At 45.8% G+C, this 113,346-nt stretch overlaps 2 protein-coding genes, 1 long non-coding RNA gene, 1 other non-coding gene and 2 pseudogenes across 7 annotated transcripts; 3 read left to right on the top strand and 3 right to left on the bottom strand.

The window, feature by feature from the left end:
• Nucleotides 1-23,564: 23,564 nt before the first annotated feature.
• Nucleotides 23,565-23,690, bottom strand: LOC119048136 (U6atac minor spliceosomal RNA). The gene has a single exon (XR_005082270.2). It is a non-coding gene; the product is annotated as a U6atac minor spliceosomal RNA (small nuclear RNA).
• A 7,600-nt stretch (nucleotides 23,691-31,290) lies between these two features.
• On the bottom strand, nucleotides 31,291-32,834 carry LOC119048101 (60S ribosomal protein L31-like; annotated as a pseudogene).
• A 1,875-nt stretch (nucleotides 32,835-34,709) lies between these two features.
• LOC119048129 (40S ribosomal protein S29-like) lies at nucleotides 34,710-34,880 on the top strand (annotated as a pseudogene).
• Nucleotides 34,881-35,029: 149 nt separating this feature from the next.
• LOC128628242 (uncharacterized) lies at nucleotides 35,030-45,294 on the bottom strand. The gene is made up of 3 exons (XR_008392566.1): nucleotides 45,145-45,294; nucleotides 38,506-38,551; nucleotides 35,030-36,801 (listed from the first exon to the last, which is right to left on the bottom strand). It is a non-coding gene; the product is annotated as an uncharacterized LOC128628242 (long non-coding RNA).
• Nucleotides 45,295-45,515: 221 nt separating this feature from the next.
• Nucleotides 45,516-67,707, top strand: CGN (cingulin). The gene is made up of 21 exons (XM_037143661.2): nucleotides 45,516-45,615; nucleotides 50,686-51,566; nucleotides 52,238-52,338; nucleotides 52,457-52,526; nucleotides 52,627-52,722; nucleotides 54,166-54,293; nucleotides 54,935-55,067; nucleotides 55,375-55,587; nucleotides 55,997-56,145; nucleotides 56,404-56,536; nucleotides 58,926-59,126; nucleotides 59,470-59,676; nucleotides 60,038-60,295; nucleotides 61,198-61,368; nucleotides 61,847-62,008; nucleotides 63,214-63,303; nucleotides 63,782-63,865; nucleotides 63,978-64,096; nucleotides 64,403-64,511; nucleotides 64,891-65,054; nucleotides 65,981-67,707. Exons 2-21 carry the CDS (start codon nucleotides 50,700-50,702, stop codon nucleotides 66,120-66,122), a joined length of 3,597 nt encoding a protein of 1,198 aa, XP_036999556.2. The 5' UTR covers nucleotides 45,516-45,615; nucleotides 50,686-50,699; the 3' UTR covers nucleotides 66,123-67,707.
• A 1,243-nt stretch (nucleotides 67,708-68,950) lies between these two features.
• TUFT1 (tuftelin 1) lies at nucleotides 68,951-103,968 on the top strand. 4 transcript variants are annotated; one of them, XM_037143662.2, is made up of 12 exons: nucleotides 68,951-69,099; nucleotides 86,450-86,548; nucleotides 89,476-89,562; nucleotides 90,090-90,179; nucleotides 91,640-91,705; nucleotides 93,958-94,071; nucleotides 97,388-97,516; nucleotides 98,082-98,176; nucleotides 100,049-100,154; nucleotides 100,833-100,916; nucleotides 101,804-101,904; nucleotides 102,485-103,968. In XM_037143662.2, the coding sequence occupies exons 1-12, from the start codon at nucleotides 69,040-69,042 to the stop codon at nucleotides 102,546-102,548; spliced, it is 1,095 nt and encodes a 364-aa protein (XP_036999557.2). In that variant the 5' UTR covers nucleotides 68,951-69,039; the 3' UTR covers nucleotides 102,549-103,968. The 4 variants fall into 4 exon arrangements, with proteins under 4 accessions (XP_036999557.2, XP_036999559.2, XP_036999558.2 ...); XM_037143664.2 differs by lacking the exon at nucleotides 90,090-90,179; XM_037143663.2 differs by lacking the exon at nucleotides 91,640-91,705.
• Nucleotides 103,969-113,346: the final 9,378 nt, after the last annotated feature.

The following is a 113,346-nucleotide window of genomic DNA, read 5'->3' as shown; positions in this document are numbered from 1 at the left end:
TTTTGAGGGGACCCTCTGGCTGCCTGAAGAGAATAACTGGTAGGGGAAAGGATAGATGCAGCCAGAGGAGTTGGGAGTCTATTGCAGAGATGATGGTGAGAGACGATGGTGGCCTGGACTGGGGCGGGAGCTGGGAAGCTGCTACTTCAGTTAAATGAGTTCTTTCTGCCATGTGTTGTTTACTTCCCTGTGACCTATTTTTCTGTAATTTCGTTTGTGCCCTGGGAAACAGTTTTCACCCACAATGGCTAGCAAAATGTGTGTGAGTAATGATGTTATGCTTACTGCCAAAGAAATAAAGGAAGAATATCAGGCTAGATGTTAAAATGGGAGTTTTGTGGGTACTGGAGGCGCCTTAGAAGAAAGTTCAGGAAACAGCAGCAGGGATGAACAATCAGAATGGAGTAAGCTCTTTGACATTATGAAAGGTGTCCTATCTATGCCACAGTATGGGAAAATTGATCAACAGTTGAATGACTGGTAACTGGAAGAAATTAGGGGTAGAGAGATTCTATAACTCAGAGGATTTGAAGAAAACTCTACCACCTTGCAAAACTGGAACAGCACCTCATAAAGGACAATACAGTTAAGGTTACCCATTTCAGAAATGTACCCCCCATGCTACCAAGGGAATGTCCATACTAATTTGGATATAATGTTGGAACATTGTTCTGTCTTTGTCTAACACAAGTTTCTAGATTGCAGTTACAGAACTCATAGCTGTGATCTCTCTTCTATTTGAGCCATCTTGATAATGATGGGGAACCAAAGCAGCAGAATAAATAACCTGGATGGAACCCTCAGAAATCAATTCACATGTGCCTTTATAACATAGTGGAGGGGTCTGAAAGCCAATCCAGTCTGGTACATGCAAGAAATTGGATCCCATACTGTTGCTAAAAAATCTACCCACCTTCAGCAGCCAACTTAGAAAAAATTGAATCCTCTCCTTATGGGTTTCTTAGAAAGAAGGTCAAAAGTTAATGGAAGTACCGAGTTGGGCATTTCACAGTTAGATAGCAGGAGAGTGTTTCTTTTCTACATTTCATGGAAACACTTATTTGCTTCCTTGGCTTATGGTTTCTACCACGAATTGAAAATTGGAACCACCTGTAGCTTGGAGCGTGTCAAGGCAGAAGGACAAATGATTTCAACATGTCTTCAAAGGCAGTGAGCCACGAGGGCCCCCTGCTGTCCTTTAGCTAATATACGAACCCAGTCAATCACTAACTACTCGGGTTCAGTGTGAGGCCCACAGGTAGGTGTTGGGGTGGAGACCCAGGCAGAGGTCAGCGCAGGCAGAAGGCAGCTTTGTGAGAGAAAATGCCAGGTTTCCTTCAAAACCAGCATCCTGCTCCCTACAACGCACACTCTGGGTGGTCAAAACCAGGAGCTCAAAGGGAGCTACTCATTTGGGAAAATTTAAGTGCTGGAAAAACAGTGGAGAAATCTTCACCATCTGAGCACCTCCCAGCTCAGGATTGAAAGCAGATTGCCCTGGGCCTGGAAGTCAGTAGCAGTCAACATGCGTGAGTGGAAAAGAGGTCACTGAAATGCCTCACTTGGCAGGGGAAGCCTCGTGAAATAAAGGGCGAGTGAACATCTCTGTTTGACCAATGTCAAATAAAATATGAGGGACTTGGTTCGAAAGAATATTTGCACCCCTGCGTTCACTGCAGCTTTCTTTCCAGTGGCCAAAATCTGGAAACAGCCCAAGTGCCCATCAGTAGATGAGTGGATTAAAAAGCTGTGGTACTTTTACACAGTGGAATACTACTCGGCTTTAAAACAAAAAGGAGGTAATTTGACCTTTTGTGACAGTGTGGACAGACCTGGAGATTATTATGCTAAGTGAAGTAAACCGGTCAGAACAAGACAAAAACCATGCAATCTCACCTATTTGTGGAATCTAATGAACAAAATAAACTGATGAACCAAATAGAAAGAGGCATGGGACTGACTGCTGTCAGAAAAGAGGGCCCTGGGGGCTGGATGAAAAAAGGTGAAGGGATTAAGCAACAACAACAACAACAACTATATATATACACACATATATATCACAAAAACATTATATACATAAAACATGTAACACAGAAATATTATTAACACAGACACACATTTTATGTGTGTGTGTATATAAAACCCAGAGACAGTGTGATGACAGAGGGAAGGGAGGTGGGGACAGGTGGAGGTGGGCAAAGGGGGGCTAGATAGGGACAGAAAAAGACTTCGTTTTGGGTGATGGGCGCACGATGCAGGGTGCAGATGATGCTTTGTCGAGTTGTACACTTGAAACCTGTATGGTTTTATGACCCAATGATGACCCAATGTCTTCAGCTTAAAAAAATGGAGAACTCTGGGAGCTGCTGCTTAGATTTTAAGAATATTATTTGTTTCCATCTTATGTTGAGAGAAGCTGAGGACTTTTCTAGGGGCTCAGAAAATTCTCAAGAGGTAAGAGATATCTAGAGGAAGTTTCAGACTGGTATCTGAAAGGGTTTCTCATTAGCTTTTAGTAAGAAGCAGTTGAAAGTCTCTATCTTTCAAATATATTTTGCAAGAAATGCAAGAGCAACAACATCAATCATCAAGACTTCTCTGTAAGTTGCTGTGTGATTTCATGGAAGATAATAATTTAGTTAAACTTTGGGTTTTTTTAAAAGATTTTATTTATTTATTTTAGAGAGGAAGAGAAGGAGAGGATAGAAACATCAATGTGTGGTTGCCTCTTGTGAGTCCCCTGCTGGGAACTGGCCTGCAACCCAGGCATGTGGCGTGACTGGGAATCGAACTGCGATCGTGTGGTTCACAGGCCCGCGCTCAATCCACTGAGCTACACCAGCCAGGGCTAATTTAGTTAAACTTTGAATTAAATTAATGTTATTTAAGAAGCACCATTAGCAAAGCTATACTTGTCTCATCTATGTTGTTGCTACAGAGTTGAGCAGGTATAATTATAAAGTAATTGAATTGATTCCATGGAAATGGATTTCATTGTAATCCTTGGATTCCAAGCTTCATGGAAAAATGAATTGGATTACTTTATAGACACACTTGTTATGTGGCTTGTTCATTATAATAGATTTCAAAGTAAAATTTGATTAAAACTTTCTTTTTTCTCTCTCTAGGATGCATTCTTTTCTAATTTAGCAGCGTCTGCACTTTAATATAGTCCTGGATAGTCTCCAGAACACAACTGTGGACATTAAGTTACTGATTCACTCTTTTGGAGGACATGAGAATTAATATCATTATTTGACAATGAGGAGACTGAAGTATTCTCCAGAATAAAGGTTTAAAGGTTTCTGGTGTAGGTAAATGGTAAGATCCCTTGGGGTCTCTTCTTATTGTTACAACAGGAGTGAGAAGTATCAAGGAGACCATCTCCTATGACAATCGGATTCATTTTTAATGCCTTTACTGTTGCCTGAAACATAAAGGTAATAAAATCCGAAAATATGAAAGGTGCCCAGGCTCACCAAGGAAAATGATTTAATCTTCATTCATCCAGGCGATAATCTGCACTTCTAGGTCTGCCCTAAGCCCGTTGGTGTGGGAGCGCCGGGAGTGTGGGGAAACTGGGTCTCCCCTTCCCGAGTTCCCTGCTTCCTGGCGGCCTCTGAGCTCTGCTTCTCTATTCGTAGATCTTCGTCATCCTAGAAAAGTAAATGTTAAACCTTTCTGCCATGTGAACCCCTTGAAAATCTCTATGAAAACCAGGGATTATCTCCCCTAGAAGAGTGAATATTTGTACACATGTACTAAATTTGCCCGCACATTCAGGCTTGAAGCCCATTCGAGTGCCTCAGGACCCCGGGCTCCGTGGACGGCGTGCTGTGCTCTCTGTCTTCCCGGAGAAATGATACAGCTCACAGTAATCATATAAACATGTGTTTTAAAAACCTTAGAGATTCCTCTCAATTTAACAAGTTACTTATTATCATCATCATCATTATTAAAGTAGTAATTGTTATTGCTATTATGTATTATTATCATTATTATTGCTAAAGTACCAATTGTTATTACTATTCTTGGTGTTTTTTTTTAGTTTTTTTTAACATTTCTATTTATTTATTTTTAGAGAAGGCAGAATTGAGGGAGAAAGTGAGAGAGAGAAACATCAATGTGTGGTTGCCTCTCATGCACCCCCAATAGAGGGCCTGGCCCACACCCCAGGCACGTGCCCTGACTGGGAATCAAACCAGTGGCCCTCTGGTCTTCAGGCCAGTGCTCAATCCACTGAGCCACACCAGCCAGGGCTACTATTATTATTTTACATCTTTGTCTTTGCCTAGGATGTTCTTCAACATCTAGGAAAGTCCAGGAACCTCTAAGACCAGAAAGACAATCAGATGGCCTGGCTAACTCAGCTAGTTGAATTGATAGCATTGAAATTAAGATTATCTCTGATTCAAGTCCTGAAAATATAGAGACCCTTCTGGAGTTCCTGGTCCTCTTTCACCTGGTATCATTGGTTGTGGCTTACTGAATATTTATGGCCCTACACTTGCTAGCCTTCCCTGCAGCTGTGTTAGGTAGGGCCTCCAGATTGAGTCCTAGACAATGGAAACACAAGTGGCAACAGTGGGTTACTTCCTGTCCCGCACTTCCCCTTTAGGAAGATGGCAGAACCACAAGATGGGAACAGCATAGATGGCAGAATCACCCTAGGGAAGAGAGCTGAACTAGTTAGTCAGCTGCCCGCTATACAATGGACTTTACCAGGACAACAAGAGCAAATCTTTATTATGCTAAGCCACTGAAATTCCGGAATTAATTTGTTAATTTAGCACAGCCTAACTATGCTAATACATTGGCATAAAGATTGGATTAAAAAAAGAAATTACCATAGAATACTTGTATGGCTAAGAATGGGAGTCAGTACAGTTAACTGGGTAAAGCTCCACAGTGCCTCCACTGCAGGGTTATCGTATCAGAGATAAAATACATCAAGTGCCTATAATGGTACCTTGCTTATATTAATTACTCCATAAATGGTGGGTTATATTATTAGTTCTTAAGATATCCTATGCCATAATGTAGTATTTTATGGGACATGGCAACATTTGACTATAGTCACGGACGACAGGCTCCCCCTTCTGATTCTTTCCCAGATACCTCACCTTAGCATAGCTCCTCTAAATGGTGTGGGTCTGGGGTTCAAGCATCTTTTACAAAATTGCTGGAAGTAATAACTTCCCAGAAATAAGTAAATTATTGCCCTAAATTGGACAAATATTTCATAAAAGCGTGTTATTTCTTCTACACATTGATTAACAAAATAAAAGATAACATAATATTGCCTGGTGCTAATTAAAGCGGTCTAGACAATTAAAGAATATGACATATAAAACAATGCCAACTGTGTGAGACAGACAGTACATTCTGGGAAGAGAAAGGAAAGTTCTCTGTAGGCGCAAGTCTTCAGTGAAAACTTCCTGAAAGGAGTACGGCTCAGATCTCGTCTTGAAGGACGGGGATAAACGAGGGAGAGGAAGGGAGGCACTCTGAGTGGGCAACAGAATGACCCAGGTACTGGTCAAAATGAAATATTAGGTTCAATCATATAAAATTGCTGGGCAGGGATTGTAGGTAAAAAAATTCTAATATTGGCAATTTCACATTGTTCAACCTCGTGAAAGTGGCATTCGTGGATTGATACCCTGGAAGTTTCAACTGTGTTGGTATGGTTTTACTTTTTACACTAAGTGGTAGGTATATAGGTTCCTTATATTGCTTCTTATTTCTGTGGATCTTAAATATTTCATAATCATTTAAAAATAATTTAAAGAAAAGCGAAAAGAAAAAGTTAAGTCTCATCAAGAATTTAAATAATCCCTACCCTGGCTGGTGTGGCTCAGTGGCTTGAGTGCTGGTCTGTGAACTGAAAGGTTGACAGTTTGATTCCCAGTCAGGGCACATGCCTTGTGGGCTAGGTCTCTGGTTAGGGATGTGTGAGAGGCAACTGATGTTTCTCTTTCACATCTATGTTTCTCTCCCTCTCTTTCTCCCTCCCCTCCCCTCTCTATAAAAATAAATTTAAAAATCTTTTTAAGAAATAAATGATCCCTTCAAGTAACACTAATTCTTTTTAGGAAAGTAATGCTCAGCTTTCTCAGCATTCTTAGACTTTCACCCTTTCTCACGGCTTTTCTCCAAGTATATCAGGAGACAAGTATGGCTCATGCAAACATATGATGAGGGAGAGAGTTCAGAGCCCTCCAAGTGCAGGGTTCTTTGATTCCTCTAGCCTTTGGGGAAATGTACTTTTCCACCTTACCTGGTCATAGCTTGCCCTGCTGGTATTTGCAGCTGAAGTTTGTGGTTCAAGGACTTGTAGGTGTAACTTATGTGCTGGCCTCCCTTAGGTTGCTCAGGCCTCATAGCTCTCCTTCAAACTCCCCTCAGCTCTCTAGCTCTACAGGTCCCATTACGGTTTGTCTATGAGGCCTATTTGACCTTGACCCTGGGAAGGTGGTGGGCATGGTTCACTCTGCAGTTCTCACTACTGTGACCCCTCGCCCCACTGAGGTCACCCCTCCAGCAAGCTCCTCAGCCAGACATTCAGGCACTGTAGCCCTCTCTGACAGCACCCCAAGAAAGTCGGATGTCAGAGACCCCTGCCTAATTAGAGTTTGCTCGTGCTTGTACCCGGTGTGCTCCTCCAAAGGTGGATACGAAGCACCTTGTGCCTCCTTACAGGGCCCTAACAGGGGTAGGTCCTGATATTCCCTCCATTTATCCAATGCCACTTGTCATCTCTAGACAGAAGCCTGGAAAGGAGAAATAAGGACACACATCTGTCTGTCCTCCCTATCCCCCTTATTCTCTTCCCCTTCTTCTTTCCATTACCTCCAGGACCAAAAAAACACAGGCTTCCCCACCTTCCTCTACTCCATGTCCTTCTCCCATGTGGTAGCCGGCTTGGAAGCCTGGCAGTCTTATCAAATAAGAACTCCCTAAGTTAAGTCCTCCAAGCTGGACTCTTGAGGGAGTTACAGAATTTTTGTAAAATCTGAAAAGGAATTTAAGAAATCTTCTTTCAAGCCACTAACCTGGCTTAGAAAGTTCTCGTTTTGCTGTAAAATCCGATTATGAATGGCAGAAACTAAATATCTCAGTACTCACATCCCCCAACACCGCCACCATCCTTCTGTAACAAATCCTCATCTCCCTCAGGCAGGTGGAAGCCAAAGGCCAACAAAGGTTAAAGTCAGAAAGGAAAAAAAGAAAGCATGCCATTTTTCAAAATATAACTTTTCTGGTTTGCAGGCTGGCACTCAGTACACTGAGCCACACCAGCCAGGGCAAAAATATTACTTTTCTAATTGCATTAAAATTCTCCCCATCCCCTGTTCCTCTCCTTCATAGATCTCCAACAACTGCCCATGACCCCCATAGGTCAAACTCCAAGATTTATTGCCAGGTTGATATTCAATATGTGGAACAACTAGTTGAATAGCAGCCCTGACCCATGATGAATATGCCAAGGAAATAAAACCAGTTAAGTAAGTTTTCAGTGTTTGCTTTTGCTCTCTCCCAGGGTAGGTGTGTGTACAGCTTTTGTGAACATTTTGCCTTCCTCAGTCCACATTTGCAATGACCCCTTCTGCCTGGTAGGGAGATCTGTAGAGTGTGCCTGGTGCACCGCAGGTGCTAGTTAATAAGGCATGACTTCAAGCAACATAAAATATCTCATTGATATCACAACTGCCATTTAGGCAGAAGGTCTTTGGAGGGAAATGCTCAGGCCCAATATTCAGGAAGTGAGTGAAAAAAAGTGAAGGACAGCCTGGCAGCTGATGGAGTCCTGCCGAGCAGTCACTGGCACCTTACTGAACCTTGTCTAAGTGCAGTTTCTTCAATTTTGAGATGGAGTTATTAGACTTCACTGACCTGATGTCTAGCACAAAAAAAGTATTGAGTAAATGTTATCTACATCTACTATGTGAATAATAATACTTATGTTATTGCTGTTGGGTCTGTGGCCCACTATTGACAATGAAGAATATTTCCTTCACTATCAGCATCCTCACAGACACATACACTTGGGCCTTCTGATGTGGATGTTGAACTAATGAAAATCACAGGAGTGAAGTGAGCGTAGGCAATGGGGATATGGTAGGAATAAAAAGAGAAGATTCAGTCACAGACTGCAGCCCTGGTTAGCATGAAAGAGAATTTCCCTGTCTGAGAAGCAATGTAGTCAAATTCAAGCATTTCAGGCTTTCATATTACCTGTTGAGAAAGATAAAAAATTTTTAATGAGCAATAAAGAAAAAGAGAAAAATTTTACAGATTTTACAGTTGACTCTTTTAAAAAAATATTTTATTTATTTATTTTTGGAGAAAGGAGAAGAAAGGGGGAAAAAAGAAAAACATCAATGTGTGGTTGCCACTGGTGTACCCCCAACTGGGGACCTGGCCCACACCCAGGCATGTGCCCCTGATTGGGAATCAAACCAGCAACCCCTTGGTTTGCAGATCAGCACTCAGCCCACTGAGCCACACCAGCCAGGGTCATAGTAGACTCTTGAACACCATGAGTTAGAATTGTGCAGGTCTACTTTTGAGTAGATTTTTTTTTCCAGAAAATGTACAGTTGGTCCTCAGTATTTGAGGGTGTCTCCATCCGTGGATCCAACTGACTGTGGATCTAAAACAGCATTTTCGTACTTGAGAATCTGACTGTATGCATTCGTTTATGCCATTTTATAAAAGGGACTTGAGATCTGCAGATTTTGGTATCCACAGAGGTCCTGGAACCAATCCCTCAGGATACTGAAAGACAACTGGAAAGTCAAAAAATATTTATGACTTTTCCACTGCATGGGGTTGGTGCTCCTCACCTATAGTTGGCATTTAGGGTCAACTATAATAAATATAAATAAAATAGATGCACAGGAATATTTGATTACGTATTTCAGCAACCTAGGCTTCCTGCGAAAGCACTGGAGATGGCTCTTTTGGACGCATTAGGAATATGTCCGTGGCTCTAGGGACAAAGGGTAAAAGAGGAGCCATTGAAAAAAGGGGAGTTTGGCAGATTTGCCTTCATACTTTGTTATAGTTTTCTTTATGGAAATAACAGCTTTAAAGAGATAAATTATTCATAAATCATTATTTGGTAATGTTGAGATGGGAAGATGATAAGCAAGAAAGATAATTAAAGTCTACACTATTCTTCAAGTGAAATACTAAGTATGGAGGAACTTTCAAACCTTTCCAATCAAGCATCCTAAAATAAGTCCACTGTCTAGTGCAGTGGTTTTTAAACGTTTTTTACAGCAACCTACAGTAAGAAATACACATCTCAACTCGGTATTTGCAAAGACACATGTTATTCTCTCGTGACACAGAGAGAATATTCATGAAGGAATATGTTTTTCTATGTAATATTTTTCTAGCCTTTTATTCCGACTCCCTTTCCTTCGTCCCTCCCTCCGTCCCTCCCTCCGTCCCTCCCTAGTATGCCTTGTCAAACTGATTTTTTTCCAGTTACAAATTGAAAAATACAGGTCTACTGGGTCTTCCTACTTATTAAATATTTCTGCGGGCTAGTTTACCTATTCTGCCCTAAAAGGTGGTTTCTCTGTTGGACTTTTGTCTCCAGGATTTAAGAAGTCATTCCCAGGGGTCCTTGTTCTCCGATAGCTGAGACAGGATTGGGGAGCTCGAGGAGGAAGGGTCAGATAACGCGAGAATCGATAGAACGAATCATTTCTGAACACAAGGACCATTTGTCTAGTGGAATCTCTTCTATATTAATTTTTTTAAATGCTCATCTTAAATATTTAGCATCACCATGAACCTTTTACAATTACCCCAACAACAAAAGCTCTTGTTTGAGGGTCGGTGGGAGCCCAATTACTCGTTTTCATGGTAGAAACACATCTTTTAAAAAGCCAGGCTCCCCCGGGTTCCTCCAGAGCCCGGCCCTCCTCCAGCCTCGGGTAACTTTTCCCTCCAGTTTGGTGGAAGGTTACATTAGAAGAAAATAGTCCCTACCGTCTAGAAACTTTTCAGGGGAAAAGAGAGCGTTTCACGTATGGGTGGGTGGGCAGTCCTGGCAAGGACTGTGGTAACCACAGTAGCCCTGGGCGGGACAGCGCGTGGGTGCAGAGGAGCGGGGGCGACGGGGGCGGGACGGGGCGGGCGGGGCGCGGAGTGGATCTCAGAAAGCACCGAAGTCCTGGGAGGGCAGAGTCGGCTAGAGCTCCTTTGTGATGCGCCCGCCACCCGGGAGGGGGCGCTGGTGGCCGGGGAGTGTAGGATGGGGCCGAGGTCTCGTGAACCCTGGAGTGGGCTTGGGTGGTCTTTTCTGATTGATACCTTCTTTCTGTCATCATGATCTCTTGGGCTCAGGCTGCTAAGGGAGCCATGTTAAGAGTGCAGAAAATGAGGTGGCCTGGAGAAAAAAATTAAAATGCGATTTGAAAAAATACAATTTTACCTACTTTTTTTCTCTGAAATTAATTTAGATGTAAATTACGTCTTGAGAGGCCCGAAGAGCAAGCTCCAAGGCTCTGTGTTCTGCCCTCACCAGGCATGTAGAATAAGATTTTTGTGTGATGGTAATTTGGCCAAGTGGAAGTCGACTCCCCAAAACATCACCCTGGTAAGTAATGAACATTTTTCACGGTGATGTCTTTGACTTATTGTGTCACTTCATTCTAATACATGTTTCTACTTTTCTTTTTTTAAGATTTTTTCATTTATTTTAGAAGGGAAGGGTGGGAGAAAGAGGAAGAGAAACATCAAGGTGTGGGTTGCCTACTGGGGACCCAACTTGGCTTGCAAGCCAGCCCTCCATCCACTGAGCCACATCAGCCAGGGCCACTTTACTTAGAGTGGGCAAAACTCTATGAACCAAACTCAGTCTAGGTTTAATTCAGATTATGTTTTTAAATCTCAAAGGTAAGTAATTTACCTAGTTTATCCCTATTCGGATTTAGGGATTTTTGCTCTATTGCTACATGCATGGTAAGTATCTTTTGCCATCTTGTTCTTAGTGTGGAGAGAAGGCAGACTATTTCTCTCTCTCCTGGTTGGCACCTTCAACAAACATTTGGGAAAAGCTTAGTTCAGGATCCCATTAGGTACTACAGGTTAAACAATCTGCCCTGGCTGGTGTAGTTCAGTGGATTGAGCATAGGCCTGTGAACCAAAGGATTGTGGTTCGATACCCAGTCAGGGCACATGCCTGAGTTGCAGGCCAGTTCCCAGCAGGGGATGCATGGGAGGCAACCACACATTGATGTTTCTCTCCCTCTCTCCTTCCTTCCCCTCTAAAGATAAATAAATAAAATCCTTTTATAAATAAATAAATAAACAAGCAAACAATCTGATATACCTGTTGATTTCACTAGAAACAGCATTTAGGCCTTGGCCTGTTAGTTCAGTTGGTAAGAGTGTTGTCCTGATATACCAAAGTTGCATGTTTGAGCCCCGGTCAGGGCACATACAAGAATCAACCGGTGAATGCATAAACAAGTGGAACCACAAATAGGTGCTTCTCTCCATCTCTGTCTCTCTCTCTCTAAAACAATCAATAAATTTTTAAAAGGAAATAGCATTTAGGATTTCATATATATGCATTCTATACCATGCTATATGCCAGAAATCTGTGAAATGTAAACACCTATAGGGGCCTGTTTTACTCTTCAGTGAAACAGAGTTAATTTCCTTGCAGTGTTGTGCATTTTAAAGGCTCTAGAATATAACAGGGACTCATTAAATGATAACTATTAGTATCATTTATCTTGATATCCTACAAAGTGCTTTCCATATGGCAAACACTCAATAAATATTGGCTGAACGAATGAACATGCCATATCTCATATTATAGACAGGGAAAATACCAGGATGGGGATACGGTGGCACAGTGACTTCATGTCATCAATAAAGCTTGATGTGGAGGTGTCTATCCTACAGCCCTCGTACCAGAGTCAGGCTCTCTTGACCTTGGAATGTGGACACTTTCACATTCAAGTTTCAGGGGAAAAAGAAGTGTGCTCAATTTAACTGGTAAGGCCTAACCTCTTGTCAGTATAGAACTTGAAAGGTTTGTTTAAATATGAAAAAGCTAAGCTCTCTTGACACTGATCAGGGGAAAAAACGTTTCTACACATTATTGAAGTTATTCATGTCCGAAGCGATTAGTGAGCCCAGCTCCCATTACATCATTCATTAGGAGAGTGTGGGCAGGGAGCTCTAAGTCATGTGATTTGATGGAAGAATTAAGGCTGAATCTTCTTTGTGTTTCTGCCCTTAGCCATATTTGCTTTTTAGTATGTACGGAAGAAACTAAAGCAGAACATGAAGATCTAGTTTATTCTATTACTGTGAGTCTGCGGAATGGTGGAAACTCATTGAAGAGATTTACCGAACTGTTTCCTTAGATTAAAGACTGAAGTGAATTAATTAAAAGGGTTCTTAGATACAACACGCCAGACCCCTACTGGCTCATAAAATTGTTCTTTCTGATTGATGCGATGTGACAGCTGAGCACAGTGCATGTAAGGCTGCGGGGGAATAAAATGAGCAATGCTGATGTGTTCAAAGACATGCAAGTGTTCCACTGGAACTGGTGGTGACAAAAGTCGAACTTCCTTTTCCTCAAGCACCTGAGTTCAGTAGAAGCACAGACATTGGCAAGGTGCTGAACTGTTTGGTTAAAACTAAGTCACAACTTTAAAAGAGGTTCACAGATTTTGATGTGTGGGTGTTCTGTTTCATGTTTTCATTGTTGCTAAGAGCTCACACCTTTAGATGGTTTTCCATTACAGAGCCATATCTGTGTCACTCAGTTTCTAGAGCAGCTGACTGAGCTGAAAGTGAATTACGTCCATAACATAACACATGTCCATATTACATATCCCTGGGAATTTTGAGACAAGTAATGAATTGCAGAAGTATTCTAAAAATTTTGGCCAAATTCTGGGCAGTGTTTGGGTCTAGATGTTTTAGAAAGTACAACTTTTTCCAGCCAGCGGTGATGTCAGCATTGTCAACACTGTCAGACAATGTTAAAGCTAAAAACTATCATTGGTGATACACACCTGTACTTAGAGATTGAATGTGCCCAGCTGAGTATAATTGAGTTATTCATTCAATGCATGTGTATTAAGTGCCAGGCCTTGGAAATAGTCTATCGTAGTGCTATTCAATAGGAATATAATTTGATTGACGTGTAATTTTGAATTTTCTTTTTTTAATATATTTTATTAATTATGCCATTACAGTTGTTCTATTTTCCCCCTTCATTCCTCTCCACCCTGCACACCCCCTCCTCCACCATTCTCTCCCCTTTAGTTTATGATCACATGTCTCAAGTTCTTTAGATTCTATATCTCCCCTACTATTCTTGCCCTCCCCCCTGTCTATTTTCTACCTACTGTCTATGCTACTTATTTTCTGTACCTTCTCCCCCCTTCTCCTTCTCCCACTCCCCTGTTGCTAACCCTCCATGTGATCTTCATTTCTATGGTTCTGCTCCTGATCTAGCCGTCTGCTTAGTTTGCTTTTGTTTTAGGTGCGGTTCTTAATAACTGTGAGTTTGCTGTCCTTTCACTGTTCATCTTTTTTATCTTCTTTTTCATAGGTAAGTCCCTTTAACATTTCATATAATAAGGGCTTGGTGATGATGAACTCCTTGAATTTGGTCTTATCTGAGAAGCACTTTATCTGCCCTTCCATTCTAAATAAAAGCTTTGCTGGATAGATCAATCTTGGATGTAGGTCTTTGGATTTCATCACTTGGAATACTTCTTTCCAGCCCCTTCTTGCCTGTAAGTTCTCTTTGGAGAAATCTGCTGACAGTCTGATGGGAACTCCTTTGTAGGTGCTGTCCACTTCTGTCTTGCTGCTTCTAGGATTCTCTCCTTCATTTTAATCTTGGCTAATGTAATGATGATGTGCCTTGGTGTGTTCCTTCTTGGGTCCAACTTCTTTGGGACTCTCTGAGCTTCTTGGATTTCCTGGAAGTCTATTTCCTTTGCCAGATTGGGGAAGTTCTCCTTTATTATTTGTTCAAATAAGTTTTCCACTCATGGCTGTTCCTCTTCCCCTTCTGGTACCCCTATAATTTGGATGTTAGAGCGTTTAAAGATGTCCTGGAGGTTCCTAAGCTGTCCTCATTTTTTTAAATTCTTGTTTCTTCATCCTTTTTCGTTTGGTCATTTTTTTCCTCCTTCTGGTCCACTCAATGGATTTGAGTCCCAGTTTCCTTCCCATCACTACTGGTTCCCTGTGCATTTTGCTTCATTTCAATTAGTTTAGCCTTCATATGTTCCTCTAATTTGTGACTAAAATCAACCAGTTCTGTGAGGATCCTGATCACCAGTGTTTTGAACTGTGCATCTGAAAGTTTGGCTATTTCTTCATCGCTTAGATTTATCAGCTCTGGGGCTCTGAGTTGTTCTTGAGCCATGTTTTTATCTGTCTGTGCCTGTTAGGTATGAGGAGTGGAGCCTTAGTTGTTCACCAGGGTGGGGCCACCCAGGTCGCTGATTTGTGATGCTTTGGGGGGGGCGGGGTCAGAGAGGGACAATGGCGGTTCCCTCTGCTGCTTCCTGCTGCTGGGGCCTTCATGGTCCATCTCACCACTGCTAGCTCCTTCATCGGTTTATCTGCGTGCGAATGTGTGACCTCAATCAGCCCTCAGTGGGTCCGCCTGCTACTCCACACCTGGGATTCGCCCACGGCTGCTGGCGCACCTGGGTTGCAAGCCTGGATTGGTCTGGTGGATCTTTCCTGCCCGACCCTGCTCTGCTGCTGGTTCTGCCCCTCTTACCAGTTTGGCTGAAGGCTTCGTTGTTGTCAGACTTTAGTGTAGTTCAATTTTCTGTGGTTTGACTGCATTTTTGTTGCTAAAACTTTGTTGTTTTTAAACTTAGTTGTGTGAGAAGGCGCAGTGCTTCCACCTAAGCCTCCATCTTGGTGGAAGTCCAGTAATTTTGAATTTTCTAGTAGATACATTAAGACACTTAAAAGAAACCAAGAAAATTAGTTTTAGTAATTTTTTCAGCACATATATCTAAAATAGTCATTTAATATGTAATCGATATAAATTATGAATAAAATACATTCTTTGTTTTGAGTTAAGTTTTTCTAATATGGTGTGTATTTTACACTTAGAGCACATCTCACAACACACTGGCCATGTTTCAGGAACTCAAAGCCACATGTGGCTGGTGGTTACCGTACTGGGCAGCCCTGGTCTAGAAGAAAATGCAGACCAGTAAACAGGCAATTTCAATAAAATGTGATAAAGCTATGATGAGAGAAGTATAAAGTACGGTGCAAACATATTAAAAGAGCTTAGTTCCTGCAGTTTTTCCTCCTAAAAAAAAATTCCATTACTGTTTTTCTTCCCTGCATGTCTGCCACCATTCTAATCCAAGCCAGCATCATTTTCCCAGACTTCCACAACAGCCTCTGAAATTGTCTACCCACGTTTAGAGTTATCTTTTACTTTATTTTTTGTAGATTTTATTTATTTTTAGCAAGAATGAAGGGAGGGAGAAAGAGAAGAAGAGAAACATCCATGTGTAAGAGAGACATTGACCAGTTGCCCCTTGCAAGTCTTCTGACTGGGGACCTGGCCCACACCCCAGGCATGGGCCCTTCCTGGGAATCAAACCAGCAACCTTTTGGTTCACAGGCTGACAATCCACAGAGCCACACCAGCCAGGGCTAGAGTGATCTTTTAAAGGTGCACATCAATCATGTCACTCCCCTACTTGAAACTTTATATGATGGATATGCATTGAGTAAATGTGCAGTGATGGACGTAAAGCACCCGGCACAGAGCTCTTCTCACAAAGTTCGATTCGTCCCATTTCTCTCTGTCACTCTCTTGTTTCTGCCTCTGTGCCTCTCACCATCTCCTTCCTCTTGTCATCTATCAGTGTCTTATCATCTGAATTCTTCTTATGACTTCCGCTTTCTTTCCATTTTCTTCTCTTCTTTTTTTACTTTCTCTCCTTCCTGCTCTACTTTATTATAATAGAGTTTAAATAGGTGTAAACTTTTGGGCTATAGTTATTTACTTCAGTGGTTCAAGTTCTTCACTTAAAAATCGGAAGAACTTGACCTTGTATCAGGATTAAATTAAGGTGCTTTTTGTTTCAGAATGGTCTTCAGTTAACTTTTCTTGTAGATTAGAGAGCTTCTATAGAAAAATTATATGCTATCTTTTCCTTCTGGGAGGCAAATAATCCTCTTCCACATTTTGAACAGCAGAAAATGGTGCAGTTACTTACTCAGAATTATCTAGCGATTTGAAACAAGTTGGAAGAACCCAGGTGTCTACCCACAACCTGTCTCTTGGGTAGAATGCTGCTGCCTCCTCATAGTAGGGCAGTGAAGCAAATTAATTATTAAATGTCTGTGCAGTTCAATAGGTGAATAAAATTCCTAATGAAATAAACCTTAGGGGTGCTGAGAGCTGGCAGTTTCTTTAACTTTGCACACTTTCTTTGGGAGATCCATTATCTTGCTTGAAGAAACAGCCAACCTAGGCATATGGGCTGTTCTCTTTTACTTTTGAGAAAGTCAGTTATGACTGTCTGTGTACTGTACTGATCTCTTTGTCTGGCCAACACTCTTTCTCCATCCCTGTGAGCAAGGAGAGACCCCGAAACTACAGAAGGGAGAAAGAAAGTTATAATTCAAGAAGGATAATTCCTGCCATCAAGGCAGAGTAGACACCAACACAAAACAGGTGAGAGAGAGTCTCATCCTAGAAAAATCATTTTTTTGTAGAAAATCTTGGGCATTGAAATTACAAACTGGCAGTAGATGCTCCATCCAAGGCAGCTTTATAGACCTCTTTCTACTAAACCATTTTCATATTTAAGCCTAAGGAAAAACTTTGATTTTTTTCCCAAGTGGAATTTTATCCTAAAATGTAATCCTGCAGAGTAAGACCAACTACAGAAATACTTTAAAGTACCTGCACAACCTGAAACATATTTCCTCCCGTTGACCGTTGCTCCACAAACATCCAGAAGCGTGGGTCACATTCCATCCTAACACTTGTTCTTAACCTCTCACTACCAACATTTACTGAGCATTCTTTCTGAACAGAATTACTCTTGTGAAAGAAATAGTAGAAGCATGTCGTATTCGTTAGGACAGACTAATGGCTCTAGTAAATTTAAAAAATGGCTCAACTACAATGGAAGCTTATTTCTTGTTCCTTGGATGGCAGGATGGCTTCCATGCAGCCATCAGGAACCAGGTTAATGAAGGCCTGCCTGCAGACAAGTACGGAGGAGCTCACACGGGGAGGCGGCGCAGGGGCCCAGAAGCAGGCGCCTCCCCCAGAGGGGCTGCACAGGCTGTTGTCAGTGTGCAAACAATTCATTAATGGTACATGGCATGATAAGTACAGAAATGGAAAGTAAGCTTTTAGAAAGTCTTATAGCAATTTAAAAAATATTTTATTTATTTCTCTTTAGAGAGAAGGGAAGGGAGGAGGATGGAGAGGGAGAGAAACATCAGTTTCTCTCACACATCCCCAACTGGGAACCTGGCCCACAACCCAGCCATGTGCCTGACTGGGAATTGAACCAGCAACATTTGGGTTTGCAAGCTGACACTCAGTCCACTGAGTCGCATCAGCCAGGCCAGTCTCACAGCAATTGTGAAAGAGTAATTTTACTTGTCTCCTGAATTCAATAAAAAATTGGGACTTAAGTTATGTCTTTTTCAATTTAATTCTCTAGTAACTAATTTGTACTGTACTTTATGAAAGTTTTGGTCTACAGTGGATTAGAAAGGAAAAAAACTTGTCTTTTTGCCATGTATAGTTTGAGAAGCACTGGAATACATTACTTCCCTTCATATTCCTTTGGTTATAACTTTGTCTCATGGTCAAGTCTAACCATAGTGGAGGCTGGAGGTGTGGTCTGGCTGTATGCAAAGGGAAAACGGGGAGAATGTGGATATTGGTGAGCACTAGAAGCCTCTGGCACCCTTAGCTCACACACCCAGAAACACAGCCTAAAGTTTGAAATGGAAGAGAAAGGACTAAGTCCCCAGGGTGAGGTTGAGCTATGGGCTGTATATCCTTCCTACTCTCATCCGTTCTGGAGACCATTGCCAGCCACTGGCATTAGTTATAACCAGAAGGTTTTGGCTGCTCAGGTGAGAAGAAATGTTGTCTTTATTTACTGTGCTCATTTCTCTCACTCTCTAACTTTTCTTTCCATTCTGCCCACCAGGCCCTAATTTATCATTTCTTAAACTATCAAAATAGCCTCCTACGAGAGGTCCCTACTTCTAATCTCATACTCCTCCACCCCCACCTAACATGTGAATCTCACTAGGTTACTCTTCAATAGTTCCCCATCACTTACAGGCTTGAGTTAAACATTTGTGATAAAAATTCTACAAGGTCTCACCTTCCATCCTTTCCTACCTCTCCAGCCTCATCCCCTGCGGCTGAGCACTGGGCACTCTCTTACACTGTGCTCCAGCCTTACAAACCTCTATGCCATTCCTGGGGCACTGCATGGACTGTCCTGCCGCCTTCCCTTGGACGTGTGTGTCCGCACTGGGCCTCCTCCCGCGTCTCTTCAGCTTGGTGAAGCAACCTTCTTCCATGAGAATCATAACCGTTAAGGAACAGTTATCTCTCTAAAAAAAACCATATTTTCCTCCTTTAACTATAAGCTAAATGAGGCCTCTGAACATTTTTTAAAATTTATGTATCTCAAGAGCCTTGTGTGATTTCTGGCCAATAATTGGTATTTGGTGAATATCTGTCAAGTGAATGGTTTTCAATGTTTGAACCATCCGGAGGATGAAGACTCTGCTTCTTGTCTGTCCCCTGTATGAGAATAAAGGGTTTTAGCCCTGGCTGGGGTAGCTCAGTGAATTGAGCGCAGGCTGTGAACCCAAAGGTCACCAGTTGGATTCCCAGTCAGTGTACATGCCCGCATTTCAGGCCAGGTCCCCAGTGGGGCCACGTGAGAGGCTGCCACACATTGATGTTTCTCTCTCTTTCTCCCTCACTTCCCCTCTCTCTAAAAATAGATAAGTAAAAACTTTAATTAAAAAAGAAGAATAAAAGGTTTGAGCAAAAACAGGACAAGAAGCTGAGGCAACAAAAGAAGAAATTACAGTTAGACTTCAGAAAGACTGTCAAATGAGAAGACACTGAAAGGTAGGCATCTAGGATTGGAGGTGCCATCTCCAGGCCTAGGGAGGGATACTTCAGCTGCCTATTCGGTATTCGAAACTTTGTGCTTCCTTGCTAACAGAGCCCCTTACATTTTTGGTAGTAGTGATGTGCTCCCTCAGATAGGAGAAGCAGTGAGCTGTGGGTGGGGACATTCAGATAGGACTTCTTGGAAAGCTCTTTAAAAGGAGCTCACTTAGCTGAGAGGTGTCACCTTTTACCTTTGCCTCATTCTTTTCCTGCTGCCTAGAATATGGGTGTGGTATTTGCAGCTACAAATCCTTTTACCAGGAGGCAAGCTTGAGGATGGCAGCAGGCGCAAAGGACAGCAAAGAAGAGCTGTGGAAGGAGCCTGAGTCCCTCATGGGATGGACAGCAAAACAAAACCAGTCCTGTCTTGCCTATTTTGCACTTCTTCCATATAAAAGAGAAATAAATAAATCTTAATTTCTTTAAGTCACTCTTATGTAGATTTTCTGTTTTATGTAGCCTTCATATGTCAGCTATTTTATATGTATTACCTTTTTTTAAAAAAAATCTTCATGACAGTGCTCTAAAGGTTGCCATATTGCCCCTTGCTAGCTATGTGTCATTGGGAAAGTAACTTCCCCTCTGTGTGCCTGAGTTCCCTCCTCTGTAAAATAAAGACAGTAGCCTCGGCCAGGGTATCTCAGTTGGTTGGTCATTGTCCCAAAAACCAAAAGGTACTGGGGTTTGATTCCCAGTCAGAGCACATGCCTGGGTTGAGGGTTCAGTCCCTGCATGTACGAGTGGCAGCCAGTCAATGTTTCTCTCTCACATTGATGTTTCTTTCTCTCCCTCTGTTTCTCCCTCTCTTTCCCTCTCACTGGAAAAAAACCCAAATAAATATTTAAAAAAAATAAAATGAAGACAATCATAGTGTATCCTCCTAGAGTTTAATAATTGGACAAGTTCATATATGTAAAGTACTTAGGACTGTGCTTGGTATATAGCAGGTGCTCAGCCAGTCGTTAAGGTGTTAGCAACAGCATAATTAAATTCAGAGGCCTGCCTGCCGCTCAGAAAGCAGGTCAACAGTAAGTGGTCAAGCCAAGACTCAGACCCAGCCTCACATGGATCCTAAGACAGTGACTTTCCCCCTGCACCCTGGAAGGACCCAATGTGGGTAGACTACAGGGTAGGCCAGAAGCTGGCTGGATGAGGAAAATCACACCCTTAGCTCTCCAGTGGCTCAGTGAATCTTCCCATTGGAGTTGACATCCATGTCACCCTCTTTTTTTAAAAATAAATTTATTTCAACACCACTAAGTGGTTTTTTTTTAGATTTTATTTTTTTAATTTATATTTAGAGAGAGAGGAAGGGAAGAAGAGAAACATCAATGTGTGGTTGCCTCTTGTGTGCCCCCAGGTGGAGACTTGGCCCTGCAACCCAGGCATGTGCCCTGACTGGGAATCAAGCCAGCAGCACTTTGGTTTGCAGCCCGAGCTCGATCCACTGAGCTACTGAGCTACGCCAGCCAGGGCTCCCTCTTTTTTAAATATTTATTTTTTTCAATTACAGTTTATATTCAATATTGTTTTGTATTAGTTTTAGGTGTATGGCATAGTGGTTAGACAGTCATACCATCTGGCCCCCTTGTGGCCACAGGACTGACTCACTGAGCTCTTGGCGAGGAGAAGGAGGAGGAGGAAGCCAGAAGCAGGGCTAAGGATCTTTCTTGCCCATCTATGGGAGAAAGATGGGGTATTCAAGGAGGCATGAGGCAGCTCACAAGTTCAAGAGAACCACGCTTAGGTTAATGCCTACTTTCCCAGTCTCAAGTCCATTCCAGGGCTAGGAGTATCAATCTCGCATAAAAATGAGGCCCAGGAAAGCAGGTGATAAGACTTTAAGTATGATATGGGGTTCTCAACACGAGAAATGAGAGATATAGTCCCCTCTCTCAAGAAACTTGTCATATAATTCATTCATCTGCACAATCAGCTGGCAGAATTTATATAGTTAAGAGCCTGACTGTAGTGTCAGACTGTCTGGGCGTGCGCTCCAGCTCTGCCAAGTGACCTTGGGCAACTTATTAATTTTGTCTGTGCTTCAGTTTCCACACTTAAAATAGGACTAGTAATACTAGCTACCTCATAAGGCCACCATGAAAATTAAATGAGGTAATATTTGTAAAGTAATTGGAATAGTGTCTGGCATATAGTAAGTGCTTAAGAGGCTTTTAAATAAATATACAATTAGAGCATCATAAGTAACATATAAACGAAGCGCTCATTGTGTGGTTTAGCCTCCCCAAAAAATCATAAATGGGAAAAATTACAAGAAAAAAATTAAGAAAGAAAGGGCCAGTGAAGTAGTCTCATTACCAGTGAAACTACATGGTGGGCCAGATGCAGAGATCAACAGGTGAAGGTGGGAGGAAAAACTGCACAGCACGGGGGCAGATGAGGTGCGGAGTGAGAGAGATGGCCAGAGGGGAGAGTTGCAGCTGGGGAGCAGGGACAGATCAGGTTGAGACCTGACTACAGAAGACTCTGAACGTGATTTGCTGTAATAGGCAGTGGAGAACTGCTGAGAGTTTTCAGAGGGAAATGATGTGCTGAAAGTGGAGTCTTAGGAAGATCCATTTGTTGGTGGTTTTCTGGAAAGATTGGAGGAGAGAAAATATTAGAAGAAGAAAGGGCAGGAGGTCATTACAATAATTTAGGCTTGAGGTAGTGAGGACCTAATTTAATGTTGCATTAGACATGGAGGAGATGAGTGGAATTTGAGAGATATATGGTTTTAAATTTATTTTCTGAAGATATAAATAAGATATGCTTAGAGCTGGAAAAAACTGAATAGTACATAAAGGTAAAAAGTTAAAAACAAGAGTCTCCCCTTCTCTTCCTTAGTCCCAGTCTAGCTCCACAAAAGTAACCATTCTTAAGGTGTCTTGTGTATTTCAAGTAAACTTTGAAGTATAATATATGTAATATAAGTATAATATATATGACGAGTCATACACACAGTTGACTGTTTTTCTAGATAGTTCTCTTCTATAAGCTGGCTTTGAACACGGAATTAGCAAATGCTCAACCATTGCTCCTGGGGGAAATAGAGGGTTAGGCTCCTGTAAGCCTCTGATCCTGACATTTTCTACGGATCAACATATAACCTTGTTTTTTGTGTGTTTCTTCTTAAAGACACCTTATTTAATGTATTGTTGATTCATTATCATGGAACTCATGATCCACAGCACTCTGTCTTGTTCCCGAAGGAAGCCTATCTAACCTGCATTTTCCCTGTAAGGCACATCGCAGCCTTCTTAGGAACACTGAACAGCACTGCAGCCCTAAATTTGGGGGCTATTTTAAATAGCAAAGCACCAACAAAAAGCACACAAAATGCAGAAATCTTGGCACTAACTAAACCACGAACAGAATAGTTGTTTACTGTATGAAAATGGGAACAAGAAGTCAGGGCATCCCTTTGTTTGACTTCAGGGGGAGATGTGCCCTTCCCCATTACTGGAATCGCTTGCTGCTCTCTGCATGTCTGTGGATGACCATGAAAGTGTTGTGAGCAGTGCTGATCTGGAGATTACAAATAAATCTTACCAAGTAGGAGAACTGGCAAATACAAAACCTGCAAATAACGAGGATGACTTGTACGGAGAGGGAAAGGACCAATTTCTCAGCCTATGGCCTGCATGGAGCCCTGCACTCAGAAGGGCCAGTTGAAAGCTCTGTTCTTGTGTCTTGAAAGTCTTAACTTTTGAATGAGAGCCCCCACATCATTTTCATCTTGTGCTTCTGGGCTCCTGATTGTGAAACTGGCCTTCTATGTTTGTGTGTATGTATTTTTAATTTTGTGAGATCATATTATAAATATTGTTCTGCCCTTTCTAACTTCCTTCCTTCCTTTCTTCCTTCTTCATATTTTCCTTTTTAAAAACTCAGTATTCTATCTTGGGAGATCTTTTCATATGGACATATACAAACCTACTTTCTTTTAACATCTATAGTACAGATGTATTATAATTTATTTTTTGAGTGTCCTTTTTATGGACATTACTTCGGATTTTACTTTTAGAAATTATGCTGAATAGACCATCCTTGTAATGTAGATACAGATATATATACACACACTTTGGCATATCTTATATTTTTCAAGTTTATTTTATTTTATTTTTTATTTAATTATTTTTCAAGTACAGTTTTCTATTTCTCCCGTCCCAGTCCACCCCGCCCCGTGCTCCCCACCTCCCTCCCATTTCCACCCCCCTTAGTTATTGTCCCAGTGTCCTTCATATTTGTTCCTCTAAATCCCTCCCCTTTTTCCCCTTAAATTCCTTCCCCTCTCCCCTCTGGTTGCTGTCACCCCCTCTTCTCCATTTTAGTGTCTTTGTTTTAAAAACAGTGGTTAGATGCCACGAAGTAGGTGGCAGTGCCTTAACCGTATGTGTGTTGTTAGGCCCAAGGGCCTCTTCCATCCTTCTCACGGGGAGTGCTAACCTTCTCTCCTTTCATACAACACTGGCATATCTTTTTAAAAGATGTATTTTATTGATTATGCCATTACAGTTTTCCCATTTCCCCCCCTTCATTCCCGTCCGCCCTGCACTCCCCTCCCCCACCATCCCCCCCCCCCTTTAGTTCATGTCCATATGCCACAAGTTCTTTAGAACTTGTGATTTTAGAACTTGGGATTCTTTAGAACTATACATTCTTTAGAACTATACATTCTTTAGAACTTGTGATTTTAGAACTTGGGATTCTTTAGAACTCTACATTCTTTAGAACTACACATTCTTTAGAACTTGTGATTTTAGAACTTGGGATTCTTTAAAACTCTATATTTCCCATACTATTCTTCCCCTCCCCCGTCTATTTTCTACCTACCATCTATGCTACTTATTCTCTATACCTTCTCCCCCCTTCTCCTCCTCCCACTCCCCTGTTGCTAACCCTCCATGTGATCTCCATTTCTATGGTTCTCCTGCTGATCTAGCTGTCTGCTTAGTTTGCTTTTGTTTTAGGTGTGGTTGTTAATAACTGTGAGTTTACTGTCCTTTCACTGTTCATCTTTTTTATCTTCTTTTTCTTAGGTAAGTCCCTTTAACATTTCATATAATAAGGGCTTGGTGATGATGAACTCCTTGAATTTGATCTTATCTGAGAAGCACTTTATCTGCCCTTCCATTCTAAATAAAAACTTTGCTGGGTAGATCAATCTTGGATGTAGGTCTTTGGATTTCATGACTTGGAATACTTCTTTCCAGCCCCTTCTTGCCTGTAAGTTCTCTTTGGAGAAATCTGCTGACAGTCTGATGGGAACTCCTTTGTAGGTGCTGTCCACTTCTGTCTTGCTGCTTCTAGGATTCTCTCCTTCATTTTAATCTTGGCTAATGTAATGATGATGTGCCTTGGTGTGTTTCTTCTTGGGTCCAACTTCTTTGGGACTCTCTGAGCTTCCTGGATTTCCTGGAAGTCTATTTCCTTTGCCAGATTGGGGAAGTTCTCCTTTATTATTTGTTCAAATAAGTTTTCCACTCATGGCTGTTCCTCTTCCCCTTCTGGTACCCCTATAATTTGGATGTTGGAATGTTTAAAGATGTCCTGGAGATTCCTTAGCCTCTCCTCATTTTTTTTGAATTCTTGTTTCTTCATTCTGATTTGGTGGAATGTTTCTTTCTTCCTTCTGGTCCACTTGATTGATTTTAGTCTCAGTTTCCTTCCCATCACTATTGGTTCCCTGGGCATTTTCTTTCTTTTCACTTAGTGTAGCCTTCATCTGTTCCTCTAATTTGTGACTAAAATCAACCAGTTCTGTGAGCATCCTGATCACCAGGGTTTTGAACTGTACATCCGAGAGATAGGTTGGCTATCTCTTGGTCGCTTAGAAGTATTAGCTCTGGGGCTTTGAGCTGTTCTTGTTCTTGAGCCATAATGTTTTGGTCTGTTCATGCCTATTATGTATGAGGTGCGGAGTCTAGGTGTTCACCAGGGTGGGGCAACCCAGGACTCTGGGTTGTGATGCTGTGTGTGGGGGTGGGGTCAGAGATGGGCAATGTCATTTTTTTCTGCTCTCTCTGATTTTGGTCCCCTCTGCCACTTCCCACAAGCAAATTGGGCCCTTCTGGTGCTGGTTCCCAGGTGTGTGGGCTCGTGCACCCTCCAGGACCCTGTGGGTCTCTCCAGCAAACTCTCTGTGAGCCTGGGGGCCTCTCCCAGCACCTCGATCCCCCGAAAGTTTTTCAAATTGGTGCTTTTAGGCTTTAATTCCTGTCGCTGGGGCCCTGTGTTTCGTGGTCTGTCTCACTGTCCATTTTTTCACCTGATTTACCTGCATATGAAAGTGTGATCACAGTCAGCCATTCTCATTGTGCCTTACTGGGTCTGCCCGTTGTCACCTTACGCCTGGGAACTGCCAACAGCCGCCTGTGCACCTGGGTCGGTCTGGCTGCTTTTTCCTGACACCAGCCCTCTCCACCACCCGCCAACTCTGCCCCTCTTACCAGTCATGCTGAATGGTTTTGTTATTGTCGGACTTCAGTACAGTTCAATTTTCTGTCTGTTTTGTTTGCGTTTTTGTTACTAAATCTTTGTTGTCTTTAAACTTGGTTGTGCAAAGAGGTACAGTATTTCCACCTACACCTCCATCTTGGCCGGAAGTCCTCAGCATATCTTGAAATTATATTCATACACTGCACTAGCAGAATTGCTGCTAAGTTATAGGATATTTGTATTTCAAGTAATGATCATTATTGCCTGTTGCTCTTGATTTTCACTTTTACCAAGAATATTTGAGAAAGCCTATTTTTTTCACAGCTTGACAACTCCATAAATTTCCAAGCATTCAAAATTTTGCCAATCTGATTAGCACAAAAATGGCATCTTGTACGAGGGGTTACCCCCAAAACCCTGGAATCAACTTCTGGAGGCCAGGCCCCTTGTAGTACAGGCCTCCCCCTCTAGGTGAGTGTTCTAGGAACCCATATACATCCTTGTACCAGCTGGCGCTGTGAGAGGCTGCATTTGGCTTCAGCGAATTGTTTTGAGGACCTTCAACTCTTTTGCCCATTTCATGATGGATGACTTACGAGCACACCCACACACACTGTGCTGAGTGTTCAGCAGTCTTTGACCAAAAAGTGGCAAGACCCCCAAGCCCCACTCTTCCTATTCACCCAATCTCACCCCCTGAGTAAATTTTTTTTGGTTTCCCCAGATGAAAAAAGTCTTCAGGGGGAAACCGTTTGCTGATGCAGAAGAGGTAAAACAAAAAAAATGGCAGAAGCACTAAAAAGCATCAAAATTGACAAATTCAAAAACTGTTTTGAGCAGTGGAAAAATTGTCTTGGTAGGTGTATTGCATCAAATGGAGAGTACTTTGAAGGTGACTAAAGTTTAAACATGTGAGAATAAATACACAATTTTTTATAAATGAATTCTGGGTTTACTTGGGTCCCCCCATGTAGTTGTTTTAATTTGCATTCATTTGATCATGTGTAAATTTGAGCTTTTTTTTTGGTGTTTATTAGTCATTTTTCTTTTTCTCTTTTTGTGCATTGCCTGTTGCCATCCATTTTTTATTTTCCCCTTTAGTCTGTTTGTCTTTAGTATTTCTTCATATAAATTAATTAGCTCTTTGCTTATTATTTGAATTATAAATATTGTTCCTGACGAATGAGTCTTTTCATTTTATTTGCAACATTTTTCCTATACAGAAACAAAGCTTTTAATGTGACACACTGAAACTGATAGATGAGAGAGACAGTATTTTACATGTCAATAAACAGCACTTGCTGACAGTTTAGATGTAGAGGGCTTGGGAGAGGATGACATCAAAGCTCACACCAGTGTTTCTAGGTTTGGGGAATAACAATAGTGTCCTTGCCAGTCCCCTTCAGCAGGACTTCTCCAGTGATAGGTCCTTCCCCTTGGGCTTAGGGAGCCAAAGATTCAAAATCTAGAATTTATTGGAATTTACTCCTTTTATTTTTTTAATGAATGCTATAAGAATAGTTTCACATTTTCAAAAAATTGCAAAGATAATAACTACAGAGGGTTCTCTCATATACCCTACACCCAGTTTTCCCTGTTATTAACATCTTACTTTAGATTGCTACATTTATCACAATCAATGAGCCAATATTGATACATTATTATGAACTAAAGTTTATACGTTATTCAGATTTCCTTAGTTTTTAACTTCATATCCTTTTTCTGTTCTAAGATCCCATCCAGGATACCATTTAATATGTATTAGTAATACGAGTTTCCTGCTTTTTATCACTGTCGTCCCACATCAATTCACTGACCAATGGGAGCAAAACTCTGTTGAGGTAGCCGTGCCCAGGATACAGAACAGGCAAAAAGCTGACTCTAGCCCCTTAGCGCCCGCCCCCCTCCCGCCTCCAATCCTCTTTCTCTGAGGCTCCAGGCACCCTTCTCTTCCCGTAGTTCACTCTAGTGCTGTGCAGAATTCAACCTAGCAATGGTAAGTCTTCCTTTGAAGCCAAAGGCTGCTCTCTAGCCTTCTTTACCCAAGGTTGCGATTATCCCCTAAACTTAATTGACCAATTAACTAAATTTTTCCTTACTCAAGGAGCTGGCTGGTTTTCTTGATAATTAGTGTCTCAGCACAATTCTAAGCAAGGAATTGTTCCTTCTGGTATTGGAAGGATTAAGAACTATTGTTGTTGAGACAGGGAAGTTGGATGGAATGCTGGTGGACTGAGGAAGTTAACGCACCTGGTTTTTATGTGTCCTGAGTAAGGGTGAGGTGCACAGGTGCAGAAGTCCTGAAGAAAGTTAGATATCCGGCTTTTGCACACCAGTGGGAAGTCAGTGCTTAAATAGAGATCTGAGAGTTGTCTGCCCTTGGAGGTGGCAGTAGAAAGTAGGAGAGTGAGGGAGAAGAGGAGAGGGCAACAGAAAGAACCTTGTCCATAGTCAAGGACTGGGGAAGAAGTACCCATGGAGGAGACAGGGAGGAGCTGGAGCTGTAGAAGATCAGAGACAAAGCAGTAGTGTGGAAACCCAAGGAAGAAAGAGTGTGGAAAACCAGGGTGCAGAGGAACAAGGGACATTCAGTAGAGGGAGGACTGGAGAAGGTCTTCAGTTTCTGAGTTCAGCTGCAGAGGAGGGACAAGAGGACTTGAACCATGGTATATAAACTGACTCAGTCGACAGTGAATAGAAAGGAAAGGAATAGAAGAGCAGCTACAAGTTGCAAGAGGATGAGGATAATACGCTCCTATGTGTCTTTGAAAGCAGAAGGAAAGTAACTCAGAGAGCAACTTATTGAGGACTATAGAGAAGAAAGACTGGTGGAAGTTAGGGTCTAGCTTTAGTTTCCCTGCTTAGCTAGCGTGTAAGCTCACAAAGGCAGGGATTACTGTTGTAACTTCTACTATATTCCAGGAAACTAGAACAGTGCTGTCACTTGGTAGGTATATAAAAAATATATTGCTGGATAGTGGAGAAGAGCAGGAAGTCTAGACACTAGGAGGAGAGGCTGGCTTTGGAATGAAGGATACATAAGTACCTTCTCCTCTTAGACCACAGGGAAGATTGAGGAGTTATAGATGGGGAAGGAACTGAACTCATGCCTGAAGCCCTGGGCTGGAGTACCCAGTGAGAATGAACTGCGGGAAGGCAGGCCTATTAAGGAACTGAGGGCCAGAATCCCCTCCTACCCCATGTAGGGCAGCCAGGAGGTGGCCTGGGACACCAGCTGGGCGCCTTTCCCAGCCCTTTACATTCCAGCTGAGTCTTGTGCGCAATGAAGAAAGAGTGCAGTGACATGATTTAGGTTAATGAACTACTGATTACCTGCCAAGTGTGTGGGAAGTTGTTTTTCTTTCTTCCCACTTTTGTGCAAAAAATTTTTATGAATGATTCATCTTGTCTCATTACTCAGAGTACAAATTTGTGAGCTGATAACAAGAGGCTAAAACCTAGGGAGAACACATCGCTATATTTACTATCTTGACTGTGACATTTATATATGTATGTCACAACTGTCAAATTGTACATTTACATTTGTGCACTTTACTGTATGTCACGTAATTCAATAAAGCTGTTAAGAAAAATGAAGAATCTTATGTAAAATATTTATGATCACATAATTTGGAAATTTAATTTATATACATTTACTTGCATATATAAATTGGTCTAATTTATCTTTACAAAGAGAAGGTTATTTTAAAATAAGGTAATTATTTTGGGAAAACAAAGGACAACTCGGGAGACAAAATACAGGAGCATCATTGTAGGATTCCCAGGCACACACCAGGATAAACTAGCCACACCCTCTCCTGGGAGGAGAATGAAGAGGAGTTAGTCTTTGGTTAGCTGGGCTGAGAATGCTTTGTTCTTTTTGTACACCTTTTGTAATACCTTATTTAGCTAGCTGACTCTCTCCCTCTCCCCTCCCTTTCACAGCCTATAGGAAAAGATGGCTTTCTTCCAGGGAAGCTGGCTGCTGTGCTGACCCTAAGGTCCAGTTCCTTCTCTTCGTGTGCTGTGAAACTTGAGAGACACCCAGTCCAGCTCACCAAATGGGTGGATCCAGGGCCCAGTTTCTCTGTCCCAGGACTCAGCAATAAACCAGATCCTTGCTGAGGCCGGTCCACTTTGAACTTTTCCAAAAAGGTTTTGGCCATTATTTCCAAAGGATTGAAATCACACCCATTCCGGTCTCTGCCACTGCATTGCAGTTTTAGGGCTGTTATGCTAGACAATGTGCATGAAACAGTGCTGGGGCTGTTCTTTTTTTTTTAATTTTTTTTATTGATTATGCTGTTACAGTTGTTCTATTCCCCCCCTTCATTCCCCTCCATCCTACCCCCATCCCCACCATTACCCTCCCTTTAGTTTATGTCCATGTGTCTCAAGTTCTTTAGATTCTATATTTCCCATGCTATTCTTGCCCCCCCCATCTATTTTCTATCTACTGTCTATGCTACTTATTTTCTGTACCTTCTCCCCCCTTCTCCTCCTGCCACTCCCCTGTTGCTAACCCTCCTTGAGATCTTCATTTCTATGTTTCCACTCCTGATCTAGCTGTCCTTTTAGTTTGCTTTTGTTTTAGGTGTGATTGTTAATAACTGTGAGTTTGTTGTCCTTTCACTGTTCATGTTTCTTTAACTTCTTTTTCTTCGATAAGTCCCTTTAACATTTCATATAATTAGGGCTTGGTGATGATGAACTCCTTGAATTTGACCTTATCTGAGAAGCACTTTATCTGTCCTTCCATTCTAAATGAAAGTTTTGTTGGATAGAGCAATCTTGGTTGTAGGTCTTTGGATTTCATGACTTGGAATACCTCTTTCCAGCCCCTTCTTGCCTGTAATGTCTCTTTTGAGAAATCCACTGACAGTCTGATGGGGACTCCTTTGTAGGTGACTGTCCCCTTATCTCTTGCTGCTTCTAGGATTCTCTCCTTCACTTTAATCTTGGCTAATGTAATGATGATGTGCCTTGGTGTGTTTCTTCTTGGGTCCAACTTCTTTGGGACTCTCTGAGCTTCCTGGATTTCCTGGAAGTCTATTTCCTTTGCTAGATTGGGGAAATTCTCCTTTATTACTTGTTCAAATAAGTTTTCCACTGGTGGCTGTTCCTTTCCCCCTTCTGGTACCCCTATAATTTGGATGTTAGAGCGTTTAAAGATGTCCTGGAGGTTCCTAAGACTCTCCTCATTTCTTTGAATTCTTGCTTCTTCACTCTTTTCTGTTTGGCCATAATTTGCTTTCTTCTGGTCCACTCCATTGATCTGAGTCCCAGTTTCCTTTTCATCGCTATTGGTTTCCTGTGCAATTCCATTCATTTCAATTAGTTTCGCCTTCATATATTTGTCTAATTTGTGGCTATAATCAACCAGTTCTGTGAGGATCCTGATCACCAGTGTTTTAAACTGTGCGTCTGAGAGTTTTGCTATTTCTTCATCGCTTAAAGGCTCTGGGGCTTTGAGATCTTCTTGAGCCATTTTTGGCCTGTTTGCACCCTTTAAGTGTGAGGAGCGGAGCCTTGGACTACCAGGTCGCTGGGTTGTGACGCTGTATGTGGGGGCATGGTCAGAGCGGGGAAATGGCGACCCCCTCTGCTGTTTCTCACAGCTGGGTGAGGAGCAGCGTCTTAGGTGGTTCCCCTGGGCCGGGCCACTCAGAATCGCTGGGTTATGACACTGTATGTGGAGGTGGGGTCAGAGCAGGGAAATGGCGGCGCCCTCCCTGCCGCTTGTCGCGGGGACCGGCTGGGTTCTGGTCCAATCGCCCACTCCCTCGCTTGTCTATCCACGCACCAATACGTGACCACAGTCAACCCACAGCCCTGCTCCCTCGCTGTTTCCCTGCGGTTGCTCGCTTGGTCGCTCGCTGGGTCGCTCACTAGGTCCAACCCTGCACCTGGATTCTGCGCGCCTGAGTCCGTCTGACCGAGTCCTCCTGTGCAACCCCGCTCCACCAGCTGCTGGTTTCGCCCCTCTTACCGGTCAGGCTGAAGAATTTGTTGTTATCAGACTTCCGAAAAGTTCAATTTTCCGTGTTCTGGCTGTGTTTTCTGTTGCTAATATTTAGTTGTCTCTAAACTTGGTTGTGTGAGAAGGCACGGCTTATCCACCTATGCCTCCATCTTGGTGGAAGTCTAGGGCTGTTCTTAATCCTGAAGCAACAAGGTCCGTTCTTTCTTTCCCTTTTTCATTTTGGCAATTTTATAACTTTATTTTACCATCAGCAGTTAGTTCTCACCCACATTAACTGTCTATAAGATTTTTTAAAGTGGTGACAGGTGTGTAGGTGACCAATATATAGAGCTTGTTTGGTGAATCTTCATCCTCATTACATTTTCTGGGCAACCACGCTTGGGTATGGTATGGAACATCACTTATTCCTTTGGCCCAAACAGCTTTGTCGAGCCTCGTGTCAGTGTGCACATCCGGGGTTCCCATCTCCTTCATGGCATATGTCTGGATCTGTCTGAGTACCCAAGGGTACACTTCCTGAAACCCACTCCATGAATTCATTTGTGAATGTTGATGGTATACTCTCTAGTCACCTTGTTGATGGCAGAACAGCCTTTCTTCTTCTTACCACCCTTCTATGAGGGATTCGTTATGCTAGGCCCAAGTTGGAAAGAAAGAGCTTGAGGTATTGTGCACAAGGTTGATTCTTGACCTTGACTTGAAATTTAGAAACACAGAGACTAAAATCCCTAGGATGGTGGTAACAAATTAATATTTACTGTGTGAATTGGAACTGGTCTGCTTAATAGAGCTCACTCATAAGTGGGGAGGGTAACAGCCAGCTACTTCCTGAACTAAAAGGCCACAGATTTTCCAAAAATCTCCATAGGACTCTAGGGAAACAGAGCCAAGGGTGCCAGTAATTGCCTTCAGGCTTGGCTCAAAAGCCTCCTGAGAGTGACTTTGCTGACCACTCTTCATACCTTATACCATTGTGATGCCTTTTAAAAATTATCTTCAAGACACTTATCAACATCCTATCAGTTAATTTACCTGTTTATTTTCTGCCCCTCCTGCATCAGAATAGACTCTTCTTGGGTGTAGGATCTTACCTCCTCTGTTCACCACTGTATCACCACAATAATGCAGATTAATGGTTTCCCAAAGATGGCTACCTCCTAATCTTAGGAACTTCTGGGTATGTTACCTCATGAGGCTTTTGGCAGATGTGACTTACGGATTGTAAAATGGGGAGAGTACACTAGATTGTAAGGGTGGGCCTAGTGTGATCACAAGGGTCCTCAAAAGAGAGAGGTAGTAGGACCAGAGTGGAGAAGATGTGACAACAGAAGCAGTGGGCAGAAAGTGGGAGAGAGCCCTGGCTGGTGTGGCTCAGTGGATGGAGCACCAGCCTGCTAACCAAAGGGTTGCTGGTTCGATTCCCAGTCAGGACACATGCCTGGGTTGCAGGCCAGCTCCCCAGTGAGGGGTACACGAGAGGCAACCATACATTGATGTTTCTCTCCCTCTCTTCCCCTCTCTCTAAAAAATAAATAAATAAATAGTTAAGAAAAAGAAAGTGGGAGAAGTTTGAAGATGCTATGCTTCTGCCTTTAAGGATGGAGGAGGGGCCATGAGCCAAGGAATATAGACAGCTTCTAGAGGCTGGAAAAGGCCAAGAAATAGATTTTGTCCTAGAAACTTTAGAAAAAACATAGTCCCAATGACAAATTAATTTTAGGATTTCTGACCTCCAGAACTGTAAGATAATAAATTTGTGTTGTTTTAAGCCACCAAATATATAGTAATTTGTTATAGTAGCCATAGAAAACTATTGGACTGGCTAAAAAGTTCATTTAGTTTTTTCCATATGGCGGCTCTAGTAGTGCTTAGATGTCTTTAACATCATTTGAAACAATGTTGTTGGATTGTATTGTGACAGCTATCATATCCGCAAGCATATTTTTAAAATTTTTCAAAATTGGTTGAATTTTTGTGCAGCCATTTAAATCTTTAAGATGGAAGAAGATACACACCATTTTCAGCATATTATGCTTTATTATTTCAAGAAAGGTAAAAATCCAACTGAAATACAAAAAATGGTTTGTGCAGTTTATGAGGAAGGTGTTGTGACTGATCAAATGTGTCAAAGTGGTTTGTGAAGTTTCTTGGTACTTTTGACATTTTGGCCAAATAATTCTTTGCTGTGGGGCTGTCTTATGCATTGGAAGATGTTTAGCAGCACCTCTGGCCTCTACCCATGAAAAGGCAATAGCAGGAGATAGCTGGCATACTCAAAATATCCAAATCAACGAAAGTATTGGCAAAAATGAAAAACAAGCGGGGGTGAGCTGGGATGGGAGTAAAAAACAGAAAACTGTACTTGAACAATAATTAAATACATTTTTAAAAAAATGAAGAACGTGTTCTCTATTTTACAGAAAAAACTAAACGGGCTTTTTGGCCAACCCAATAATACCAATGGTACATGGCACATAGCAGATACTCAACAGACATTTGTTGCTTGACCAACTTGCTTATATCTCAGATCCAAGCTGAGAATAAAAATAATGTTTTACAACTTTATATTGTTATACAATAATGAAATGTGTTCATATTCCTAATCTCATTTTATTTTCAGTTATTAAAATTTCGTAGACAAGGAAACTAAAACTCAGTTGCCCAAAGTAGCTCAGCTTTTTAGAGGCAGAAAGTAGTTTCAGAACCGATATTATTTTATTTTTTGTGTAATATATAAACAACACTATGTCAACTGTAAAGGATAGATTTTAAAAAATTGACTGGTTTGGCTCAGTGGGTTGGGCATCATTCATGAACCTAAATGTCACCAATTCTATTCCCAATTGGTCTGGGCACATGCCTGGGGGCATGTGCCTGGATCGTGGGCCACTTTTCCTGGTCGGGAGTGTGCAAGAGGCAACCCCCCCATGTGCAAGATGTTTCTCTTGCACATGCATGGTTCTTTCCCTCTCTTTCTTCTTCCCTTTCCCCTCTCTAAAAATAAATAAATAAAATATTTTTTAAAATTTGAATTCACTTTTTGCCTCTTACATCCAAGAGAGTAACATGGGTCACCAGCAGCTCTACTGAAGCCATTTAAGAAAATGCAGCCAGGGTTCTCATTCTTGTCACATCTGCTCAGACCCACATGGTCTGATCTGGAAATACAACCTCAGTCTGTGCCACGAAGGTTTCTGTCAGTACACAAAGGATATAAACTTCATTAAGTTGGACTAAGTGAACTTCCTTGAATGTGTCATTCAAGAATCTGACTTACCACAGAAACAGTGCTAGCTCTTTGTACATAAATTAAAAAAAAAAACTTCAAGTGTTTTAATATAAATGCTATAGTCACATGATTATAGAAATCTCCTTTTTAAAATTTACTATTCTCAGTGGATTCATCTTCAAAGTTTATGGTTTATTTTCCCGATTATATAAAAGTATTCATGCTGAAAAAAAAAATTGGTTCACAATCCTTTTACACTAATGGATAAACCAGTTTTATTCTTCTATGTCTTCTTTCAGGTCTCATCTATATAAACTCACATTTAAAATATCTTTGTAATTGTAGTGTATGTATATTTTTATGTATAATTATATGTAGTTTTTGTTTTTCTGTTTAACATTATTTTATTGCCTGGGTGCATCAGCTTGGGTCCTTCAGAAAAACAGATACTGAGAGAAAATTAAGAAGTGTATTGGGGTTAACGCCTGTGAGAAGAGAGGGAGCAGGATTGAACAACGAGAGCCTCAAGTCACGATCAGCTCTAACAACGTCTCAGCCAAAGATTGCAAATTAGGGGTAATCATATTGAGCAGAAATGGCCAGTTCTAGTGCCCAAATCATGCTCAGTCATTGGCTGGGGGCTGTCTGGGGAGAGCGTGATCTCAACTTGAACATAATAGTGAATCCCAAAGGTGCTGTAGCTGGAAGCTGGAAGATCACTGCACTCTTGGCAGCTGAACAGAAAGCACTTTATTAAGGGAATCCAAATGGGGAACCTCCATGGCTGCTGCAATCTTCCCTTGGGTTATGTGTGGATTCACTTCTTACCTACTTGGTAAGGGTTCCAGGTACCTCTGTTTCTGAGGAGAAACTTGGATGAAGGAAGTTATTGGAAAAAAGCAGAGCACCCATTGCTGCAGTTGGTCCCAGGGCGGCAACTGGTACTCGTTTTTCCTTCCTCTGCTCTAAATCCACCTCACCATCAAACCATCACTTGTACTTCTCTCAGTGGCATACCTGGGGGTGTGGCCCAAACCCTAAGTCCTCGTGGGTCTGAGGCCCTTTCTCGGGACAGAGTTGCTGCACTTGTCCATTTTTGGTCACAACCAGACAATGGAGTACCAAGAGGTACCCAGGCGAATCACAAATTCCTCCCTGCTCCAACTGTGTAACACTGTAACAGCAATCCTGTTTCTTCTCTAAGGCAAACTACCCCCAACAACATGGTCATTTCTTTTCTTGCCTGCTGTTCCCTGTATAGAAGAGTCCAGAGTGTCCAGTTGGCAGTCCTGGCATGTCATTTAATGTGACCCTATGGAAAGAGTATGCCCCTTTGGGCAGTGAAGTTCTAACCCTGCAGAGCTCAGAGCTGCAAGAACAGGAAGCACAGAGTCCCCCAGTAGTTTGTTGAGAATGATGGTATGTTGGTGCTATGGTCTGAGCGTTTGTCCCTCCAGAATTCCTGTGTTGACATCCTAATGCCCAAGGTGATGATGTAAGAGGTGGGGCCTTTAGGAGGTGATTAGGTCATGAAGGTGGAGTCCTCATGAATGGGATTAGTGTCCTTGTAAAAGAGGCTCAAGAGAGATCCCTCCCTCTCCCCACCTTGTGAGGACACAGAAAAGACAGCCATCTACAAACCAGGAAGCCCTCACCAAACACCAGCTTTGCAGGCACCATGATCCTGATGTTCCCAGCCTCTCGCGCACTGTGAGAAATAAATGTTTGTTGTTTAAAATGTACCCAGTCAATGGTATTTAATTACAGCAGCATGAGCTAAAACAGTGGTGCCACTCCTTTCCCACTCAAGGCCACACTCAGAGCTGGCAGTTTGTTGTCACTTACTGTATTGGCCAGAGCAGTGCCCCTAGTGAGGAAAGTGTTGCCTTCACATCCGGAAGAGGTCTCCCTGGTACTGTGATTCCTTCTCTGTGGTAGGGACAGAAGATGCAGCAATTTGTCTTTTATTTTGGAAGGGACATCTTAGCACATCTCTTAAACAGTGGACTCCTAAACACTTTACTGATGTGGCAGGCCCCTGAAACTTTATCTGTAGGGATTTATCTTCCACACTCTGGAGCATGTGTGTCTTACTAAGGCTTCTTATATGCTAACTACTCTTGCTCATCCTGACTGATCAGCATGATGTCATCAATGTAATGGATCAAAGGGATGTTCTGCAGGATGTCCAAACAGACCAGACTGCTTTTGACTAGAGGAGGTGGACCCACCATAAACTGGACTTCGACTAACACTCTATTTATTACTTGTACACATAAGCTCCCACTCCCACAGGGGTGTGATGATGCTTTGAGTCTGCATGTATCACTGTCAACTCTGATCCTGTGTCCAGCAGCCCTCAAAATGCCTGGGTGTTCTTCCGGCTTTTGGCTCAAAGGTGGCATAGGTGCAGCTTTCTTCAGTCATCCGATCCCAGTTTATTAGACACAAGCTGCCTCCACCATGAGGCCAAACTTCAACCCCAGTAAGATCAACACCATATATCTGAGTTGCAGTTGGTGCCATGTCTGCCCTAATGCCCAAGATGGGCCCCCTGGGCCTCTCAACAAAAAAGCTTGGTGATGACATGGCCAAAGCAAACGGCGATTGAAAGAGTCAGTGAAACTGACCATTCGGAACAGACAGGCCCCGACTGAGGTAGTGCCTTCTGCCTCTGCCCTGATCGTCAAAGCCCTCAAAGAACAGCCACAAAACAGGAAGAAGAAAAAAAACAACAACAAACGAGAACCATTAAGCACAGTGGAGTTATCACTTTTGATTAGATTGTCAAAATTGCCCAACAGATGTGGCACCAATCTTTAGCTAGAGAACTCTCTGGAACCATTAAAGAGATCCTGGGAGCTGCTCAGTCTGTGGGCTGCAATGTTGATGACCACCACTCTCATGACATAATAGAAGACATCAGGAGTCGTGCAGCCCTGGCTGATGTGGCTCAGTTGGTTGGGGCATTATCCCTTAAACTGGAAGGTCACAGTTTTGATTCCTGGTCAGGGCACATGCCTGGGTTGCAGGTTTGGTCCCCAGTTGGGGTACCTCAAAAGGCAACTGATCACTGTTTCTCTCTCACATCAGCATTTCTCTCTCTCTCTCTCTCTCTCCCACTCTTCCCTTCTCTGTAAAATCAATGAACATGTCCTTGGGTAAGAGTAAGAAAATAAAGTAAAATAAAATAAAAATAAAAACAGTGGTACGGTAGAATGCCCAGCTAATTGAGAACTACAAAGGAAAATATTTCATGAAAGATCATTTGATCCTGGCCGGTGTGGTTCAGTGGGTTGAGTACTGGCCTGCGAACCAAAGGGTCCCCGGTTCATTTCCCAGTCAGGGCACATGCCTGGGTTGCAGGCCAGGTCCCTAGTTGGGGGCACACTAGAAGCACCCACACATTGATGTTTCTCTCCCTCTCTTTCTCCCTCCCTTCCCCTCCCTCTAAAAATAAATAAAATCTTTAAGAAAAAAGGTCATTTGATTACCAAAATAAAAAAACAAACAAACTAAACTAAACTAAATCAATACCTGTGTGTTCTCCTCTTCTTTATTTATGGTTACCTGAGTAAATAATTACAAATCCCTATCTGGAAGAACTGGAGAATCATTACAGTGTATACTTACCGTGGTATTGCCTGTTTTGGACACCTGGCCACCTCTTTTTTAAAATCTGTTTTTAGAGAGTGGGGGAGGGAGGGAAAGACAGAAGGAGAGAAACATCAGTGTGGGAGAGAAGCATCAATGCAAGAGAGAAAGAGCTATTGGTTGCCTCTCATAGGTAACCTAGCCACGTACACTGACCAAGAATCAAACCGGGGACCTTTTGCTTTGCAGGACGCTGCCCCACCAACTGAGCCACACCAGTCAGGGCCTGGCCACCTCTTTAACCAATGAAGTTTGGGTATAAAAACTGACTTAGGTTGAGGCACTGACTCATGACAAGAGATCATGATTTTTTACTAGGTTCCCACTCATATATCTGTGCTTTCAATCACGTGTTCAGCGATACCCTGTTCTTTGTTGTTTGGTTTATTCATGTCTATTGTTGTAGCAATACACTTGTTTTGACTACACATCTATTTTGCCTCGAGGGATTCCATGTTGTATTAACCATCTACACAATTCTTTGTGGCAAGGTCCCAGAGCTGCCCCTCTGACCTTGCCAGTTATTATAATTGTCACCCCCAGGCTTCTGGCAGTTAAGTGCTGCCACTTGGCCTTTATTGCTCTGGGCTCCCATTTTCCCTGTTGCTATAAAAGAGCTAAACCACAGTAGCATCTCCTCTTGTCATCTCTGGCTTGCAGGAAAAAGCTGCTCAGTGAGGTTGGCACTCCTCTCAGCAGCCCATTCTTGATGGCCTTGACAAGTGAGGTCCCTACACCTGTAGCACATCCTTTGGTAGAGCTTCTGGCCTCTTATGATTGACTTTAGCTTGCCCATGTCACTGAGCCATTTTTTAAAAAAGACTTTATTTTTTTTGAGAGGGGAAGGGAGAGAAACATCATTGTGTGGTTGCCTCTCATGTGTCCCCCACTGGGGACCTGGCCCGCAACTTAGGCAGGTGCTTCAGCTGGGAATCGAACTGGTGACCCCTGGGTTTACAGCCCACACTCAATCCAATGAGCTACACCAGCCAAGGCTCACTGAGCCATTTAATCCTTCCTGCAATTGCTGGGGCAATTCAGGCAGTTGAACTTCACTCAGCAAAGGTTATCATTTTCTCCATGTTTCTAGAAGCCATTGGGGCAGGACCTTACCAGGAAGTTAAATCCTATTCCAAGAGAGTGAGCCCCACTCAATAAACTCTCCCTTATTCAGCCTTGTATTTCAGCCTCTTGATTAAGCACCATCAAAATCCAATCCAACAGGCACTCCCCAACTCTTACCAGTACATGTTGGTTAGTTCTTGCAGGTACTTTGGGTCCCTCATCAGGACCAGCATATTTTCTCTGAACTATGTTGTAACTTAACCCTAACTAAGATCCTGGCAGTCAGGAGAGGAAGCAGAGGCAGATTCCGAGGGGAAAGAGACCCCTGCAGTGTCTTTCCACATGGAGGAAGTGCTAGCTCTTAATAGGCAGGGATGGGCCTGATGTAGGGGCCAAAATCTTTGGGGGCTCCACCTAGATCTCCATTCCATCTGAAGCCTTGACCTTGGTTACAGATCTGTCTCCTGGAACTCTCTTAAATCCTGAGTTTGATCTCCAGCTGTTTTTGTTGTCCCACTGCTATAGATAAAGGCCTCTCTTTTTTTATTTTATTTTAATTGTTGGTCAAGTACAGTTTTCTGCCTTTTACCCAATAAAGGCCTCTTTGTAACCCATCAAAGAGGCTCTCTGGCCTTCACAGTTAATTCTTACTGTTTGGTAACTGCTCTCATTTTTTCATTATCTCTTGGCAGGGCTCAAGGCAACTTAGTAACAGCCAACCAATTCCACTGTCCCTATATTCACTGCTCCCCCTCTGCCTACCTAATATGCGTGAATTACTGCAGCATAGGAACATTGTCCCACTTCACCATCAGTGAAAGTTTTAGCAAGTGGGTTCCCAGTTTGTCCCAGAGACTATCTACAGCCCACATTCTTACACAGGAGAGGTTCTTATTACAAGCCAGGTAGTGAGTAATGCATATTTCAAACCCTATCTTACTGCCTGCTTTTTCAGACCACTCCTGAGTCCATTCAGGTGGTCTGGGAAGCAGATACTGACAAGAAATTAGGAGTGCAGGCAGTTCATTGGGTGGTAGTGCCTGTGAAAGTTAGAGGGGAAAGAAGGAGGACTGGGTAGAGAAAGCCTTCAGATAGTGATGCAGATTTGATACCTGTGAAAGGAAAGGATGCAAGTAGCCAAATTGGACAAGGAGAACCTCAAGCCATGATACCCATCCTTCCAATTTGCAGTCAACCCAATGGAAAGCTCCAGAGCGAAGAGCATTCTGTGGAGGAGTCCAACAGAGGGCAGAAATGGCCCGGCCCTAAAACCCATCCTGTGCCTAATCGCAGGCTAGGGGCCAGCCACTCAGGTAGAGTGAGGTCTATGCTCTGACACTGTAATGGATCCCAGAGTGATATAGCTGGAGACTGATCACTAACTGCACTTTGGCAGTTGAATGGCAGGTTCTTTTCTTAAAGGAGATCTGAGCTGCACATCTCCATGGTTGCCATATCAGGTATTTTGTCTTTGAGTCCAGTGCTATGTCCATATATCAACTTGCTTCTATATTTGAGATATTACTTTGAAAAACAAATTCAGATAAAGAAGCTGAGGAAATCAGATAGTGGGAGTCGGCCGAAACACTTTGTCACAGTGGCCTGTGAAAGAGAGAACGTGGGGCTTTGGGAATATGTGTATAAGCTTAAGCTGCCAAGCTTCTGCCTCCTTCACTGATGAGGAAAGGAAAATAAGAGGCGAGGTGGAATCAGCTGTTGTTTGGGTGTGTGGAGGAAAGCTGGCTCTCTCCTCAGTGTGGCGTTTTAACAACTCATGGGGAAAAAAGTACGTGAAAAGAATCTGTTCCTTTTAGTTTCCATTGGAATTGGAAATATGTAGCCTTCTTGCTCTTTTTTTTTCTTTTTCTTTTAAAGGATACTCTCATTCTGAATGTATACTGCAGACTTTGAACATACTCGAATTTAGTTCCTCAGAGCATTAGAGGTGGGGCAGCTGAGATGGTAAAGGAGTTAGAGGCTATGTGGAGACTTGAGGAGCTTGGGGATGAGTCCTTTCCTTGTCAGAAAGTGACTGATGAGGCTAAAAATGTTGCCTGGAATTCTTTGTCGCAGTCACCCAGTTGTGTACCAGATTTGGTTACACTTAACTCATGTTCCCAGCTGATGATTAAAGGAGGAGCTGGAAGACAGGACAAGACTGCCCCTGCCCCCAAGCCAGAAGCCCAAAGGAAAAAATATAATTATGAAACCTGGAAACAACTTAATTTCTCAGAAAAAAAAACCCTGAATCCCACAGATTTTAGGAAACTTGGTTAAAATTACAGCTTTCCCCAAAATAAAATTAGAATATATGTCTCTTAACTGCCAACTCAGTGTTCTACATCAGTGGTTTGCACTCAAGGAATCTCTGTGACTCTACCTCCCTAGTCAGACTCAGGAAAGAGTGGAGGATGTGGGTCAAATAGAGTAAAATATCCTTTGGCGACTCTTGGAGATTCTGAACCCAGGATCAAGTGAGTATACAAAGTATATCAAATGAGAATATAAAGTGAATATTTCTTATTATCTTCCCTAACAACATCCATAGTAGAAATTTTAGTCAACAAAGAAAAGCCTCAATTGATAGTATAATTACATATTATTGCTGTTGAAGGGTAAAGTGTCTATAAACAACGCTTGAGAAAGCAATGATGAGTGATATGCTAAGGACATCAGAGCGGATGGTACCTTTCATTTCCCTCCCTTTGCCAACACCTTGTCATTGTGTTTATATTAACCTAGATTAAGCTTTACAAGTACTGCCACCTTCTTGCTCAAAAACCTTCAATGGCTCTCCATTACCTACCAATCAAGCCCACATTTCTTATCCTGACATTCAAGGCCTTGTTAATCTATCCCAGATTCTACCTTTCCAGACTTATTTCCATTATTCCTCTGTCCCTTTGCTCAGCCTGTAAGTGCTGCTTCTGGTCCCACCACAGACATTACACTTTCCTGTTCCAAGAAACTTTGCATGTTTTCTTGACTTCATTTCTCTTTTGCTTTCAACAAATTGAGTAGGGTTATTAGTGTTACCCTGTTCCAGCTGAAAGGGAGACTTTCTGGCAGCATTTCATTTTTGCCTTTCATTGGGCACTTACATCCTTCTTGCCGGTGATTCCCCAGTTCCAAAAGTTGTTTACAAAGTCTCCTGCCCTAGGAATCACTTTTGTCCTTGCAGGTCTAGCAATGTTATCTGATTCAACGTCCTCAAGTCATCACTCCTTCCAGCCTGGTCTTCCAATTTAAGTTCTAGAACACAGATTTACCTTTTCCTGCTGGTCCAGGCTCTACTGTTCTCTCTCTCTCCCTTTTATTTTTTGACTCTTGCTCACTTTCTGGCTTATTCTCAAAATATAACTAAGACTCTCCTTTCTAAAAACAAAACAAATATACAACTTCCCCTGTCTTTAAGTCAAAGGACGCTTTCTTTTTTTCTTTTCTTGATACTCTCCCGTTGCTGCAGCCTGAGCAGAGTAACTGCCCCTCTGCTGAAACTGACATCGGCAAGGTCCTCCGGAACTTCCAAATGCCAGTTTCAGGATCTTTTTCTGCTGGACCACTTCTCTTGCATGGACTTTTTTACCTCTCTCTCAGAATACTTCATCACTTTTTTTTTTACTTCAATCTGTTCCATATTTCTCAAGGTTTGTTCTTTGCTCCTTTTTGAAAACTTCCACATTTATGAGGATGATTCTCAGTTCTGTCTCTATCCCTCGTCTCTTTTAAGCTTCATTTCCAGTTGTTTCCTAGACTGTGTGTGTACCCTATCTCCTTTTCCAAAATGGCAAGCTTCAAAGTTAATTTTTTATATTCTTCATTTTCTAGATCCTCCCCAAACCCCTTCTGTCTCCTGCCCTTTCGATCTTAGCCAGTGGCATCACCTCTTTCCCATCATTTATCTTTAATTTTTTTGTAGCCTTCCTTGATGCTCCGTTTAGGAACTGGCCACAGATTAACAGGTGATTTTTGAGATAATAAATTGAGTAGGATTATTAGTGGTCCTGGGGATAATCTTGGAGCACTCAGGATAGAAGTGAGGAGAGCATTGTAAAATAGGAATTGGGCTCCAAATTCACTTCGATGAAACCTCCAATTTACCTAGAATACTTTTCTTTACACTATTTCACAAAAGTTACCCTCTTGAATATCAATGTTATCTTGTTCTTTCTGAATATTGTATTTCCTCCAATTTCCTACCTTTGCTGTATTTATAAACTGTCCATTTTTGCCCAATTGTAACATCTCTTTTAAAAAAGCATTACAAACTCTGGGAAAGGACCGTGGTGCGCCTTTACCAGCGGGTGCCTGGTGGCGCCCTCCTGAGACCGAGCACTCCCTGGAGGAACAGATGACTTGGTGATTCAGAGGGCTAAGTCACCTTTTTTCCTTGCAGTCTGGGTTCAGAGTGCTGGGGTAGGGTGTTTCCTTTACTATCCATACTTTTTATTTACTACAAATACGCTCAATATCCTACTTATTAAGCTGTTACCCAGGAGAGATTGGGCGTTTCCACGTTTGTAGTATCGGTTTCAACTCAACAATCTCACATTTCAGAAAAACACTCTCCCCACCCCCCACCCTCGTCAGGAGATAAGAGCCTTCGCAGAGGTACACTTCGTCTTCGGAGCCCCACCCCCACGCCGTTTTTGTCGCTCCTTCCCAGGGCTTGGGCCGGTTTGATTGCTCTAACCTCACATAAAGCTTCCTTTGGAATGCAGGGACTTTGCATCCTGGGTGAGGAGCTGTAGGTGGACTTTACCCGCCAGGACTCACACCTAGCCTCCGAAGGATGGGGGAGGGGAAGGAAGCAGCTCCCGTGAATAAACCGGACTGGCAGCTGCATTTAAGATTCCAATTCAACCCTAAATACTACACAGTAAATATTTGTTGAATAAAAAAAGCGAGGAGAATATCCAGAGCCCAGAGATGTAAGCTAAACCAAGCTTTTTTTCACGTCAGCGGTTACCACATAGGAAGCCAACTCAGAGCCACACTGTTTAACCACAGCTGGTGGGGCAGCAGCGCCTCCGGTTTGCTGAGCCCCCCGACTACTCTCCTGAGGACTGAGATCAGTTTCCCCGCTTTTTAAAAAGTGGGACTTAAAATCGGAGTGAGTCCCCTTCCCTTCAGAGTGAGGATCACTCCTATCTGATGTAAATTTACATCCCGCTTCAATGTAAAGTCCACCCCCCCCCCCGTGCCAGTTCATTCGACAGATACTTATTAAGCATCTAATTCGTGACTTTTCCTTGCAGTAGACGTTCGGGATGAAACAGCGAACAAGAGATCCTTGCTCCGGGCGGACCACTGTAGGGCAAAACCCGAACGGCGCCTGGGATTTCCGAGATTAATGTAAATCAGGAGGCTGATAAAACACTACACTGAAAAGGAACAAGGCTGGCGAGTGCTTCGTGGAGCCCGGGGACCGGGAGGAGAGCCCTGGACCCGAGCGCTGGCCTCGGGCCGGGGGGCGGGGGGCCGCGCTGGGGCGGAGGCGGCTCTGACCGCGGGCCAGGGGGCGCTCCGCCGCGAAGGCGCCGGGGGAATAACCTGGTTTTCGCGGAGGAAGGTGAAGGGCAGAACGGGGTTTGGTCAGAGATTCCGGTTGAGAGCACCGGAGGCCGAGAGCGCTTTTCCAGCTGAGCCCCGAGGATGCTCTGGCAAGGCGGCGCCCGGGGCCGCGGCCCGAGGTGGGGCGGCGTCGCGTGGCCCCCAAAATGGCCTCCCCCGGCCGCCCCGCCTGGCCACGTGACCCGGCCCGCACCCCCGGCTCGCCGAGGCCGGCGACCCCGGGTCCGGGTCTCGGCGGCGGTGGCCCCGCCCCTTGCGGGACGCGGACCAACCGGAGGGAGGGTAGGGCGGGCGGGTGGTGCTGGCCAATGGGGGTGGAGCTGCGGAGGGAGTAACAGGTTGGTGGGAGGGAGGACGGCCGGAGGGATTGCCACCGACGGAGGGGCGTGGGGGGGCCCAGAGCCGCGCGTGCACCTCTGCCCGAGCCCGGGAGCGCCGAGCCCGGCTGGGGTGAGTGAACCGCGCGGGGTAAGGGCACCTGAGAGGCAAGCGGGCCCTCAGGTGTATCCCTGCGGAGCGCTGGGCTCAGGGCGCGGCGATCAGCGATAGGTCCCTGCAGGGCGCTGGTGCTGAATTGGAGACTGCTGGCGGGGAGGTCAAGGTGGGGTGGGAGTACTGATCAAGAGCTGGTTCCCAGTCTGAGGTGCTAGAGGCAGGTGCCAGGGGAAGGTGCCAGGTGAGGGGCACCTCAGGCTAAGTTTATTCCCAGGGCATGACAGCGTTTCAGGGCCAGGATCTTTCTGGAGGTCTGATGCCAGTCCCAGGGGCAGAATTTCTCTGGGAGTCCGGGGTGGTGGGGAGAAGGAGTTCGTCTCAGTTGGGCAAAGGGAACTGCTGCCAGGTTCAGAGACGAAGGGGGAGGGCACGGAGAGGTGCTGTTTCCCTGAGGTTCCTGTCCTCTGACTGCCAGTCTAGCTGCCGCAGACGCCTCTCGCTGGCTTTGAGATGGCTCTGGGGTGTGGAACTTTCTCAAACCAGTCACCTACAGGTGAAGACAGTCGCAAATAAGAAACACTGAGGGGCAGGACAAGAGGGCACCCGCAACCCTTTGCTAGGTGTGAAACTATTTCAGGCTTTCAGTTTCTGTCCTCTTTACTTTCATGCTAGGGAGAATTTTTTTCTTCTTCCTCTAGATAGGGATGTGAGGAAGCAAGATCCCTAGGCCTACAAAATATCTAGAATTCTTTCTCTCTAATGAGGCCTCTTTCTGGGGCTAATGTCAAACATTGCCCCCAAGCACAGGTACTTTCTTCTGTGCTGTTAAATAAGGCCATTGGGTGATGGTTGGGAGCCTAGTCAACTAATCGACTTCCTTGATGCCTCTCAGAAGATCCCCATTACTCCCTGAACTGCTGCCCCTCCCCCGCCCCCCCCCCCCCCCCGCCAGGCGTCCCTGATTCCTGGATCATGTTGGCTGTCAGGCTGGCAGCAGGCACTAGCGATGCAGGAAATGGGCAGGACTCGTCAGGAGACCACAAGACTAGGGGAGTTAGCACCTCCAAGTCTCCCGCTGGATGATTGGTGCACAGTGCACACTGGGGCTTAACAAGTCTTCTGAGGCAGATTCCCGTGCCTTAGGCAGTTAAGAGCCAGCCTTAGCTTGGCCCCTTTGATGCCCTGCCTGAGGAAAGTTGTAACTGGGGAGTAATTAGCAACCGCTACATTGTTCACTGGCTGCCTGCACCTGCCTCTGCACCTCTTTTTTTTTTCATCCTGTATATTTGGGAGTGGGGGGTTGGCACTAGGGGACTGCTAATCCAGAGATTTGTGTGATCCTAAAATGATTCTGGCTTCCTAGAGCCCTTCCTGCCTTTCCCAGGCTGACCTGCATGCCTTCACCTCTGTGGGAGGTGAGGAGGCGCTAGGGCTGCTTTCCTTTCTGTGGGGGAGGGGAGTTAAGGTCCAGGGAGGTGGCCCAGGTAAGTGAGGGATCAGGAATGCATCTTTGAGAATTGAGAGGGAGGAGTAGAGTCTTCCTGCCACAGACTGGTCGGTCACTTGCCAGGTTCTTTGTGCATCTGCTCCTCTCACCTGTTCCCTCTCTACCTTCTGCCTCTTTCAGTCTTGGCCTTGGCATCTAGACTAGACAGTCCCTGCCCATATCTTTGCCCCTCAGCCTCCTCTGTGGTATGGAATATCTCTGCTTTACTAGCTGCCAGTGGAGTGTCCCTGGCCCTCCCCTTCCCCTTGCTTCTCAAACCAGTCCAGCCAGTTTGCAGGGGCCCAGTTCCTCATTGTGTTTTTTCCCCCACTGGCCAAGCAGCTCCAGCCTGGCTCTCGGGTTTCGGCTTTTTTCTTTTCCAGTGGATGTAGCCAGGAATCTACTTGAGGGGTTCTTTTTGGATCCACAGGGAACCTTCTTATCCCTGTAACTATGAGAAAATAGGAGCTGAATGATCAAGGTCACTGAGCTGTCCTTTTGTATTTGGACCATTTGCTTTTCTTATTGCCTCTGAGGGGAGTCTAATCTCTATTCTAGTTCTCCCATTTTCTAAATCTGCCAATTATGTAGCATTAACATATTCCTCAGTCCTGGCATATCAGTTCTTCTGGACACCCCAAACCACCCCACCCCTACTCCCTGCCAGGAGTACAGAGACCTTGTCACTCCTAGTTGGGAGCCAGACAGTATGGCTGGGCCAGAGTTGATGGAATTGGGGCAGGGCAGGCTAATGAGTAACTCGGGGAGAAGTGGCTGTTTGGTCCAGGTTCAGTGTCTTCCCCCTCCTTGGGGAAGGAATGATAGAGGCCGACCGATGAAGCTGAATTAACTTGTGGTCCAGTCTCTTCCCAGAGTACAGTTTGTGAGGAGCGCCTTGGGCACATTCCAGGGGAGGGGAAAACCAGGGTCAGGCATCTGGTGAGAGTGAAGGCTCTGGACTCCATGTTGCCTGGTGCTGGATCACTGTTTACCTGCCTCTAGGACTTACGCAAGGCTGGCCTTGGAGCTGTCCTGCTCCCCAGCCCCGCCCCACTGTCCTCTGTAACCGAAGGCGGATAGGTTTCGGGTTTTCCATGTTGAATCATTTAGGACTCTGTTTTCTGACCCACCCTAAAGATTCCTTCAGCCCTCCTGGCCCCTGACCCACATGTCCTGGGACTGAAAGTGGTTGAGGTAAGGGAGTCACCGGGTCCTAAGGGTACAATCAAGGCTGCCTCGGAACTTGGTGCTCTTGAGTGAGCAAGGGGCTGTGTACTCAGCTGAGCCAGGTCTGGGAACCTCTTGACCTGGATCTTGAAGATCAGTAGATAATACTGACAGCATAGAGCTGCATCATGAATAAATAATGTGACTTCTGAGAGCTGGCAGTCTAGGCACATCTGGTTCCAAAATTGACTGAGTAGGGCAAGGAATCCAGGCCAGGAAGAGGTCTGGTTACTAGGACAAATGAGAAATGGCTATGAGGACTCTGGGCAAATCTCTCTACTGCTATGCCAGGCTGCCTTGGTTCAAGATACAACCTTTAACAAGTATTTATCCACATCTACCATGTGGCAGGTCCTGGGGACACAGGAGTCAGCTGAAAGCTGTGCATGCACAGTCTTTCATCCTCTAGGAGCTTATAATCTAGTGGGGGAGATAGGAAACAAGTTATCACTGTGATAAATATATAAAAATAAGCTAAGGCAGACTCACTAAAGGACAGCTGTATAGCATATCACGTGGTTCTGACCTAGTTTGTGAGGAGTGGTTGGGGAAGGCTTCTCTGAGGAGGTGACATCCTTCTGTGAACCAGATGAAGCTGGGAAGGTCCTGTTGAAAGTAGCAGCGACTTTGCAGGGTAACATGTTGTCAGCTTTGTGACAGATGTACACTGCTAGCTACATTCATATTTAATATCTTGTCATTTTTATTAAAGTACACCCTAAGTAAATAAAGTGCAAAAATATTGTGTATAATGATAAATTTCTACAGTTGGATACAACCATGTAATTTTTGTCTAATTCTCACAGGTTATTACCTCCGAGGTATTATCATTATATCCATCTTAAAGATGAGGAAACTGAGGCTCAGAAAAGTTGTGATTTGCCCAGGGTTGTATACAGCAGGTGAAGAACAGAGCTAGAGTTTCAAGCCAGATTCTGACTCTAGTCTTGTGCCTTTTCAACTGGATGAGTGGTTTGGAGAACTTACCGCTTTGTCTTCTGACATCTTTCTGGTTCCGTTTCTTACTTGAATTCCAACATAGGGCCCTGCCAACTAAGTAGACTGCTCTTTGTATCTGAGTCAGAGGTTGGTTAAGGTCTTCCCCAGTTCCTGAATAGCGGAAGAGAGGTGTTCTTGGGCTCATAGGTGGGCTTTAAGGTGTTCATGTGAACCTCTTGAGATTCTGTGGTAAAGTTTGGGTGAGCTGTCTCCTGAGAGGAGGGTGCATTGCCTTCATCGTGTTCTCTGTGGAGCCTCAGCCATGGAAGAAGGCATTGAGGGGTATTTTTTGTTTTGTTTTTTCCAGGAAGGTGCTCCTCCCTCCCTGAGGCAAGGGCCTGGAATGCTAGGAATGCCCTTCCTCCAGCAGGAGACGCCCACCCAGCCCTTTCTCACCTGGAGCTCGGGCCTACCTTCCCCTCTCACCAGTTTCCTGGGCTTCCTAGCACTTCCACGGTCCCAGAGCTCCACAGGGAGGTTGCGCTGAGTGTGTTCGTGTGTCTGATACATTAGAAGTTCCTCCTCCAGTTTGGTGCTAGGCTCTGGTGGAGATTAGCAGAAGCTGAGTTTTCATTTGCTTGGAGGAGAACCACTCTCCACCAAGTTCTTGGAGTCACAGCACACCTGCCACACATTCCATTTGCTGACACTGGGCTTGGGCAGTGTGGTCCTGGGGAGCTGGCCTGTGGGTGGTCTTGGCTCTGGTCCTCAAGGGCAAGTCCGCCTGTCCTGGGGCCCTTGGACTGGCACTTTTACTCATCATTTACGTCTTTTTTTTGAATAGGCAGTACATCTGCATGGTTCCAAATTCAAAAGGTGCACAAGAGAAAGCCAGTCACTTCCTCATCCCTGTCCCTAGCCCTCAGTTCCCCTGATCCAGAGGCATCACTGCTGTCAGTTTGAGTATCCTCCCAGAAATGGGATGGAATGATTTGGGGGCCTTCTGTATTTGACGTGAGCTGTGGGAATGGAGGCCCCTTTGCTCTGCTGAAGTGTCTGAGAGGCAGGGCTTTGATTCTGCCTTGACTGGGGTTGGGGAGGCACGTGGTGGTAGTGTGTGCATGTGAAGATCAAGCAAAATCTTCAAACTCTTGACAAAGCCAAGCTCCCAGGAATGTACCAGAGGAAATAGATTCTTCTGTGTCATTAGGTCTCCGAGTGTGTTCCCTGCACCAGCAGCATCAGCACCACCTGGGAGCTTGTTAGAACTGGAAATCCTCAGGCCTCACTTCAGACCTGCTGCTCAGATCGAGTATGAGAACCACTGTCGTACATAGAAGTAACTGACAAGGCAATCACCCTCACCAAAGCTGGGCAGGGGAGGTTTCTGTGTTTCTGCTTCCTTTTTCTCAGTTTCCCTCTTCATTTCCTAGGACCCCTCCTGCCCATGGAGCAAGCATCCACCATGGCCGAGCCCCGGGGCCCTGTAGACCATGGAGTCCAGATTCGCTTCATCACAGAGCCAGTGGGCACTACAGAGATGGGCACCCTGCGTCATGGGGGGCGACGCCCAGCTAAGGATGCCAGAGCCAATACCTACGGGGTCGCTGTGCGTGTGCAGGGCATCGCTGGACAGCCCTTTGTGGTGCTCAACAGTGGGGAGAAGGGTGGTGACTCCTTTGGGGTCCAAATCAAAGGGGCCAACAACCGAGGGACCCCAGGAGCTCTGAGCTCTGACTCAGATCTCCCTGAGAGCTCCTACTCCCGGGCCAAGGAGTTTTCTGGCCCCCTGCAAGACAGCATGTCTGATGAGGAGCCTGGGGCCCATTGGAACGGTCGGCTTCTCCGCTCCCAGTCCCAGGCCTCACTGACGGGCCCTGCCCGTGGGGGTTTAGGCAACCGGAGCACCAGTCTGCTGGAGTTAGCCCCGCAAGGAGCTTCCCCAGGGAGCACCATTGACACTGCTCCCCTGTCTTCCGTGGACTCACTCATCAGCAAGTTTGACAGTCACCGTGGGGGCCAGGCCCGGGGCCGGACGGGCCGCCGCATGCGTTCACTGCCCCCTGAACAGCGTAAGCGGAGCCAGAGCCTGGACAACCGTCTCCCACGAGACACCGTCGAGGAACGGGAACGCCTGTCCTCCAGTCACTGGAGCCCCAGCACAAAAGAGGACAGCAGCGTGGGCAGCTCGAAACAACCGGCACCGAGCCAGAGCCCTCCTGGTGGCTTCAGCCGTTCCCGACAGACCCAGGACTGGGTCCTGCAGAGTTTCGAGGAGCCACGCGGGAGAACACAGGACCCTGCCCTGCTGCAGGTCAGACCACAGCACTCCGGAGCTTCCAAACCCTGGACCCTTGTCAGCCCTGACCCACCAGCCCTGGGACCCCTCGCAGTTCAAATAGCAGAGGGTAGAAAGTCTCTACCTTTTGTCTTCCACTCTTTCCATCCATGTGGACAGGATTTCCATGGGCAACATTGTAAAAGAAATGGAAGGCACTATAGAATCACCATCCACAAGCACGGACAGTTACTTGTCCTTTCCCAGCCATTAACTGTGCCTCGGTCACTAGCGCTTGCTAGGTCTGTAGCATGCGTAAGGCAGGCTTGGAGGATATGAGCAGCCTCTGGTTCTCTTGCCAGAACTCCCACCTTTGTCTCCTACTCAGGAATGCAAATAAGTGGGGGAGTGATTCTCCCCTGAGACAAAGTTAAGCCCATTCTAGTAGTAAGTCCTTTACAAACCCTAGTACGTATCTGTCATTATTGCAGAATTACTTGTGACACAGCTCACAGCTGGTTGAGATTTGCTTGTTGGGGAAATTCTGGTCTGTGGCTCCGGCCTCCCTGGTGCCGCCTCCTCACCCCGCTTCAGGCTAGTTCGCTGTGCTCGAAGGGCCTTCTCTCCCAGTGGCCACTTCGGGCCCGTCTGCCCCCCGCCCCCCACAGGCTTAATTTTCCTATTTCTTTGGGTTTACTTTTTTGCAGTTCAAATCAACTCCAGACCTTCTTCGAGACCAGCAGGAGGCGGCTCCCCCGGGCAGTGCGGACCACGTGAAGGCCACCATTTACGGCATCCTGAGGGACGGGTGAGCAGGGGACTCCTCTTCCTTCCTTTTCCATCCTCCATACTCTTTACCCTAACTTCCCTCATCTCTGCTACCTCTGTCCTCCACTAACCTTTGCTTCTGTCCCTTTATTCTCCAGAAGCCCAGAAAGTGAAACCTCTGTGAGGAGGAAGGTCAGCTTGGTGCTGGAGCAGGTGCAGCCTTTAGTGGTGAGTAGGCTTCTTCTGGTGGGAGCAGGGGTCAGGGTTAGGGCCTTTTGGGCTTCAGGATCTGGATGTGGACTCTTCCTTCCCCCCATGTCTCTGGCAGATGGCTTCTCCTGGTTCTGATAAGGCCTTGGCAGGGCAGGGCGAACTCACCCGAAAAGTGGACGAGCTACAGCAAAAGCTGGATGAAGAGGTGAAGGTGAGGAGAGGTTAGAGGCACAGGGAGGATAAAGAACCACAGGGGAAAAGGACCTTGGCCTGCTCTGGCTTCTCCAAGTGATGGAAGGAGCACTCAAGTGTCCTGCGAGACAAGAGCACGTGCTAGTCCCGGCGAGGACTTCTGGCCTTGGCTGGAGCCGAGATAGGAGGAGCACGTTCGTAAGGAGTCCAGCTGCTTCTCGTTCCTTTTTTTTTTTTTGCAATTCCCATCTTGGCTCTGCCACTTATTGGATGTATAAATCTTGAGAAAAATGTGTACCTCAATTCTTTTTATCATCATAATAATGATGGTGACAATAGTAGCTGTCATTTACTGGATATAATTTCTGTGGTAGGTTCTGCCCTGGATACTATGTAATAATTATAGCGACCCTGTGAAGTAGGCATCCTGAACTTTTTTTCATGATGAAAAGGTTGAAAATCAGAGAGGTTAACTGAATTGCTCAAGATAGTAAGTTGCAGAGAAGTTGAAAAATTCAGGTCAGTCTTATCCTAAAGCCTAGGTACTCCCCCTGCTTCCAGCTCTTACACTGTTGCCTGTGTGTTGTTGGTGCTCAGTAAGTGTTGAATTGTAACTCCTTTTGCTTCCTGGAAAGCAGCGTTGTGTAGTAGTTACATGGTGAGCTTCCAGTGAAACTAACAGTTCAAATCCTGATACCCTTAGTTGTGGGCTTTGTAACATCTTGGGTAAGTTCTTTAACTGTTCTAAGCTTCAGTTTCCTTGACTGTAAAGTAGGGATAATAATTGAACTGTATTAGTTATCTATCACCGTATAACAAATTACCTCAACACTAAATAGCTTAATGCAAACTTCCCAGTGTCTGGGGGCCCAGAACTTGGGAGCAGCTTGGCTGGGCAGTTCTGGCTCAGGGGCTTCATGAGGTTCTGGTCAAGGGACTAGCTGGGGCTGCACTCATTGGGAGACTTGACTGGAATTGGAGGATGTATCTCTGAAATGGCTTTTTCAATGGCTGTTGGTTGGAGGCCTCAGTTCCTTGCTGTGTGGACCTCTTCGTAGGGCTGCTTGCATGCCCCTCACAACATGGCAGCTGCCTTCCTGCAGAGTGAGTGAAATGAGAGAGAAAGTAAGGAGGGAGCTGCAATCCCGTTTAATAATCTAGTCTCCGAAGCTACATGTCATTTCCCCCTTTTTCTGTTTGTTACAAGAGACTCCCTAAGTACAGCCCATACTTAAGGGGAGAGGCTTCACCTTTTGAAAAGAATGGCAAAGAGTTTGTGGATGTATTTTAAACTATCACAAATACCAGGGTTTATTATGAGGGTTCAATGCAGATAATAGGTGAAGTTCCCTAGTACAGTACCTGTCATATAGTGAGTGTCAATAAATGTTGACATTCCCAGAATTCCTGGTCCTTCTCAGGCTCTCTTTGTTCTCGATCTCCTTTTATTTCCCTTTTCCAGAAACGGCAGAAGGTAGAGCCCTTCCGGGCTGAGCTGGAGCGGCGCCTGGAGGAGAAGGCGGAAGAGTGCAGCCGACTGCAGGAGCTGCTGGAGCGGAGGGTGGGGGAGGCCCAGCAGAGCGCTAAGGAGTGAGTGCCGCTGACGGTGCCTGTGCGGCTGTGCGGCTGCACGGGGTCTGGTTAGAGTTAGAGGCTGCCCAAGGCCAAGGGAGACAGAAGTTCCCAGGAGCTGAAGGGGCAGACAGACAGTTTAAAGATAGGACCTCTCTCTTCACCTTCTCCGTCAGTAATGGTGATGGTGCATGAGTTAGGCTTCCTGGTTTGCCTTTGTACCTCAGGTTTTATCTGTAAAATGGGGTTAATGATAGTACCTACCTCACAGGATTGTTGTGAGGATTCAATATGTCATTTGGCAGATGTTTTTGCAATGAAGGCTGTGTGTGAGGCACTGATCTAGAGTCCCTGGGGTACGCAGTGAGCCAAGTAGGTGAAGGACGCTGCTGCATTTCAGGAGCGTGGTTCCAGGTGGGGGTGGGCTGTAAGCAGTAAACATTCTTAAGTCTATTTCTCAAATGTGAAAAGGGGGTAAGTTATAGTAGATCAGGAGGGCCAAGTTGTGGGTCACAGTGTTAAATAGCATAGTCAGGGGAGGGCTTACTAAGATTTGAACAAAGGCTTGAAGTAGATTTAAATGAGTTAATATAGCTAAAGTGTTTACAAAACTGCGTGACTCATATTGCTCAATAATGTTGTCTGTTGCTAATTATTAGGCTCCAGAACATGAAGCTCCTCCTGGACCAGGGTGAAAGGGCCCGACATGGGCTGGAGACCCAGGTGATAGAGCTGCAGGCCAAGCTAAAGAAGGTCCAGGGTCCTGAGCCTGCTAAGGAAGTGTTAAGGAAGGTAGGGAGCTTCATTTGGTACCCCATCCTCTCCTTCCTTTTGGCTAGAGCATCTTCAAAGTATGGGGAATACCCCACAGAGTGCTTTCAGACAGACCCAGTGCAGCCCAGAATGGTGGGTTTCCTTTATCCTAACAAGACATCTTAGAGGGCAGAGAGCACCTGGTACCCTGCCTAACAGATTACAAGGTGCTCAATAAATATTTTCTGATTGGCTGACTGAATGAATGACTAGACAGGTGGATCTTAATAGGTGGTCACCTATTAAGAGGTGCCGCCAATTACAGCTGGCACCTTAACTTTCCCAGGACCTGTTAGAGACCCGGGAACTTCTGGAAGAAGTCTTGGAGGGGAAACAGCGGGTAGAGGAGCAGCTGAGGCTGAGGGAGCGAGAGCTGACTGCCCTGAAGGGGGCCCTCAAGGAGGAGGTGGCCTCCCGTGACCAGGAGGTGGAGAGTGTCCGGCAGCAGTACCAGAGAGATGCAGAGCAGCTCCGCAGGAGCATGCAAGACGCGACCCAGGCATGTGACCAGAGCACGGCTGGGAAGGGGGCTTCCCTAAGGTCTTTGTATTTTCGAACTTTTCATGGTTATAACTGGAACTTCCCCTAAAAGACATTTGGGAGATGTAATGAAACCTCGGTCAGGAAACCTACAAGGGCAGAGGAGGGTGTGCAGGCCAGAAGTACCAGAGGGTGTGTAATCTAACTCCATGGGGAAATAATGGGGAAAGGCTTCCTGTAGATGACGGAGGGGTGGACTGTGACTTGTGGGGAGAGCTTTCCTTTAGCATCCAACCAGGTTCCACCTGGTGTCAGGGTGTGCAGCTATTGCCGCTGGGCCTGAGCCTCTCCTTCTGCATACTCATACTTTGGTTTGAAGTGAGCTCTCCCCTCTGAGCCTCCTGGTCCCCTGACTCACCCTTCTGTAGGACCACGCAGCATTAGAGGCTGAGAAGCAGAGGATGTTGGCCCTGGTGCGGGGGCTGCAGAGGGAGCTGGAGGAGAGCTCAGAGGAAACAGGGCATTGGCAGAACATGTTCCAGAAGAACAAGGAGGAGCTTAGAGCCACCAAGCAAGAGTAAGGACCTTGACCCTCTCCCAGGAATACTTAACCATGATTCTTACGCATATCCCGCTTCCTTTCCACCCATGCTGTGCTCTCTACTCCCCCATTTCTCAGTCTCCTCTTTTTTATATCCACCTTCCTCGCCTGGGACTGGGTACCCAGTATATTAGCCTCCAGAGAGGTGGTTTTTATTGTCCTGCTAACCTCTCCAGGCGGGTGGCCTGACCCTGTCTCTTTTCCCTTTTCATTCACCTGTATGGCCATGCTCAGAATGCTGCAGTTGCGGATGGAGAAGGAGGAGATGGAAGAGGAGCTTGGGGAGAAGATAGAGATCTTGCAAAGGGAATTGGGGCAGGCCCGAGCTTTTGCTGGAGATTCTCGCCAGGTGGAGGAGCTCAAGAAGGTATTTGGGAGTTGGGGGAGAGAAGAGCAGATGGGGGTGGTGGGTGCCTGCCTCACCTGTCCACTGGGCTCCCACACAAGTGTGGCTACCTTCCTCGTGCTTGTTTGGTTTGTAGGCCTCACGCTACCTGCTCAGCCTTACCTCTCCCCAGCACACAGTCTCTGATCCAGCAGGACTGAGGGCTGGTCTCTTGAGTATGGAGGTTTCTAGTGGAAAGGCCTCTCACTGGCCAGGTTGAGTCATATATCCGGAGGCTGCTGGCTGCTTCCCAAGAGACCTCATGCGTAGTGACTTTTAGGTGGATCTGTGAAACTCCAGGGTCATTTTTTGCAAGCTTGGAAACCTAACTTGGTCCCGTAAGAGTTGCTCTGTCTCTCAGAGGATACTTATTAACTACATTTATCAAACAAACGTTCACAGTTAGAATGACAGTTTATTCACTCCCAGTGAGGGCTGTCATCACACGGACTGGGATGCATGCACTGGCGTGGCCAGGGCACCTGCATGGGAAGTCAGGTGGTAACCTCAAGGCTGCTTAGACAGTGTAGAGTCTAGACACAGAATCCAATGCTTTATCATACATGAGTGTCTTAAAACTGTTAAGGGCATAAAATTGAAGTGAACACACAAATAATTTCTTCATGTTTCTAGGTTTAATTGATAAAGGACAGAAGAACAACTAATTGTCATGGGAGCTGCAGAAATGCAGAAACTATCTCCATGAATCTTAGAGAACTGGCATTTGTGGCCTCCCGAGCACCCTTCTAGGTCTCCCTTTCTCTGACTGACTGTGTCACCTCCAAGTGCTGTGCGTAGGAGGTGCTCAGTTAACGAGTGTTAATTAATCAGTGCTCATTTATCATGCCTTTACTATAATACTACAAGACTGCCTAATTGTATCAAGGTAATCACACTTTTAAATGAGGGAAGAAATCCAGCTGTATATGATGATTTCCCACATACGGAAAAGCCTGAGCTTACAACAAAATATTTGGTGGAGAAAAACATGATAAATGTTAATCAAATATACTTTGGTGGCTATGAAATCAAAAGCACTCTTTAAATGTTAAGATATTTAATTGAAAATATTGTTACAAAGTGAACAAATATCAAGGACAGTCTGAAATCTCTTAACTGTGTTGGTTGCATAGTGAGCCTGGACATTTGTTTGGACAACTGCAGTTGATGCATTTTGCTGGATAAAGGTACAAAGTGGTAACTGCTGTTCTGTTGATCTCATACACTGAGTGTATTTTGTCAAGTATTTAGCCAAAAAACAAAGTGCACATTAGGAAAATAGACTAACTGGGTGTCATCTAGACCATACACTGTGCTGTTTTTCTTTTTCCTGTAATTACTTGTTCGTTTCTCACGCGGAAGACTTACTATATTATATAACCTTTCAGACAAATTATGGTAACTCTATGAATTCCAGAAGTAGCTAAGAGCTAAAGAATTAGAATCAGAATTCATATTTAAACCTCTTTAAAAAATGGAAGCAGAGCAGCACTAGTATGTATCGTGTCATGTGTTCTGGTTTTCAGAACATTTTTTTAAAAACAGCCAAACCTTTTTTATATATACCACATAATTTTTTAATGGAGATTTATTTTATATGCCATAACATTCACTCTTACAAAGGATGTAAGTTGGTGGTTTTAAGTATATTAACCAAGCCGTACAGGCACCACCACTATTGAATCAGAAGACATTTTAGTCCCCACAGAAAGACCCCCACACCCAGAAGCAGCCGCCCTCCTGCCCCCGGCAACCACTGCCCTGCTCTCTGTCTGCGGGTTTGCCCATTCTGGACATTACATTCACACGGACTCCTGTAACGTGATTTTTTTTTATGTCCTGTCTCTTTAACTTAGCATAAAATCACCAGGATTTACTCCTGTTGTCACAATTATCAGTACTTAATTGTTTATGGCTGAATAATATCTCGCTATATGGATATACCACATTTTGTTTATCTGTTCACCATTTGGGTCATTCCTCCATTTTAGCTATAATGAGCAGTGCTGCTATGCCCATGCATGTACAAGTTTTTTCTTGTTTTGTTTTTACTTTTTATTTATTGATGTGTGTGAGATAGAGAGGGAGAGAGAGCAACTCGTTGTTCCTCCTAGTTGTGCATTCATTGGTCGATTCACCCAACCTAGCTACCCTGCCAGGGCTGACTTTGGTTCTGTTGAGCATATACCAAGGAGTGGAATTGCTGGGTCATGCGGTAACTCCACGGTTAACTTTTTAAGAAACGGCACACCATTTCCCAGGTGGCCACACCACTTTACGTTCCTTCCAGCAGCGTAGGAGAGTTCCGTTTCTCCTCATTCTGGTATCCCAGGCTGCCCTCTGTCCTGTCACCATTCCCCTTCCCTTCTAGGAGCTGCGCCAGACACAAGAGGAACTGAAGGGGCTGCGGGCAGAGCGGCAGAGCCAGGAGGTGGCTGGGCGACAGCGGGAGCGGGAATTGGACAAGCAGCTGAGGCTCGAGGCTGATCGAGCCCGGGGGCTGGAACAGCAGAACGTTCAGCTACAAAAGACCCTCCAGCAACTGAGACAGGACTGTGAAGAGGCTTCCAAGGCAAGGGGAGTGGGCACAGGGCTTAGGAGGTGGAGGCTGAGGGGTCTGGAGGGCTGAGGAGCCAGAGGGCGTGGAAAATTACCTGTCATGGGTATGTACAGACCAGATCCTTGGTCCTAGGTGTGTGGTCAAAGCAGCCAGGATTTGGCAGGGGGAGGCTGGGCTGCACCTGGTGACACCCACTGTATCTCTGTAGGGGTGGGGTTCTCAGGGAAGCCTGTGGTGGGCGGCACTACCCCACTTTAAGTCCAGTTCGTGTGGCCTCTTTTGGGGGGTGGTTTTCCCGGGAGTGGTTGGGAACCTTGAGCCCTGGGGTCTGAGCCGCCACTCTGAACGGCCGCAGGCTCAGATGGCAGCGGAGGCAGAGGCAGCAGTGCTGGGGCAGCGTCGGACAACGGTGGAAACGACGCTTCGGGAGACCCAGGAGGAAAATGACGAATTCCGACGGCGCATCCTGGGTCTGGAGCAGCAGCTGAAGGAGGCTCGAGGCCTGGCGGAGGGTGGGGAAGTGGCGGAGGCACGGCTGCGGGACAAGGTGCAGCGGCTAGAGGTCAGTGCTTCTGGTGACTTCAAGACTGGCTCTCCAAGACCCTTTCTCCTCTAGTCCTGATGGCTAAATACTCAGCCATCACTTTTATTTTGCCTTTACTTTGCTTCTGTTTGCCTCCAAACCCTCTCTTCACCTTGGATTTACTTCCCAGAGTGCTTTGGTATGAACATCCCAGGCTTTGCGCTGGTATTTTTGTCTCTTATCTCCCAACTTTTGCATGTTCTGTGTCTTAATTTTTTTTGCTACTTCCTCTGAGTCTGTGTTCATTGCTCACCCTTTTCTTTCTCGTCTCTCCCATCTACTCACCTCCAAATGGCTAGAGCTCAAGCTTTGCCTTCTCTCGGTCCAACCCCCGTCCCAGGCAGAGAAGCAGCGGCTAGAGGAGGCCCTGAATGCAGCTCAGGAAGAGGAGGGGAGCCTGGCGGCGGCCAAGCGGGCCCTGGAAGTACGACTGGACGAGGCCCAGCGGGGGCTGGCCCGCATGGGGCAGGAGCAGCAGGCACTGAACCGGGCGCTTGAGGAGGAGGCAAAGCAGCGGGAGGCGCTGCGGCGGGGCAAGGCTGAGCTGGAAGAGCAGAAACGCTTGCTGGACAGGACTGTCGACCGACTGAACAAGGAGGTGGGACATGGGCCGACCTGGGCTCATGAAGAGGCCCAGCTCGTTCAGAAGAAGCTTGCCTGGGGAGATGGGTGGATATGGGTCAGAATGTGTGCTGTTTACTTTCCTCCAGTACTTTGTTGGGGAGACCAAGGTCAAATCTTCCAAGAGTGGCGTCCTTCCTCCCTCCCCGTGGTGCTTTTCCCTTCCCCCAATATCCTATTCCCTCATGGTTTTGATCCTTGGAAATATCTCCTGCAATTTTCCCTTAGAAATCAATAAGACTTAAATTTAAGAATCCTCAGTGGGAGGATTTTATATTTGGGGTAGGGGAAGGAAAAAGGAAAAAGAAATAAACTGCTTGTTTTCGGCTAAAGTTGTCTTCCTAAACTCCTGCTTCTATAGCAAACACTTAGTATAGTTCATCAGTTCTGAAATGTACATTTTATCATCTCTGAAGTTGAGTTTTGGCTTATAATTGATGGTATATTATAGTTCAACTGGCCAATTTTTCTTAGTGGTACACCTTATAATCATTAGTATTTTGGGTTTGCTGAAATAAGGTCATTTAAAGTTTACTTTGTGTCAGGCACTGTTGGAAGTACTTTGCATAATTAACTAATACAATTCTCCCAACAACTTTATAATATAGGTACTATTATTGTCCCATTTTACAGATAGGGAACTGAGACCCAGAGAGGATAAGGAACTTGCCTATGGTCACACAGTTAGTAAGTGGTAGAGCCAGAATTTGAACCCAGGCTATCTGGACATGACTAGTAGCCATACTAGGACCCTAGGCCCAGGACTGAGCAAGAGAGGACTGCTTTGGCAGGAAGGAGGCTCTGGGCGAGTCTTGGGAGCCTGGGCCCAGAGAAAGAGCAGAGGCATGTGTTAAAGAGGTGGGTGTCTGTGTGTCTCAGCTGGAGCACATTGGGGACGACTCTAAGCAAGCCCTGCAGCAGCTTCAGGCCCAACTGGAGGATTACAAGGAAAAGGCCCGGCGGGAGGTGGCAGATGCCCAGCGCCAGGCCAAGGAGTGGGCCAGTGAAGCTGAGAAGACCTCTGGGGGGCTGAGCCGGCTTCAGGATGAGGTAGGTGCTTGAGTGACAGGAAAGTGGAAACCTTCTCAGTGTCCTTGATTTGAATGAAGGTCATTGCCTCTTAACTAAACCTGTGTCCCAGGGATCCTACTAAGGGGGTGGGGGGAGGGAGTAGTCCACCCCAGATACAGACATTGTCTACAGAGCAGGGATTTCAAACTCACCTGCACATTAGAGCTACCTGGGAAGATTTTTAAAAATTCCAGTACCCAAGCTGCCTCTTGTACTATTTAAATCATCATCCTTGGAGATTAGTAGTCTAAAATCACCTCAGGTGGTTCCAGTTTGTGCAGGGAATTTTTAAAAATAAAGAAAATGGACTAAAAGTCAGTCTGCTTTTTATTATCACCATGTGCTGGCAATTCTAAACAATGCCCGTGGTGAACTGTTTCTCCCCAAAGGGGCAGACTGCTTGCCCCCTCAGTCTCCACCTTCTTCTTTGAGCTGTTGCATTTTCTCTTCTGCCCAGACCCAGAGGTTGCGGCAGGCTCTGCAGGATTCCCAGGCCGATCGGGATACGGCTCGTCTGGACAAGGAGCTGCTGGCACAGCGGCTGCAGGAGCTGGAGCAAGAGGCGGAAAACAAAAAGCGCTCCCAGGATGACAGGAGCCGGCAACTCAAGGGCCTTGAGGTGGGGACATTGTGCGGTGGCCTGTGGCGGTGGGAGGGGGTGGGGGCCTGGGCCCTGGGACAGGTGGGACTTCTGTGGGCAAAGGAGCCAGGACCCTCTGAGCTTTCTTCTCTGTGAGGGATCAAAAACTGGCAGCTCACAGCTAATGGATTTTATTTGACTACAGTGTTTTCTTTTTCTTTTTCTTTTTTTGAGGTTTTAATGTTACTATTTTATTTATTTTGTTGTTGTTGTTCAGTTACTGTTGTCTCCATTTGCCCCCCTCACTCCCCCCACCCCGTGCTCTGTGCTCTCCCCTGTCCTTTCCACCCTCTGCTCCCAAAGACGGTCCCCACCCCACTGTCCTTGTCCATGGGTCCTTTGTACATGACTGAAGCGTTTTAAAGAACTTTGAATTAAATGCCAATGTTTAGAAACTTATAGATGTCACACAAGGATCTGGATCTGGCTTTTTTTATACATTTGGAAAATATGGTAACATTGACTTTGAATCCTGAGGTTTCTACAGGGCAGCAGTGCAGCAGCGCCCGGCAGCAGCCTCTCCCCTCGAGAGTAGGCAGTGGTTTTCCGTTTACTGTCTGTGCCAATGATAATAACAGTAGTAGCAATTGCAGCAGCAGCAGCAGCGAGCGCTTTTGTGTTGCGAATACCCCTGTGGGTTAGGGAGTCTTGTTCTCTCCGTTTTGTAGGTGAGAAAAACCGAGACACAGAGAGGTTAAGCCACTCCATGGCCGCTCTGCTAGGAAGTGGTGTATCGGATTTGCACACCCAGGCTGGCTGGCCCTGAGCCCACAGTCCGAGCCTCTGTGTGGTACTGCCTGGCTCGAGTGTGCCCCCCAGCCTGTACCCTGTGCGTCAGGGTCTGCCCTTCTCCAGCTCAGCATTGGCCTGGGTACTTTGGGGTCTCTGTTTTCCCATTAGGGAAATAGGGCTGCCCCACTGAGGAGAGAGAGCCTCAGGGCTGTGTCATTCTGCCAAAAGGCCAAGACCGGTGCAGGCCCCACTCTTTCCCCTTGGTGTCACACCTGGTCAGCAGAGGGCACAAGCTCCGTGGTGGCTCTAGGCAGAGGCAAGGACCAACAGGTTATGGGGATGTATGAGAGAGAAGAGTCTGGAGACCTGTCTTTGACAAGGTCCTGATTGGAGTTTGGCATTCTGGTGTCCAGCATTTGGGGTAGAATTAACCTGTTGTCCTTCCTCCACAGGAAAAGGTCACCCGGCTGGAGGCAGAGTTAGATGAGGAAAGGAACACTGTGGAGCTTCTGAGTGACAGGGTGAATCGTGGCCGGGACCAGGTAACCCCTTCCTTACCCCACAGCTGCATCTGCCCCTGGTGACAGAGTCTCTGGGCCCTCTCAGGAACAATGCCACCTTCCAGCTTTCCTAGTCTGGGGAGTTCTGGCTGCAGACCCGTGCGTGGCTGCCTTTGCTTCAGGGTCTCCCCTGCTTTGGGAAGGGTTGGCAGGTTTCCTCAGGTGGAGAGAAGTCAGGAATTTGAGTGGAGGAAGCAACCCTGGTGACCTGGGCTAGTTTCTGACCTGGGTCTGGGCTGCTTCCATCCAGAACAGATGTTAGTTCCTGGTGGGACTGAGGAGACCCTATTGAAATTCTGTGGCTCCTCCCATTTGAATAAACTGTGATTTCTTAGTTACCTGGGAACTTTTGGGTTTCAGGGTTCAGAGAGCATCCTATAGCTATTCTGCCTCACTTGGTTCATCTTGATGGTTTATTGTCAGCCCTCCCCAAGTCAAGTTCTTCTCACTCATCCCCTAGGTAGACCAGCTACGGACGGAGCTCATGCAGGAGAGGTCCGCTCGGCAGGACCTGGAGTGTGACAAAATCTCCCTGGAGAGACAGGTGAGGGGAAGCAGTGGGGAGGCTTGGGGATTGGTCACAGGAGGTGGGCAGAACGACCCTGGAAGGGGACAGACGAAGAGTGCTAACTGTGGAGGCTTCCTGTCCCTCCCAGAACAAGGACCTGAAGAGCCGGTTGGCCAGCTCAGAAGGCTTCCAGAAGCCCAATAGCAGCCTCTCGCAGCTTGAATCCCAGAATCGGGAGTTGCAGGAGCGGCTGCAGGCCGAAGAGAGGTGAGATGAGCCCATATTTCCTCTCTGCCTCTGCCGCTGGCGCACCCTCCATCATCCACCTCAGATGTGGCCAACTGGGCCTGATCTTCAACCCGGAGAACTTCCCTCTTGACAGATAGCAGAGAGTTACAGAAATTCTAAAATATGAGTGATGTTTGTCTCTGATTCTTTGGATTTGCCCTGGATGCTTCCCAGTCTGACCATGGGGCTCATGACTGAGAGAGGTTTGGGAGGCACTAGAAGCCAAGTAGGGTTTTCTTTAGAAATAGTGGCAGCCACAGACATGCCCCTATTCCACCATCTCAGGGAGAAGACAGTCCTGCAGTCCACCAACCGAAAACTGGAGCGGAGGGTTAAAGAGCTGTCCATCCAGATTGATGATGAGCGGCAGCATGTCAATGACCAGAAAGACCAGGTACGGACACAGCCGGGCCCAAGCAACCATTTGGCCCATACATACTGCATTTGCTTGAAGGCCAAGGTTGGCTTCACCTCATAGGTCTTTCAGACTTAGACTTTCCTTGTGTAAGTCAGAGACTTGAAGGACTGGATTAGAGAAGTCATAGGAAGCACGTGTAGTGAGTGCCTGTGATGTGCTAGCTCCTCTTTCTTAAGTGTTACACATGTATAAATTCATTTAATCCCTAAGACAAACCTATGAGGTTAGGGAACCGGCCCATGGTCAACATTTTTCTAGGGGAAGTGATCCCTTGTCAAGATTGCTACAGGGGAGGATCCCAGGCCGTGGTGGCAGCAGATGCTTTTCTAATGTGGGGACTTGATACCCTGCCCAGCTAAGCCTGAGGGTGAAGGCTTTGAAGCGGCAGGTGGATGAAGCAGAAGAAGAAATTGAGCGACTGGACGGCCTGAGGAAGAAGGCTCAGCGTGAGCTGGAGGAACAGCATGAGGTCAATGAACAGCTCCAGGCCCGGATCAAAGCTCTGGAGAAGGACTCCTGGTATGGGCTGTTTTTCTGCCCCTGCCCCTGCCCCATCGGGACAGTGGAGCAGGAAGGGGATGAGCGGTCCCAGTTGGTATTTACGGAGAGGAGGATGTTGGGGACCACTTGGTGTGGTTTTAGAGGTTGTAGCCCCATGAGAGCAAGCTAGTAAGGGGCTAGTAAGTCTCCCTGGAAAACCAGGTCATAACGCAGGTGGCAGACGTGACTCGATTCTAACATCAAGGGTCTTGTGGGAATCAGGCCTGAAATGTACATTTTTGTCCTCTGAAGCCGGCTCTGCTCAACGATAAGCACTGTTAGTATAACCAAGATGCTTGAGTTCAAGGCATAAGGAGTGAAACCCCCCTACTTCACAACATAGGCCTTTACAGCTGTCTGGCGCCTGCATGCCTCGCAGACACCATCCTGAAAAGATTTTAGTGTTCCTTTAATTGTTATCTATAGATGGTGTTAGTTTCTTATGCCTTTAGCCTACTGGACATTGATTGATAAGCTATGCACTTGTGCTGTGTCCCCCTGCACTTCCCAACCCTAATAAAAGCCCTGTAGGAGAAGGGCTGGGGCACCCTCCACTAGAGGGAATCGCCACCCCTTTTCCCAATGGAGCAACAAGACTGCAGCCCAGATGACTCATTATTTCCATCCTATGGTGGCCCCCAGGAGACCTTGCAGGCTGAAGTCCCCCTGAGGAGGATCTCTCAGATGGGACTTCAAAGTCACTTCTTCCTGCCTGGAAGCCAATATGATTGATTACCTTTTAGTATCTCAGCCCCCATTCTATACCCCATCTCCCCAAGTCACTGATTAGTGGGGGATCTTGCGAGTACCTTTAGGTCTTAGAAGAATTGGAAGTCTCTAGCATGAAAAGGACATCTGTCTGAATTTTTCTACCTCCATTACTAGTATTCCTTTCTCTGACTCAGGCGCAAAGCTTCTCGCTCAGCTGCTGAGTCAACCCTCCAACATGAAGGGCTGAGCTCAGATGAGGAATTCGACCGTGTGTATGATCCTTCCTCCATCGCATCATTGCTTACGGAGAGCAACCTGCAGACCAGCTCCTGTTAGCTTGTGGTCCACAAGGGCCCAGAAACCACGGTTTGAGGCCTGTCGTGGCCAGCCCTGCTCTGCCCCGCCTCAGGTTCCTCAGTCCTGCGAAGGACCGAATCATTTAGACCTGAGACAGGGAGGGGTGTGAGTGATGGTGATAAAAGGGTAGCAGCACTAAGGTGGTACAGACTTTCCTTTTCCTCTTCAGGAGTGGGTATTTTATCAGGCCACCTGAGCACACGAGTGCCGAGCCCTCTTCTCTCTCACAGTGGCAGAGTGGTCAGCACATAGGTGAGGGGAATTGGGCGGGACAGGAGGGGAGAGAAATTGCCATGTATGTAAAGCTTTATTTCTTTAGTCCTTAACCTTCAGGCTCAGGGAAGTACCCTAGGTGATTCTGCTTCCGTAACTCCTGCAACTTGCTCTCCTCCCACTCTGGAGCAGGGTGAGGGGGACGTTATGGGTAGTGGACACGCTGGCGTGGCTCTACCTGCTCCTCGATGCTCCTCTTTGCACAGTCATGGGGCCTCTGTGGTAGTCCCCACCCACCTCCAGTCCTGTTTTTTTGTCTTTCTCAAGCAAGTGGCTCCAGGAGACCCTTTCTCCTCCCTTTTCCATTTTTACCATTCCTAAATTCCTTATTTGCTCTCTGCCTTAGCCATGGTGAGGAGTAAGGATGCTCTTCTTGCCTTTTATACCCACACATTCGTACCTCTCCAAGGTCCAGCTTTCTCCCATCCAGGGCCCTCAGCCTTTCCTGTGGCCCCAGTGACTGGGGAAGAGAGCTACTGGCTTCCCTGCTGAGGAGCCTCTGGGAGAGGGACTTTGGTAGTGCCACGGTGAGGTGGTGGGGCCTGGGTCTGCTCAGGGTTTCCATCCTTCCTCCTCCCTCTGTGACTGTGGATATGTTTATAAGGCAGTTGTATCTGAGAATGCTGACAACTGTCTACACAAGTTGAAAAGCAGATTTCAGTCGTTACCAGTATGGTTCGGTGGGTTTGGTATCACCCCACAAACTGAAATGTTGCTGGCTCAATTCCTAGTCGGGGCGCTGCCTGGATTGTGGGCCAGGCCCCCAGCTGGGAGTGTTCAAGAGGCAACTGATCAGTGTTTCTCTCGTACATTGATATTTCTCTCTGTCTCTTTCTCTCTCCCTTCTCCTCCCCTCTCTCTAGAAATAAATAAATAAAATGTTTAAAAGAAGAAATAGAAAAGCAAAGATTTCAGTCCCTCCCCGTATAGCCTTTCTCGTGACTTCTCTGACCAGATGTGCCCATCCTCAATGAGGAACTGAAGGACCCTCCTAACTGGGCCTAGAGGCAGACTCTTGGTAGAAATGGGAAGAGGCAAAACAGGGTTTATTCCTTCTTTGGGTTTTGGGGAGAGCCGAGCCCTAGTGGGGAAAACATGAGGGAGGTGATTCACCTCCTTTCCTAAGCAGGCTCTGTGAGGAGCCTGGGGGGAGAAGAAAGCTGTTCTCACCAATGACTTGTGATTTTGTGATTTAAAAAAATTCTCTGCAAATCAGATATTCCAAACCAATCCAGCCTTGATTTTTATTTTAAATTAAATATTAAAATTATATCTATACTGAAATCCTTGACTTGTTTTTTTTTTCATTCTTTTTCCTAGCTTATTGGGAGGGCCATGTAGTATGAAGAAACTATTTTAAGTGCACAGCTTGGAGGCTGAAGTCAGGGTTTTCTTTACCCACTTTTTAGAGGGCTTTACAACAGATCAGGTGGAACCTAGGGACCTGGGAAATGTTTATACGCCTCCATTTTCTCCTAAACAAGCTCCTGGGAATAGCAGGGCCAGTAAATGCCTTCTTTGAGGGTTAGAGGAGATACCAGAACTGGGTTTTATTCCCTTGGGGCATAGGGATATCCCCAGCATTCACCTCCCAGGTACAAATCCCAAAAACAAATCCATTCCCGCCTGGCACAGATCCGGTCACTACTTGGGAGGTACGGAAGTTTCAGTCACCCCTGTCCTTGTGTTACCTTGAAGAGGAAGCTAGCTGTTCACCAGAGCCTGTTGCTGGATTCAGGGGCACTGCCCACTCAAGAGTGTGTCAGACCTCCTCCTGCCTCCCTTCCACGTGGACTGTAACCCTGTGGAGCAGCCACCTGCAGAAAGCAACTGGGCTGGGAAGAGGCTCCAAGATCTTGCTTGGCCATCCTCCCTCTCAGACCCTTAAGATGCTAACCTGGGGGTTGGGGAGCAAACACCACTGGAGAAATTGAGGCTCATCCTTACACAAGAATACAAATTCCTTTTAAGGACTGGTCCCACCTCTCCCAACCATATAAAGGCAGCTTTGGTATAATAGCTTCTGTAAAACAAGCCCCACCCAGAGCCAAGCTGGCTTTGACTTTGGCCTGGGCCTCCTGCCAGGAAAGGGCACCTGCCAGACTGGCTTAGGCCAGTCTGAGTGAGCCGGTCCTTGGTGCTTACGTTTCTATGGTACAGGAAATTTGCTCAGCCTCCAAAAGCCTGCGGACTGGCCTATAAGTGGGGAGAAGAGAATGTCTGGAAGCTTTTTTCCAACTCATTATGTAGGGCCAGGCAGGGTGATTCTCTTACCAATACTGATGTTGGAGTTGAAAGGAGGACACAACAAAACTAAGAAAGTTTGAGGTAAAACCACACATTGGACAAAACTTGAGCACAGTAGCCTCAGGTAGCACCCAAGCCCCACCTCTATGTAAATCTGAGCTGGCGCAGGTGGGCGTGCCCTGAGGCCTCTAGGCCACGCCCACCTCGCATTTACGCTCACTAGGCGAACGGCGCCTTAGGGGCGTGTCCTGTCGCCAGGCCCCGCCCTTGACGCACCTATACAAGAGGTGGCTCCGCGCGCGCGCGTGCGCGCCCGCCTCGTTGGAGCTGGACAGCTGGACCGTGGGCTTGGATTTGCTGCCCACGCGGGAAGAAGATGAACGGAACGCGGGGCTGGTGTACCCTGGTGGACGTGCCCCCGGAGGGGCAGACGGAGGTAAGAAAAAGGGGCGTCGCCGCCTCACTGCTTCCCCAGCTGGGTACATTACATTTCCAATTCCGCGGCTCCGGCGCCCCGCGGCTAGCTCGCTGACATCACCTGGTGCTGCGCTTCGGGCGGTCAACTCCTCGCGGCGGTTCTTTTCTCCCGCCCCTCCGCGGGCAGTGGGATTCTTGGACAGTCGCGGGATAGGATTTTTCTGAGGCTCGAGGACAGTTCCTGCTTTTGGGGAGGACACTGCGGCTCCTGCCCCGGACGCGGCGCGGGTCTCGGGGCTCACTACTCAATCGTCCTGTGGGCGGTTGATTGGGTTGTAGGAGAATGAGCTCCAGGGACGAGATATCCATGCGCTCTTTTGGACTTTGGGTCCCGACGAGGGAGCTTAGGCTTTTCTGTGGGTCCTGGTGATTTCAGCGGCCCTTCAAAGAACTTCTGGGTACTTTGGGTGATAAGTAGTAATAAGACAAAGGGTAGAGCGTGAAATCCTAGGGCATAAACTAAGGGATGGGGGCAAGTAGGACTCCAAGTGGCCAGAAGGGATAGGACTGTCTGCTGGAGGGGTCTCCTCTCTGCTCGGATTTCTCCTTCCCCCTTGCAGTTCTCCCGCTCCCTTCTCCCTGTCGGTCAATTGATAGCTTCCTGGGACGGTTTGTTGGTTTTACTTCCGTTTCCAGCATCCAAGCCCGGTGCAAGTAGATGCCGGAACCAGGGCAGAGAAGGGAAGGGAAGTTACCTACGCGAGTGACCTTTCTGGACGCACTGAGGGTGGGAGAGAACAGTTCTTCGGTGCTTAACCGATCTGCCCGGCTCTCATCACTCCCTGTCTCCTGTCCCTGTCCCCACCCTAGCTGAACTTTTGGTTGGTTTTCCCCCTCGGAGAGGCAGAAGAAGGTAATTTGTGGCTGAGGGTTTCAAGGCTCTGCTGGATAACTTAACCCAAAATGGTGTGTGTACATTTCATCAATTTCCAAGCTATGGTGGGTGAGAGTGAAATGGGAGCCAACGTGATGGGGAGTTTGTATCCCTCCCTCCACTCAGTACCTGATTCCCTTCCCCTTTTCCTGTCTCAGCAAGCCCCTGAGATGGCTAGCCCAACTGCCCCTAGATTGGCTCTTCTTCCAAGACTACTTCTAGAGCCCTGCCCGGTTTGGCTCAGTTGGTTGGAATGTACTAACGATCACTCGACCGATAGAGGCGAGTAAGACAGGGCAAACGATTGATGTTTCTTTTTCTCTCTCCCCCTTCCTCTCTTTCTAAAAGCAATGAAAAAATGCCCTCGGGTGAGGATTAAAAATATATTTACAGAATGTTTTCTCATTTCAAGTTAGGATAGAGATGACCACAGTTCACAGTCCCCTATCCACTTTCTGCCCAAGACCTTACAATATAGGTCTTGCTACCTCCCAACCACAGGCCCCCAGTCCCGAGTCTCTATAGCCTGCCACTGCCCAGCTGTGGGATGCTGGAGAGATGGGGAAAATCCATTCCCCATCGTGTCATGCCCAAGTCCTACTCAGCGCTCTTGCTCACTGTTTTGGTATGGCTGCTCGCTGTTTTGGTTTGGCTGCTCACTGTTTTGGTATGGTTGAGCCAGTGCAATGGGTATGAGGAAAATGTAGGAGAAGGGCATTTTCGCTTCTTTTTGCTTGCTGTAATAAAGAGATCCAGAAAGTTCCTAAGACCAAGACATTGGCCTTAAACTGAATTTGAATGAATTGACACCCTCTTTCATCCCTTGATGTTTTGCTGCTTGTCCAGTGGGGCAGGAAGTTGGTAGTAAAATCATGAGCAAGGAATTCTAACCAAAGTTGGAAGCTAACAAGAAACCTTTAGAACAAAGGAGACAGAAAATCACTTTTATTCCTTCTTCCTAGGCTAGACTTGAAAGTTGTTTTACTTCAAAGGTGGGAATGAAATAATCATTGCTCAGATCTGATCTTGGAGACATTCCGAGCTCTTAAGCAGGACAAGATGATAAACATTCATTCCATCACGGTACAGGCTTTGTCCCAGATTCCTCTCCTCTGAGCCAGCCTCAGATAGAATTTATGGCTCTGGACAGTCCCCATGAACTGCCACATATTCACGCCACTGAATGAATGCTCAGCGCATGAGCAAATGAGTGAGTAAATGAACACACATTTCTGTTGAGGTCAGCAGTGCAGATAGTTTAGGTGATTGGTGTGCTCCAGCGGGAGTTGGGACCCTGGGACTCTGTCGGTGTGTCCCCACCAGCCAGGCCATGCTCTGTAGCACGCCACCCATGCACGTAGAGAGGTGGCTCGCGTACTCTCTGGGTTGTTTTTAATTGTTGGGGGTAGATGCAGCAGGTGTACGGAGCCAGTGTGTTTCAAACTGCAGATCATGACCACCAGCAGATCTAAAATCAACTTACTGGGGTAGGACCAATATTAGAAAAGAAGTAGATTTCAACTATAGGACATTATGGCAAAAACAAAACTGTGGAGACAATAAAAAAATCAGTAGTTGCCAGGAGTTTTTGGGGTGAATGGGTGAATAATGGGTGGAACACAGAGGACTTTTTAGGGCCGAGAAAACCCTCAATGATCTAAAGATGGGTATGTGTCCTTATACCTTTGTCCAAACATATAGAATGTATAACACCATTCACTTCATTAGAGTGAACCCTAAGGGGAGGTATCTACTTTGGGTGATGATGAAGTGTCAGTGTAGGTTCATCCTTGGCTTAAAAAAAAAAAAGACAGGACATCCTGGTGAGTGATGTTGGTAACAGGAGGCTGTGCATGTGGAGGTAGGAGGTATATGGGAAATCTCTGTACCTTCCCATCGACTTTGTTGTAAACTTTAAAACTGCTCTTTAAAAATGTCATCTTAAAAAAAGAAAATTGAATGGATGCTCTTAGAGTGTTAGGGTGGACATTTTCGGCAGAACTTTTGTTTCAGCTATATTTATGTATACACAAGATATGTGTGTGCACATATGTGTGTGTGTTGGATTGTGATGTAAAGTGTATTTTTTAGGTTAAAAGTTTGCAAACAACTATAGTTACACTGACAAATAAAAGCTCAAGTCAACCTCAAATATTAGATATTTCCATTAACTTTCTTAGGTTATGAGCAACAGAGTGACTCGGCTAACTTAACCAGGAGAGGAATTCATTAGAAGGAAATGGGCATCTCAGAGAATTTAAGGAAAAGCTTAAAAAGTCTGAACCAAGGGAGTCCTGGGGCCTGTGTGAGTGGAAGGAACTAATGGAGGGTTTCTACTTTTAGGTGAATTAGTTCCAGCTGTCATAGGTCTTGTTGCCATTCTGCTTAAGATTCCAGGAGGAGGGTGTTGGCTCCCTGGAGTCTTACCCTTGGTGGAGAGCAAGGGGTTCCTGGATGACATGCCCATCAAATTAGCCAGTGAAGGAGGGAGATTCTCCAAACAAAAACCCAAGTGCTCTTACCAGTGGAGGATGGAAGCTGTGTGGCAAAAGCCATGGATGTTCACTGCCTTAGACTTTGGTTGGCATATCTCTTGAGTTTCTTTCTTTTTCTTTTAAAATCATTTTTTCAAAGGAAAAAATAGGCATGATTTTAAACAGGTCTAATAGCAAAAGGTTTTTAAAAGAAAACTAGCAAGCAGTTCCCTGCCCCAAGTCCTCTCCCTGGAAGTAGCCACTTTCAGCTGTTAGCTCTTTTGTCTGCTGTTTACTGCATGTTTCTAAGTAATATGCTTATAGTGATACTTATGAATCTGTCAGTTTTAGGCATCTGTTGATTTCCTGCTGCAGGCATTATGGGAAAGTTTATACTCCCACCCTGTACAGCCTCTCCTTTTCTTCTCCTCTCAGTGTAATTGCATCCCAGTTTTTTGCTAAACTGTGACTTCTGTGATTTCCGTAGACAGCATGTGGTAAGAGCCTGGTTTGGGGAATCCGACCCAGTGTGCTAAGGGCTTCGGTGCTGGTTGTGCCCAAGATCACTTCAGTAAATGACTTAATCTCTTCAGTCTCATTTTCCTTATCTGTAAAACTGGCATCATAATCACACCCTCCTCATAAGGTTGTAAGAATTAAAAAGGTAATACATAGGAAACATCAAGCATGGTGCCTGGTCTGTGGTAAAATGCTCAGGCATTAGCTATTTTTTTCTGTTTGCCACTTACTGGCTTAGATGACACTGTGGTAGCCACCCCTGAGACCCTTGGCCGAGGGGTAGAGGAAGAGTCTGGGAACTCGGGTCTGGTCAAGGTCTGCTCATCTCATTAGGTTGACATTTGTCTGTCCTTTTCTGTTCCTTTCTCCTTCCCTCCGACAGCGGAGGAAGGAGACACCTGAAGATAAGAAGGCGCCTGTAGGTAGACCCAGGGTGAGGACCTGAGTGACTTTTGCTAGTCCCAGCTCAGTCAGGCTTAGATGAAGTGGTGGTCCAGGTTCAGATTTTGGCGTCCCTCTCTGGGCCCTTCCTCCTCCTCCTCTTTCTGACAATGGGCAAGGCAGCTGGTATCCCGTGATGGGCTCTTTGATAAGGTGATTCTCTTCAAATAGTCTATCAGTGTTTTCCTTCCTTGGATAGATGCACTTTTTTCATTCTCTCTAATTTTGTGTCTTGATCAGTCTTAGCCAGAGAGGTTCTCTCAGTGCCGTGGTGGACTTGGAATTTCTTTACCCCCTGCAGTCAGAGCCTCTGGAGCAGGGGTCCTTCCCCCTGGAGCAGGGGTCCTTCCTTTAGGACTTTAGAAAGCTGCATTTGTCTAACACCAAGTCTTTCCTGAGCCCCAGTCTTTTTTTCAAATACATGCATGTAACCAGATTTGTGATTTGTTGAAGGCTTACCCTGCACCTCATTTTTTATAACAGCTTTATCGAGATGGGATTTACATACAGTATGAAGCACCCATTTAAGATGTATTATAATTCAGAGGTTTTCAGTATAGTTGCAGAGTTGCTAGCACCATTGATTTTAGACCATTTCCCTCACCCCACCAGGAGACCCTGATTCGGTAGCGGTTGTTCGTGTCCTCCTGCTGCCCCAGGCCCTACACACCCACCAGTCTGCCTTCTTTATGGATTTGCCTATCCCAGAGATTTTATGTGTGATTCTTTGTGACTGGCTTGTTCCAATTAGCATGATGTGTTTAAGGTTTATCCATGTTGCAGCATGAATCAATATGTACTTCGTGACTTTTTATGACTGAATACTATTCTATCATATGGACATATTATCATATGTGTTCATCATGGGTAAGCGGTGTTGGGCATTTGAGTTATTTCTACATCTGGGTGGGGAACAGTGCTGCCACAGACATTTGTTGACACGTCTTTGTGCTGACCTTTGTTTTCATTTCCCTGGGAGACAAATACCGAAGAGTGGAACTGCTGGGTCAGGATATTTGCATTTTAAAATCGGATTCATCTGGAGTCCTTGATGCTTACACCAAACGAATGAGTGAATTCTGAAATGGTGGAAGCTGAGGCTGTGTGTCACCCGGGTGGGGAAGGAACTCCTGGGCAGAGGAGCCTTTCGAGTTTGGTGACTGGCTCTTCCTTCCACTCGTGACACCTGCCCCGTGCTCCCGCCGTAAAGTCCTCCTCACGCCATTTCATCTCCCTCATTCATTTCCAGATTCTGACTTTCAGGAGCACTGCAGCTGATGCCTCCAAGCCTGCCGGGAATTTGGGGGATCCTAGGCTCTGCCTGCAGGGCTGAGAGAGGAGGCTTACTCAGTCACCACGCACTTGGCACCGATATTGGCCCACATTTCTCCAGGGTGTGAGTGTGTACCCAAATGGTTTCGGTTCCAGACACGTGTGCTCAGAGCAGGTGGGACGAGCTTCCCTGCCTGCTGTTAACTCTGCTGTGCGCCTTTTTGGTTTATGCAGAGTCTTGTGAAATACATTTCTTTCCTAGGGGTGAGGAGGTTTAGTTGGGGAAATGATTATGTACTAGGGAGGCTGGTGGCCCAGAGTTAAGCCTAGCCTGGAGGGGCAGGAAGAGGAGAAGAAAATACAGGGCAGGATGGGAACGGGTAGATGAAGGAAGAAAAAGGAAATTGGGGGCACAAAAGCAAAATATCACAAACAGGATAGAAACTAGAGAGGGCAGGGTCACTGGTGCCAGCCCTTTGAGGGGAGGGGGCACCGAGGAACTCCCCTCCATCCACACTGACCTGCCAGTAGGCAGATTCCCAGAGAGAGACTGGCTCAGCAAATGGGTGTCTCCTTCCGAGCTGAGAATGTGGGAGCCCACCTTCCTCTTCGTCCACACTTTCCCTTCCAGGCCCCAGCTCTAGGTGGTGAGAAGGCCTGCCCCGCTTAGGGTGCTGTGCTAAATCCTTCCTTCTCATTTCACCTCCTAGTCACTCGTCAGCCCTCTGCATAGGGGATGCCCAGCCTGTGGTGTTGGGCAGGTAGCCAGACAAAAAGCAAACACCTGTTTTGTTGGCTAATCCGTGGGAAGGAGTGGGAATGATTCTTTGTGTCATTCTCAGTAAAGGGCCATTTCTGGCCCAGAGTGCTCTGCAGAAGGCAGGACCAAGAGCACCTGACACCTGCAAGCCGAGTGGCTTGGGAGTCTTAGCAGAGAGTGGGTGGGCCCCCAACACCCCATCTGGCCCTCTTCTCTGACTTTATTGGGGATTTCCTCCCCCTGGCTTCTTTGGAGCCAGTGTTTTAGCTATTCCCATTAGCTAAGGGGTTAGCTATTCCCATTTCTCAGAGGGGGACAATTGAGGTGGCTGTTACTGCAGTAGCTTGAGAGACCACATATATTCAGATGGGACAAGTCAGGGACAAAGCAATGGAAGAGTGGGTTACTGGGTGAAGATGAATTAAGAATGCTCATTTCTAGCTCAGGGGCAGTTTCTACTTCCCTTCTTTTCTCTTAGGAAGACCCTTGGCCCTTTTCTCCCTCCCAGTCCTCATGGGCCCCACAGAAGTCTGGGGAGTAAGATTTGGGGAAGCCTGGACTTTTCCCATAGATCTTCCCCTGTTCACACGAACCTGCGATGTGAGAACCTCTGGGGCCTCCCTGTTTATCTCCCTCGAGTCTAGATCTCTAACCCTCAGCTATGTGTTCGCCCCTCCCTCCCTGCTCGCTCTGTGCTCTGCCAAGTGAGTCACACAGCTGGAGATTTGTTTGAACAGAGTGAGAGGCTGCCTATAATTTGGAGGTGGCTGGGCTTCTCCCCAAGACTCTTTATGGGGTTAGAGGCTGCTTACCTTGTGATTAGCTCTGATCCTTTTTTTTCCTCTGGAGAAGAATGCTGCACTTTGTATCTTTCCTTTCTGAGAGTCTCCAGTGGGGACCACCCTGCTAGACATTTCGGGGTATTCTGAAAGCTCTCCAGAGCCCACTAACAGCCATGAGGTCACTCTTGCTCCAGAAAACAACCAGTGGGCACCAAGCAGAGAGGTGCCCGGGTTTCCCTCCTGAGCTCTGGGTCGGGGTGGTGGGGTGAGGTCTCTGACATTGGCGACTGGGTTCTCTGATTGTGGAGGATGAGGTGTCAGAGAGAACCCTAGATTTGTTCATAGGCTCCATTTAGTCAGTTGGTCTCATTTACTCCTCCCTTGCAGTCTTCCCAGAGCTCCTTGGGAAAATAATGCTGTCTTCTCACCTCCGTGAAGTGATTTATGGTTCACAAGGCACTTTTACCCTGAGGCAGGGTAGTTATCATCATTCTCATTTTGCAGACAGAAAACTGAGAGAAAGTGATTTGCTGAAGGATGAAGAGCTGTCAGCTGGACTAAGACCTCACCTCTGACTCCGAGTTTAGTAGTTTTTCTCTCTCTATATGTATTATTTTATTATAGGAGTGTGGCATGAATATGCTTTTGTTAAAGTTTAGAACACCGTGGAAGTATATGGGATGAAAGTCTCTTTACTCTTCTGCCCTTCTCTAGAGTATGGAAGTTTGGTGTGTTTTCTATGTGCTTATTTTCAAGAAATGCCATGTGGCGTGATGGTTAGCAGCATAGACTCTGGAGCTACAGGGCCTGGGTCTGAATCTTGGTGCTGCTCCTTACTAGTTATATGACCTTGGGCAAGATACTTCACTTCTGTGCCTCAGTTTCTTCATCTGTAAAGTGGGGATATTGATGACAGTACCTACCATATAGTATTGTTATGAGGATTCAATGAGTTAATATATGTCAAGCATTTAGAACGGAAACCAATAGGGCTCAGCACATAGCAATTGCTGTATATATAAGAGTTGGCAAATACCATTGCTATAAAAAATGTATGTATGTATACTTAAGTATAGATACTTAAATAAGAAGTCATATTTTTTAAATTAGTTTGCAACTTGCCTTTATTCACTTAATGTATCTTGAAGATCTTCTGTTGATTGTAGAGGTTTATCTATCAGCCGTTCAGTGTCCTATAGGGTAGATGTTGCCATACTAGTTGGTTCACTCACTTTCTAGAGAATATTTATGCTCTTTCCAGTTTTTAACTTTTATACACAGTATTGCAGTCAACAGTTTTACACATGTATCTTTGGTCAGGTATACGTGGATTTTCACAGGGCATATTTCCTGAACGTGAAATTACTGGGTCAAGGGGTTTACAAAATATGCGAACTCCATTAATATTGTCAAATTAACGTCCAAAAATACTTTTACAAACTAACACTTTCTCCAACAATGTACAGGATTAGTCCTTTTCCCTTCATCCTCACCAAGCCTGGGTATTACCAATATCTTTTTTGCCATTCAGTTGGTCTACAAATGCTATTTTTGTGGGATCAACATGAAGAAAAGCCAGTTGCTTTACTAAAAACAAGAAAGGGGATTCACCTATATGGACACCTGTGTAGTGAATGTGCAGTTTACCAATAGTTTTGAAGCTCCTGGGGTCCCTCCTAGATTCTAACCTGCTTCCTGCCCAGAAATGATGACTGTCTTGAATTTTCTGTTTATTTCCTTTTTAATTATATTTACTACATGCCCAAGTAATACATTGCTTAATTTGACACATATTTAACTTTATATACATGGTATCATCTCTATTCTATAGCTTACTTTTTCACTGAACATTCATTTTGAATTCATTCACGTCAGTGCATGTAGCTGTTCATTGATTTTCACAGCTGTGTGTCATAGACGAACTGCCAGGGTCTGTTCATGCATTTGCTTGTCAGTGGACCATCTGGGTTGTTTCCAGTGTTTTGCCATTGCAAGCAATGCTGCTGTGAGCGTACTTCTGTGTGCCTTATTTTGACACTTCTTAAATCTGTAAGTTTAATGAAATCGCACCCGCACCCTGCCTGCCCTGCTCCCAGTGATAACTCATTATTGTTTTAACTTGCGTTTTTCTGGTTACTGGTGAGATGGAACATCTTATATATATTCATTAGTCACCTTTATTTTTTCTTAGAGTTGCCTTTCTTAGTCTTTGCTTATTCCCCCCTTACTTCCTCTCCTTTTCCTGTCTACTTTTTTTCAGTTCTTCATCCTGCTTCTCTACTTGGAGGAGTCGGTTTCTCAAAAGAGAGGGAATTGGGGAAATGCCTGACCCCAATTCATGCAACACATTTTTTGAGCACCTACTCTAGGCCAGGCACATGCTAAGTAAGCTCTTACTGTTGTCATGGAGCTCATGGTTTTATTGGGGGAGATGAATGAACACGTAGTTATGGAGGAATGGGGGTGGGTCAGTGTTAACAGTGTAGGATGTGTGGGCCTTGGCCAGGTAGCTCAGTTGATTAGAGCGTTGTCCTAAGATGCTAAAGTGGTGGGTTCGATCCCTGGTTGGGGCACATACAAGAATCAACCAATGAAGACATAAATAAGTGGAACAACAAACTGATGTCTCTCTGTCTGTCTCTCTCTCTCCCCTCCCTTCCTCTTCCTAAAATCAGAAAATAAAAATAATAAAAATAGTGTAGGATGTGTGGTGCACAGAGAGCGGGCTCTGTCTTAGGGGTCCTGAAACAGGACCTTCAGAGAAAGGATGCCTGAGCTAAGCCTTGAAGGCTGAGTGGAAATTTTCCAGGGAGGCAAGGGAAGGGAGGGTGGCCCCGAGGGAGAACACATTGTGTGCACCAGCAGGGTGGCGGGAGCATGTATTGCATGAGAAGACTGATGAACAGGAGGAGAACTTTGGGTTGGGTGCCTTTCTACAACTGGGTTAGGAAAGTCAGGGAGGAGGGCACAGGTGGGTACTGGTGGGAGCCAAGACTTTATGTGGTGTAGACAACGAGGGGACTTCCCAGTGCCACAGTCAGGAGTTTTTTATTTCGTTTGCCTTTTAAAAAAACATTCTGTTTAACAATAACGTGCATCCATAAAAGTGCGTGTAACATAATGCACAGTCAAGCGGTTTGCATAAACTGGCTGCACTCCTTTAACCAGCTCCCGGGCGAGAAGCGCGCCAGGACCAGCAGCCGGCAGCCCCGCGTGTCGCCTCACTGGCGTCACCTGCCCTCCACCCCGAAGGGGCCGTGCTCCTGACTTCTAAAGGGAATGTTAGTTTTGCTTGTCTTTATATTTTCTATATTTGTGGAATCATATACTGTAGTTTTGCATCTGAATTCTCTTGCTTAGTATTTCTGTGAGCTTTTCCTGTTGCGTGCTTGTTATTTTTGTGTGTGACATTCCATTGTGTGGCTGTGGACAGTCATCCAGTCAGCCTACTTCTGGTGGCCATTTCTAGTTTTGAGTTATTAAGATGCTATTATGACCATACTAGTGTATGTTTTTTTGGGAAACGAGTGGGTCGATAGCTAGGAGTCAGATTGCTGTGTTAGAGGGCACGCGTATGTTCACCTTCAGCAAATTTTCCAAGGTCCCACTGCCAATGTGTGAGTCTCGATGATTCCAAATCCCCCAACACTGGAGGTTGTTTATTTGCAGTCTGATGAGTATTTGTGCTTTTACTTTGCAGTGCTAGTTTTCTGATGTGATGATCAATGAGATTGAAGCTTTTTGTTACTTTAATTGACCATTCAGATATCCTCTTAGGTGCTGTGTTTATGAAGGGTTTTTCTGCCCCTTTCTCTGTTGGGTGCACTCTTGCTCTTTTTCTTTCCTTCCCTCTCCCACCCCTTTCTCTCTTCCTTTTTCAAAATACATTTTTTTTTTTTAGATTTTGGAGTAATTTTAGATTTACAGAAAAATTACAAAGATCGTACAGGACATTCTTGTATGTTCTTCACCTAGTTTCCCCTGCTGTTAACATCTTGTATAATAACTGTGATCTGTACGTCATAACTAAGAAATTAATGCATTGATGCTGACACAGTACTGACTAAATTACAGCCTTTACTTAGGTTTCATCAGCTTTCTACTAATGTCCTTTTTCTGATCTAGGATTTAGTCCAGGATACCACATTACATGTAGCTTTATTTTTATTTTTTGTCTCGTTGGACATTCTTTTTATATACTGAATATCCTTTGTTAGATATATGCAGAATGAATATCTTCTGCTCTATGGTTGCCATGGACTCTCTTAGTGGTGTCTTTTGATGAACAAAAGTTTTCAATTTTAATATAGTCCTGTTCATTTTCTGGAGAGGATTTTTTAAGAAAATCAGTACCTGTGTCAAGGTCATAAAGATGTTCTGTATTTCCCTATAAAAACCTTTATTGTGCTTTTTACATTTAACTGAGCAATCCATTTGGGTTGATGTTTCTATATGGTATGAGGTAGGAGTTAATATACATATTTTTCATTACAAGGCATTTTTACACTAATCTATAAGCATATAAGAAATTTTTGGACTTCTGGCCAAGATGGAGGCATAGGTGGAAATACTGTACCTCCTCACACAACCAAATTTAAGAACAACAAAGATTTAGAAACAAAAACACAACCAGAACAGACAGAAAACTGAACTGTACCGAAGTTTGGCAACAATGAACCATTCATCCAGACCGGTAAGGGGGGCGGAGGCGGCAGCTGGTGGAGAGGGGTGGCAGCAGAAGGTGGTGGTTGGCCACCCGGGCACAGGGAGGAAACTAGCAAACCCAGTGAGATGCACAAGGTGGTTGGTTGACCGTAGACACACATTTGCTCGCAGATAAACCAGGCAAAAAATGGGCAGTGAGACAAACCGCGCAACCCAGAGCCCCAGTGACAGGAAATAAGGCCTAAAAGCACTGATTAGAAAATTTTTCAGGGGGTGAGGTGCTGGGAAAGGTCCCCAGTGTCACAGGGGAATTTGTTGGAGAGACCCACAGGGTCCTAGAACGTACACAAGCCCACCCACCCGGGAACCAGCGCCAGAAGGGCCCACTTTGCTTGAGGGAAGTGGTGGAGGGCACCAAAATCCAAGCGAGAGCGGAACAAATGCCACTGCTCCCTCTCTGATCCCACCCCCACATACAGGGTCACAACCCAGAGACCTGGGTTGCCCCACCCTGGTGATCACCTAAGCCTCTGCTCCTCATATGTAACAGGCATGACCTTACCAAAAATGGCTCAGTCAAAAGAACAAATCAAAGCCCCAGAGCCAATACTTTTAAGCAACCAAGAGATAATCTATCAGATGCACAGTTCAAAACACTGGTGATCAGGATGCTCACAGAACTGGTTGATTTTAATCACAAATTAGATGAAAAAATGAAGGCTACACTAAGTGAAATGAAGCAAAATGCACAGGGAACCAATAGTGATGGGAAGAAAACTGAGACTGAAATCAATGGAGTGGACCAGAAGGAAGAAAGAAACATTCAACCAAATCAGAATGAAGAAACAAGAATTCAAAAAAATGAGGAGAGGCTTAAGAACCTCCAGGACATCTTTAAACATTCCAACATCCGAATTATAGGGGTACCAGAAGGGGAACAGGAAGAGCAACAAGTGGAAAAGTTATGTGAACAAATAATAAAGGAGAACTTCCCCAATCTGGTAAAGGAAATAGACTTTCAGGAAATCCAGGAAGCTCAGAGAGTCCCGAAGAAGGTGGACCCAAAGAGGAACACACCAAGGCACATCATAATTACATTAGCCAAGATTAAAATGAAGGAGAGAATTCTAGAAGCAGCAAGAGATAAGGGGACAGCACCTACAAAGGAGTTCCCATCAGACTATCAGCTGATTTCTCAAAAGAGACCTTACAGGCAAGAAGGGGCTGGAAAGAAGTATTCCAAGTCATGAAATGCAAAGACCTACATCCAAGATTGCTCTATCCAGCAAAGCTTTCATTTAGAATGGAAGGGCAGATAAAGTGCTTCTCAGATAAGGTCAAGTTCAGGGAGTTCATCATCACCAAGCCCTTATTATATGAAATGTTAAAGAGACTTATCTAAGAAAAAGAAGATAAAAAAATGAACAGTGAAAGGACAGCAAACTCACAGTTAATGACAACCACACCTAAAGCAAAAGCAAACTAAGCGGACAGCTAGATCAGGAACGGAACCATAGAAATGAAGATCACATGGAGGGTTAGCAACAGGGGAGTGGGAGGAAGAGAAGGGGGGAGAAGGTACAGAGAATAAGTAGCATAGACAGTTGGGAGAAAATAGGGGGAGGGCAAGAGTAGTGTGGGAAATGCAGAAGCTAAAGAACTTATAACACATGGACGTGAACTAAAGCGGGGGAAGATGGGTGGGAGGGGGTGTGCAGGATGGAGGGGAATGAAACGGGAGAAATGGGACAACTGTAATGGCATAATCAATAAAATATATTAAAAATAAAATAATTTTAAAAATTCTTTTGGAAAATATTTTGAAGGGGAGCATTATTTTAAATTTTGAAGAACCAGCATTTTTGTATACCAGTGATTTTTATGTAAGTCACTGTGTTCTCACTGAAGCATATTCTATGTTACCAGATAATAAACTAAGGCTGAGGCAGAATAAGATCTCTATACACAACGAAGGAAAGCCAGAGCCAGTACTTGAACCAAGGTCAGAGTTTTCCAAATGCTATTCTTTTTCTGTGAAGATGAAAGAAAGTCAAGTTGGGCTTCTCAGATTACGGGCCAGGCAATAAATCTGATAGTGATCTAGCTACTGTTGTGTATCATCTCATTCTATCAAAGTAAAATATGTTTCAAAAATAAAATATAAGAAGAAAGAAAGAAAGAAACTGATAATCACCTTCATGAGGGGGTAGGTTGAATAAATTATGTTCATCTATTCAATGGAGTACTAGGACCCATTAAAAACCAATTTGGAAGAATGTTTAATGTGATGGAAATTAATGATGAAATGGTAAAGGGGAAAAAAGCAAGTATATAACTGTACAGTGGTATGTGTTTTAAAAATACACATAGAAAAAAATTTAAAGAACACTAACATTTTAAGAGTGGCTATTTTGGGGTAGCAGGAATTATCAGTATTTATTTTCTTTGTTATACTTTTAAATTTTTGTCCCTGAAAGTATTAATTCTTTTTTTCCCAGGTAACTGTAGATGCAGTTGTAAGAAGTAATAGGGATCTCCTGTACCCGTTACTTAGTTTTCCTCAGTGGTAACATCTTGCAAAATTATGTACATTGTCACAACCAGGATAGTGACATCAATACAGTCAAGATACAGAGTATATCCCTCACCGAAAGGATGCTTCGGGTGCCATTGTAGAGCCACACCCACCTGCTTCCTACCCCATCTTCTCCTTAACTCCTGGCAACCACTACTCTGTTCTCCATTTCTATAATTTTGGGATTTCAAGAATCTTACTGAAATGGAATTCTACAGCATGTAACCGCTTGTGATTGGCACCCTTCACTTAGCATAATTCTCTGGAGATTGTTGTTGCACGTATCAGGAATTTGTTCCTTTTATTAAAAGAAATTCATACTTTAAAAGAAGATTTTATTTATTTATTTTTAGAGAGGGGGAGGAAGGGAGAAAAAAGGGAGAGAAACATCAACGTGTGGTTGCCTCTTACACACCCCCAACCAGGGACCTGGTTTGCAGGCTGGCACTCATTCCACTGAGTCGCCCCAGCCAGGGCTAAAAGTAATTAATAGTCTTATTGGTAAATATTCCATGATACGGATGTACCACGGTTTGTATAGCCATTCACCTACCAAAGGATATCTGGGTTGTTTCTAGTTTTAGAGTATTAGGAATAGAGCCGCTATAAACACTCATGTACAGGCTGAGCTGCCCCAGTTTTTCCCACTGCCTCCAGGTGTGAGGAGGTGGCATTTTAATCAAAGTGCACGCCTGTGTCCTGTGGAAAAGTTGGCGGCCACTCGGGCTCTTTTGAAATCATTTTCTCTCTTTTCTTTTGTAATGTTCTCTTGATCTAGCTGCCATGGAGCACCCACTGTGCCTTTGGCCACCCACGAGGGGTTAACAGAAGGGGCAGTTGCTCATGGAACACAAATAACTAAGAGGCAGAGGCAGGTGCCCCTGGAGGCCCTGTGAGCTCAGGGAGGGAAGGAAGCATCGTGGAAGATGTGGCATTTGAATGTGAGCTCTTGAGGGCCTTGGCGATGCAAAGGGTGTGCGGAGGGCAGAGTCGCCGAAGTCGGAAGCACACGCTGGCGGGGCCCTGAGGAGCCCTCGCAGGAGAGGTGGATTGGCCCAGACCGTGGGCAGCCCTCAGTGCCACACGAAGATCTGGCTTTTATCTGTAGTAATTAAATGATTTTGTAAAACCAGCTACGTTGCCAGCATTGGGAAGGCTTAAAGGTCGTGTGGGAGTGTCTCTGGTCTTTCCTAAATTTGGGTTTATTCCAAGAAGTGGGAGGAGGCTAATATTCAAGTACCTCCATCTTATGTGGCAGAGAACAGCTTCCACACATTTTCAGTTAATCTTCAAAAACAACCCTCAGGTGGATGGCGGTATTCTCGTTTTACAGTGAGGACACTGAGAGTCAAGTGTCTGACCACGGAGGCTGATTTCTTCTCCAAGTTGCTCTTTCCTGTGTAAGGACTGTTGCTCACCCACGGAAACTCCTCCCATCTCCTTGCGCAGACTCCATTTTTTCCTTCTTGTTTCCTTCCCACAGACATTTGGAAGGTTAACAGGGTGCCTCTAAATCCTTCGAGACTAAGATGGCATTTACACGCCTGGACTTCAAGGCAGGGGATGACCAGATGACCTCAGGTCACTTTTATCCCTGGGTAGCTCTGCTCTTTATTACCTGGAGTGTATACTCCCTCCCCCTTCATGCTCTCACAGTGTCGGTTTTGAAGGTGGAAAAGTCCTTAGGGATACTTAGTACATCCTCTGACTTTTCTGGTTGGAACCAGAGGCCCAGAGTGGCTGAGCCCCTCGTCTACCTGGACACGTACCACAGGTGTTAGGCAGGGTTTGGTTCATTCTGCCTGCTGCCCATCTCTCAGTGTTACTATATCCCCACATCTCCAGCCCCTGCTTCTCCTCTTACGCATGGTTTTTCCCTCAGGTTTTCTGTTGTCCCCACAATGTGGGTTTTAAACCTTCTTTGAGTTTTAAAAGAAAATCTGCCTCTTCCTATGAAATTGGGCAGATCTCTAGATAAATACCTATGGTCTTCCCTGCTTTCATTTGGATAATTTCTGTTTGGCTCATAGAAATAGGGGTTTGGATCCAGCTACCTTCCTACAGTTTGATTCAGGAAAGAATCCTAGTCTTGTAAAGTACATCAGTAACTTGTTGGGTGGCTGTTAGGCGTGGAAATCCTGGATCGGGGCTGACCAGTTCAGGGTGCCCTCTCCAGGGTTGGGGAAAGGGGACCCCACGCAATGTGCTTTCTGCCCCCTGGGGACCAGGGTAGGCCCTCTGGAGCTGCATGGAGCAGGGTGCTGTGTAGTCTCTGGTCAGTGTAAAGAGGCCCCAGAGACATCCTGCTACCCAGAGTGGCCGGACATTGGGCAAGCTAATGTTATGTCTCTAGACCTCAGATTTCCTTGTCTGTGAAATGGCAATAATAAGGCCCACTCCACACGGCTGGTGAAGTGCACCTGTACCAGTAGTGGACTGAAGGTAAAGGTTATTGTTGCTGTCATTGTCATTATTAGGGCAGCGTGGACATTCTCAGACTGACTCTCCAGAGTGAACTGACAGGAGATGAACTAGAACACATAGCCCAGGATGTGTGGAGGTTTCTGGTGAGGTGGCCTCCTCTCCCCAGCCAGACCTTCCCCGCCGTCGACCCCCACCCCAGCGCTGCTGGGAGCCATCTCTCTGGCTGTCGGGAACACTTCTTTTCAGGTGCGCCCGGCTGACCTCAGCACGGTGCACTGCTTTGGAGGATGGGAGGCTCCCACCAAAATTAAAACTAACCTGCAATTTCTACTAATTTTCCCTGTCTGGTGTTCTTGCTGCTGTGTGGCTTTTGGTACAGGCTCCGAAATGAAGTTTTGGAGGGAATGTCTGATGAATCCTTCAAGTCTTTAGAGGAGAGGGTTTCTGCGAAGGTCCAGGTGCAGAAGTTCCATGCTTGTCATAGGATTCCCGAGCCACTTTTCTCTCCCTTTCCCTCTCTCAGGTGGGCAGAAAGACCTGTGCAGTGTCTGGCTACTCAACCAGTCATTCCCTGGCCTCAGAGCTGGTGGAATCCAACGATGGACATGAGGAAATCATTAAGGTAAGCTTAGTTCACCTCCACCTTTTCTCCCTTCATCTTTCTCCCTACTGCATGGGAGAGGGAGCAGCGGATTTTGCGAAAGGGAGTTTACGGTTTGATGAGAAGAACCAGACCTGTGATGCTAGTTCCTGACTATCTCCCGGAAAAATCTGAACAACAGGAGACCACAGTCTACCTGTACTGACTTTGGTGCGACCTGGCCCGAGGCTTGGGGGATGGGCGGGGTGGCCTCTCCAGGTGTCTGTCCACAGTGCATGTTTAGGTGCTGAGGTTATGGAGACAACTGGAAAATGTGTGAATGAAACTTAGTTTTTAAAATTAAAACAATTTTTGGGATTTCTTTTAAAAAAACAGCTTTTTGAAGTACAGTTTACATACCATACAATCAACTTAGTTAAAGTATACAGTTTAATGGGTTTTAATATATTCAGAGTTGAGCAACCAACACCACTATTAATACCAAGACATTTTTGGTCATTCCTTCTACCCCCGGCAATCACCTATCCACTTTCAGTCTGTATGGGTTTGCCTCTTCTAGACATTTCATGTAAATGGAATTGTACAATATGTGTCCTTTTGTGCCTGGCTTCTTTCATTTAACATGTTTTCAAGGTTCAGCCATGTTATGATATATGTCAATATTTATTTCTTTTAATGGCTGATAATATTCCCTTACATGACTATCTATATCGTATTTTGTTACCCATCCATTAATTGGTGGACATTTGAATACTGGTAGTTTCTACTTTCTATTTTGAATATTCATATACTAGTTGAATATTCATGTGAACATGTTTTCCGTTCTCTTGGTATATATCTAGAAGTGGAATTGCTAGGTCATATGGTGACTCTGCATTTGTTCTTTTGAGGAACTACCGGATTTTTCCCAAAGCACCTGCTTCATTGAACATTCACACCAGCCATGTATGAGGGTTCCAGTTTGCATCCTCACCAACACTTGTTATTATCCATCTTTTGATTACAGCCATCCTAAAGCCTGTGAGGCGGTATCTTGCTGTGGTTGTAACTTGCATTTCTCTAATGACATCTTTTCATATGCTCACTGCCCATTTGTATGTTTTTTTGAGAAATACTTTCTCAAATCCTATGCCTGTGTAAAAATTCAGTTGTTTCTAATTGTTGACGTGGAACAAAGATTACACAAAGAACTTATGTTCTTTTTAATATTCTGAATGCTAGACTCTTATCAGATACATGATTTGGAAATATATTAAAGTTTTTTTCTATTCTATGGTATTTTTTTTACATTTTCTCAATGATAGCCTTTGAAACAAAAGTTTTTAATTTGTTGAAATCTGATTTATGTGTGTGTGTGTGGGTATATATATATATATATATATATCACTTTTGGTGGTGGATCTAAGAAGGTTTTGGCTAAACCAAGGCCACAAAGATTTATTTCTTTGTTTTCTTCAAATAATTATAGTTTTAGCTCTTATAAATAGGTCTGTGACTCATGTTGGGTTCATTTTTGGATGGTCTGAAGAAGGGGTCCAACTTCATTCTTTTGCACATGGATCTCTCTTTTTACAAACATCATTTGTTGAAAAGACTGTTCTTTCCCATTTAATTGTCTAGTCACCCTTGTCAGAGTCAGTTCAGTGTATTTTTACTATACTATTATTATTTCTGGATTACATGTCTATTCCTATGCCAGTCCCACTCACTCTGATTTCTGTGGCTTTGTAATAATTTTATTCTTTTTCAAGATTGTTTTAGCTGTTCAGAGTCCTTTGCATTTCCATATGAATTTTGGATGTTTCTTAGTTACTGCAAGGAAGCCAGCTTAGATTTTGATAGGAACTGTGTAGAATCCGTAGCTGGATTGGGAGAATACTGCCGTCTTAACAATATTATTTTCCAATCCATGAAAATAAGATGTTAGTTAATTTTTTAAGATCTTTTATTTCTTTCAACACCGTTTTGTAATTTTCAGAATGCAAATCTAAACTTTGTTTATTAATTCACTAAGCCTTTTTTGTTGTTGTTGCTATTGTAAGTAGAATTGTTTTCTTAACTTCATTTTTGGATTGTTCATTGCTAGTTGTAGAAATACAACTAGAGTTAATTTTTGTATATTGATCTGGTATCCTGCAACCTTTCTGCATTTCTTTATTTGTTCTAGTAGGTTTTTAGTGAATTCCTTTGGGTATTCTTATGTACATAATCACAGCAGAGATCTAGGTGCCTTTAATTAATTTATTTTTCTTACTCAAAGTCATTGCATGGCCCTTAAAAAATAAAACTGCCCAGTAATTCTATCAATATAGTCAATGTTAAGAAACACTTTATTATATAGCCTCTCAGACTTTTTTCTATACATATGTATTTTTTAATATAATTGTATTATATACTTTATTCTATAATTTGCTTGAAACTATAGAATTGAATTTTACCAATTGAATTGTAGTTTATAATATCTGCATCTATCTGGCATTCTAATGGCTTCACAGTATTCTACTATAGGGATACCATAATTTATTTACGTAGTCCTCCACTGTTAGACATTTGTCTGTTTCTCTTTTTGCAGTCATAAATAATATTTTGCTGAACCTGTTATTAACTTAATAACATGTCCTTTTATAACACAAATAATAAAGAAACATTTTCTCAATTATAAAAGATTCAAGGATGATATACAGAGAAAAATGTGTAAATTCCCTTTACAATCCTCTTTCTGTGAATTTGTGTGTGTGTGTAAAAGTTTTGCCAGTTTAGCCAAATTTATTTCATTAGGATAAATTTTCAGAAGTGGATTTGATAGGTGGAAGAGTAAATATAGTTGTAAGTCTTCTCATCTGAATCACCAAGTTGCCACCCTCCTGTCAGCAGTGTGTGAGGCTGTCCGTGTGGGATGTTTTAACTGGAGTTTTCTCAACTGGAGAGTATTGTTTTCCTTTCTGCAGGTGTACTTGAAGGGGAGGTCTGGAGACAAGATGACCCATGAGAAGAGTATTAACCAGCTAAAGAGTGAGGTCCAGTACATCCAGGAGGTGGGTGCCCTTTCTCTCTGTGGAAATGACCTTTGTCATTTCTCTAACTCCCATTTTTTTGTCTCCCTTCTTTTGTGGGTTCTGATTTTCCCCCTTCTGCTCCCTGTATATCTCCAAAGTGCCACCATGCCCTATCATGTGTCAAATATCATTTCTGACCCACCCATTAACCCGCAAAGCTTATTAAATACTATGCGTCCAGCACTATTCCCCAGCCATTCTATCTGAAATTGCCAGCTTCGCTTTCCCAGCTTATTCTAACCCTCACCCTGTTGCCGTATAACATACTACATGTGTTACTTATTTGTCTTTTGTGTTGTGTGTCTCCCTAGCAAGAACCCTGGGGCAGGGGTTTTGCTTATTTTGTTGTTTGTGCAGGAGGGACTGGGGACCCTCCTTCCCCCAGCCAGTGCCTAGAGCAGCACCTGACTCCTAGGGGTACAGCTGGGGATGGACACGAAGGTGGGTGAGTTGATGTGCTCTCCTTCCCTATCCCAAAGCTGAAGCTCCTTGTCCTCCCCTCCCAGGCCAGGAACTGCCTGCGGAAGCTACGGGAGGATATAAGTAGTAAGCTTGACAGAGATCTAGGAGAGTCCCACCATCGACAGGAGATACAGGTAATAGGAACTGGTCCTTGGTTGGGTCCCCGCGGAGGAGGTGGGGTTGTGCCTGTCACCCCGTGGGTGCCTAGTCTAACAGCACTGCCAGGAAAGGAGAGAATCTAGGTGAAGCTGCCCCCTGCAGCCGTGTGAGAGGGCGAGCCAGCAGAGGGGCACTGGCGTGCACACACCTCAGCCCAGGCACAGGACGCCTGTTCCTAAAACACTGTCCAAAAATTGGGTTTATATAAGTAAAAGTATTGTTCAGTTATTGGCAGAACCTGTTATCTCTAAGGATCCTGTGATCTACCTTCTTGTAATACAAAGTCTTACAAAGCTGACAGTCACCAGGTCGATCTCACCCGGTCTGGGTAACACCTGGAGTGTGAATTGGAAGTCCCGGTCCCTGTCGGTTATTTATCTGTGTATGTTGTTGCTTCTGCACTGGGAGGGGAAGCTCCTTGAGGTTAGGGTTCACCCATCTCTGCATCCCCACACGCTGGGGCTGGGATGCGGAAAGTCATCAGTAAATGTTTATTCAACTGAACTAATTGGAGAAGACTTCTTGGGATAGACACTCCTGGAATCCTGCTTGTCAACTTTTCCAGAATTTGAGACAGAAATGTCCTCAGGAAAGTAGAACTGTCTCTTCCTGACTTGATCCTCATCCCCCATTAGATTCTGAGTTGTCTCTTCTTCACTTGCATGTGGTTTGAGTGGGGTGGTCTTTCCCTTCAGCCCCTGCCCTCATTATCCTGAGGGGAAGCATGACCCAGAACCTAGTGCCAGCCAAGTTCCTCTTTGGCTTGGGCGTGCACTGGCCGTGTGGCTGAGACCCCCTAATGCATTTTGCTTTGGCTGGAGGTGGGACTTCACTGCCTGAGCTCACATCTGGTTGGTATGAGGTACTTCGTCAGGTGACTGAAAAACCCATTGCTTGGAGAACGGCCCAAAGTCCAGGCCTCTCGTTTGCACAGCCAGAATTCATATGATGAATAATCAGGTTTTGGGTTGGAAAGAATCGCAGCAAGTGCTGCTTCCCCTTTTGATTTATGCTTTGTCGAACCTTGTCAGGATCCCTGTGGGGCACGGGAGCATCTTTGTTTGTGGCAGGCAGCTGCTTGTATTCCCTGAGCTGCAAGGAGTGGGCCTGCATACTTTCCAGTCTGTTGAGAGGTTTTAACCTGAAGTTTCCTTCATCCTCCCTACAAGGCTAGACTGTTCTTTCCGAAGGTGGCACACCTTTCTCCACGTCTCTCCTTTCCGTTTTCTCACACAGCGCTGGGAGCCTTTTTTCTCTCTCCCTTTTCCCTTTCCTCCTCTTCCTCCTCTCTGCCCTCCTCAATGTCCTTATCTGTCTGTCTATCTATCTATCTGTCTATCTATCTATCTATGATTTGAGATCTTAGAAGAATGTTTAGAAGTCTGTTGCTTGGGATTGTTTTAACTACCATTTTATTTATTATTTTTTTGGAAAGATGGTGCTAGAGAAGCCCAATGGTTTTAGTCCGAGTCCCACGACCCTGTACAGCAGCCCACCCGAGGTAGGTGACAAGGAAAACAGTGCTAACTGCTGGTTAGCCAGGAGGCAAGATACCCTCCTCCCTGACCCCCTTATATATTAGCTTTTTCTCTCTCACTACATGTAAGAGTAGCACTTACTTGCTGTAAAAATGGAAACAATGGAGAAACATATAAAACAGAACAACTTCTTCCTCAGTCCCACTCCTTGGAAGTGTCTACTGTTAACAGATTGAAATGTGTGGATCCTTCTAGAGCAGCGCTTCTCAGTCTTAACTGTCTGTTGGAATGACCTTGGGAGCTTTAAAGGACGTGATGTGTGTTTGCCATCCCTAGAGATTGTAATTTAATTGGCCTGAGATGTGACCCGGACATCAGGCCTTTTATATGCTCTTCAGGTTATTGTGATGTTTAGCTGAAGGTGAGTACCAGTGTTCTAGAACGGGGTCCCCAACCTCTAGGCTGAGGACTGGTACCGGTCCATGGCCTATTAGGACCCAGGCTGTGAGGGAAGCTTGTCTGAGCTCCGCCTTCTGCCCCCTCCCCACCAGTCTGTGGGAAAACCAGTGCCTGGTGCCAAAAACGTTGGGGACCACCATTCTAGCGTGTTTAAAAAACACAGATGACCATATTCAAATATCACATGTGTGTCATGTACATACATGTTTATAGGCACACGTGTGTTGTGCACATGTGCCATGTGTGAGTGTGTGTATATAATATATATGTACTTTTCACAAATACAGGGTCATGGTAAACAATAATTCCTTACTTGCAATATAACTTTCTTTTCATGTTAGTACAGGTGGATCTACCTCATGCTTTTGAATAACAGCAAAGTATTTTCCATGGCTGTTCTCACTAATATATTCAATACATGATTTAAATATGCCTAGTAAATGTGTTTTCAGTTTTCATGATGGACTTGTGCTGTTTCTGTGTTTTCTTTTTACCTGACATCCTATGTTTAGATCTGTTCACCTTGTTTTGTTAAAATCTACTTGGTTGTTTCTGACTCCTACATACAAAGTTTTCCAATTCCCTTTTCTAAACTTTTCTCTTCATGAAAATTTCCCATGTTGTCGAATCATCTTCCGAGAACTCCATTTGAACTAAACACGTAATAATTCTGCGCCAGGAGCTATTTAAATTGCTCTCACCTGTCGCGCAGCTTAGGCCCTGCTGTGGGCAGCTGAGCAGATACTACTTGCTGAGCCTGGGTTTGGAGTGTTGTGATTCTGCCACTCACTTCCCAGGTGCAGCTCGGATTTTTCTCTTCCTCTGAGTCACCATAGTTGGTAAATATGCTATTGGCAACAAGTTATAATGACACTTGGTATCTATTCAGCCTGTGTCTTCTCGCGAGGTCCAAGTCCTACCAGATATTGTCTTGTTTTTGAGGCAGCCTTGTAGGTAGGGCGTGGCGAGGAGTCTTCTGACTGATTCACAGGTAGAGAAATGAAGGCCCACGAGACCCAGTAATAATGCTGCAGCTGGGACCCGTCCGCCCTCCTCCCAACTGCGCTTTGCTTTGAAGGTGCTGCTGCTTCCCACAGTGCAAGCTGGGGAGCAGTTTTTCTGTCAAAGACTCACAGGAGCCGGCCCCTTGGGGTGTCTGGTACCTGTGCTGCAGAGATGGGGGCGAGACCCTACACGCCAGCTCAGCCCGAACCACCAGCCCACACTTGGGTGTGTCTGTGGGAGAGACTTACAGTAAAATCACTGAGGCACCTTTTCCTTCGAGGACTTAGATTCCGGGGCTTATAGGGTGCCTTTGCCCCAAACCTGCCCATCCATCGGTAACCCTTGGTCTCCCAGTCTGTGCTAGGCACAGAGAACAGTGAAAGCTGCACCTCTGGGACTTGCCCCCCGTGATGGGTGTGGTGCAGTCCTCGCCGCAGGAAACTGTAGTCCAGAGAGGAACCAGGTATCTGCTCCCAGGGAGCTTGTCTGATGGAGACAGGATGCACACGTGAGGGCGGCATAAACACAGCTGTCGGTCAGTTGACACACGTATAAAAATTACTGTGTCCTAAAATAATCAGTCGAGCGATAGGCAGCTAGTTGACTTTTTTAGAGTATGGAGAAAGAGTGTTTCATGAATGACTCAGAACTCCTCGGGGCCTTGGACTGACTCACCCCTTGCGTGATGTGAATTCTTTTGTGAGGGTGGTCTGGGCAAGATGGTGCGGACGAGCATGTGTTGGGGGAGCATCTTCTCGTACTGAGTCACAAGCATAGGGGCTTCCCCTTTCCTTCCTTGCTCTGGCCGTAGGTGGACATCTATGTAAGCGAAGATGTCGACAGCTTGAGGAAGACCGTGCGGGACTTGCTTGCCAAGCTGCAGGAGGCTGAGCGGCAGCACCAGTCAGAACGTGTGGGTTTTGAGGTGAGATTTGGGATTTGGGGAGAAGGTGCCCCAGGGGTTGGGCTGCTGGATACAAGCACCAGCAACTTTCTCGGTATGGACTTAATGTCTTTCTGGCCCAGGGCCATCAACTGGAAAGGTTAGCTTTGAGGCCTGGGGCACTTGCTGTCTGCTTCTCCCTCTCCTAGATACTTATTTACCATGTTTGCTGTCCAAGACTAGCCCCTAGTTTGAAGGGCAGCTCTTGGTTCTCCGCTCTGCTGAGGTTGAGCAGCGGTGCTGGTCTGGGGTCCGGGTCATTCAGAAACTCATTCACTAAGAGCCATGGCAAGAGTTACTGGGATCTTGGCACCATGTAGGCAAGGATAGCAGCTGTCAGGCTCCTCACTGCAACCCCAGCACCTGGCACGATACACGCACGAGGTGGGCTGCTCGTCTCCGTACACTGGATGCGTGGGCAAATCTTCGTGGTTGTAGAAAGAACCGTGCCCATGGAGTGAGAGGACTTTGGCTGTAGTCTTAGCCTTATTATACAAAGCTTTGTGATCTTGAATGAATATCTCAATTATTATTATCAAAGTAATACTAGGTTATTACAGAAGATTTTTCAAGTATGGGTCTATAAATAGAAAGTGAAAGCCCCCTGCTACTAAAAGTGTGTGAGGTCTTTCATACTTTCCAGAAAGTTCTATGAGTATAACCTGAAGAACTTTGGGCAAATACTGGATAGTTTCTTTAACTGCCCTATGTGAGATTAACCATCTGCTATCTGCTATTGTTCATCCACATGTAAGCTGTTTATGTCATTAGGTAATGACAGGATTACAGCTTGCCCAGGCACGCCGAGAGCTGGTGGAAAGAGGAAGGCCACCCAAACTCTTTTTCATGAGACTGGGGGATCTGAGGGGTGGACTGAGGGGGAGCTAGAAGGGACTGAGAACAACTGACTGCCTCTGGTCCAGCTGACGTGTCATTGGAGCAAGGAGGTAACCTCTCTCAGTATCAGTTTCAACTTTTGTAAAAAAAGTGGTCATGAAATATGCTTCCTGTGTGGATTGAGTTTGATAATAATATGTACATATTTATTACTGTAAAGGGTTTTTAGAAATGTAAGATACCCTGTACTTTTCTTAGTGATCAGTTTAACAAGCAGATTTTCCTCTCCCAAATAGTTTGGACTTAAGGCAATGCTGAGATTAGTTTGGTCTCAGAACAAAGCAGCTGTGCAGTAAAGCACTTTGCCGCATGTATTCAGATGCCACAATTTGAGTAACGTGCCTGGTGATGTGTTAGTTTGGTGACCAGCTGTTCGCTGCTTTCTTGGAGTAGAGCAGGAGGAAGGGGAGGGTGAGGCTGCAGTGCTGACCAGACTGTGCATTTTGCAGGGCACTGAGAGGCATTGTGAAGTCCTTGCTGGTTTCGGCCTCATGGAGAGGGCTGTGTTAGCCCTGGGTTTCAAAGCTTAAGCACAAGTGTCCTGAGTGAGATCCAGTGACTAGAAGGCCCCTGACCGCTTTAGCCACATACCCGCAGTTTCTTAGAAGGGGCTGCCCTTTAACCCTGTGGCACACAGCACCCACCAGCAAACAGGAGGTACTCCTTGGGCGGGTCCACTGTTGGGGTAGGTTGGCACACTCTCTTGTGCTGAAGAGGTTTCTAAGGCCGGGTTGGCTAGAGTTACAGGGACAGACTCAGCAGGAGAGCATGCTGGCTTTCTTTCTCCTTCTTGATCTGACAGTGGGGTGGGAGGGTCCTGGGACTGATAATGCAATGCCCTGAGCACGCACCAACCTGGACACAGTGTTTATGTACAGAAATGAGAAACTTTTAAAAAAGATTTTATTTATCTTTAGAGAGAGGGGAAGGGAGGGAGAAGGAGAAGAGAGAAACATCAATCCATTGCCCCTTGCACCTCCCCCAACCAGGGACCTGGCCCACAACTCAGGAATCGCATAGGCGACCTTTCCTGTTTGCAGGATGGCACCCGATTCACTCACTGAGCTGCATTGGTCAGAGTGAGCGGGAGAGGCCTTGATTTTAAGTTCCTGCCCATGGGGCGGGCCTGTTCCCGGCTCATGTGGGATATTCACTGTCTCTCCTAATGAATTAGACTCTGTGGTCTACTTTTCTGAACCGGGGGCTAGGAAGGGCAAGGTTCTCAATTAGCATGAAAACAACCTGCCATTAAGCCTGGTTTCTCGTTCTACTGGCTGCTGGCTGTCAGGAAGGATTAGCAGTGAGCCTGCTCTGGCCAGGGCCGGTGTGCAGCAGGGACACGTCCCATCACACGTCACCCTTTGCTTTCTCCTCCCTGATCTGACTTCAGGAGGAGCTGGAAGAACTGGCTGCCGGTGTTCCCTTTCCCAGGGCTGGTCATGCTTTCCGGAGGTTACCCGAGTTTTCTTAACTGATCGAGGAGTCAGTCTGGGGTAGCCGGGAAGCTATTGAAATGGATGGTGAAGTAACTGGGTTCTAGCTGCGTAACCTCGAAGAGGTCGTCCGGCCTCTAGGTGGGAAAGGAGAGGGTTGCCCTAGATGAACTTCAATTCCATTAGTGATTTTCCTGAGCAGCGATTACGTGACGGGTGCTGTGCTGAACTCTGGGAATGTAATGGTGCTCACGCGGGGGGGGGGGGGGACGACAGACCATGAGTGCCCGGGCAAAATCTGCTCTCTGCGAGGGGAGGGCAGTGTGTCCGCTGAGGGTGTCCCGCCCAGGCTCGGCGGCTCCCTGGAAGCAGGGGCGTCTAAGCCAAGACCTGAAGGATAGTTAGGGCTTGGCAAAGTGCATGTGGAAGGAAAGGAAGCAAGTTCCTACGTTACCTTTCATCCTCAAATTCTGCTTCTATCCTTTCCACATTGTCATCTTAGATAAAAAGCCAGATTCTTCCTGGTGCTCGGTACCTCTGGCCTTTGTGTGCAGGCTGCAGTGTGGCTTGAGGGGAAGGTGAGGAAGCGTTGGGGAACAGAAGGAGTGATGTGGAGATAGCCCCTCCTGGATTCTCTGACCCGAACACCACAGTGTTGGGTGACTTTGGGTGGCGTTAGAGGACCCATGGGGGTGTTGAAGAAGTCAACCACTGGAAAATGGTGCTTACTTTCCAAGTGTCACTCTAAAGTAGAGCTCAGCCAGTGTGTGTCAGTGAACCCCGGAAATGGAGTTAATGTGCTAGTCCCCCAAGTGGTCCTAGGACAGTGGGTGGGAGATGGCCGTGTGCTCATCAGGGTTGTCCCCCTCCTCCCATCACCGCACCTAGGTTCCTAGGTACATTTCTAAGGTTTTTATCCACATTCAGTCTTTTTGTCCCCTGTTTTATACATCCCCATCTTGTCTTAGGTCACACTCAGCCGGTATCAGAGAGAAGCAGAGCAGAGTCACTTGGCCCTTCAGAGAGCGGAGGACAGAGCAGAGCAGAAAGAGATGGAAGTCGGAGAGCTGCAGAGGCACCTGCTTGGGATGGAGACGGTACGGGGAGCCTTGCTCTTCAGAGCGCAGACTCCGGGCGGTGGGGAGCCTGGGGTCGACCGAGACACCTGCGGAGACTCTCCTTTCTGAGCAGCTCCAGAAAAAGACACTTCACAGCACACCTAGTATCTTTTAGCCTTTAAGGAAGGAAAGGCCTTCCTGTCATCTAGCTCCAGCCCATGCTAACTCGAGTTGAGCCCATTTCCATTTTAGCTGGATTCTTACACAGCTGCCCTTTATGGGCTTTTGAACTATTCTTAAGGAGCCACTCTGCCTGGTTTCTGAGGGATTGCAGCCACAGCTGGCAGGTGGGCCCGAGTGGTGCAGGGCCAGGCTCTCCGCCTGGGCAGCTGGGTGAGGCTGGGAAGTTTCTATGTGTGGAGGGTGGGAAGGGTTCTCTCTGACAGGGGAGGGCACCCCATCAAACCAGCTCGGCCTGCTGCTCTTTGGCAGCTGTCCCGGGCCCGGCAGGGGCTGAGCCCCAGCTCTAGTGGCCACCTCACCCTGAATACAGAACCTGTTGCCATCTCCTTATTCTGGATTTTCTTTCCTTTGGCTCCTCCAGGAGCATCAAGCCTTACTGGAGAAGGTCAGGGAAGGGGAGACGGTCCTGGAGGAACTTCGGAGCAAGAATGCTGACTGCCAAGCAGAACAAGAAAAGTAAAAGCCCTGTTTGCCATGCAGCTGGGGTGCAGGGAGGGCAGGGCGGGCCATGCCGCCTGCAGCTCTCGGGGTGGCCAGCCCCGGGGAAGAGGCTGGTGCTGTCGTCAGACCCTCCAGCTCTGAGTCAGTGTGTCTGCTCAGGGTGGGGCCCCGCCCAGGGAGATGCTGTTTGGGGAGCTGCCATCTCTGCGGAGTTCATTTTCCATGGAGTAATAACTTTGAGAAAAGGGTTTTTATTTTAAGAGCCAAGGTCAAGAGCTGGAAAAGCATCTGCCGTTGCAGCACAGGTTGTTCCCCTGGATGCGGGTGGAGGATTGTTACACGGTTTCCTCCCCTCAAAACAACAACTGACCGTAAACTGTTTGAAAGTAAAATCCAGTAACTTCCTCACCAGTTGTGCTGATGAAAAATACAGTGGCAGGTTTGCAAAGAGAGAACGATCTTCCTTTCATGTGAAGCAACTCGGACACTGAGAACCACCTGTCAGCCTATAGGGGGTTTCTGAGATCCTTTCCACTTCGAGGTTAGAAGGTTTCGCACATGCCCTCGGGTCAGAGGGCATCAGAGGCCCCAGACCAGTGAAAGACCAGAGCAACTATTGGGCCATTCTGGACCTTCAAGAGTTAGGAAGTTCTTTATGCCCTTGGCAACTGATAAATAAGATCTCAAATGGTAGACCAAATTTAACACCAGCATATTGGATCTGACCTTTATGGTATCAGTTGGACCTTTTCAAGTTCAACAGACATGACCTGAAAGGCCTTGTAAGGAATTTCAAAGATGAACAGACATGACATCATCCTTGCCTTCTTGGACCCCTCCGTCTGCCAGGAGCATTTTCTCTCCGTCGGGATAACCACGGTCCAGGCCTGCCTGGCATGGAGAGTGCAGACGTGGAGCCTCCTTTCTGACCGGACTTCACAGCAAGAATTGCGTTAAATTATACTCCCTGTTCCTTAAAAGTGGGTGCTCGTGGGCAAGTGACAGGGAGGAATGAACAGGAGAAGCAGAAAAGGCCAGACAAACCCAAAACCGAGGCTCGGGCATGGCAAGTGGTGGCTGTGCATCACCAGCGTCGATTTCCTAAATGAAAGGAGAGTGAGAGGTTACCGGGGAGCTGAGGGTGGAAGCACCTGAAGCTTAGGGAGGAGGTCGGGCTGCTGAGATTTCATTTGTAGCCCACCCCCTCACCTTCTAACGGCAGGCACGCGGCTGCTTCCTCCTCTGGTGAAACTGGAGAGTAATGGGTACCAGAATTCTTCAGAGGTCTTGAACTCCAGGACACTCTCCCCAGCCACCTGACCTTTGGGGATTTTGGCCCAGTTTGCTTAGGAGATGAAAAGGAGACAGCAGCGTCTAGGAATCAGGAGACTTAAAAACAGACTTGTGTGAAAAGGCTTTAAGGGTCCTCAGATCTGATCTCCCTCTTGATAAAAAAATCCTGCCACCAGCTTGATTGTGGCGGGCGTCACAGTCCCAGCTCCTGCTCCATTCTTCCAGGAGTGAGGAGCCCCCTACACACAAGGCAGACCACTTCTGACAACTTTCACACTGGCACGGTTCCTGCGTTTGCATAAGAACCGCTTCCCTGGGACACCTACCTACGGTTTCCAGTTCTGCCCCCTAAAGCTCTCCGGAATGACCACGTCTCACCTTTCTGAGACGCATTTTCCTCATTCGGGCCACAGGGTCTCTAGCGATGCCTCCGCTGTGGTGCTCTAATGTGTCTCCCCATCTTAGGGCAAAGCACTGGGGAGCTGGGCGGAGGGAATCACACTGCATGGAAGCCCTGAGCCCAGGCCTCTTCCTAGGACTGGGGAGACAAAGCATCTGTACCCCTTGCCTTAGTCTTCTGCTCTGTGTCCCCAGGGCCGCTAACCTGGAAAAGGATGTGGCCGCATTGCGGGAGAAGATCCACCACTTGGATGACATGCTGAAGAGCCAGCAGCGGAAAGTCAGGCAAATGATAGAGCAGGTGAGCAGGGTCGGATCTCCCCTGCCATGGGTTGCCCCCGCTGGAAGTCACTGTGTTGAGTTGGCCCTGTTTCCCTGTCCAGTCTATGCTTCTATTTATTCTCCTAGGGAGCTTGGCTTGTATTCTTATACTACGTCCCAATAAACTCACTTACCTGTGTGTGGATTGTCAACCCTGTACCTCATAGCAGATTTTCGGCTTTCTCCCACCTGTGCTCAAGGGCAGCATACTCAGGATATGCCGGCTTGGAGACTAGTTTTGAGACTTGAAGACCCCTAAGTGGCGGGGCATGTTTGCTGCATGTCAGCCGGGTTCTTCTGGTTTGTTCACTACTGTTTCCCATTGTCCAGAACAGAGTCTATCATATAGTAAGCGCTCAATAACTACTTCCTAAATGAATAAAAAAGTTGTATTTCCCAAAGTCAAATGAAATGGAATCATCTATTATTTGGGGTTATCAGGGTGGTGTTTCCCTCTTACCTCTTACCCTCACACCGGGGATAATCCAGAGTTTAATATTGACTGAAATGAGGCTTTTACAGAAAAGCTACGCAAGGCATGTGAGTGGTGCAAACTTGGCCTTTAGTCTCTGCTGGCTTCCTGGCATCGGGGTGAAGTTGGATGAGTGTGAATGAGTCGTTGCAAAAATGAGCTCAGGTGTCTCCCGTATCTTTGCAGCTCCAGAATTCGAAGGCTGTGATCCAGTCAAAGGACAGCACCATCCAGGAGCTCAAGGAGAAAATAGCCTACCTGGAAGCAGAGGTGCGTGCGCTGGGTAGCCTGGGGAGGGAGCAGGGTCCCAAAGAGAAGACGGGGCATGAGGCAGGGAGAGGTTCCGGTGGGCAGGGGCCTCAACTTGTCTAACTGCTGCTCAGAAGTGAGCATCTGGGATGGCTGGTAGATCTTCAGTTCAGCTGAGTGAACATCGTCTGAGAACCTCGGGGGGTTCTAACAGTGGTAAGACCTGCCCCCAACTCTGAAGAGCTATGTCATCATGGTATACGCCCCGTGCCCTGCAACTGTGGAGGCGAGTCCTTAATTCTGCCTGTGGGCTCAGCAGAGGAGCCGACCACAGAGCTGGACTTTGAAGGAGAAGACATTTCATAGAGGTGGAGTCTCACAGCCAAGTCAGTGGGCTCAGTTAGCTAATGAGTTGTTCCTCGGCTGATTTCCACCTTAAACCTCAGAGTCCTTCCTGTCCATTAACTACCTAAAGATTGCTTTGTAGCCACATGCGAAATTTCCTTGTGGCTAGGGAGATAAAAAAGAAGTGGGAGACAGGGCTGTTGATCTTCAGGGAGTTGTTAGTCTAGAGTTGGAGATAAAATACATGAAAAAAAATTACCTAAGAATACTTCATGGAATAGCATATTAACAAGGGCACATAAATAACTCAGCTAACTCCAGGAAATTAGATATACAGGGACTGAGCGGTGTCGCACAAAGCTGTTGAGAGAACACTTCTCAGGGAGGGGCACGAGATCAATCTGGACTGGGGCAGACGAGGGGCGAGGGTGTCCTGGCAGAGGCACCATGGTTGGGGCAGGGTGACAGCAGTGCAGGCACAGAGGTGGAGAGAGCGGATGAGCAGTTAAACGTGACAAAGGAAAGCCAGAAGGCCAGTTGTAACCCCAGAACTCGTGGTGCAGAATTTAGAGATGCACGACCGGCTGGAGCACCTGATAGAGAAACAAGTCAGTCACGCCAACTTCAGCACCCAGACCTGGACCAAGACGGAGACCCTGGGCAGGTAAGCGGGTGTGTGTGCGGCGGGGCCAAGGGAGCAGGCGAAGGAAGGAGCTGCGGCGAACCTGTAGTGCTGATGCCAAGGCCACGGCTCTTTTACATCCAAGTTTATCTCAGCCTCTGACCTCTCTGACCCACTCTCTGCCCAAAGCATTCTCTCACCAGGTTAGGCCAGAGCAGGCTACCACTTCCCCAGGAGGCCCACCAACAGCTAACAGAGGTGTATGAACCCTCTGAAATTGTGTCCAAAAATCATGCATGTGTAGTATGCGCATATTTCCAGGAAGAGGCCTTTTTTTGCCTCGAGAAATTCACAAAAAGGTTCAAGACTTTGAAAAAACAAGAATCACAGCCACACCCACTTCACAGTTGTTTGCTCCCTCTGTTCTCATCACCCCTGCCACCAGACTAGTCCCACCCCCAAGCCTCCCCTTGGATGTCACTGACAGTGACAGTTTCAGAGCATTTGGAACCCAAGAGCTCAGGCAGCCCTGAAGTGAACAGTTCCAGAGACGGATGCGGAGGGGTGGCCCTGTGAAGGGTGGGCAACAGCACAGGACTCACGTTTCCAAATTTCTTTTCAGCGTTCGGATAGCCAAGCCTCCCAGCCCCAAGCCCATGCCTCTTATCCGGGTAGTGGAAACATGAGCTGAGGAGATGGATGCTGCTGTTGCTGGGGAAGCTCGTCACCCCTGTAGGCTGTTAGCACTGACTTTGACCTCCTGACCGGGTCCCCGGCTGCCCTTGGGACATGGGGTTTGTGTGCCCTGGTTCCAAACTCCTGTCCTCGGCCTGCTGGGTGGATGGAGGATGAGCGCCTCCTCTGGACACTGCAGCCCTCGGCGGACAGTATCCTGCTGGCAGGAGCCAGGGCCCCACCCTTATCCTTGTAGTTACTGGTTTTATCTTAGCAGAGCCTCCCTTCATTGTAGCCAGGAGTTCAGCTGCCCTAGGCCCTCATCCAATCAGAAGTGAAGAGATGACAAGATTGGCCTGAGCCCTGGAAGATGGAGACGCAGATGTCCACAGTGACTGGGGAGTGTCCTGGGGGAACAAAGTTCCTTCCAAAAACACAACTCGATTCTTAGCAACAAACTGTTTTCCTGCTGGCTCCACCCTCTGCTCATGCTGACCTGGGTCTTTTTCAGAAAGAGAGACAGCAGGTTCCCTCAGCCCTGACGGGCCAGTCCCTGTTTTGGGGGAAGGAGAACATGCACTCCGGGAGTAGCTTGGAGCAGAAGATTGTGCAGGGCCACAGTTAGTGTGACTTCTCCGCTGTGACGACTCCCAGCATCTCTTAGGGGTTCCCCTAAGGTGCAGCACAAGGTGCACCTTAGTCATCTTGACCGACTCAAAGCCTAAAAACTATTTTCACTGGGTTACATCAATGTCAGCGAAACTCTCGTTGTATTTATTTTGCTAAGTTATTGGCGTTTTTGCTTCTATCTCACAACTGATTCAGTACCAGAGTTCTGTACCCTCCTCTTGCAGTGTTTGGATTTCCTCGGCACTGGGAGGAGAGTGTTCCCACAGGACTTCATTTCAGAGCAACACTGTTATAAACCTCTCTCTTTCTTTCCTCTGCTTCTTTCCCCTCCTCCTCCACACCTGATCGGCACCTCAGGAACGCAAGTATATTTGCCCTGACACATTGTATGTTTGGGGGAAGAGGGCGGTCAGGATTCTTGGGGAGAATTGAATTCTCCTACCCCCTCTGCACCCCTTGCTTCCTTGTGGGTCTGTTGTCCTGGCTCCAGCTGACCCTGTTACTCATAGTGTGCCCCTGAGGGCTCTTCCTGCAGCCTCAAGAGAGAGAAAAGCATCAGAATGTGGTGCTATAGGACCCAGAAGTCTTTAGGTTCTATTGTGCTCCAGACCGGAAGCCTTAAGTCTGGGTGTTTGCGCATCATGTTCTGGCTCTGTCTGTGTGATGGTCTTCTGATTTCTTCGTGCAGCTCCTGAACCAGGGTTCAGACAGTTGATCTCCACGGACCTTTCCAGTTCTGCTATTGTTTCTTGTACTATATTCTTTGGTAAATTTAATAAATTTGTTAATGTTTCTCTTTGAGCTCGTGGCCTGGTTTCTTTTCACTTTTCAGGAAGGATGAAAGAACATAATTTTAGTGCCCCGTGAGGATGGGCATCTTGTTCACTGCTGGGAAGTGGGGTCTGGAATCCCATCACTGTGAGGTGAGGACCCTGTGGCTCTCAGAAAAGTGAGAATGTCCCTGTTAAGCAGCTCAGTGTCGTGGCCCGAGTCCTGGTTGAAGGAGGTAGCCCCTAACTGTAGCTTTGACCTCATCTGGTGTGGTGGCCTCATGGAGTCCCTGAGCCTGGCCAGTGTGTGTTCTCAGTGGGAGAAGAACTGGTCTGGAGCAGAGACCCTGTGATGAGAGGTTTACTAATCAGCACCAGAGGTGGCTCAGCAACTCCATGTCCTCTGCAGAAGTGAGAAGCCCTCTGGAAATGCTGACTACAGCTCTCTAAGGGTTTAGTTTTGGGCTATCTCTGGACATCATTCACGTAGTCCAGTGATCTTTTTCTTTCTGCCAAGTGTGTTTACTGCAGCGCCTAATGGGGACACAGCTGAATTTACATGAATCCTCTCTGAACCACAGAAACTAGAAGTGCAACGCCCTTCATCCCCCTTTCTCTTTCAATCAAAACAATGTAAAGTTTTCTTACAACTTTTCCTTTCTACTCCCCAGGTAATTCACACCCAAGTTTCAGAATGCATTAGAAACTGGATCCACACCTGGGCTTGTCTTCTGACAGTCCCGGGTTCTCTTTCTCTGGCCGTCGTGCTTGTGTGGGTATATCTGGAGTGTGCTTGTTTTCAGAATGTGACGAGGGTGGAAGCAGGGTGGGGTTGCCTGAGGTGCCGAGAAGACTTGCCAGGCTGGAGGAAGACAGGAGTGAGTGTGCTGCCCTGCAGGAAAGGGAGGCTCTGGACCTGGGCCTTGATAGGATAAGCAGAGATTTTAGCTGGAGATAATTAAATGTTCTGGTGGCTAGAACAAGGGCACCAAGAGCTTCCTTGGACCAAAAAGTGCCTCTGGTGTTTATTTCCCAGAGTTTAATTGTTTCACCCCCAAAAGGAGCAGGGGCTTGCCAGAGGCTAAGGAGGGTCTCTGGAAGGAGAACGTCGTCGTGGGAAAGGACTTTTCAATCAGAGGAAGATGATGGGGACCAGAGCAGAATGGGAGGAGGCACAGGGCCCAGGAGAGGGTGTGGTAAGTAAGCTGCTCCTGACTCCAGTGGCCTATTTACTGCCTGTGTTATGTCACTTGTAAGCCAACTCCTCTGTGCCTCTTGCATGTTTTGGGGAGGGGAGATGGAGTCTGACTCGCTGGGACCTTGGCCACGAAGGCCAGTGTCTTTGAGCTGGGTGTCAAGAGCTGCCCAGACACGCGGCCCTCAGCAGCCTCCTGTGAACCAGGGACATCAGCCCCAGGAAAAACAGCAGGGACACTCCTCCCCTCCCAAACAACTACCCTTGTCCTCCTACCTCTTCTCTTGTCCCTTCCCCTGGCAGAAAAATCCTGCCAGGGACATGGTATTTCAACCAAATGGTTCACAGGGACATTTAAAAACTAAGTTTCTAAAACCATAGTTGATTTGCTCATGTTCATCTCGGTTTAAAAGGACCTTTCATCATGAGCCATTCCAAGGTTTACTCTGGAAAGATGCTCTGACATGACATTTGACCGAGGAGGTCACATCCCCTGGGAAAGAAGAGTGGCCTTCCCTCTTTAATCAACTCTCCGGTTGTGCTGCTGTTTTGGGGGGGCCTCTGACAATCCCCTGAGCTCCCGAGCTCCTCAGAGCCAAGTGTGGTGGAGCTTGGGCCTGAGCTTGTCCAGGCGCTGACCCAACAGCAGATTTTAGCCCAGGGCCCTTGGCCTCTTTTCCACACTTTAATTTAGGACTCTAGCTTTACCTGGAGAAATCGTTTCCTATCTTCCTGTTCCAGCTGAAAGTTGGAGACCTAAATATTTTGTACGCCCCCGCCCTGCCCCTCTGCTGCCACCCTCCCCCAAGGAAAATTCTTAGCCGGGCTGAGGACAAAGGAGATGTTTTTCAAAGGTGAGCGGTTTCTAGCTCTGTGTGCCTGTGGGGTTGGCAGGGAGGCCTACTTTCGTCTCTAGGACGTGTGTGGCTTTTCTGCTGGAATCTTCCCCTCAATCCTCGTGGCACGTGGGACTGAGGGTAGATGGTGGCGGGGTAATTAATTTCCTGACAGGGTGTTGGTCACCAAGTCTTAGACCACATGGCCTCAGACAGCTGGGGGTGGGGACGAGAGTCATTTATCCTCATGACTTTATCAGTTCAGTGCCGATTACACACCTAGGCCTTTTCTCCTCTCACTTGTGTGTGTCTGCAGGAGGTTGGGGCCCCTTCCATCTGCTTTGTATCTATTGGTGTGTTTGTGTGTTAACTGGCCAGCTGTGTAAAACATATTGTGGGGGAAATTTTGGAAAACACTGGTATTTAGAAAAACCTGGTTTCCTACCTGTGTGTCTCCTGTACTTATGACTCACATAGAACACTTCTGGCACATCTGGTCACCAAATGTTTCAGGGCCCCCCCTCCACATCACACCATTCTCTGTGACACCAGCTGGGTGTCTTACAATTGACCTCAGTTCTCACACTGCCTACCTGGAGACTGTGTCAATCCCAGAGGTTGAGGGCTTGGTCCCACAAGACTGCCACCCCCCTTCAGGTGCCAGTTGGGAGTAGAAGATCACCGACTTACCAGCAACTTCTGGCTGACTTGGCTACAAACCAGAGGTTCCCATGACCCTCCCTTCCCCTGACTTTGATTAATTTGCTCATACAACTCAGGGAAACACAGTTACCAGTTCATAAAGGCTATGTTAAAGGATATGGGTGAACATCCAGATGAAGAGATAAACAAGGTACGGTCTGGGAGTATCCTGAATGCAGTAGCTTCTGTCCCTGTGGAGTTGGGGTGTGTCACCTCCCCCACGTGGTTCCTCGGCTCAGAAGCTGCCTGAACCTCATACTATTGATTGGGATTTCAGAGAGGCTTCCTCGTGTAGGTGCGATCGATTAGAAACTCAATTTCTAGCACCTCTCCCCTCTCTGGAGGATGGGGCCAGGTAGGGCTAGACATTTCAAGGTTCTGCTTGTGGCTTGGTCTTTTGGGTGACCAGCCCCCATCCAGGACCCTGCCCAGAGTCTGCTCATTAGAACAAAAGATGCTCCAAGTGTTCTTGTCACTTAGGAAATGACAAGTGCTTTAGGAGCTCCATGCTAGGAACCAGGGGCAGAGACCAAAATATACAAGGGGGAATTAAAAAAAAACAACCCGGAATTTATTTATGAAAACATGTCTATTCTTTCAGGTTTAAATTTCAGTCACCTTCAAAGTAACTCTCCATTTGATGCAATACACCTATTGAGACTTTTCCACTAATCAAAAGTTTTTGAGCTTGCTGATTTTGATGCCTTTTAGTGAGTCTGCCATTTTTTGTTTCACCTCTTCCACATTGGCAAACTGTTTCCCTTTGAGGACTTCTTTCATCAGGGGAAACAAAAAAAAGTAAGTTGCTCAGGGTGAGATCAGGTGAACAGGGAAGGTGAGGCACAGGAGTCATGCTGTTTTTTGGTCAGAACTGCTGAACACTCGTGAGGTGTGGGCAGGTGTGCTGGTAAATTGCCCACAACAAAATGGGCAAACGTGTTGAAAGAGTCTTCAGAAAAATTCATTGAAACCCAAAGCAGCCTCTCCCAACACCAGCTGGTGCACTGATATAGATGGGTTTCTAGAACATTCATGACCCCTGTGCTACAAGGGGCCCACCCTGTAGAAGATAATTCTGGTTATTTTTTGGGTCCCCCACGTGTGTGTGTGTGTGTGTGTGTGTGTGTGTGTGTGTGTGTGTGTGTGTGTGTGTTGTTAGGGCTGGAATTAGATAAAAGTAGCCAAGAGGAACCCGAGGCAGGCTCCAGACTGTCTCAGCAAGGAAGATAGAAAGTACAGAAAGTACAAAGAATGCTGAACAAGATAAACCGCCTTGTGCATGACCTTGTCTTTGCAGAAAAAGTATCCATTGTTGCAAGCAGAGAACATAGCCATGTGTGTTCCCTTGAGATAGCCAATTGCTAACAGCTACGTCTGCTTCTCTATTTGCTTGCTTGCTCACCCCAATAAAAACCCCAGGCTGTAAGCGCCAGGCGCGACTCTCATCTGCAGCCTCTTGGCACTGTGTCTCTGGACACCCCGAGAGTTCGCCCCTGCGCAGGTAAAGCTTTGGCCAAGAAAGTTCCATCTTAAACTCCTGAAAGCTTTCAACCATTTGTTGCTCGCGTTGGTGGATGCCACATGTGTGTATGTGTATTTATTTCGTGATCTCAAAACTGATCTATATCACAGACCTCTCTCCTAGGCCATATGGTCATCTCAGGAGAACCCGATTGACTGACTCCTGAACTAGCTCCCCTGTTGGATCTCTCTCACTTCCTCTTAGTGGACAGAAATCACTCACTCCAGTGATTCAGGCTAGAAATTTTGAAGTCACCTTTGACTCTTCTTGCCATTCCTTTATCCCTTATATCCCGTTTGTCAGCGTGTCCCAGAGTTTCCTCTTTTGAAATCTCTGCCAGACTTTCCCCTTTCCGGGTTCACAGACTCACTTTAGCCAGCCTTTAAACCTGGATTACCGAGGAAGCCAGTTCTCACCGGTCCGCCCCCTCGTCTAACCGGCCCCAAATCTGCCCTCCTCACCACTGCCGTTTGAATCCTCCCCAGCTACAGCCTTCATCCTATCAGCAGGTTGTTCAGCCAGGACCGAAGGAGGCTGATGGGAAGCACAACGGCAGTCTCTAAAGAGACAGACGAACACTTGCCGGGAGGAAGGAGCAGCAGTTTTCACTTGTGCGGCCCCAGAGGGAGCCACTCAGACCTGTGGGTGGAGCTTGTAGGGAGACTGCTCAAAAGCAAAAGAATACCATCCATAAAATCCCAATTAGAAAACAGCCTAAAATATAAGATACCTAGCAATAAGCTTTATTTGAAGGTAAATGATCTACATGAAGAAAGTGACCCTATCTTGTTGAGAAATATGAAGAAAAACTTCCCCGGATGGCAAAGTTAAAATTGTAAATTAAAAATTCCTCCTTAATTTATTTTTAGGCTTTGTGTAATTACAATAAAAATCCCAATAGACTCCTCTTAAAATTAGATATAATCATTTTTAAATTCGTCTGGAAAAATAAATAGGAGAGATGGGAAAGTTTTTTGAAGGCAGCTTAATTGGGAGGAGTATTAATTAGCCTTGATAGAAGTAAAACATAAAACTTATACATCAGCTTAACACACTGGCTAGGCAAAACAGACCCAATTTCATATAAGTATTTTTAAAGGACAAGGGGAGCATGCGACCAATGGGTTAAAATGTTAAACCCCAAACCCTCAAACCTCAAACCATACTCCTAAAATAAATTCTGGTAAATTACATATTACATCTTAACTGTAGAGAAACTAGAAAATACAATTGAATATCAACTCTGAGAGAAGATCTATTCAGAATTTTAGTATTGAAGGTCATGAAGGTATTTGTCAATTATACCTCAGTAAAAAAAAAATAAACCAGTGTGGCTTGGTTGGACATTATCTGGCGAAACAAAAGGTCGCTGGTTCAGTTCCTGGTCAAGGCACATACCAGGTTCGAGGTTCAGTCCCCCATTCAGGCACTTGCATTGATGTGTCTCTCTCACATCGATGTTTCTCTCCCTGTCTTTCTGCCTTTCCTCCCCTCTCTAAAAATAAATAAATACATTTTAGAGAAATAAAAATAAGGGTCATGAAGAATAATATTTTAGGCCCTGACTGGTGTAGCTCAGTGGATTGCGTGCGGGCCTGTGAACCAAAGGATCGTGGTTCAATTCCCAGTCAGGGCACATGCCTGGGTTGCAGGCCAGTTCCCAACATGGGATGCATGAGAGGCAACCATACATTGATATTTCTCTCCCTCTCTCCTTCCCTTCCCCTCTAAAGATAAATAAATAAAATCTTTAAAAAAAGAATATTTTAGTTCATAAAAATGTAAAACTTCTGGATTAAAAAAAATAAAGCCAGAAGAATCAGTGGCAAATATGAGGAAGAGGGAATATTTTTATTGGAAAACTCAAACAAATTGATAAAGATACTAAATTCCTTCTAGATCACTGTCAAGATAAACATTCATATTCTTTTTTTCTGCCCATACTTATTAAGCGCCTACTCTGCAGGTGCATATTTATTAAGTGCCTACTCTGTGCAGGCTGTTGTGCCCTGGACTGAGGAGTCAGGTCGTGTTAGGACTGAGTAAGACAAGTGCGGTCCTGCCTTCCGGGCCTTTGAGTTCGGTCAGGTAAAGTAGATTGCAAGCCATGTGACCCAGCAATTCCATGTCTGGGTATTTATCCAAAGAAAATGAAAACGCTAATTTGAAAAAATATATGCAGCCCTATGATTGCTGCAGCATTATTTACAATAGCCAAGCTATGGAAGCAACCTAGGTGTCCATCAACCATGACTGGATAAAGAAGATGCAGTACCTATACACAGTGGAATGTTATTCAGCAATAAAAAAGTGAAATCTTGCCATTGGCAACAACACGGGTGGACGTAGAACATATTAGCCTAAGTGAAATAAGTCAGAGACAAATACCGTATGATTTTACTTATATGTGGAATCTAAAAAACACAAAACAGAAACAGACTCCTAGACACAGAGAACACACTGATGTTTGCCAGTAGGGAAGAGATGAGGGGATGGGTGAAAAGGTAAAGGCACCCTGGCTGGTGTAGCTCAGTGGATTGAGTGCAGGTCTGCGAACCAAAGGGTCGCCTGTTGGATTCCCAGTCAGGGCACATGCCTGGTTGTGGGCCCAGTAGGGACACAGGAGAGGCAACCACGCATTGATGTTCCTCTCCCTCTCTTTCTCCCTCCTTTCCAGTCTCTCTAAAAATAAATAAATAAAATCCTTTAAAACAAGGGCGAAGGGGATTAAGAGGTACAAACATAGTCAATAGCGTAATAACTTTGTATGGTGACAGATAGTCGCTAAACTTACCGTGGGATCACTTCGCAGGGTTTATAAATGTGGAATCACTGTGTTGTACACCTGCAACTAGTAAAATATTGTATGTCAGCTATACTTTAACAAAACAAAATATATTTAATTTTCAAATATAATACGAACTGCTGAAATAAGAAGCCAATGACTGTATTTATATAAATCAATAACATATTTTAGAAAAAGAAAGACAGGCACCTAACTGGTAACCACGTTAGTGAGGCTGGATGTGTTTTTCTGTTTGCCTTTTGTTTTTTTTATTCTTCATTTTCCAGATTCTCTCCAGTGTTCACTCTCCTCTTTCCTGCAGGGCTGTGTTCCCACACTGTTCATGCTGGGATCACTTCTGTATTTGTGTGTTTGCTGCTCCATCCTTCACCTGAAATGCCTTTCTTTTTTGACCTATTCATCCATTAAATATTCATTGATAATTGATACAAGAGTATTGCACTGCACATAGAAGACAATGTTCATGAAAACAGTTTGTAAAGGGCTTCACAGATGTTAGTAGTTATTGTTAGGAAGAAACAAGGAAGGGGGGAGGAGGAAAGAAAAAACCCTATTATTTGCACAATATTGTGCCAGGTGCTAGAGGAGGTCAGGATGGAAAACTGCAGAACGGCACTTGCTGGTGTGTCTCAGCTGGTTGGAGCATCATTCTGTACACCAAAAGGCGGAGGTTTCGGGTTCAATCCCAGGTCGGAGCGCTTATGGAGGCAACCAATTGATGTTTCTTTCTCACATCGATGTTTCTCTCTCTCCCTTCCTCTCTCTCTAAAATCAATAATCATATTTTTTAATTTAAAGAAAAATATAGAACAGTGTTGCAGCCCTCTAGCAGCTTGCAATCTTGTCAGGTGGGTGGGAGGAAAACACCACCAGGTAGCACAGGTGAATGGCAATGTAACATGCAAAGTGCTAAGAGGAACGAGGCAAACAGTGCTGTCAGAGGAAGTCGGAGGAAAGTGGGGAGGACCTGGAGCTCCAATTAGGCCCTGAAGGCTTTGGGCAGGTTGGCCTAAGGAGGTGGAGGAAACAGCGGTATGTGTGGAGGGCAGTGAGCCCCGCTGAAGGATCCTGCTGGGAAGCGGTGGGAAGTTACGGGGAGGGGGAAACGAATGAGGTGGGCCTTGCCAGGGGAGTCTGGACTCTAATCTTGAGAGCAGCAGGTCACCAACGGAGTGTTTTGAAACTAGTGTGTAAGTTCCAGGGAGCAGGGACCTTCCTTGCCTGTTCATTCAACACTGAATCCTTAGTACCCAGAAGAATGGTGCCTGGCACACAGTAAATGCTCAAAATATTAGTTGAAAGGAGAAAGTGATGAATCTTAGGAGTGACATGATAAACTAAGAAGGCTAATCCAAAGAGGAGGATAGCGTGTACTGAGAAGAACAAAGGCTGCGAGCAAAGAGACAAGTTAATAGGCTGTTAGGATGCCTCGAGGTGAGAAGTAATGAGGGACTGAGGTGGGGAAATGGCCACTGCACTGGGAAGTGAGGGGCTGGTGTGAGAGTCGTTTGGAAAGAACTGATAGGCCTTTGTGACTGACCAATTGGATGTGGGAGATGGAGAGAAAAGAATAAAAAATAACATCAAAGGAAGTTATTCATGCTTCAAGACTTAGCTTGAACTCCTCTTCCAGGAAGGCTTCCCAGAATTCTCAAGCCTATGGTGTGTGTTTCCTTTCTGAATTCACTTACCACGAATAATCTGTTTCACCCTGTTTATAGGATGTAATAATTATAACATAATCTAGGCACTGCGTATTTTTCTCCCTGACTAGATTGCAAGCATTTAAAGGTCAGGGTGCCTGGCGCTAGTACTGCCACAAAGAGCATACTTAGTAAGCCCTCATTGTTTTATTTTATTTTATTTTTTTTAAAGATTTATTTATTTTTTTTTTTTTTTTTTTTTTTTTTTTTATCTTTAGGGGGAAGGAGAGAGGGAGAGAAACATCATTGTTCCTCTCCCCAGAAACTGCCTGGGGACTTGCCCTCTTGTTTTGAAGAAACCTGTATTCTTCTTTGCTGAAGAGGGTACTTCTCTCTGTTTTTGATATTTTTAATTGTCTAATCTACTTGGTTTGTTCCAGAAAGTGAGGAAGAGGCAGATCCTCAGTGCTAACATCCTCCCCATGTAAGAGTCAAATGCCAACTATTAACATTGCCACCAGCAATGAAGAATTTCGTTCGACTATTTATTCATTCCTGTATTTAGTGAGCCAGTCAGCAACAGGGAGGTAGCATTAAGCTTACAGAGTCAGCATGGGCTTGGATCTTGCTTGTAATCTTAGATCTGCCATTTACCACCCTTGTTGGTTTGGAAAAGTTATTTAATCTCTCTCCTGTTCAATGCGC

The sequence above is a fragment of the Artibeus jamaicensis genome, unplaced genomic scaffold, assembly GCF_021234435.1.
Source record: "Artibeus jamaicensis isolate MK-2021 breed Jamaican fruit bat unplaced genomic scaffold, CSHL_Jam_final contig_1715, whole genome shotgun sequence".
NCBI classification, from domain to species: Eukaryota; Metazoa; Chordata; class Mammalia; order Chiroptera; family Phyllostomidae; genus Artibeus; species Artibeus jamaicensis.
The sequence above is the reverse complement of the archived record's forward strand: the minus strand, read 5'-3'. Positions and strand labels throughout refer to the sequence as shown.

Coding starts and splice junctions, on each gene's coding strand:
- CGN (XM_037143661.2), top strand. CDS start 50,700: ATGGAGCAAGCATCCACCATGGCCGAGCCCCGGGGCCCTGTAGACCAT. Junction 56,146..56,403: donor CTTAGAGCCACCAAGCAAGA/GTAAGGACCTTG, acceptor GGCCATGCTCAG/AATGCTGCAGTTGCGGATGG. Junction 59,677..60,037: donor ACAAGGTGCAGCGGCTAGAG/GTCAGTGCTTCT, acceptor CCCCCGTCCCAG/GCAGAGAAGCAGCGGCTAGA.
- TUFT1 (XM_037143662.2), top strand. CDS start 69,040: ATGAACGGAACGCGGGGCTGGTGTACCCTGGTGGACGTGCCCCCGGAG. Junction 86,549..89,475: donor GACATGAGGAAATCATTAAG/GTAAGCTTAGTT, acceptor TCCTTTCTGCAG/GTGTACTTGAAGGGGAGGTC. Junction 100,917..101,803: donor TAGCCTACCTGGAAGCAGAG/GTGCGTGCGCTG, acceptor CTCGTGGTGCAG/AATTTAGAGATGCACGACCG.